Raw genomic sequence first — 110071 nt, 5'->3', positions numbered from 1 at the left:
GTCGCAGGGTTTTGGGGTGACCCCCTCCTACCCACTCCCTCGGAGCTGTAGCCCCCCCACCCCTCTGAGATATCCAAACCCAGCCTGAGCGGTTCGGTGCCAGATCAGGGAGCGGAACCAGCGCCGGTGGCCCGGGGACAGCAGAGCCGTGGAGGGGACGTGCCGGGCAGGGGGTCCTAAAACACCACCAAGAGAGTGACCCGCCCCCCCCCCCCCCCCCCGTCCTTTCCGAGGCGCCACGGAGCTCCGGCTCCTCAGAGGCAAACACTCCACTCCGGGCTTTGCCGCCCGGTGTGCCCCCCCCCCCCTCCCCCCCCCGCGGCCGGGGCCGTCCTTCCGTGGCCGCCGAACGGGGCTGTGCGGCCCGTCCAGCTCCGGGGCCGTCGGGCACAGACACCCCCGCGCCCCCCGGGTGTCGGGGCCGGTGCGGTCGGGGCCCCCCCAGGGACGCAGGGTGCCGGGGCACCACGGGCCGGCTGGGCCGTGTCCCCCCCGCCGGGCGGTGTGATGCGGGATCACTGTGTGCGGGTGCTCCCAGCTGCGGGGGGGGTCGGGCTGGTCCCCGCGGGTCCCACCGTTTGGGGGGCTTCGCGGAGCCCTCGAAGCTGCGGTGGGTGAGGGGGGGTCCCCGTGTGTGGAGTCACCGCCGCGGCAGGTTTTGAGGTGGGAGTCGGGGTTGGGGTGGGGAATGGGGGGGTCTCCCCCTTGTGACCCCCTGTCGTTGTGCAGGGGACTTGGGGGACCTGGGGTGCCAGCGGGGGGAACACAGCCCCTCGCGGAGTGTGCTGGGCACAGATCAGGGAGGATTACATTTCCCCAGAGGCATTTAAGTGGGGCAGAGCTGCTCCGGCCCCAGCCCCTCTTTGGAGAGGGCCCACTGGGGCCCCTTCGCGACGGTGTCCCCGCGCGGCCGCCCTTGGAGCCCCCTGAGGGCCGGGCCGTGGGGCCGGTCCCGGGGTGACACCGGCGGTGACAACGTGGCCGAGGCGTCCCATAAAGGCTGCGGGTGAAAGGAGAGGCGAGGCGAGGACGCTGCTCCTGCCCGGGGCTCTCCCGCCCGTTGTGTACACGGGGAAGGTCACAGGTTCAGGTCTGGTCTGTGAGACTTGGCTGTCCTCCATCTCCCAGCAGCCCTCTTCTTTTATTTTTCCTTTCCTTTTTCCCCCTTTCTGGGAAGGGCCTTGCCCTCAGGGGAGGTGTGAGACACACACGTTCGTGTGGCACGCACTGAAGAGCTCATAGGCCCTTTTTTTCCCCCCACTCCAGAAGAATTGAGGATGCTGGCATCGGGGCAGGCTTTCGGGCTCCGGCATGGCGGGGGCTCGCTGCCTTCCTTGCCTGGACATCCTCAGGAAACCAATTTCCACGTTTTGTGCAATGACTCCAGCATCGGATTATGCTGCACATTTCTAGCCCTTTGTTGGCAGTACGCGACCGCACATGCACGGCACTTGAAAAATCCACTCAGCGTATTTTATTGATTAGCTCTTGACCAGAAATAATTTATAATTTATTATTGCGAAGCCGACTCAGTCTCGAAATGAAAATCTTTGCCTTTTTGTGCCCTCGTTCAGCCGGCAAGGGTTTCTTCTCTCCCATGGGGTAGAGCTTGCTGAGGAAGGGCGATGTGCACAGCGCCGGGAGCGCGGCTGTCTCAGTGGTGCAAAAGGACAAGGATTTAATGTTTCACCTAAATTGGCCTTGTGTTCAGGACAGGGGCTGCGAGCCAGTTTGAGCCACCAGAGGAAATGAATTATCAGGCAAGTTGTAATGATCTGTAATTGAGTATGGCCGGTACACGGGGCTGCTTTTCTCTTCTTTCTCCAAGCCGGGTGCTTGGGCTCGGTTACCAGTGGAGGGTCTGTGTGTTGTGTGTGTGAGTCGCCATTAGGCTGCTCGTCAGCTGGAGGGGCTGCTGCGTACATGTGTGTGTGCGGAGGGGACTCAGTACGGGTGTTATCGCCCAGGTTGCCCTCTGTGTGCCCCCAAAACGATGTTATTTTTGTTGGGGGGGGGGGGGCTGCTGTGAATAAGGGGCGTTCATCCATCTGCAGCCCCGTGCCACGGACCATGTGCCAGCTGCAAATCATCTCCTCCCCTGCAGTTGCAAGGTTGCAAAGTCCTCTCGTGCTCGCTGCACCCGACTCACAGGACAACACAGGCACAGCATCTGCTTCTGCCACCTCCAGAACTGCTTCCCTCTAAATCATTAGGCCAGCTGAAAACATGCCTTTTTCAGGAGGAAAGGGCCCGCAAAGTGTACAGGTGGGTGAGGGGTTCTCCCACTGTCTTGGAGCCCCCTAACAGCTTGTGTGTCTTTATTATGGATGAACAAGAAGGAAGGACCAGAGTTGGCTTCGTCTGGTTTACTCTCTTTGAGAACTGGGCCATGTTTGAATTGAGAATCCAAATTTGCCTCCAGATTATATTTACAGTATCTTTTTAATTTGAATTGCATCAATTAAACGAAACCCAGAAGCTGCCTCATTTTTCTAGCACTTCCCCTGAGACAAAGTTGATGTCCATGAGCCGTGTCCATACCATGGCAGAGGCTGGAGACCTGTGGATCGTATTCCTGGGGCTCAGCCACGATGGAAAGGTGGTTGGGGACCAGAACTGAATGTCATGCCTGACACTGTGGTTTACTTGGTATCTCCTGTGTGTACGCTGGCTAAAAATGGGATCTTTCCCTGCTTGTTTGTGGAGGGAGCTGGGCTCTATGTGTTGCTCTTGACCTTGGGTGGGCCGGAAGCAGGGATGCGCCTCGCTGCCATCCTGCTGCACCCTGTGTGGCAGGGCTCCCATTCGGATTAGGGCCTGTGGGCGCTGATGCAATACCAGCCCCAGATGTAATGCAATAAGCCTCTTTGTCCCCTTTATCTGGAGTACTATGTAAATAAGATGGTATTTCTGGTCCCAGGTATGCTGCTCTGGGGATGTGTGGCGGTGGGTGAGTGCAGCTATGCCCTTTGAGTGCTGACACTGGTGCTTCTGGCTGTTTCCCCAGCCGGGGCCAAGGACCTGACGTCACGTGCTGGCTCCCCACGGAAAGGAGGTGAAGCTGCAGGTGACCTTGCCAGGGGCTGGTGACAGTTTAACTGTGCTCGGTCACTTGTACACAGGCAACACAGCAAGCAGGTCGGCCTTGGGTAGTCTGCAGGAGTTGGGGTAGTTTCCCACCAAGTTCAGAAGATCTGTGTTGATCTTTGCAGGCTTGCTGCAGGGTATGGACCCATGTTTCCCAGCCTCTGGCTGGCCGTGAGAGTCACAGGTCTGTTCCCAAACCTGCCCTGTATTTCTTGGCAGCTGATTGTGGTTGGTGGAGAGATGTTTTGAGAAGCACTAAAGTCCCCGAAGCACCTGGGCTGTCCACAGCTCTCCCATGATGTCTCTTCTGCTTCTGGGCACAGCTCAGGTGTGTTGAGCTCTGGGTATGGGCAGAGTGGACTTTGGCCACTTGTTGAGGATGGTCATCATTTGAATGCTTGTGCTGTGGTGGTAGAGGCCGGAGGGAGGATGATGCCATTGCATGGGAGTGCCTGGCTTCAGCTGCATTTTGGGGTGTCGGGGGTATGTTGAGGAGCTCATGTGGGTGTGAAGGGCTCTGTAAGATCAAGGGTGCGTAGGTGAGCCGGCTCAGAGCTCGTGGCTGCCCTGGGAGCTCATTGGTGGCCACATATAGCTACAGAGCTGGGGCTTTGGCCACCCCACAGCAGCTGGGCTGCTTGCGGCGGGTTGGCTCAGAAAGGGACGGGGTGCTGCTTGCTTTTAGGGAAGGGAAAAATGCCACTGGGATGTGGCTTCTTTTGCCACACAATTACATTGAAAATGCTTTCTCCTGCTGCTCCTGGAGGATCAGTGCCTTGTGGTGTGATGTGTTTCAGAGGAAGGAGTAAGGTTTTACTCCGACAATCCTACAGTAAAGAAATGAGGGAATGGCTGCCTGTCTGGGAAACTTGCTCTGTGGCTCTAGTTGCTTCTGTAATTTGTGTTTTTTGAATTATATAATTTCTCAAAGGAAGTACCTATTTTCCTGCTGGGTTTTGGTGAAAAATCAGGTTTTGAGATGAAACCAAGAGGTTGCTTTGCTTTTGCTGCAGCTGAGTGTCCTTCACATGCACAAAAATTACTGACGTAGCTGCTTGAGCGTCAGCTCAGATGTTGTGTGAGGGGGGTGTGTGGAGAGAGGGTATGAAAGGCTGCGAGTCCTTTTTTTGTGCATGAATAAGGATGATTTCAGGAGAATCTTGATATTTTGTATTTAAACGTTAAATGCTCAACTTCTACAAATCATTTCCGTGTTTATAGTGTGAAAAAAGAAAGGAAAAGGGAAGATAATGTTGTCCCTTTACGCTGCTCCTTTCCCGAGCACGTTGTGGATGCAGGAGGGTTTTGTGGCATTGCATTTTCCCTCTGTGCTGTTTGTGGCCTCCTCGGCCACTCTGCCGAGGGCTGGAAGGTTGGTACCTGTGTACAGCGCTGCCTCCCGTGTGGTGTCTCATCTCTTTGTGTGGCTGCACCGATTTTGTGATAGCAAAATGTCATCAGTAAATGTTTTTAATAAATTTGAGAGTGTTTTTGATGAATTTGCCAGGCCAAATTTGTTCTTCAGGTGCTTCTGCAGCAGGAGAAGGAGTGGCTCCGGCAGTCAGCTTTGTAGTTCTTAAAGGAGTGAAAATGAGGTGTGTAATGACTTAGCCAATGTTAACCATCCTGAGCTCAACTGAAGAGGTAGAGTTTTGGTAATCTCCAGGAGAATCCCTGCTCCTTCCCCAGAGACTTACTAGCTGATGCCATGGTGAAGTTCCTTATCCTGAAGATTTCCTGTGTATTTTTTATGGGTTTCATGTCTAATCTGTGCCTTTCCCTGTGTACCTATTGCCACAAGTAATTAAAAGTGAGCTACGACCACCAAAAGCAGCCCTGTAAACTTTGATGCATGGTTCTTGCAGGGTTTATTGTATTCCTTTCCATGCTGGCTAATTCACAAAATTCAGCAATTTGCAATGGGTCATTAGCGTGAATTAGCAACTTTCTGATGTATATCATAGCTCTGCAAATGTGCTTTATTAATCTGTGAAATACACCTATTTATTATCCCTCCCAGGAAATAAAAAAAGGGATTTCTTGGCATGGCACTCGCTCTGCTTGCATTTGTCCCTGTCTGTGTACGCCTCCTCTCCTCCTTTACTTCACAGCCTGGTTGGGTTTTCCCCCAAGTGTTCCCAGGCTGATGGTTTGACAGCAAGAGAGATTACAGCAGCATCTACAGTCTTTATTCTGCTGCAAATCAGGCCTTCGCTCATGTAGCCAAGGTGCCCTAATTGGTTATTGAATGAAGGGAATTAAAGGCATTAATAGGTGAAGTGGCGGATCCTTCATTTCTGGAGCCGTGGAGAGATGCTTGTCCTCTTCTGAAGCCTGGGAAGTGGCCAAGGCTGCCTGTGTGCTCTTCTAAAAGAAAACAAAGCCCAGCAGCTCTCCCTTCCTTGGGAGCAAGTGAGCATCTGTCCATCCCCTCTGTCTTGCACTGCTGTGTACCCCACTGCTGCTGAGGGAGGGCTGTGGCTGGGAGGATGCTGTTCAGCTGGGCATCGCTCTGCCTTTGGATGAAGAAGGCAGAACCGAGACATCATTGACTTCACCATGGAGCCTCCCTGCATCTGCTGATGCAGCCGATGCTTTTCCTTTCCTGTACTTCCATGGAGTGTGATCCTCATTGGAAGCACATGTGGCTGCAACTGGGAGAGCCCCAGTTTTGGACTGGGATTACTGCAGGACTGAGGGATGGAGCCTCTCCGCCTCTAAAGCCCTGTAAGGGAAGTGTACATACGCATGGCTGGGCCAGAGGTGCCTGCTCTGGATGCCTGCTCCCACCAATGCCAGGAGCTGAGGCTGCTGCCAAGAGTGTGGGTGCCTTTGTGCAGCCCCGCTGATGGTGCTGGGCACAGGGGGAAAGGGCGAGCTCCTTGTTTCCGGCACTTACTCCAGCAGTTATTTATGCCTGTTGGTTGTTGTTGGTCTTCGCCAGCTCTTCTTTCTTCCTGTCTCCGTGACTGATGCTTCAGGGATCTTTCCTGGTCACATCCATCTTGCTGCTTCCTCCCACTGCTGACTCTCTCAGGCTGCTGGCAATCTTCCAGCCTGCACGGGGCTTTATCTGGAATTTGTAAGCCTTTTTTGGTTATTTTTACGTATTCTGTACGCCCTTCTAGATTGTGTGTGAGGACAGGCCACCAATTCAGATATCTTGAGTCCCTCGTAAATCAGTTCACTTCTGCAAGTGTGTAACCAGACTGGTTTTTAAATCGCACGGCTGCTCCACTTCCCTGGTGGAAGCCAGCTCTGCTCGAGGGACCATCAACCCCCGGGTTTGTCCCTATGGGAAGCATCGTGATGCAGAGCTCAGTGCCAAACTGATTTCCTCAGCTGTCCCATTTGGAGTATTTAATGTTATTTTTGGCAGCAGGCAGCAGCAGCAGCAGCATGGCTGGCTGGGTTCAACAGGAATGGGCTCTGTGTTGGTAGGGGAGCACTGGGGCCATGTCTGGTGCTGCCGGCAGCGCCTGCCCTGAGCCGTAGTGCACCAGCTTGTCTGGCTTGGACTCGCCTGAAGTGCTTGAATCGTGGCTGGTTATCGCATACAGGGTTGCTTCTGCCTTTGCCACCATGCAGCCACCAGCGGCCTGTGTGTCAGCCTTCAGCAGCCAAACCCTGTGGTGGTGCCTCCTCGCTCCCGTGGCACCCACTGGGTGCTGTGTGGGGGTCACGGGGTGAGCGGAGATGCAGGTTTTGGGTGGAGATGAGGCTGTGTTACTGTTAAACCATCACATGCACGTCTGGGCGTGGCAATTACATGGTGGTGTGTTCCAGTGTGCAGGCACAATGGTGAGGGGTGAATCCCTGTTGGGATTCCCTAATTCAGGATAGATCTGAGAGCGAGGCTTGCAGGAAGGAAGCTGGCTCTGTTATTTTACCCACTGAATGCTTTTTCTCCCATGCATGTGGGGGTTTTCAGTTCCTCTTTCCCAGCACAGCTGAACATTCAGAGTGCTGGGTACCAGTTTGTGCTTACGGATGTAGATCTGAGTGCTGGGGTTGCTGAGAAAACTCTTGGCTGTTTTCAGCTGTCAGAGATTTTGAAGTCTCTGAGGTCATGCTTGCTGGAAGAATTCTACCCGGTTTTGCATGAGCCAGTGTTCACAGGCACAGCCAAGCCTGAGCCTTGCTGCTCTCTGCTCATCTCTGCAGCAGAGAGACCTGGGAAGGGGTCATGCCTCGCACAGGACAGTGCTGTGAGAGCTCTAATGAAGAGCTGGAGCAACACTCGTCAACCCTTGCTGTGCTTGGTACTCCTGCAAACCTGTCCCGTGCTTGGCAGGAGGTCTGTGCATGCAGGCGAGCTGCTGGACTTAGAGGGCAGCTACGAAGAGGGTGAAGGCTCTCTCTTCACAAGGAGCCCCAGGGGGAAGTCAGGGGGCAGGGGATACAAGTTGCGCTGAGAGCAGTTTCATCTCAATGTAAGAAAGAAATGTTTTGCGGTGAGAACAACCATTCACTGGAACAGCCTCCTCAGGGGCACGGCAGAGTGCTGGAGGTTCTCAAGATGTGACTGGGCAGGACAGTGGATGGTCTCACCAGGGCTCCCTTTCCCACGAAAGGCTGGACCAGGTGACCTTTCAGGGTCCCTTCCAACCTGGTCTGCTCTACGTTCTGTGACTTGAGTCGTGTTGACACGTATGTTCACGCTTGTGTGTAATGGTGGTGCTTGCTCAGCTTCCTACTGGAAAAGTAACTCCAGTAGGCAGATGTGCTGAGGTGACATTTGCCTTCTGTCCTTGGGAACAGAATGAAGTGTGGTGCCTTCCTGTAGGTCTGTAGGAGTTGATGGTCCTCCTGCTTGAGCTGAGGACCCTGCCCTTGAGTGATGTTTCTCTCGCCATTAGTTTTCTGGAAATCTGGAGCTCTGGACTTGTGTTTTGGCAGAGAAAACGGAGCCGTGCTTTATTCAGTACAGAGGTTGGAGCTTGAAAAAAATGCAAGGGTTGAGAGGCTTCAAAAATCAAATCATTGTAAATCTGAAGAGCTGTGGGGTCCTGAGGCATGAACAAATGAGAAACTGGGACTTTGGTGATGACACTTCCAAGAGTGTTGGGAGGATTAAAGAGGAACTTGTTCCAATTTTCCACATTTTGTGGTATAAAGGAAGGGCTGAAATGTTTCCCCCTTTTTGTGAGCCTTGTGTGTCAGTGATGGGTTTGGATGTTGAGGGAAGTAAGGGGTTCTGGCGAGGACAACTTTGCTGTCGAGCTGTGTTCAAGTACGTTGGGTTTTCAGGTGTAGAATGAGTTTCTCAATGCCTATTTGGTATCGAGGTGAAAGGAGTGTCAGTAAGAAGCAAGCACGGAGTGTTAGCTAATCTGTTGAAGCACGTTCCTCAGACACAGCTGGGCTGAGATCTGCTCTCATCTTGTATCTACAGTTTTGGTGAACTTTGTATGCCATGGCCTTGCTGGGTGTTGCTGTAAAGATTGCGTTTGAAGGTCATGAGCACATGGGGGTAGACGTGAGATTGAGTTTTGATCTGAGCTGCATCTTTTGACTGATGAGGAATGTGAGGTTGACGCGTGTGTATTTGGTAACAAGTGGTTGTAGTGACTGATAAATCTGGTAAATCCAGGTAGGGTGACTGACTGCCTGGCCACCCCTGCATGAAAAAGGATTTTGCCCACCTCTCCCATCTTCCTCCATAGAATCATAGAATGGTTTGGGTTGGAAAGCACCTTAAGATATCCAGTTCTAACCCCCTGTCATGGGCAGGGACCCCTTCCACTGGAGCAGCTTGCTCCAAGCCCCTGTGTCCAACCTGGCCTTGAACACTGCCAGGGATGGGGCAGCCACAGCTTCTCTGGGCACCCTGTGCCAGCGTCTCAGCACCCTCACAGGGAAGAGCTTCTGCCTAATGTCTAACCTGAACTTCCCCTCTTTAAGTTTGAGCCCACCACCCCTTGTCCTATCACTACAGTCCCTAATGAAGAGTCCCTCCCCAGCATCCTTATAGCCCCCTTCAGATACTGGAAACTGCTCTGAGGTCTCCACGCAGCTTCTCTTCTCCAGGCTGAACAGCCCCAATGTTCTCAGCCTGTCTTCATACGGGAGGTGCTCCAGTCCCTGATCATCCTCGTGGCCTCCTCTGGACTTGCTCCAACAGCTCCGTGTCCTTCTTATGTTGACACCACAACTGCACACAGTGCTGCAAGCAGGGTCTCATGAGAGCAGAGTTAGGGGGGCAGGATCACCTCCCTGGCCTGCTGCTCAGGCTGGATCATGCTGGTCCCTCTCCAGCCTCTTCCAGTGACCTCGTCTGTCCTGCTTTTGGAATGCCTGCACTGAAATATTTCAGGCTTTTCTCAAGAATGCCAACAAATGACTCACGGCTCGAGCGCTGCCCTGTGTCAGGTTCATCCCCAGTGTCAAGGCTCAGCCTATGGAAACTTGGGAGTCCCGGCACAAGTTTCTGGCGCCTGGCTGCGCTCCGCCGCGGTGCATGCTGGAAGCTGTAGTCTTGGCGGGGTGCACCTCCATATTAAAAAAAGCAGGGTGGCTCCATTTTATTCAAATTGGGCTCCGCCGTCTCCCGCTGGCAGCGTGCCGGCGCCGTCCTGCTCGGCCCCGGGAGCCACCGGAGCTCTCCCGGCATCTTGTGCGAGCGGGAGGCGGGAGCGCGGCTCCTCCATTCACATCTCGCTGGATTCCACATGGAACAGCTTGTTTGGAAGCCCTGTGCCTCTGCGTGTTTTGCAACAGCTCGGCCTCCCGCCGGGGGGAGGCGGTGGGGGGATCCTGCCCCCGTTGGGTGGCAGTTCTGGAGGGTGTCATGGTAAATCTCCTTTGTCTGCTAACGGCTTGACTGATGTATGGGGTAGAGCAAACCCTCCTCCCCTGTGCCATTTCTTGAGCTGAAAGCAGCAAGTGAGTGAGGAAGCTCCTTTGTGCAGATTTCTCCGTCTCCTCCCGTGCGTGCCAGCTGGCTCGCGTTCAACATCTCTCTTTTCTCTCCCCCATCTCTGGAGAGAGGGGGCGGGGAAAGAGAGGAACATCTTAAAAAGAAATCTGCAGAAAAGACATGGGAGTTACTTAACAAAAATCCAACCCAAACAAGCCCAGCTGGGGGATTATAAATGCGGCGGTAGGAGCCGAGCGGGGAGCGGGAGCAGCAGCGCGGCCCCCCCGCCCCGGGCTGCTTTAGTCGGAAAAGGAAACAAAAAGGGATGTCGTGGGGAGGCAGCAGGTTGGGGGACGGACCTCGCTGCTGCGGCCCCTCGTGCCACGGCTCCTGGGGAGCCCTTCGGGGTCTCGGCAAGTGGTGGGGGCCAGCAGCTCTTCCATGGGTCTTTGCCTCCCCGGGGAAGGGAGCGGAGGGGTCTGTTTGCTTCCACGGTTGCTCCAGAGCATCTTACTGAAACCCTCTGCTCCCTGCCTTGTGCCCCGCCAGAGGAAATGCTGCATCCTGGAGATTCCTCCCCCCCCCCCATCGTCTTCGCTGCTCCTTCTTGCGGGCATTCCTGAAAGTTAATCAGGGTGAAAATTGCAGTCGGTCATGTCTGGAAGCCACCAGAGGCTGATCCTGGAGCGCTGCAGGCTGGAGCACATGGGTATGAGACAGGCTCCCTGCGTGTGGGCTGCTTGCTGCCAGAAGAGCTTTCTTCTGCAGCTCGTTGCCCTTGGGCGTTCAGTCCTGCCCCAGTTTGGTTTCTTGGCCTGCAGTACCCGGCAGGAAAGGCTGGGGCGGTGCGGGCTCGGTGGGTTCAGTGCCCAGCATCCTGCACATGCTTTAGCACAAAGAGCCGCGGGCTCGTGCGGTTTCCTCGCTCCCTTTCGAAGGTGAGCTCTTCTGTTTGAATAGCTTTCTCTAGGTGTGTTTGCAGTTCCAAAGTGAACTTTCAGGTTTGTCTCTTAATATGCTTGGCTCCATCCCAGCCCCTAGATGCGGATTGTAGAGGTCTCGGCACCTAATGGAGCTGAATTATTCATGTCTGGTGCTGTGTGTGTGCAGCATTCCCAAGCAGAAAGCTGTCTCCTTGTAGGATCTGCGCTCCAGGACTGCTCTTAAAATGCTTTGTTGGCAGGTCTCCAGGCCAACAAGTGAGCACATGCTTTTCATGTAGCGCGGGGATCAATCCTGCCGTGGCAGGAGGTAAGGGGAAGGATGCGTTTAGAGCTGAATCAATCTCCTCAGTCTGTTCTCTGAGATGCTGTGACTTGTGGTGGTATTACCCCCCCTCCCCCCCCCCGGGAGGGGAGTGGGGAGGATCTGGATGGCACCCGGCGCTTTTCCAGCTTGGGCAAACCAGGTGGTGGAAAAGAGACCTCCTTCTCTGGGCCATGGGGCTGTGGTAGCCAGGGGTCCTCATCCACTCAAAATCACAGTGACATGGCAGGTCCCTGTGGGGGTCTTGCTTGGATGAGAGACCCAAAATACTCCTCTGGCTGCAGAGATTGAGCCTGCAAGAGTGGCTCTTTGGAGAAATGGGGAATCGGGATGGGAGTTTGAGGGAGGGTGGTTTGTGCTGTAGAGCCCTGTGCAGTGGATGATGTGATGATGTTCAGGGACACACACCCCCCCCCCCCCCCCCCCCAACCTGATTGTGTATCAGGTCCCACCTTCAGGCCCAGGCTGGAAAGGGCCTGTTCCTGCCCTGGTCCCTCCTCAGCAGCTGCACCTCGTGAGCTCCCTGCCCCACTCTGGCTCGATGTGCCTTTCCTCCACTTGCAAATCCAGCGTGTTCTCATCTGTCCTGTTTGCGGTTCCCTTCCTTCTGCATTAGCTGAGCCGGAGCTCCCTCGACGCCTCGTCTGTAGGGTGGATGTTTTTTCTCTTCTTGTTTTTGAGCCCTTTGATTGTTCCTGGCTCTCTAATCACCAGAGACCCAGCGGCCTTCTGGGCTCCTTCTTCCTTTTGTTGTGGTAGGAATTGGCAAACGCTGCTGCTCTTTGCATAGTTCCAGACCCGAGTCCCGCTCATCTGCTCTCCTTATTTCATGTATATATAAATATTACTTATGTATATGTGCATGTATATATGCACACGTACAGCAAGGTGAGCTCCCTGTGTGAGCTGGGAGCCATCCAAACTGGCGTCAAGGAGGTGCTGTGCCTGTTGCAACACAACCCTGTGGGTTGTCTGTCATCCTGCTGTGACTGTGAGGCCGGTTTGTCCCCCTGCTCTGAGCTGGCTGTGGCCCTTGGCATGCTCCAGCCCTGGGTGGACAGCTCTTGGAGATGGAGCCTGAGCCTCATCCCATGTGTTGGTCCAGTGCCATGTCCCCAAGCCCAGTCCAGCAGGGTTGTAGCTGGATGCTGTGTCACAGCTTTTGGCCAGGAAGGGGCTGTTAGCAGATAAAAATTTGGTTCATCCACCTTGTTCCCAGCTCTCCCCCCCCCCCCCCGACAAAGGAATCAGAGTGGATCCATGGCACAAAGGGAGCTGGCTGTGCACCAGCCACAGAGGTCTGCACCGTGTGGCAATGAGATGGTCACTGCTGGTTCCTGGCCCCATCTGTGGTTTGGAGGGAGGCTCTGGAGGGCAGGTTGGGTTGGATGCCCTGGCTTGGGGCTGGGGAGCAAGTGCTGGGGCAGGAGGAGGTGACGATAGAAACCTCCAGGGTGGCTTTGGGAAGCTGTTAGTGATACCGGTGCGCAAAGTGATCTCCTGATTCGGCACTTTCTCTGCCACTGAAATGAGAGGTCAGTGCTTTTCATTTCCAGCTTGATGCTAGCCCCTAGCTCCTGGGGTTAAAAATCTCCGTAATGACCTGTCAGAGAGCAGATTATTAGCTATACGGAGCCGAGGATGCTGTGGGGAGCAGATGGAAAAAGGTCTGGCTGTGGCAGCCTGTCTGATGAAAGAATCCCTGGCATTTCTACAGTGTTTGCATCTCTGGAAACGCACCGTGAAGCTGCTTTCCAGGCTCCTGCCTGCTGGGTTTGAAGAAATTTGTGCCTATGTGGAGTTTTTTTTTCTTGTTTTTCCTTCTCATTTCTTTTTAAGTCACCTGTTTTTTGAAGTGTTGCTCATAAATAGTACTGGGAGCAGGCAGGCCTGGAGCTTGTTGGGGAAAAGTGGAATGGTGCTGGTGGAGAGGAGCTGCATCCAAATGGGTGCTCAAGGAGTTCTTAAGCGATCTGGAAAGCAGGTGGCTGGGGCCAAGGACCTGGGGCCAAGGACCTGGCTGAGTGGCTGCTGGGGAGAAGCTGTTTCATGTGTTAATTGTGTCTCAGTGTAATTGCCAGGAGTGAATCCCAGTGAGGGCTCTGGTGTTTCCAGGTTGTGTGTGGGTGTCTGTTTTTTTTTTCCTCCCTTATTGCCTTGGGGAAGTCGGGAGTAGAACTTTTGGGCTCTTTGGGGTCTGCCATGGCGCAGGCAGGTAGGGCTGATCCCCCTCTTCCCAGTTAAGACCAGTACTTGTGCAGCTGTGTCTCTGTCTCCCATCATTCGAAGCCAGCAGGCTCATCGTGCTGAAGGTGACAGTAGTTTAATGTCCCAAAACCAGAGCAGTGTTGTGCTGCTTGGAGCCGTGGAATGGAAAGCCTGCACTTCCTGCTGCGGTTTGGCCTTCAGCGGATGCTCAATGTGTCCCAAGTGTCACAGGTGCTTGAAAACTTGGGATTTATTTCCCACTGAGGCACTTGACTTCCCTGGCAAGTGGCTCTGGTCTGGACAGGAGCCCTCCCCCTGAGTGGCATCAGCAGGAGAGGAATCAATCCTCCCTCCCAGGGGCAGCGCTCGATAATTCAGAGGGAAATGGCGAGCAGAGAAACGTGTGAGTAATGTCTTGTGGAGCCGAGAGCCGTGACCTGCCAGGGCTGGTATTGATCGAGGGACCAGTGCCAGATGGCTGCTGCTGCTGCAGGGATGGCTGAGGAGCAGCCCCAGCCCGGGGGGTGTGGGCAGCAGGAGGATGTTGCCTTGTGCTGTGTGATGGGGATTTGGGAGGCTGGGGGCTTTCCCCCTGCCCAGGACTGCTCCTGCCTGCACTTGTGGCTCTTCTGACCTTCAGATCTGTCTGTCTGGGCATTTCTTGTGTAACCCTGTTCTCTTTGTTCTCCTTTCCAGCAGCGATGCCGTCACCTGGGCAGACCCAGACCACTGGAAGCCCCCCAAGGACGTAGGTGACCCCCAGGGTGTGGAGGCAGGGAAGAACCTTGAACTGTGAGGGGCTGTTAACTCTAAGATGTCCTTGAGCAGCGGAGCTTCCGGAGGGAAAGGAATTGATGCGAACCCGGTTGAGACGTACGACAGCGGGGATGAGTGGGACATTGGCGTAGGGAATCTCATCATTGACCTGGACGCTGATTTGGAGAAGGATCAGCAGAAATTGGAAATGTCGGGCTCCAAAGAGGTGGGGCTCCCGGCACCCAACGCGGTGGCGACCCTGCCGGATAACATCAAGTTCGTGAGCCCGGTGCCGGGCCCGCAGGGCAAGGAAGGCAAATCCAAGTCGAAAAGGAGCAAGACTGGCAAGGACAGTGGCAAGCCAGCCCCAGGGACTTCCTTATTCACTCCCAGCGAGGGAGCTGGTGGCAAGAAGGAGGCTCAAGGGCGCGCTGGGGATGGTGCGAACTCGGGCAGCTTGGTGCCTGCCGTCACCCCAAAGGGCTCAGAGAAATCGGCCAAGGCATCTCGCAGCGTGGCCGGCTCCAAGAAGGAGAAGGAGGGCGGCTCGTCCAAAAGCAAGAAGGAAAGGAGTGAAGGTGCAGGGGCTGCATCGGAGAAGGAGCCCAGCGTGCTGCAGCCCCTGGCCCTGGCAGTGAGGGTGGGACAGTATGATGGGGGCCAGGGGACAGAGCCTGCTGCTGCCGAGCAGCTTGGGAGTATAGCTATTGACACGGGAGCTGCACTCAATCCCTTGGGAGTTAAGTCGGAGCTGGAGGATGGGGAAAGCGAGTGCCGACAGCTGAAAAAGGTGAAGTCGGAGAAGGTAAGAGGTGTTGGGGTGTGGGTGGAGACGACGCTGCTGCTTGACTCTGGTGGTCACTCCTGTGCTGGGACGTGCTGCTGCGGAACTTGCAGCAGGACCACACATGTCTTGTGCTGTTGGGGGCCAGCCCTGATGTATGGCTGGTGCCTCCCGGTTCTGGTGTGAAGATGGTTTGGCTGGTGGCCTGGATGTGCCGATGGGAGGGCACTGGTCAAGCTTTGCACCAGCAAACAGCCTGCAGCCACCGTGCGTCAGGGCACCAGCCTGCCCTACCCTCGGGGATTTGGTTTCTTCAGTGCTGTGTCTGTGCCAAGCAGGTCCGAGCCTGTTCAGCTCCTGTGGGAGGAACCTGAGTTAATATGAAGGTGACGTCCTAGTCACCTGCCTGCTGCAGCTCCTGATGGGACAGGGCTGTGTCTGTTGGCCACCATGCTCTGCTTCCTGGTGTCTTTAACTCCTGTGTGAAAGCTCCCCGCAGCTCCTGGGGGAGTTTATTTCTCTGTGGTTGCATCATTTGCAGAGAGGAGACCTTAACGTGTTAGTAAATGTGGGATTCCTGTGGGCGTGTAGACAAGCACTAGGTGAAGGGCTGACAGGAGTCACCGCCTCGTTTCTTGTTCTGCTGTTGGTTTCTAGGCTTTGTCCCACTTGTGACGTTGAGCCTCGGGAGGACAGGTTGCTGTGGGTGATGTTTGTACATGTCGCTCCTTGCTGACATGCAGCAGTGATGCTGAGCTGGTGAAGCTGCTCTTCCAGGTCACCAGGGGTGCAAAAAGCCTTTCCAGTGAACGGCCGTGTGTCCGTCTGAGCGGCGCTTGGCTCTGAGGGGTGCGCAGCCAGCTCTGAATGCCGCTGCTGGAGCGGAGGGAGCTAGTTTCTTAGTGACCTCAAGTGAGGTGGTTGCTGTGGGCAGATGGGGGAACACGTTGAGTGCTTGGAGTTTTCTTCATGCTTGGAGCAGAAGCTCCCCGCACCAGCTGCACTCGTGGTGTTGCTGGTCCATGCCTGTGAAGCCACTCGTTTGCTGTGCGTGGGGTGTGGGTTTGGGGTGTCTGAGCCCTGGTGCTGCCAGAACGTGCTGGGGTGTGGGGAGGGTGGCTGGGGGGTGTCAGGGATGTGGGTTTGCTGTGTCTGCAGCTGGGGGCTCCCTGGGAGAGTTTCTGCTTTGGCGTGGGGAACCCTGTGCTGTGCACCAGGAAGGGTCGTGTGGGGAATGCTCAGTGGGGTTGGGAGAGTTGCTGAGCCTATTTTTAACATCCACAAAAAGAGCATACGTGGAGAAAAGGCTGGTGGGGATGGTCAGCCATGGGAGAAGAGTTGCTAAGTAGGTCAGTGCTTCCTCTGCTTGAGGGGAAGGCTCCTGGAGCAGGTGACTGAAGCCTGTAAGATTAAGGAGTGGTGTGAAGGTGACGTGTTGTAGCCTTGTCCTTTCTGGCTGTGGAACCAGAGTGAATGAAACCAGGAAGAGGAGCAGGTGCTCTTTTGCATGGTGGGCTTGAATGCTGCTGCAGAAACTGGATGCTGGAAGTTCACCAATGCTCTGGGGCACCTGGGTGGATTTGTGGAGGAGGAGCGCATGGTCGGGTGTACAGGGCAGTGTCTTTTGGAAAAAGCCATAGGAGGGCTGGAGCTTGGGAAGTGGTTTGGGAAATATCTCAACATGTTTGGCTGTTACATTCCTTCATAGCCATCTGCTGCTGGCCACTGTGAAAACTGTGGGAGCTGGCTGGACCTTTTGTTGTGCCCTGCATGGCTTTGCATGTGCTTTTAGTATTAAAGATTTATTTCTTTCCCGTGATGCAGCTGCAGAAGCCCTTTGCTGATAGAATTGCCAAAGTGAGGTGGGGATTATGAAGAGAGGGACCAAACATCATGGACCTTGGCAGGCTGGAGGAATGGGCCCATGTGAACCTCATGAAGTTCAATAGAGCCAAGTGCAAGGTCCCACACCTGCGCTGGGACAATCCCCACTGTTGGTGCAGAGTTGAGGGTGAATAAATTAAGAGCAACCCTGTGGAGAAAGACCATGGGGTACTGGTGGGTGATAAACGACATGAGCTGTTGCTGCGCCCTTGCAGCCAAGAAAGCTGGTTGTATCCTGGGCTGCATGACCAGCAGGTGAAAGTTCTTCCCTGTGAGGGTGCTGAGGCGCTGGCACAGGGTGCCCAGAGAAGCTGTGGCTGCCCCATCCCTGGCAGGGTTCAAGGCCAGGTTGGACAGGCGCTTGGAGCAACCTGCTCTAGTGGAAGGTGTCCCTGCCCATGGCAGGGGTTGGAACTGGATGAGCTTTAAGGTCCCTTCAACCCATGCTGTTGTATCATCTTTGTACAGATACCCTGTAAGGATGGTTCTGCCTTGTCCAGGTTCTGGTACAACCACATAGATACAAACACAGCCGTGTTTTGAGAAGTGATTTAAGGTCTGGAATTGCAGGAAATGGTGTCACATTTGCACTCGGGAGGAGCCATCAGCTCTCTTTTGTCAGCTAGATGGATTCCTTCAGTTTGGGAAAGCTGAGGGTGAGAAGAAAGGTGTCTGCATGGTGAGAGGTGGGAAAGCAGTTTTGTTTCTTGAGGAAGAGCCTGAGGAAGGGCTAATGGCTGATGAGGTGGAGGTGGGCAGTGGTGTTGGGCTCTTCCTGTTTCCTGGAAGCTGCAGAGATGCCCGGTGTGGAATCTGAAGGACAAGTGAAGAGCGCAGGTACGTGCTGGTGGTGGGAGGGCAGCAGCAGTAGAGGGGGACGAAGGCCGCTGGTTCCTTGAGGCCTGGGGACAAGCCCTGCCTGGGAAGAGAGAAACTTGCTCAGGCCGAAACAGGAACAGCCACATTGTGACTCAGCCCAACCTTTGGTCTCCAGCAGCTTGTCCTCTGCTTAACCCTGTGCTGCTCCCACTTCCGTTTCAGGCAGGGAGGCTGGTCTCCATCTGGGGATGAAGAAAGAGAGAACGTCTCTTTCTTCACCGCCTTCAGCCTGGGGTAGATGACCTCCCCATACCTACGTGCATGCTGAGCAGTCAGCCTCCAGCCAGGAGGTTTTGTTGGATCTCCTTGGCTGGATTAAAGAGCACTTTAGCTGAGACTATTTTTCCTTGAGGATTAAAGAGCACTTTAGCAGTGAGTATTTTTCCTTGAACAAGGTGCCTCGGTGCCACAGTCAGCTCGCTCTTTGCCCCTCCTTCTGCTTTTGTGCTCTTTAAATATCTCACTGTAACATTTTGCAGCTCTCAGTCCTTCTGGGTATAGGAAACAGCTTTGCTTTGGGATTTTTGGCCACCCTTTCATGTCAGCAGCTGCTCGAGCTGGTGTGGTGTCCGTGGGCGAGATCACCCTTGCTCCTTGTGTCTGACACAGGACAAGGTGACACGTGTCTGACATCGTGACAGTGATAAAGCCTGTGGACACAGCGCATGGGATTGACGGGATGTGTTTTGCCAGTGTAACTGCACAGCTCCTCTGGTTGCTGCTTCCTGGGGTGAAGCCTTAGGAGCTGAATATCCCAAATACCCCTTTTCTAGGTGTTTATCTGGCCGTATCCAGCCTCCTGTTGCGGCTTGCCCTGGCTTGTTACGTACCCTCCTTGAGCCTGATGCTATCTCTTGTGTTGGGACACAAGCATTAACTTTGCCAGTGATGGGGCCTACCCTGATGAAGCCTGTTGGCAGTAACCCCTGTTGAGACCTTCCAGGCTCTGTGGGGTGTGCTGAGCACCTAGCGCATGTTTGCCTTGGGCTGTGCTTTTTGGTACCTGGGCAGCTCCTTGCACCAGCCAAGGCTGCTGGAGCCCCAGAAGACATTTAGGGCAGGAGTGGGAGCTTAGTACTTTTTGCAGCAGGGAGGGAAATGAGCCTGTGCTAATGCAGCATGCCTGGAGCGTGTGGACCAGCAACTGGGTCTGTACCTGCTGTGTCGAGCAGCAAGCTGTGGGGCCTTGGGCACCCTGGAGCTGAGGTTTGATTCACAGGGAATGCCTGCTCTGGGTGAGCCGCTGTGCTCAGCAAAATGGCCGTGTATGGGGGAGCAGTGCCGACCGGGCTGGGGAGCCTCTTTCCCCCCCTGCCCCACAGCTGCTCCCGTGGGGCTGAGCCGACCCTGGCTCCTCTCACCCTGTGCTGTGCCTGGCCCCCTGCCCTGCGCCCGCGCTGCAGCACCGGCCTGCCCAGGGCATGGTGAGCATTAGACAAAAGGGGCTCCCAGCTCTTGGCTGCCGCTCGGGCTTTGTTGTGATGGAGAGGTTGTTCAGCAGGAGGAGGCGGGATTTTTTCTTCTCTTTTTTTCCCCTCTCTCTTGCGAGGAGCGCCCAGATGCGACACTGCTGCAAACAAGGGAAGGGCAAACAGAGCCCGCTGAGGCTCGGCTCTCCTCAAAGCCTCCCTGTGTCACGTGCGCTGCGGCTTTGGGCAGCAAGGAGGCTGGGTTCGGTCCTGGCCCTCTGCGAAAGAGGGGGCAAAAGCCACCGGTGCATTTTGTGCCCTGAATTTTACCCTAGGCCACAGTGTGGGCATGCTCTGCATGTGCTCTGAGCAGAGATGCCTGCTCTGGGTGGCCCGATGGGAAGGGGACAGTGTAAGGTGGGGAACACTGCAGTGGATGGGCCCCAGAGCCAGTGTGAAAGTACACTGCTGGTGCTGTGGGAGGACACCATGGTGCTGGAGGTGGTGCTGGTAGCAGCTGCTAAGAAAGAAATAGTCCCCCAAAATACATCCTTGGACTCTTCCTGCTGCTGCTGTCTTGTCCAGTTGTTTGCAGTGTGGCCGTGGTGTTATCTGTGCTGACATTCTTCCCTTAAACCCATAGAGGCAAACTTGCATGGTGTCCGTGCTGTTCCTATAGCTGTGACCGTGCCAGCCTGACCAGGACATGGGATTACACCCCAGTGCTGGGTGTCTCCCACCCAATCACTCTTTACCTAGAATCAAAGCACATCTGCTGCTTCTTTTTCAGTCATTTTTGGTGAAAGGGATGAGACTTGGTGGTGGATGGAGCAGTGAGGGTTCAGGTGAAGAGGTGCTTGGATGACTGCCTTGAAGAGGTGCAATCTTGCTAGAAGGCAGTAGCTCTCTTAGATGCAAGCCCAGCAGGAGATGGCTGTAGACTCTCTTGGAGACATTTCTGTATGTTGGATATTGTATTTGCTTCCAGCTTTTCACCTTGGACAGAGTGATGCTCTGCTGTGCAGAGCCTGGAGACCACCAGTCTCCAACCTTGGGCTTGGTGCCAACCTGAACGTGGAGGTAGCTCATGGAATGTGGCTTTGGAGATGTGGCTGCTCATCCTGTGCTGCTGCTTTACATCACCCTGCTAGTGTGTGTAAAGGGCTCCAGCTCTGCTCTGGCACCTTCTGTCGCAGTATCTTGGCTGTCACCAGCTTCTTGCTGTCCCTCAGTGCTTGTCCTCTCCTTCACTAGCTGATGGTCGCACCAGTGCAAGCTGCTTTACATTGCCCAGAGCTGTCCATGCATCCTTTTAGGACTTGATCTCACCCTCTACCAGCAGCTCTTCGTGTCTTGCTCAGTACAAAATGGTTCAACTGTGGTTTGACCACTGAGCTCCCTGAGGAATGGTGCGGGAGCAGGGACATGCTGTGCTGAGGGCTCAAGCCTTCTGTATGCTGGGCACCTTCCGTGCTTGCAGAAAAACCCAACACAGCAGAACAGCTTTTCCCATTCCGCATGTCAAGACATTTGATGCAAGGCTTTGGCAAAACCCAGGCTGCTCTGAGTGTAGATGGCCAGTGAGGTGAGGATGAAGCGGGCTCCTCTGTATTCAGGGTGGTGGTTTGGGAAGTGGAGTTGTTTGATGGCTTCCAGTACCTAAAGGGGGCTGAAAAGAAAGCTGGAGAGGGACCTTTAATAAACAGCCTGCAGGGACAGGCCAAGGGGAATGGCTTTAACCTGCCCGAGGGGAGACTGAGATGAGCTCTTAGGCAGAAGCTCTTCCCTGTGAGGGTGCTGAGGCGCTGGCACAGGGTGCCCAGAGAAGCTGTGGCTGCCCCATCCCTGGCAGTGTTCAAGGCCAGGTTGGACACAGGGGCTTGGAGCAAGCTGCTCCAGTGGAAGGGGTCCCTGCCCGTGGCAGGGGTTGGAGCTGGATGGGCTTTAAGATCCCTTCAACCCAAACCGTTCTGTGACTCTGTGATTTGGTGCAAAGCTGTGATGGGGTGTCGTGGGCTGGTCCCAACCTCATGCTTCAAAGACGTCCTCGTGATTTTGACCCCGATGTGAGGTGCAGCGCCTGGTGGGTTTCCTTGTCTTGGGGTCAGAGTGTGGGCAGAAAAACTCCCAATGGAGGCATTTTGGTGAAAATAATTTTTGCTTTACAGCCACCCCAAAGCTCCCTCTGCATCCTTCAGAGCTCTGCTGTTTTCTGCAGGTTTTTTAAGGCATGTGGGAAGCCCAGTGCTTTGGGTAGGGACCTGCTCATACTGACAGCCCTGGGCAGAAGCCAGTTTCTTGCCATCCCAGTGCAGTTTCCCACCCCTCGCTCCACGGGGCTCAGCTCTCTGAAGAATGGCAGCCGGAGCAGCCTTGGCAGCCCAAGGAAGTGGTGGGGGTGCAGGCAGCTGCCGGCTCTTGCCTGCTCCTCTTGTTGTGGGTTCTTCTCTCCAGCCATGCTGGAATCAGCTGCCTCCAGAGCTGCTGACAGGGCTGTGTGGGGAGGCCATGGGAATTACACCACTCGTTTCCTTATCGTCCCTGGACCCTCCGCCCGGAGCCTTCTGCTCTAGGAACAAGGCAAGAAGGGGGCATGCAGCCAACATGTGTCAAGAGCTACAAAGGAGGAAATTGGCCTCGTTCACTTAAAACCATGGGGTTAGTCTTTGAGTTTTGGCTCCTGCTGAGAGGTTATTTATATGTGGGCTTTTTTTTATAACCGCTAGAGGTAGCAGGCCGAGAGCTTCAGCTGGTCCCACCTCGGAAGCTTTTATATAGGAAAAATTGCCTCTCTCGCTGTTTGCTCTCCTGGCTGGCAGTGCTGGGGAGGATTAGTTAAGGAGTGAGTTAGTTTTGATGCCTGTCGGCGTTGCTGTATCCTGTTGAATAGATCATTGTGCTGAAACACAGCCCGGTCTCTGCTGGAGCGGGAAGCAGGGCCTGCACCAAGGATAGAGTGATAGGAAGTGGAGAAAACATCTCCCATTCCTGAAGATGGAAGCAGAATGACAGCGCTAGCGAGGAGGCTGGCAGAGGGGGGATGCCTTCTTCTTGCACCAGTTCCTTGGTGCAGTCAAACTGCAGATCCACCCCCCCCCCAGTGCTCTGGTTAGAGATTGTGATGGGAAGGCTGGGGGTGATTGGTGCTGCTGACTCATGGACCTGGTTTCTCCTCCCATGGAGATGGTAACTGCTTGAGATGGGTCAGATTTTGAGGCTGACTGGCTCGGGTAGACTCTTGTGTTTGTTGCTTTGCTCCCAGGCTGGCGCTGCCTGCTTATTAGCCTAATGACCCCTGTTACCCAGCACCATTTATCTGCACAGTGAGATTTCTTTAAAGGAAGATGCATGTGTCTGGAGTGCTGTGTGACCCCGAGGCTTCAAAACTTGGCGCCTGCTCCCACGGCCCTGCCGGGAGCTGATGCAGGGGGAGTTCGCCAGGAATAACCTGCTAATGAGCAAAGCTGCTTCTGCACCAGCAGTGGGGAGGCCTCGGGAAGGGCTGCGAAGCAAAGCGTTGCCTGCTTTGCCCTTCCTCTGCTTTTGAGTTCTGGCTTATAGGGTATTCACTGCCGCCTTCTTGTTTTCTCCAGGCCTGGCAACTTCTGTGCCACTGCTTTCCTGATGTTTGCCATGCAAACACAGAGCTGCATTGCTCTGCCACTGCTTCTGAGGATGCTTTGGGCTGGAGCTGTGAAGTCCTTCCTCCTTGTGCATCCTTGTGTGCAGGCAACCTCAGAGATGAGTTGAGTGAAAGGGCACCTGAATATTCTGAGCTGATAGCAGGCAGCACCCTTGTGCAGGATAAAAGGTCACTGCAGTGGACTTTTTGGGGTGACTTTTTGTGATGTTCCTACCTCGTGGTGATCAACACCTGGAGCTTGAGGCGGGACTCATCGGGGGTCACCCCAAGATCGTAGATGTGGAGCCAGCAGCTGGAGTCAGAGAGCTGGGGAGGGCAGCCCAGGGCTGGAAAGAAATCGCCGGGCTCTGAAATGATTTAAAGGCACCAGCAGCCCGATGCTATGTTGTATTTGGTGACAACATCTGCTGGAGATATTCCTGTCCCTGTTACTCATTCCTGCCCACGGACTAGATCAGAGATGGAGCTGGTGTAAATAAACGTGGCCGGGGTTTTCTGGGGTGAGCTCAGGTCACAGCTGGCGCAGGGACAGGGCTGGGATCACAGCAGTGCCGGTGCTGCCAGGGCTGCACATGGGGGTTTTGCCGGGACCTTGCTGTGGTGTGAGGGGTCAGGGGCTCTGCCTGGCATCTTGTGGGACTTGCAGTGACCTTGGCCAGCAGCACTCAGCCCAGCAGGTTGCATGGTGCCTGTGCCATCCGTCTCTCCTTGTCCCATCCTCCCAGCCTTGCCCCTGGCTGGCTGAGCGGTGCCAGCTCCAACCCCGCCTGCTGCAGACAGGATAGATCCCTTTGCAGGAAGACGCTGACCACAGAGCTTTTATATGGTGTGGTAATGGCACGTGCTTGAATCTGCTGATGTTTCCCCTGTGCTTGACACTGAAATTGGTTCAAACCTCGGTGAGTTGTCTGGATTTATTTTAAGATGCTGTCTGGCCCATGCTCTCGTGGGGTCTCTTGGAGCATGCTGCAGTGAGTGATGTGGAGAGCTCACCTGCTTTGCAGGCTGAACTCTCGAATTCTGGTTGTGACATGGAGGTCGCCACATTTAAAGTCTCATCAAGGGGATTTGACACCATGTAACTCAAAAGAGCTTTCATCTGGTGCTAAGGGAGCAAGAGGACCTGTTGGGACTCTTGGCTATGGCTGCCCCTCCTGGATGGAGGCTCCCTGCTTCACTTTCCCCCCTGAATAAGGGGAAACCAATCCCTGCACGGATGGGATGCTCCCCTGTTAGGCATGAGCGTGGGCTTTGTCAGGGAGAGCACCTGAGATGCTCTGCATGGAGAAGGCACCATTACAGCTACAGGTCCTGTGGTTGTGGTGGTGTGTTTATTTTCCCAAGCCAGAAAGCAGCTCCATCCCTGGAACTCGCTCCCCTGTGAGAGATTCCCGTGCAATGTGGTGATATTCCTTCCCCAGGTGCTACGCAAATGAGCGCTCCGTCCCTGCCTGCGCTCACTGCAGTGCAGGTAACGCTGCCTCCTGCGCTGGGAACAGCCCCGCTCGTCTGGTTCGCAGGTGGCCGTGGCTGTTGGGGCATGAGCCGTGTGCCGGGTGGCTGCTGAAGAGGGCTGGGGCTTGCTGCTGGGGTCAAGCCTGTCGCTGCCGGGCTGGAGAGGGCAAAGCAGGACCCGCCAGGGGGTTCCCCAGCCCCCTTGTCCAAAAGGGGCTTGTTCCCTGGGAAGGGCATCCCAGAAATAATGGGTGCTGCTAGAGCTGGTGTTGGTGCCTGGGTGACGCATCACCAGCCAGTGCAGCAAAGGGGCTGTGTTGTCCTCATGGTTCCACGCCAAGCATGGTGCATGCCGAGAGCCGTGGTTGACGTGACTGTGCCAGCTCCAAGCGAGTATTTCCAGCTGGTGCTGCTCTGCCAGCTTAGGATCCCAACCCACCCTCCCTGGCAGGACACACAGCCCCAGGTCCCTGCTCCGTGTCCTCTTGACCCACCATGGTGGAGGCAAGCAAGGCCTTTTGCAAGCAGGAGGGAGCAAAGTCATGGGAGAAAAGGGAGGACACAAGTGCTGGTGCTGAGCCCCAGCAACCGAGTGTGGAAGGGAGGCTTGGAAGTGCAGGGGCCAGGCCGTGGGTGCTCTGGGGCCAGGAGAGATCACTTTGGGAGGCTGGAAAGGATCCTGTAAGGGGAGGATGGCCGGGCGCCAGTCAGCTCTTTGAGGTGGTAACTAAGTTATCAGGCAGAGCTGGCGTGTGCTGGGGAGGCCTCTCCTGCCTGGGCACTGGGAGACCAGCGCATCTGTAGGATGCCTTGTGAGGAGAGCGACATTTCAGGGTTTCAGGTGCTGTTTGCTGTTCTGTGGTTGAAGGGGAGGAGAGCAGCCATGTATATATATATATCACAGAGCTGAGCAGTTTGCTAACAGGAAGGTTTCCTTTTTTTTGCTTAGCATTAACATTTCAAGGTACAGGAACTCTTTAGTATTTTATGGTCTTCCACACTGGCTATTAATAATCTGCTTTGTGCACAGGGGAAAGGGAGCTGGAGGGGCTGAGCTTTGAATGTCCCTTTGAAGGAACCCTGCAGCCACAAGCAGAGTGTTTCTTAGCTGCCCTGACCTGAGGAAGAGTTAAAGCCCCTTGGTAGCAGGGGGAACGGGTGGTTCAGCTCTCAGGCTGTGTTCTGCAGGGGCTGGATTTTGCATGAGAAAAGCAGAGGCTGCACATGAAACCACCCTCCAGCATAAAGGTGATTGAACATGCCATGGCTTTGCTGGATTGCTGCCCGGGTTGTTTGTGGAGGAGCCACATCCAAGGAAAAGGCCCTGCTTTTGAGGGGCTCACAGCCTGTGTTCCTCTCTGTTCCATCCTGCAAATCATGAAAGCAGGAGCTGTTGGTGTTCCCTGTGATAGGTAACACAATGGTAGCTAATGGTAGCTTGGACCAGTTTGTGTCCTGCCCCCATGGCCTTTAAGTAGGTTCAGTGTTAACCCATTCCCCCAAGGGCGTGAGGAGGTGCGTGGCATTAAAAAGTGGAAATGTTGGGATTTCCAGGCTGTGTGCTCCTTGGCTCCTGGCAGGAGCTCCTCCCTCTGTGGGCCCTTCAAAGGCAGAAGACACACTGGAGAGGGCAGCGGGAGTTCCGGTTCTGGTTTTTCTTGTTGTGTGAACAGCAAGAGGCTCTTTTGGGGTTCCCGTTGTGCCACCTCCATACCCTGTGCTCTCAGTGTGCTTGAGCCCTGGGGTCGAACGCATCCGCTTTCCCACAGGGAAGGAGCTCTCGTCAGCTGCCCTTGACTAGGAGGACTGGTAAGATGCACCACATCTTCATGGTGTCCCCATGGTCTCCAGCCCTTGTCCTCAGGAACAAAAGCCACCAGACTTGCAGGTGACTGTTGTGTCTGGGCAGTAAACCAGCAGCTTCATCCTCCAGACCCCTGAAGCGGCCAGATTTTCTGGGCAAGCAGAGAATCCGATTTGGTGCAGAACCCAAGCTGGTGGCGCAAGGAGCCCATGATGAGAGGTTGGCTCCTCATTTGAAGCCACCATCATGAAGCAAAGCACATTAAGTTGGGGCAGGGGACCACTTTTGGTAGATGGGACCATGGTTTCTGGGCATGGAGACCTGTGTTATGGTGCTGTGCTTTGCTCCTTACCCACTGCTCCATTGTTGGGAGCTTTTGGGAGCCATCCTCCCTGGTTATCCTGCTTCAGACATGGCACTAAAGCAATGCCTGGTGAGAGGTGCCTCAGCAGCACATGCTAATGAGTGATTCCAGCCTCCCACTAGTGAGCAAGGCCATTAAACCCCAGTCTCCTCTGGGAGCTGATGGTTTGATAAGGGAAGAGAATTGCTTTCAATTTCCCATTGATCCTAATGAGCCATTGTGGGAGTCAATGGTGTGGCTGTCGGGGTGGATATCAGCTCTGGCACTCGGTGCCGCTCTGGGTCCGGTTTACTCCTCAATAAATCGAATAAAGAGAAAAGTACTTAGGAAGATTTTAATCAGAACTTGGCAGAAGAACTGAAGGAAACCCAAGAAATCTTCTGACAAGCGCGCTTCACGCTGAGATGGGCAATGAATGGAAAGCGCAGAGATGGGGCCGTGGCTTGGGAGGGTTGGGTTTCTTCTTGCCAGTTTAGTGGTATCGTATCAGCGTTCCTCCCTGCCCCAGGCAGGGTGAGAGGAGGGAGAAGATAGGCTGCCTTCAGCATGCTGAAGACTTGCTCTCAGCTGGAGGTGAGGCAGAGCAGTTGATGAAAGTTGTTCCGGACCTGCTGGCCATGGCCAGTGTGGCTGAGGAGAAGGTTGCTGAAGTTATAGTAGTGGTGGCCGTGCACACTGGGGCAGTGGTGTGAATTGAGTGGTTTTCTTCAAGAAGTTGACTTGACAGGCTGGAGGAGTGGGCTCATGTGAACCTTGTGAAAATCAACAGAGCCAAGTGTAACGTCCTGCCCCTGGGTCGGCACAGTCTCCGCTGTTGGTGCAGGCTGGGGGGGTGAATGGATTGAGAGCAGCCCTGTGGAGAAGCGGTGTGCTTTCTCACCTGGTTTTGTGGGTACTGGTGGGTGATTGAATGGGACATGAGCTGGCACTGCTCCCATCACCCCAGGCAGGAGCCAGTGGCTCCTGGCCAGCCTGGGCTGCATCAAAAGAACCGTGGCAGGTGGGTCAAGGGAGGGGATGCTCCTTCTTTGCTCTGCAGTCCTGCGTCCAGCTCTGGGGTCTCCAGCACAGCAAGGATGTGGAGCTGTTGGAGCAGGTCTGGTAGAGAGCTGTGAAAATGGTCTTAGGGCTGGAGCAGCTCTGCTCTGGAGACAGGCTGAGAGCTGGGCTGGGTCAGCCTGGAGGAGGCTCTGGGAATCCACAGATTGCATCCTTGCAATGTATGAAGACTGTTCATAAGGCAGATGGAGGGAGACCTTTTACCAGAGGCTGCAGTGACAGAACAAGGGGCAACAGTTTTAAAGAGGGGAGATTTAAATTGGCCATAAGGAAGAAATGTTTTCATGCTGATGGTGGTGAAACTGGAAGACGTTTCCTAGAGAAGTTGTGGATGCGCCATGACAGGAAGTGTTCAAGACTGGGTTGGATGGGGCTCGGAGCAATGTGGTCTAGTGAAAGACGTCTCTGCCCATGGCAGGGGGCTGGACTGGAATCTTTGAAGGTCCCATCCGACCCAAACTGTTCTGTGGTGCTAAGTTGCTGATGGTGAATGCTGTTGGGAGTGAGAAATGCTGCTGTGAGGTTCAAAGCCCTTGTGGGTGACGTCTGGGTTCAAACTGAGGCATATGTGAGGGGTGTCTCCTTGCTTGGACAGACCTGTTGCTGTGATGAGAGATTAATCTGAGCTCTCCATTCCCTCACTCAGAGCTGATGGTGAGTTTCCAGTAACAGCTTCTCAGCTCAAGTTTCTCCTTTTGGGGTTTGGCTCAGCTGTAAGTCCTTCTGTAAATGGTTATTTTGGAAAATGTGATTAAAACCCCATGGAGTGGTACGAGTAGCTTGACCATTTAGGGGAAGGAGAGCTGCAAGAGTGGTTCTTTCTGTGCTTGTCCTGCAGATGCATAACCCAAACCAGCTTTTACTGCCGGAGTCCTGGCGAGGTGAACGTGGAGTTTTGGTTTGTGAGTGTGGGCCTGGCGCTGCTGAGCAGAACCCCCCAAAGTTGTGTTTATTTGTAACGGGCTCCTCAAGACTGTGTTGTACCAGTGCTTTTTGGTTTATTGATACTCCAACATCTGGACTGTTTTCCTAAAGGTGCTTTCATTCAAGAAGAGGCTAAGGGAATGAGAACCGTTTGGATAAAGCTGCCAAAATAGTCTTTGCTTGAGACTATGTACCACTTTTGGGACTTCCCCTTGTACAGCAATTTGTGGGTGAGCACAGGGAGCATGCTCCAGTTGGTTGCTCCTGCTGGGGGTTAGAGGACTGTGAGGTGTTTGAGTTTGCCACGTGCTGTGTGAGGTGATCTCATGGCGGTCAGGGAAGTTGCAGGGAGTTGTGGTCGAGGTGACCGAGTCCGTGAGAGGAAGGATCTGTGTGCACGTGGTTGGATTGGTGGGAACAGGCTGGAACCTGCTGCACACATCCATCTTCCTCACCCCCTGCAATGAGTTGGTTTTGCTCCTTTAGCATCTGATCCTGTGACAAGCTGACGTAACAAGGCTGATAGCTGGCTCAGCTTTAGGTGTTGAGGGTGCAGTGGTGACAACATGATAGGGATGGTCTTTAATGTACTGTATGAAGAGCCATCTGCAAAGTAGGGTGGTGCAGCTCTGGAGCGTTTGGTTCTCAGCACCTGGAAAGTGCAGAGCTGAGTGCTGCAGTTTAACTCTGCCCCCTCGTCATGCTCCTTCTGGCAGTGTTTTTGCTGAAATCCCATGTCCGTATGCTGTGACTTTGTTTGACAACTTGTGCAGTGAGAGGGAGCTACGCCTCTTCCTTGACGAGATGTGTAGGTACATGCAGCATGTGTTCTCCAAAGTTGTGTGGCCCTGAAACAAAATAATGCTTTGGATGCCATCTGCTTTGTAGGGGGCAGAGTTAGGTCTGCTGCAGGAAGCTTAACATGCTCGCCTGGCTTGCAGGGGATCCAGTTCTTCTCTGTCCTGTACTGTGCCTCTCCCAAAGGACTTAGGTTGGTTTTATGGGGTCAATTCATGATTAACTGAATGCTGACAACTCTTAAGGTGCTATTAAGAAAAGTGTGCTTGTACAAGGACTTTCTTCTGAACCTCTTGGCTGGTGACTTTCATATCCTGTCAATATGGATAGTACCTATCCATAAGCGCATGCCTTAGGGTTCGTGTTTTGTAGGTGAGACATTCCTGGTGAGAACATCAGTGGCTGTCGTGTCCTGTTGAGTAATACGCAAAGACAGGCCTTGAGCATGCCCGTGCTTGAGCTCAGTTCAAACAACGAGCGGCTTTGGAGGGAGCAGGAGTGGGAGGTGGTTGCAAACAGAGTGTGGCACCACCAATGCTGGGCAGAGGATTAAAGTCATGGCTGATAGCCTTGACTCCATAAACAGATTTGATGCTAAGTTGGAGAAGATCATATTGGTGGGATGCATGTCCCTTTTCAGGGGCTTCTCTTGCCTCCAGGAACAAGAACTGTGGAAGCACCATCAGGATTGGTGGCACTGCCCACGGAGCTCCTCAAAGGCACCTGTGCTGAGCAGGAGCCACGCTGCCTGGGGTGATGGGGCAGGATGGGCAGCCTGGCTTGTGTTGTAACCCAGCGAGGCTGAAAGCAGCCTCCTCCATCTGAGCCAGGAATCTGTGGGGCTTCATGGGCCCGTCCTGGTGCTGGGCTGTGACACTGCTCCAGTGTCACGGTGATTGCTGTTGGCAGGCGGGTGCCCCAGTGCCAGGGGCAGCTCCTGAAGCTCATGCGTTCCAGGGACAAATGCTACTGGCTTTTACTGGACTGAGATGGACAGCTCAGCACAGGGCTACTTGTTAGGCTTGGAAAGATATTTGAGTGTCCAACTCTTCATCTGGGTGGTGAGGCCCTGGCAGAGGCTGCCTAAAAAAGTGGTAAATGCTCCCTCCCTGGCAATGTTCAAGGCCAGGTTGGACAGAGCCTTGGGCAACAGGGTCTAGTGTGAGGTGTCCTTGCCCGTGGCAGGGGCTTGGAACTGGATGATCTTAAGGTCCTTTCCAACGCAAACTATTCCATGATTCTGGATCTTGTTTCTTATGGAGAAGTGTGTATTTTGGACTGATATGTGATGTTTGGTGAAGGCTTTGGTCCTCTCTCAGCAGACCCTCTCTGCGTGGGGAGGAGTCTTTTACCTGTGTATGTTTTTCGGGAGCAGAATGTGGCTGGGGCCGTTTGCAGCCTGGTGGCATTTTGGTGGGCAGAAGCTGGCTGTTGGAGCAGAGCTGCCTGGGCTTCACTTTGCAGAAGAGCTGTTTTACGTGGGAGGCAGCTGCCTTGGGCTTGCAGCTTGATCTGAAGGGTCATCCTTGAATCACAAAGAATGTGGGATGCTGGCACGTGGATGTGAGTGCTGACTGCTTCAGTGCTGCTGCCATTCTCTCCTGTTGTCCTTGTGGGGGAAGCAAGGGAAGTGGAGGAGCCAGGTTTGGTTCTACCTTCAGTCTCAGCAGTATCTGACTTCCAAAGCCCTTTGGATGAGTGGTAGTTTGAGAGCCTCCCATGCCTGAGACAATGCTTAGCACACAGATTTGCTGTGGAGGTGTTGGATTGGGAGTCATTGGTGATGGAGGCAGGCCAGGTATGTAAAGCACTCTCTGGAGCAGGACAGCGTGCTGTGGGTGGCCCCGCTTGAGCAGGGGGTTGGACCAGATGACCTCAGAGGTCCCTGCCGACCTCAACCATTGTGTGACTCTTTCACATGCCCCGGTGGTTCTGTACTGGCAGGATCTCCAGCAAAGCCAACTCGCACGTGAAAGCGTCAGTGTTGGGATGTGGGCACATGCTGAAGCCCGCCTGCACCTCAGGATGTTGCTCCCTCCTAAGCCACGTGTGAAGAATCGCGACCAGTGCTCTGGGCAAGCAAAGCTTCATCTGATGGCATTTGGTGAACTGGGGCTGTGCTGACCCTAGCTAAACTGACCCAGAAGGAGAGTGTGTATTTTCTTGTGCCTTTGTCCTAGAGTCAGGTTGTCCTGAATTGTCTGGCTGAGATGTGAGGTTCTGCTGCACTCCCTGCTGCCCAGGGGAAGAGCACAGCCACACTCTTCCTACTCGATGGCTCCTACCTGGAGGGAGCAGGATGCATGGGAATGGGGGCAGTGCTGGGGTATTGTTCTGCTTTTGGATCTCCAGTGTTGCTTGTTGTCCTGAACCACTTTCAGCCTGGCCGGGTTTCGGGAGACGGCTCTCTGGATACCACAGATACTTGGTTATGATCTCTTGGAAGATGGGAGATCTCAGAGGAGAGATTCCCCACAAAAAGTCTGTGTTCAGTGTATGCTTGGCCATGGGAATCTTCCTGCCTATTTGTGTGGTCACCAGAGTTTCCCTGTACACAGGAGGTGTTCTGCCTTCTCCTGGCCACCTCTTCCCACACCGATGCCAGAGGGTTTTTGCAACCATGTGGGGAACTGGGTCAGGGAAATGATCCTATTAAAAGCTGTGCCGAGCAACATCAAAAGCAGGTTTTTAACAGGCGGTTTCCCAGCGCTGTGCAAATGCTGTGTTGGTAAAAGACTGCTTTGGGCCAGGGTAGGAATGGGCAGCCTTGGATGGAGTGCGATGGGATCGTTTCTTCTGGTGATGGTGTTGGTCCTTAAAGACTTGTGGAATATGGCCTTTTTTGATAGGCAGCCGCAGGGTCAGACCTGTCTCCTGCTGGGATTCTGGCAGGTGAGGCTTCGTTCTCCTCCTGGAGAGCCCAGTCTGGCTCCCTTGCAGATGGGTTGATGTTCCAAGGCTCATGGCGCCTCCTTGCCATGCTTTTGGGAGGCTCCTTCTCTCCCAGTGCAAAGGGCTGTGGGCACAAGGGGAATGCCGGAACTGCACCGCACCCATGCCCATCCTCACAGCCCCCAGCGAGGGGGGGCCTTCAGTAATCCTGACTAATCCTTTAATCTGTATCAACACTGATAGGTATTAAAGCAGCAGATAAGGTTCAGAGCATGGCTTGGAGCTCAGCGATATCCCAACCCTCTTCCAGCTAAAGCTGGGCTGATTGCTCTTCCTCTTAAGGGGACCGTGCCTGTTTGCTGAGCAGCTGGAGTGGGTTGAGAGGGTGGTTTAGCTGCTCCCAGCGGGAGCATGCCCTTGTTGCTGGCCCCAGCTTGCCAGACAAGTCCATCGATCTGTCTAAGTATGTTCCCTGTGCTTGCTGGAGCGACCCCCTCCACTTGTGTGTTCCTCTGCTGATCTGGAGCAGATCTGCTTCCTGCTTTTATCTGTTATGTCCACCTGGATATAAGCCTGATTTGGCTGTAAACACTTCGTGGAGTATTTAGGCAACAAACCCTGGATTGGCTGGTGCTGCCAATGTGTGGTTCCTTGCTGCCTGCTGCTCTGTAGCAGGATTTCCCTCCCACCCCACCTTCCAGCCAGGACTCCGACCACCATGTCCTTCTCCAGGCCTTCCACGCTCTGTTGTGCACCTTTACTTATGACTGAGGTCTGGAATGTTCTCACTTGTTACTGCACATGGGCACCTTTGGCTCCCCGAATGATCCATGTGGTGGAGGTAGCACTCCAGAGCTGGCTGTCCCGGATTTAGTGGGCAGCAAACCAAGGTTGTTAATGCTGGGAAGAGCAGTGCTGGTTGAATTCGCTGCACAAAGCAAACTGTCCCTGTTGTTTTTGCCATCGTAGACTCATCCTCCCCCTTTCCCTGTCCTCTTCCATCTTCTCCCCATGCTCATGGGATTGCTCAGAGTTTGCCACCCGTTCCCTCATCAGCAAAGCCCATGGTTAATCCTTCCCTTAAATCCTTTAAGCTGTCAGCAAACAACCCCCCTTGTAAACTTCTAGCACGCAAGCTTGGCTGGGACGGAGCCTGGCTTGCAAACCCAAGGGTTTGTGTTCCCAGGTCATCAGTTCCTGGTCCCGTCTTTGGCCAGCCCTGGAGGCTCCCCTACCACTGCTGTGGAGCAGTGGGTGGCTTGCTCATGCGTGGCCTGCAGTGAGGTATCCTAGGTGTAAAAATCTTCAGGTTTGTTCCCGTGTGGCGTGGTGTTGGAAGTAGCAGGTGAAGATTTGCTGCTCAAATTCAACATGACTGAAGTCTTGCCACTCTGAATCATGGAATCAACCAGGCTGGAAAAGCCCTTTAAGCTCATCCAGTCCAATCATTCCCCAGCACTGCCAAGGCCACCCCTAACCCACAGCACTGAGGCCTCGTCTCCACGATGTGTGAACACTTGCAGGGACGGTGACTGCAGCCCTGCCCTGGGCAGCCTGTTCCAATGCCTGAGCACCCTCTGGGAAGGAATTGTTCCTCAGCTCCATCTAAACCTGCCCTGGGGCAGCTTGAGGCTGTTTCCTCTTGTCCCATCCCTTGTTCCTTGGGAGCAGAGCCCAGCCCCTCCTGGCTCCCCCCTCCTGTCAGGCAGTTGTAGGCAGTGATCAAGTCCCCCCTGAGCCTTCTCTTCTCCATCTGAACCCCCCAGGTCCCTCAGCCGTTCCCCATCATCCAGGCCCTGCACCAGCTCCATTGCCTTTCTCTGGACCCTCTCCAGCACCTGAGAGTCCTCCTCTCCCATGGTGCAGCATGTGCTGGCCTCTTTTTTGGTCTTTTTGGGCTGGACATGCAGCTTGGTGGAGCCAAAATGGCCTAAAAAGACTAGAATAAAGCTTTTTCTGTAGGTGTGCTCACCTCTCTGCACCCAGCCTCTCAAATCTTTATGTTACCCTCGCTGATGATGATGGTGCCTTGGCAGTTTGGCTCTTCCAGGTTTATTCATTCCTTCAAAACACAGGGTTGTATTGTTTGGGATATATTTTCATCAGTGTTTAGCTTCTATGCTTCAGCTGTTACACATCTTCTTTTGGAGGACCTTTGTACATCTTCTCCTTGGAAAATTGGTGTCCTTGGGAATCTGCCACAACTGAATGGGACAGGACAATTGGTGAGCACTTCTCAAAGTCTCAACCTGCATGTCTTGAGTCTCCCTGTAATTTGGTTTCTCCCTCAAAACTCTGGATGAAATATGTTTCGGAAATGATGGGATTTCCATTGCACTTTCTCTCCAGGGTTATCAAGCAAGCATTGCAAACCTTTTCCCGCTCGTGATCCCAGGAGAAAGAAAGGCTCCAGGACTCCATGAGGAATATCAAATGGCATCTTGCTGCAGAGTGACTGCATCTGGGGATTACTTGGTAAAACAGAAGGAAGGAAAAAAGGTTAATACGGTCTTGGCAGCCGGCAGCTCCAGAGCTTGTGTCCTTCAAGCTGCTGTGGTTCAGCCTGGCTGCACTTGCCTGACTCGGGTGCAGGTGGTTCTCAGCTTATCCCTCTGGTCTGCAGAGGAAATGGGATTTGGAGGAAATACCTTATTAAATTCAAAATTACAAGAAATTAATTTGTTAAAATTAATTTAAAACCCCCAACCAACCAACATGACAGTGTGGTCGTTAGAGCAGGCTGATTGCAGAAGCCATGTGGCTTGTGAGAGCCGACCTGGGAGCACCCTCTCTTTGCACAGGCTGTTCTGTTGCTTGCTCCTCGCCTGCAGAAGGGAACACTCAGCTCTCTGGGGGATTCACGGAGCAGTCAGCTCTGCCTCCGAAGGCTGTAACACCACAAAAGCCCTGGGGCTGAATTTGGGATGTGTGGAGGTGGGAGAACACCCACGGCAGGCATCGGGCAGCAGCAGAGCTGCTCCCATGAGTGATGCTCCTGCCTGCCCGTTGCCATCCCTCTTTCCAGGAGCTCCTGGGAGGAGCAGCCTCCAGGCATTACATGCTTTCGCGCATCTGATGTGCTGGCTCACCTTCCACCCGCAAGCAGGGACTTGAACAAGAGCCGATTGCCTGCATCTGCATGGCTTTACTTATTTATTTGACAAACAAGCTGGGTGATCTGGGCCTGGCTGCTGGCACCATGGCTTGCAGCATATGACAGCTAATGGGCCTGGCTCCCTGCCTGCTGAGGAGGTGAGGCTCCTATCCATGTGTGACCTGGAAAAGCACGTCGGCTTTATAAATCACTGCCTGCTGATGCCGGTGCCTTGCGCCTCCCTCCTGCTTCTTGGCAACTTCAGTATCTACTGTGAAGCTACTGCTTGCTCCCCACACTGGGTGAGCGTGCTGCTTGTGATCACTGGGATGGGGGGGCAGAGCAGGTAGAGCTTCCCCTCCAGGCCCCTCTGCTTTTTTAACATGGTTTCTTGAGGGATGAGCACAGAAAGTAACTCAGATAAACTGGAGGCACAGGCTGGGCTGCACCCCCAGAGTGTGAGCAGCAGGTTGAGGGAGGGGATTCTTCACCTCTGCTGCACTTTGGAGAGACCAGACCTCTCTGGGAAGACCTTAGAGCAGCTTGCAGTGCCTAAAGGTGCTCTTCATAAGGACTTGTAGGGACAGGCCAAGGGGAATGGCTTTAACCTGCCCGAGGGGAGACTGAGATGAGCTCTTAGGCAGAAGCTCTTCCCTGTGAGGGTGCTGAGGCGCTGGCACAGGGTGCCCAGGGAAGCTGTGGCTGCCCCATCCCTGGCAGTGCTCAAGGCCAGGTTGGACACAGGGGCTTGGAGCAAGCTGCTCTAGTGGAAGGTGTCCCTGCCCGTGGCAGGGAATTGGAACTGGATGAGCTTTAAGGTCCTTTCCAACTCAAACCACTCTGTGGTTCTGTGATTCTTCCTATGGACACCAGGACTGCTGCCCAGCCCCAACCAACAGCCTAAATCTTTAAAGGCCAAGGATAGGTGAGTGAAGGATGGTTTTGCTGTAGCAAAGCTTGGGGTTTGAGTAGTTGCCTGGTGCTCAGCATTGGGGTGCATCAGGTTTTGAGCTTGTGGGGATGAAACTGCACAGAGTCTTCACTCGTCTGCAGTGATTGGTTGCAGACTGTCCCAGGAGCAACTGCATCCTGCAGATGGGGTCTGTGCCTCATCCTTTTTCTAGAAATAGTGAAATCAATGCAGTAGAATGCAGTGGTATCTCCTTTGGGGAAGCCAAGTTCCTACGGGTGTACTCAGAGAGAAGCCTCTGCTGCCATCTGAGCCTTTCCTGCCACCTCCCCACCCGAGCAGGCGCTTTCTGGCATGGAAAGGCTTGTGCCTCTCCTTCAAGTGTGAGAGAATTCAGAGCCCGGTTCGTTGGATGGGTTTGGAGCCATCAGCAGGTTTGCTAACAAGCAGGAGGAGGGATTGGGTCTGGCCAAGGGTTTTGCTTGGCTTGGTGCGTTACCAGTGCTGAGTTGTGGGGTGTCTCAGGCTGCCCTGTAAAGTGTAAGGAGCAGGAGTGAAGTGAGTCCACAGCTCTGCACTGGTTTGTTAATGGGCCAAAAGCCATTTTCTGTCACTGAAGTGCAGTAGGACCTGCCTGGTGGGGCACGGCCAGGCCCTGAGCTGTGTGAGCATTGGCAGTGCCCACGCTCACTGAACAGAGCAGGAACTTCCCGTAGTGCCGTATTCCTGCGGCAGGAGCTCTGCCCATGCCATCCGGGGGCAGCAGTGCCACGGGCAGTGCCCACCTGCCAGGCCTCATGAAGAGGAGGGTTAGTTACGTGAGAAGGATGCAAACTGATTGGTGGACAATTCCCATGGATGCTTTTCCTCATTTTTGGGTGGCATGGTTTAGTGTGAGGTGTCCCTGCCCATTGCAGGGGGGCTGGGACTTGATGATCTTAAGGTCCTTTCCAACCCTAACTATGCTTCTATGATTTGTCTGCCATCCTTTCATGGAATTCCACCTGGGAATCAAACCAGCAGCTCCTGCTTGGTTTCCCTTTCTTTGAGGAGTTTTGTTCCAGCTGCCGGTACTGCTGCATTCAGGTTTCTCCTTAAGTATTTGATTCTGATGGCTCAGGGTGCCCTGAAGCTGGTCATGGATCCTGGCACTTGTTTTGCTGCTTTCCTGGCATCCCAGCACATCTGCTTTCCAGGCTGTGTGTGGGGAGCTGTGATCTTGGGGATTGAGCCACAGAGGCACTGAAGGACAATGTCTGCTGGGGATGAGCCTTACTTACTCTCCTGCTGGCTGTGGTTGGTGGCACTGGGCTGTGCTTGAATGGGAGCTATGGTGCCTTTGCAGACCAGAGCCCCAGTACAGTGGTGGGAGGCTCCATCTCATCCCTACCTGCCCATAGTGGTTGCCTGACCTGGGGTTTTGCGATGGCTCGTGGCTCTTGGGAAGCCTATGGGAGAGGCATGAGGAAGGCTCAGAGACCTCCATTTGGAGCTGAAAGATGAGTTCAGGAAAAGGAATTTGGGCTTTTCCCAAAGCACAAAGGAATCCGCGTTAGTGGTGTGGATATAGTGCAAGAGATCTCCAGAAGCAGGATGCAGCAGGTGAGGTGACTGCAGCTGTGGATGTAAATAGTGCCCCTCTCCTTAGGGAAAAGAGTAAATTACTTCCCTTTGCTTGCTGCATCCCTTTCTCCCAGTGCCATGCTCTCCCTCCTCTTCTCTGCTGTTAATTGCTTAGTGGTTGCTGATGCAATTAGACCAAGATGTGTCTGCAGCCAGTGTGCTTGCTCTCTCCTGGGCCTGTGTGCGGGGAGGGGAGAGCTGCTGGCTTGAGGAGGGAGCTCGGGGCTGGGTTCTCCATGAGAGGGGAAGTGGCTGGGCAGGGCTGGGCAGGGTTGTTTGTCTCTGCTGGCCTGGGAAGGTGCTGTTTGGCTCTCACTGCTCCTGGGGATGTGAACAGAGCAGAACCTGGATGGATTCTTGCTGCTGATGTCTAAGGGCCGGAGCTGCCAGGCTGAGGTGGTGATGAGTGATGGGTAACACATCTTGCAGGGCTGGGGATCATTTGTGTGGCAGCTAAAACTGAATGACTGATAGGTAACGGTCCCTTGGCTTTCGAGGGAAGCAGAGTGGCAGCCATGGACCATGGGAGATGCTCAGCCAAAGGAACAGGGCCTGGGCTTAGAAGTCTCAGAGGCCAGCAGCTGCGGGGGCTGCTGGTATAGAGGCAAGAGAGGCCACGGAGACATTTGCGCTGCTGTGGGTGGGAAGGGATGAGCTGATATAATGGAGAAAGGCTTTTCTCTGCTACGAGTCTGCATCCCACATCTCTTCCCACTTACATAGCTCTGCCCAAGGTATGACTCCAGCTGGTGCCCTCCTCTCTGGCTCTCAAGCCTTGTATGTCTTCTGGTCTCTTTGATTGCTCCTTCTGGAAGTTGGCTCCGCTCCTCTAGCACTGCCCTTTGGTGTGTTGCTTTGGATTCTTGTATCTTGTTTGTGTCTCTCGTTCTTCAGATCCCCTTCTCCATCGTGTCTGTGGTGGTGTTTCCCCCATGTGAAGGGAGTAATTTCTTGGCTTTCTACCAAGTTTTATGTCTTTAATCCTGTTGAATCCTTCCTAGCCCCATGTCCTTTCCTAGTCCCCATGCAGCTTTGCTAAGGCTTTCATCCCTGCAGCCATCAACTGTCTTCTCTGAGGCAGTGCCCTTCAAATGTCAGCATTTTGTCTTTATTCTTCATGGCCAAGAAGCATCTCTGGGGTTTGACATACCCGCTCTGTCCTTCTCCTCTCCTGGCAGCCTCTGCTGCTGGGCACGTTTGATCCCTCGAGCAGGGGCCCTCATAAAATCAGCTCTGGGGCTGCATGGCTTCTCCACACTGCTCTTCTTTGCTTCCTGACTCCTTTTTTGCCCTGTGCCTCTGCTTTCTTGGTGGGAGTGGGTTGGGTTGCCCAGGGATAATGTCCTTGGATTGTGCTACTGGGTCATGTTGTGCTGGAGCTCCTTAGTTGTCCCTGCATGAGGTGTGTGATGATGTTCAGGGGACATGTCTTCTATTGGTGATGTTTGAAGGGTGCCAGGCACTTTCTGCCTCCACTTGATGAAAGCCACCATCGGGTGCAGATGTTCACCCAGAGTGGTGGAGTAGGAAGGGCTTTTGCTGCTCGCACTGCTCTGAGCACAGGGGTTGCCACAAGCAGCCATCCATCCATCCATCCATCCCTCTGTCCATCCATCCGCCTTTTGCCTTTGTGTTCACCTTCCTGCCTGCTCCCGGGGTGTCCTACGGGTGTGCACAGCCCTGCTGCTCCCTGGCAGTGTCCCAGCCTGGGACAGTCCAGCTGGCAGCACACAAGCAGCCCATCAGCAGGCCCTGGCAGCCTGGAGCTGTTACTTGGCACATTTGGGACCTTCTCCCTCAGTCCAAATAATGTCTCATGTGAATATTGTTAGTAAAAAGCTGTCATTCCTTTCCAGCAGGTAGAATGTAAGAGTAGATGAGTTCGTACAGACACACCACTCCCATGATTTCAAGAGAGTGATTAGTGTGATTAAAGGTCAGATGGGTTTATTACAGTCAGAAGTGCATTTCTGCTGCTTCAGGCTGAGATAGAGGTATCTATGGCTCCAGCCATTGTGGTAGTTCTGTAGCTTCCAGCGTAGGCTCTGGAAGGCTATCCTGTTGGTAATGGGGAATTCTCTCTCAGGGGGTGCTGTTGGGTCATGACACTGGTCCAGGACAGACAGGGATGTTCCTCGAGGGGCTCTGGTATTTTGTCTTGTCCCATGTGCCTTGATGTTGTATTTTGGTTGGTTTTTTTAACTCCCTGAGAACCTGGACTTGGAAAAAAAAAAAAAATCCCAATTAGGAATCCAAGACCAGAAGCGCTGTGGGACCAGCCTCCCCAGGAGCATGGAAGTGTGGGGTAGTGGGGCCCCTGCATAAGTACATCCTTTTTATGGAGCAACCAGAAGGATGACTTGAACAGCATGTGATGCCCACCTGGCCTCCAGGCCAGCTCTGAGCCCTCGGTGGGGTCCAGCTGTGAACCCTCAGCATCTCTTGAGCAAGATGACTTTTTAATTGTCCCTCCAAGCCAACTGGTTGGTGTGGAAAGCCTGAGGGAGCAGCGGAGGAGCTCCCTGATCCCTTCCCAGCTCTCATCAAGGCAGGAGGGGAGGATGGAGGAGGTGAAAACACAGGCACAGGTGATTAACCCCAGTACTTGCTCCCTCTTGACTTCTTTTGCCATGGAATTGCTCTGTGCAGGCACTGGGGTGCTTGGCAGCTGCAGTGGGCTTCCCTTGCTGAACCCATGGCTGCTTTCCCAGGCTAGCCGGGGTGCTCAGGGTGCAGCATCAGCGCTTCGTGTTGCTGCCAACGGCTCCTCTATGCCCCTCTTGATGGGCATAAAGCCCCTTCAGGCTCTGGATTACAGCTCCATTGTGTCTTGCCAGTCAGGACTTGCATTCTCCTCTGCAGGCTGCCTGTTTTGGATGGGAGCACTATGACCCCTTTCAGTCCAGGACAACGACTGATTTTTAATGATGGGTATCCAAGCCGGGGCCGCAGTGGCCAGCGAGGCCTGATACATGGCAAGGTGCCCTGAGCATGGTGTCCCAGGTGCTAAAATACCCTTATTTGTTGTTATTCTGCTCTTTCTCACGACATAGGATTACTCTGCTTTAGCTGGCTGTCAGTGTGAAGAACCAATGGCATTTCAAGAGGGCAGGGAATAGAAGCGGTGAAGATCTGGGCCTGGTGGGTCTGGCTCTAGCAGCATCTTTGCCTTGTTTCAGGGATGCCAGCTGAAAATCCAGCACGTCGGTTAAACATGACCCTGGTTGAACGTGACCTGTGTGCCTGCCACCCCGGCGGCTGGTTTCTGCACACGTGTGTGCAAAAGGTGCTGCTGGGGGAAGGAGGCACAGCGGCTGCTGGCATCGGATGGTGGCTTTTCAGTGGTGACTGTTTTGTGTCTCGTTTCAAAACAAGCGTTGTGCTTTGTTCGGTGGCAGAGGGAGCGGTTTCTCATTAGCTGGAATTCGGTGACCCGTGGGTATCTCTGTGTGCAGGCTGAGAAACTAAGGTTAGAGGCTAAAAACCTTCCTGGAGCTTAATTGGGCTAAAAGAAAGCTTCGGCCATGGCTGGTGTCAGCGTTCCCCTTTGCTGGGGGCTTACTTGGGTTTCGGATACAAGCTCTTGCCCTCTCTATGGTCTGGAGGAGCTGATGAAGCAGCATTTGAAGCTGGTTTTCTATGGAATGCTCTCAAGGAGGAGCATGGCTGCGGGCAGCATCATCCTGTCATATGAATTGCAAAGCCCTGCTCCCTTAGATGTGCTGGAAGCCCCCAGCCTGGCTGCAGCTCTGGGCTGTTGGGTAGCCTGCAGGTGATGAGTTATGGGCTGGCTTGGCTCTAGCTCATCTCCTCTCCCCCGGGCTGCTCAGCTTCCTGCCATCGATCGCTCCTCTGCAGCCAGCGGCTGTCAGCACAAAACCTGCTGGGTGAGACCTTGAGGCATCACATCCCTGCTGTGTCCAGCAGCGTGGGGTCTGCAAGGCGCCGCGCTTGACGCAAGGGTGTGTTGATGGCAAAGGCAGCACAGGAGAAACTGGACCCAGGAGGAGTGCCCGGGGCTTGACTCGTGCTGCATGGGGAGGTCAGTGGCAGTGAAGGTGCCTCACTTGACACCCTCGTGCTCGGGGTGTTAAAAATGGGCTGTGTTGAATGCTACAACTCTGAGCAAAGCTGCGTTATTGATCCGGTGGGTGCAGGCCAGACTCGTACTGCAGGAGGGTTCATTGGCAAGGCCCAGCGTGGGGTGGGATGTTCTCCCAGCATGGTGAAGCCCACGCTCCCAGGCAGAGCCTTGCTCAGCTCACCTTCCTCCTTGTGAATCCTATTGATTCAGGCCAGAGGCACCGAGAAACATTTGAAGCAAAGAAAGGAAAGCTGCTTTTCACCTCCAAGGCTGGGATTAAAATCCAGTGATGGTAAGTGATGGGAGCCCATGGGCTCACAGGCAAAGCTCATACCTCCTCCTCTTGCAGCTCACCAGCAGACATTTCATGTCAATGTGAGCACGTGCTGAGCTGCCTTGGGTTGGTGTGTGCGACTGTCATTGTTCTGCCTGGGGGTTGGAGAGACAGCAGCTTGATTTCAGGCACTACGAAACCTCAGGAATTGGCTTGGAGACTCTTCTGTTGCAATAGCTGTGTCCTGCAGGTGCTGATGCCTGCGTGTTCCTAGTGGGAGCTGATGGACACGAATGTCAGCCATTGCTTGAGGGACTGGCGAGAACACAACGTGCGTCAGCCAGAACAGGAGTATTGGCTTGTGCTGCTTCAAAAACATCATGTTTGAAACATGTTTGGTGGAATCCTGGGATCTGGGGAGTGAGGGGAGTTGCAGTTCTGGGACCCAGCACAAAAAGTGGAGATATTTGTCATGCCTCGTCTTAGCATGAGGAGGTTTCCATCCTGTGTGCAAGGAGACATGTGGCACTGGGAACATCTGGATGCCAGCCCCCAAAGGGCAGCGCCGTGCTCGTCCCTGCTCTCCAGCCACACTGCGTGGGACACTCGTGGTGACACCCTCCTCTTGCTCGCACACCCTCCTCTTGCTCGCTCACCCACCCAGATCATGTGATTTGGCTTATTTCTTGCTTGCTCCCCTCCTGTAATCTCCCTGTGAGGCACTGGACAGAGCTGGGTGTGTGTCTGGAAACCAGCAAGATCTCTCTTGGCAACTTGAGCAAAACCTACAAGAGGAGGAGATGAGAGCCAAGCGGGCAGCTTCCTAAACGTGCAGCCTGCAGGGGCTGGGATTGTGAAAATCATGCTAAAATAGGTCTTTAATATTACATAGAGAGAAGGAAGATGTCTCCTCTTGCCTGAGGGGTAAATAGATCTTAGACTTTGCTGCTTATCGCATCTGAAATACGTTTGTGTCACCCTGGAATAGAGCCTCTCCAGGAGCCCTGGATCCCCGGCTACAACATGTGTGTAAACCACTCCAGCTCGTGTAGTGTATGTGTGGTGTGCTGACAGGTCTCCAAACACAGTGCCTCAGGAAGGGGTGCTGCTTTTCCCCTAGATTGTAGCTGCCTGTGCCCTGTGGTCTGGACAGGGGAATGAGAGGTGATGCTTCTCAGCATGCCACCAAGGTGAGCGTCCCCTGGTGCCTCATAGTGATGCTCCCTCAGTGCTACATCTCCAGGACGTGTGTAGGTAGCTCAGGAGATGCACCCCACTTTGCAGGAACCTTGTGTCATCTCTTTCCCTCCCACCTCCTCCCCAAGCAAGTGTTACAGGTACAAGCACTGAGCACACAGCTTGGCTTCTCATGCCTTGGAGATGAATCCACAAGGACCAAATGTTGTTTGTAGCCTCAGGCTATTGGGTTTCTTGTGCAGAAGAGCTGCTTAGAAAAAGATCCAGCTCCAACTGCCATTTGTAGGTAGACTGATGCGATGAGAGAAGGATTTTTTCTTATCTGCAGGCTTCTGTGCTGAAGCTGTTCTCACATTACAAGCAATGCTCTTTACCGTGGTTGAAGTGTGGAAGAACATCAAGAGAAAATAACTCTGCCAGAATACGGCCATCCTGAGATTTACTGGTGCCTCGTCTGAACTTGGGCAAGTCCCAGACTGCTGGATGTTGGCTCTCAGGGAGAGGACGAGGATCGCTGCTGTGTCTTGGGAGCACCATGAATGTGGTGGTTGGTGATTTGGGGCCCAGCATGGGGGGGAACTGGGGTGTCAGCAGCACTTGGGTGCTGAGGGGGTGCCATGGGGAGTGATGTGGGTGCCTTGTGGTACTGACGGAAGGATGTGGGAAGGAGGCGGGCAGTGGAAGGGATGAAGGATTTTCCCGCTTGGAAAATATTGATGTGCTTAGGAACAATTTCAGTCCAGGAAGCTGTGGCCAACATCTTTCTTAAATGTTCCTATCCTTAATTCAGCTTATTCCTCCTGCTGTCACCCTCTGCAACACCCTGCATAATTCCTCTCTCTCCTTTTGATGTTTTCACCCCCCCGTGTTTGTAGATTACAACAATGTCCCCATGTAGCTGTCGCTGAACCAAGTTGTCCATATTTAGCTCTTTAATCTCCTCTTCCAAGACAGTCCCTTCAGCCTTGTTATTTTTGTTTCTCTTCTCTGAACTTCCTCCAATTTGCCTGTGTCCTTTCAAGTAATGAGATGTCCAGAGCTCAGTGCAGCTGCTGCTCTCCTGAGAAGAGCCATCAGGAAAAAAATAGGAAATTCCCTCTTCTCCCATACTGTGTCCCAGGTGACTCTGGGTTGGGAGAGGCAAGGAGGGTTTGGTGGGCAAAGTGTTGTTTGTTGCTCCTGGCTCTGCCTCAGGGTCTTCTTTGCAAGCTGGTCTCACTCCACTAGCACCTGGATTCCCGGTAGCTATGGGGAATAGGACAAGTGTAGCCAGTCCAGCTTGGTGACACTGCTTTGCACCTCAGTGCCATCTCAGTGTTGAGAGGAACCCCAGGTCACATTGCACAGACAAAGATGGAGAGGGTGGATTTAGCTTTGAAATAGATTTTTTATGATGAGGGTGCTGAGGTGCTGGCACAGGGTGCCCAGAGAAGCTGTGGCTGCCCCATCCCTGGCAGTGTTCAAAGCCAGGTTGGACACAGGGGCTTGGAGCAAGCTGCTCTAGTGGAAGGGGTCCCTGCCTGTGGCAGGGAGTTGGGACTGGATGAGCTTTAGGGTCCCCTGCAGTCCAAACCAGTCTGGGATGCTAAGATGTCATCATGGAGACAATCCCCTTCTGGATCATTGGAAGGGCCACCATGGAGTAATGCTCAACTGATTTATGCATGTCTGTAACTCTGTATCCCCACGGCTTTTCTTGCATAATGACTCCAAGTGTGACTGATGCTCTTGGATCCATTTGCAGCCCTCGGATGTTGGGATATGCAAACGATGCTGTAGTTCTGGCTGTTGTGGAAGGTACAGCTGTCCCCATGCCACATTTACAGCTTGGCTGATGTAAACAGCTGCAAGTCAAGCCCATCTTTCACCTAGAAGGTCCTTTCTAGGTCCTTCTGTGAAAACACAAGAGCCTTTTTTCACATCATCTCTTACGCTTTACCAGGTGTAAAAGTTGGTTTCTTAGCGGTGTAATAAAACTGCATCTGTGCCTGTTGGTTGTGTTGCCCATCATGTGTACTTTGTCTCAGCTGCAACAGATGAGTGGTTGCAGTGGCTTCTGGGCTGGGCTTTGTCCCTTCTCACCTGGGAGTGGGTGCTAACAGGGCAGTTGCTCTGGATACTGGGATGGATGAGGAGAAAGGTGGTCCCTGTGTGCCCAGCAGCAGAGCAACCCATCCTAGCTGAGGTAGTGTGAGCCCAGCTCATTTCTGCTGCAAGTCTTGAATCCATCTTCTCCCTTCTGCTAGAGTCCAGTTTTATACTGAGATTGTTAGTAAATCCTGAGCTGTCTCTTCTCTGGTTGACTTCTGTAATGCAGCTTTCCAACGATAAGAACTTTGTGCAGAACGCTGTGCCTGGGTGGACATGATTGATTAATGACATGGTTTAATTGTGAGCGCTCTGAGGCTGCACGTAGGTGTGTGTGCTCATGTGGCCATGCCCTGCTGCTATTGCTGCGGGCCCGGCAGCCCCAGTGTCTGGGTGGTGGAGGTTTAGACTTGCAAGAGAGAGGTGGAGAAAAATCAGGTGAAAAAATGAAGAAATAGTTGAACCAGGCAGGAGGAGCTGCGACCTTTAAGGTCATCAAGTCCAGCCTTTACCCCAAGTGCACCATTAAACCATGGCACTACATGTTACAGGAGCTGGGTATCCTCTAGGAAGAATCTGGACCTGGGTGTTTGCATGGGGACCTCTAACTGCAGTGAAACCTGCTGTCTAGGGCTCATACCTGGCATGGCGTGGTAATGCTTGCAGTAGGAACTTCAGTTCAAGCCTAATATCCTTCTCCCTAAAACCAGAGATTAACTGCTTGCTATATAGCCTCCTGGGAGTTACAGGATTACCCACACTAAGTGCAGGACAGACCTGTTGATTTGCCTAATGTTGGTGAGAAGCTCTGTCATATGTTCCTCATCCCTAGAGCTGCTTGGGTGGTCATTACCAGATGAACCTGTGGCCCTGGTGCTCAGGATCCCAATGTAGGGTGAGACAGACCCCATAGGTCTCATTGTCCACCGGGGAGTTGGCAGGGTTAAAGCGGCCTGCCACAAAGATGCTGCTTTTTCATGTGATTTCCCTCACGTCTCAGCAGATTGCTGGTTTAGGGCTGTCTCTGGCTTGGCTGTTTGCAACCTCTGTGTCCTGGTTTTATGTAGCCAGTGGTTATCAGCGGGCTTTTAACAGTGGCTGGAGCTGCATCACACACAGCAAGTGGTTCGTGAAAGGCCTCTTGGATTTATATCCTCCTTCTGGCAGATTGATGCTCTGAGGCGCTCATGAAACCTTTCATGTTCCTCCTTTGGCTGCTCTAATGTGCTGGTCAAGGAGTGCTGGTATTAACGGTGGCTGTTTGAGTGCTGCTCGGATTTAGGCAGGAATTTCATGTGGTCCAAAGCAGAAAATGCTTCTGCCTCGCTGTCGTTGCGGTGTTGGTCCTCTTGCTTCTGATCTGCGTGTGTGAAGGTCTTTTAGTGGGAGCAGTGGTTGCTTTGGAGTGGCCCGGAAATGGCAGCTGATGAATCCATCATGAGCTGGGGGGCTCAGGGACTTGAAGAGCTGTCTTCTGCAAGATTGGGTGCAGCGCTGGGACTGTGCTGGGGAGCCAGTTCCTGGGGAAGAGATCATGGCTTCCAGCCAAGAAAGCAAGAAGGTGACGTGAGTATCCATGAAGGGAGGGCTGCACTGGTGGTTGAGAAGGTCCTCAGGAAATGCATCTGCTGTGTCTCCTGTTTCTGCTTGGGTAGAGGTGTGTGGTTATCTTGTTGGGTTTGGAGGAAAGAAAAGAAATAAATGTAAGACTTTGCCCCATGGTGGTTATTCCGCTCAGCATCCTGGCTTGAGGGACATATGGCTGGTGTCAGCTGGATGCAGAAGCCATGCTTGGTGCGATGCTGGCCTTGTTGACAGTAGCATGGGCACAGTATCGGGGGCTGAATGTGAGACACTGGGTTCCCAGTGGGAAGTTGCTTGCTGTCATTGGAGCTTTCCTGCTCAGGCAGCACTGCTGGAGGTGAGGATGACTCTGGTGGCCAGAAGCAGACCCTGCATGGGACCAAAGAAGAAGGGGCCAAAGGCTGTTTTGGTCAACACGAAGGATGCTTGCAGCCATCTGTGGTCAGGCTCTATGCTTCCAACCATCTCTGCCCTCCCTTGAGTCAGACACATCTCTAGTGCATCTCTGCATTGGATCTTTCCCCTTTTCATCACCAGCCCAGCTGCTTCATGTTTTAATTCCATAAAGGAGGCGAGCATTGGTCTGGACCAGTGCACAGAGGTCCCAGCCTGGATTCCCTTTTTCCATGTTTCTCACTTGTGTCAACTGTCTCCTTTTGTCACTGCTCTTTGCTACCTTTCTCCTACTGGGGAGACCTTTCAGAGTATTTTTACCTTCTTGGAGAAGATCCGATAGTCTTGTAAGTGGTTGGAGCAGGTGACTTGGTGCCAACACGTCTGTCTTGGATACTATTCCTGGCTTTATTGAAGATGCAGTAATATGCAAGACTGTGCCTCTGTGGCGTCTGCCTCCTCTTGATCTTGAAACACTGCAAGCGCTGAGATAAGACTGGTTGTGTTCATGCAGGGATTTTATTCCCTTCTCTGCTGGGGAGAAGAAGTGGCTTGTTGGAGGTCATGCTGGGTGATACTTGCATTTATGCAGCAGTGTGGCCAGGGTTGGTACAACTGCTTGGATCACCTGGGTGTTTGGATCAGTTCCTCATCACTGGCATGGTGGGAGGTTGTAGCTTATACCCTGATACACTCATTAAGCATGACCAGGTCTGTTTTCAGCAGTGGGATGTGAGCTTCTTGCAGAAGTCCTTGTTCAGGTTTTGGTTCTTGTGGCCTGCTTACGTGTGGCCAGGGCAAACTTCCCCAGCAGGGTCCTCCCCACGTGTCTATGGTCTGTAGAAGTAACTGGCTGTTTATTTAAGCTGGCGTCTTTCCAGGGAAAGGAACCTTTGTTCTGAAACACATTTCTGGGTTTACATCTTGATGTCAGCAACCTCAGCCTCCGGTGAGGGAGAGGGGAGAGCAATGGGCAGCAGTGTCAGAATTGCTGCCCCAGACCATGCTCCTTGCTCCATGTTTTGCATCCTGCTTGTGCTGCCATCGTTGCCCTGCGCGTGGGGTTTTGTTGGAAGCTCTCATTGACTGTTTTCTTGCTGTGGTCCAGAAAAATCAAGGCAGCAATCAGTCAGGGTTCATGGTTACATACTGGAGCCTCCTCCACACTTGCTGGGGTTGTGTGCCTCCAGCATATTGGGATGTTGTTCCTGGGGAATGTGACTGGGAGCTCTGGGTGAGTCTGTTGGAGAGTACTGAGTAATGTTTACAGGTAGATTAGAGATTGAACCACTGAGGTGGTGGGCACTGGTGTGTCTTCAGCCTCTGCATATTGGGCTTTGGGGGTCAGGCTGGAGAAGATTCTGGTTCCTCTTTGAAATCCTCACTGAGGTCACTCGTGATGGGGGAGAGACACCTTGAGTGCTGCAGTTCTGAGGTTTGAAGATGCCCACCAAAGATGTTCATCACTGGATGGATCTGCTCGCCAATTATCTTTCTTCAAGGAGCTGGAAGTTCATGTTCCCAGGTCCTGCTCTGAAAAAGCAAAGCTGTTGGGGATGTGGTAATGGAGCAGGACAAGAGCTCCCAGGACATCAAAGCTCCCAAACGTTGGGCTGAGCCATGCAGTAGTGTGGGAGGTTTTGGCTGCAGCCTTGAGCAATGCAAGTCCTGGGTTCAGCTGTAACAGTTATTTTTCTCTTTCTTAGTACCCGGTGCAGTGTGATGGAACAGTTTTGATCCATGTTTTGACTCCTGGCACAGTGACTCCTGTGACCAGTACTGAGGCTCCCCCTTGCTTTTGTTGTCTGTCTCCATCTGCAGGACTTGAAGGACCCTTCTAAATAAGAAGAATGGGCCACTGTGCTGTGTAGCTTGTTGATGTGGACATACACTGGAAGCCAAGCACTATCTCAGATGCATCAGTGATCTCAATGCTGACCACTGCAAGGTCCTTGCTGACAAGCAGGGTGTAGTTCTGTGGGTGCCCTACACCATGGCATTGTTCACACTCTCTCTGTCCTTGCAGATGCACCACAGATATCTGTGCTGCTTGTTCTTCTCTGGGTTTTTGGCATCCCTGTTGGCTTTTATTGCTCAAAAATGCATTTTTCTTGCCTGGTTGACTTTGATTATTGGGAGCAAAGCAAATAAACGGGAGTGGGTGCTCTGGGTGGTTTGGGGGTTGGCATCAATATAAATATGGTGGTTTTATTTTTGCTGTGCCCTCTTCTCTTTCTCCTGTTAGCTAATTGCTGCTGTGGAGTCCCTTAATGGTGACTGATGCTAACGAAGCTGCTCTGGCACCGCTCTAAGATGGCAGGAGCTGCTTTGTGTGCATCTCTCCACGCTGGCACTGGCTGCTGTGCTTCCCTTCCCATGGGACCCTGTCCCACCTTGGAGTGTGGGTTATGTCGAGGGGTAGGTTTCAATCACCCACCCAGAGTGTAATCCCCCTGGACTGGCATCACCCGGCTGGTGGTGGATTTGCTTTTCCCCCATCGAGTAGCGCTTGTGCTGGCTGCCGCCGCTGCCTGGGCTTGGCTCCGTTCCACTTCTGTCTTCGGTAGTGGTGAAAGCACGTTCCTCGTGATGGGGAAGGCTCCACAAGGAACACAAAGGGCTTTCATTAGGGGAGGCAGCGGCAGGCGGATGCGGACGGCCAGCGCCAGTACGGGGAAGCTTCACCCCATGTAACTCTTGCAGAGGGGTTGCTGGAGGCAAACCAAGTTCTCTCCAGCAGCGAGCACGTAGCAGCCACGTTTGCACTCACCAGCATTTCATCTTAGAGACTACCTGGCAAGGGAAGAGAAAGACATTCTCCTTTTGCAGAGGGGATTTAGGGCCCAGCGGCGTTAAGTGCTTTGCTCAGGGGCTGGTGTGCGTTGGAGCTGAAAGCCAGGAGGGTGCAGGGCTTGCTTTGGGAGCTGGAGATCACAGCCCAGCCTTGCTAGCTGGAGGAGATGCGAGGGCTGCTGCTCGAGGGGATGAATGCTGCCCAGTGCCAGCACCTCCCTTGGCTGCTGGCCTGGCAGAGTGAGCTGGGTGCCTGCTCATGGTGAGGCCCAGGCTGCCTCAGCTCCCCGCAGCCCTCCTGCAGCCACCAGTGGGTCAATCTCCTGACCTTGCTCGATAAAGCAGGAGGATGAAAAGCCGTGGCACTGGGAGATAAGACACATGCAGGGAGGGATGAATTCAGGGATTGATGCATTTGTCTCTTCCTCCAGTGTGGCTTTCGGCTCTTTTCGGATGTGTCCCTGTGAGGCAGCTCTGTTCTGCCCTTACCTTGGAGAACCACCCTGGGCCCTTTTATATTGCTCTAGAGCTTCAGGCAAGGGAGCAGGAGCTGCCTGGTGTCCCCATGGCTGCTGAACGAGGCTCTGTTTGTTCCAGTGCAGAGTGAAATATGAAATCCTCTCACGCCGCCTCGCTTATTAGCGAGATCTCAGCGAGCTGCTTATTATGCACCATGGCATAATGCAGATTAGGAATGTGACCAGGCGATAATTAGCAGAGCTGGAACTGTAATTAAACACTCCTGTGCTGCGCTGGGCTTTCTGTCGCAAAGTGGGAGGAAGCTGAATGGCTTCAAACCCGCAGGTCCTCGGAGCTGCTGCTCCTGCAGTGACAGGGAGCTCCCCATCGCTGCCCGGGCTCTGTATGCTCCCACCAGCACCAGGCAGCCCTGCTGCTTCCTCTTCAGCTATTTCATTGCTGGAGCCTTGCTTTTGGTTTGCAGAAGGTGGCATTGATGAGCAATTTGTTTGCTTTAGCCCCTTCAAAAGAACGTCACTGGAGCTTATCATCTTGCTGAAGGATGGAGGCAGGTGAGCTGGAGAGGGAGCAGATGATTTTGGCAGCTTATCAGGAGCAGGATGCCAGTTCAGGATGGGAGTCTGACTGTTTGGTGGCTGTCAGCATCATTGGCCAAGGAGAGGCAGCAGCAAAGTTGGATGTGGTTGTGGACTGGTGTCTGTGTCCACCCTTGGTGACCAGCAAGCTTGGCCTCTCCAGGGTTATAATCATCTCTCCTCAGCAGGGACTTAGGAGGACATCTCTTGCTGTAGTGCCGGATGCTCTAGAGGGATCTTCCCCTGCTGATGATTTGGTTAGTTTCCTCAGTCTCCTTTTCTTCTGAGGTTCCTTGGTGTCTTAACAAGATCATAAACCATAGAGGAGGTCTGAGCAGAGGAAGAGCAGCTAGCCCCAGAACTGCTGCACATCCTCATGAGCCATGGCGAGGGGATGACTGCCTGCAGCTGGCTTGGCTGATGAACCCTGAAGGACAGGAAGGTCTCCACCCTACCTTTCCCTTGGCCAGCAGCAAAATCAGCCCATCAGCCATCCTTCTCCCAACACTGCTGCAATCTGCTAGCATGGCAGCGTGGCCAAGGACTTTGGCTTGTCAGCAGCAGGGTGACTTGGCCATGGTTTCACTTGGCAGTTTGGCTTGTTGGCTTTCCAAGCCCAGCTCTGGCCATGAGATGTGATTTCCATGCACAAGGAGGGCTCGATGACTGGCGCGTTGGCCTTCGCTGTCTGCCGGATCAGGCTCTGAATTGGACACTTAGCAGAGAAGAGGGATGTGATCTGAACATCTGCATCTTCAGGTGGTCCCAGGTTGGGGTTGGGAGGGGGACGATGTTGGTTTTGATGGATGCTGGAGGGAGGCTGCTCCTTGTTGGTCCTGTCCTGCCAGTTGTTTTTTTTTTCTAATGAGCTATCAGGTCCAAAATCACTGACTGCATTAACATCTGAGCCGTAGCCAGAGGCATCCTCGCTGGGGATGATTACTCTGGCAAAAGTCGTTGGGGAAGGAACTTGGCACAAACTCTTTGAAGCAGGAAAGCAGATATCTCCTGCGGAGAGCCTTTTGGGTGTGATCTGTGTGACTACAAAGTGCCTACTCTTTAGGGTTACGTGTGTATGGGCATGCCAGGATGGGAGAAACCTGCGAGATCCTTGTCCTGTGATGGGGTGTGGGACTTGAACTGCCTGCTGGCGCAGGCATTGGGAAGGTGGCAGCCTGGGCTTGAGGTTCTCCAGGAATGTGGGTGCCTGTTGATACTTGTTCTCCTTCCCACATTCCCAGCGGTGACCGGCATGTTTCTCCTTCCCCACAGATGGAGTCTCCGGTCTCCACGCCTGCAGTGCTGCCCTTGCACCTCCTTGTCCCCGTTGTCAACAATGACATCTCGTCGCCTTGCGAGCAGATCATGGTACGCACGCGCTCGGTGGGAGTGAACACCTGCGACGTGGCCCTGGCCACCGAGCCTGAGTGCCTGGGCCCCTGCGAGCCTGGGACCAGCGTCAACCTGGAGGGCATCGTCTGGCAAGAGACAGAAGATGGTAAGTGTCACCGGAGAGCTTTTTGCTCTCCTACGATATCATTATGGAGTTGTGGCAATCCCTCCCTTCCTGTGTCCCTGCTCTGTTGCTTGTTGGCACGGCCTGGGCTTTCCCCTCACTGTCTGGGTGGCCAGGACCGAGGAGCTGCGTGGGAGCAGCCCTTAATCTGTCCAGCAAAGGGAGTAATGGGCCAAAACTTGTGTCAGACCAATGCATTGCGATGCCCCCTTGCCCAGACTTTGGGCGAAAGAACTAAGCTGCCATTTCTTTGCATTCGTACGAGAGCTGACTTGTTCTGGAGGTGCCAGCAGAGGGGCAGTGCCAGCCTGCACGGGAGCTCATTGGAGTTGACTTTGGTTCTGCTTGGCAACCCACAGGTCTGTCACAAACCTGCTCAAACCCTGGGAGGCAGCAGCAATCTCCCGCTGGCTTAAAACACCCCAGCGGAGCTTTCAAATGGACTCGGCGGGAGATCAGGCTCTCGCCTCTCATGCCAAGCCAATCCAATCTTGTTTTCCGCTGGAGCTCGTCTCATCTGTGCACAGCTTGCTTTGCTTTCTCAGGGTCTTTGATGGGTTTTTGTTGCTGTTGGGGCTCTGCCAAGTAATGCAGGGATGAATAGGTGGCTCAGTGGACCACGGCGAGTGCTGGAACCTGGCCTTCCCTCCAGTCTTGTTGAGATGCTGGAGGTTTCTGCTTCTAGAGGCTTAGGGGAAGCTCCTCATATTTGTGTCTGACTTCAGCTCGGGCTGGAAGCAGAATGAGAGCCCAGAAGCACAAAGGTGAGAAAGACCAGTGGTGTGGAAGTTCATCTCAGTTGGGTATCCAAGAGCTCCTCTTGGGCATCTGCTCCTACTCTTCCATCACTGTGGTGTGCAGAGAATGAAGCTGTTGTTGGCCTTTAGTCACCGGCTGCTCCTCACTGGAACTGTCTTTGTTATCTCTGATGGGAGCTGAACTGAAACCTGCATTCCCAAGAGCTGCTACCATGGGGATTCCCTTCTTGTCACGTGCTCTGGGAAGCTGGGGATGGGCTCAGTTTGCCTTTCTTTTCTCCCCACTGGGAAATTGGTTTTGAAATGATGGTTGGTGGAGGGCCAAGTGCTGTGATGGCCCTTGATGTAGGGGTGGTGAGCACTGAAGTCATTCCCATTAGGAAAAGCATCATGACCTGAGCTATCTGGGAAGAGGGAAGTGGATGGATCATGCTGGAGCAGGTTGGGATGTGCTAGGTTGGAAATGGGGACCTCCACATTCCTTTGCCCTCTCTGCTTCACTGTCCATTCTGAATGGAAAAACTTGTCTGGAATGAGGCAGCCGGGAGCTGTTAAGTGTTGGGTTTTCTCTGCTGCTCCAAGGCAGAAGGATGCCACACATTGTAAAATTGGGCCCAAGGATCCTCATCTTTGGGCTCTGCTTGCTGGTGGGGACAAGGAAGCAGCAGCAGGAGTGTTCAGGAGCCTGGCTCTGGGCACCCCAGGGCTGGGGTGTCTCCGGGGGAGATAAGCTTAGAGGAAACCTGCAGGAGGTCTGCTGAGCTGCCAGCGCACAGGCAGGGCTTGTTCTGTGTCTGCAGAGCCTGATGGCTTTACAGGATGCAGTACCTTCAGCTAGGGAAACTGGGGCACATCTGGGCTGAGTACTAGGGCATCGGCACCCCCTGCTTCTGGGGCTGCATTCAAAGGTGTGTGAGGGCTCCATCCCTGGCAGTGTTCAAGGTCAGGTTAGACAGAGCCTTGGGTGACGTGGTCTAGTGTGAGGTGTCCCTGCCCATGGCAGGGGGTTGGAGCTGGATGACCTTACTTTTCCAACCCAAACTATTCTACGATTCTGCAAGAGGCTCGTGGTGGGCAGAGGAGCCCGCATGGCTGTGCAAGGAGGGATGAGCACAGCGTCCCTGCGGCAGAGAACACAGAAACATCCTCTGCACCCACTGCCAGTTCCTGGTTGAGAGGCAATTACATGGGAGCTGTTCTGGTTTCTCCTCTCTTTTCTGCTGCATCTCACCCCACAGTGAAGCTCTGTGGCCCATGTGCTTGTCCATCGGCATTACCCCTCGCTCCCACAGACGCCGTTCCGGAGCGTGCCCAGGAGGCTCCCTGCCCTTTCCCGCAGCCTGCCTATTCTTAGTCTGCTGTAATTCATGCAAAGGTCCTTCTCTGACGGCTGCTGCTTGGTTGCCACCTTTGGGAACAATGATTTTCATGGCCAGCCCTTCAGGAGACAAACCCTGGTGCTGCCTTTTGTCACTTCTGGTCCACTGTGAGCATTGGCTTTTGTTGTAGTGGCATTTCTTGTCCTTGAGTGAAAAGTCAGGGTGAAACCATCCTGTTTTCCTGCTTGTTATCTCTCTCCTGCCTTTCTGGTTTTAATGGTGGGGGTAAAGGGCGATGCCAAGTTGATGCTGGACCTGCCTGTCCAAGGCTGGAGCTTGTGAAATACACAGAGATGCAGCAAGCATCTCCCAAAGGATACAGGAGGAGATAGCTACACCAAGGGCTTGTCTGTGAAGCCAAATGAGGTGCCTTCAGTACGTGTGAGCCCAGCAGTGTGCCTGGAGACTATCCCAAAGATTTCCAGGGAGATCCATCTCTCACCGTGCTGCTTGTGATGCTGCAGCCTTGCTGGACTGCTCAGAAGAACCCGGAGCATCAGGAGCAGCTCTTGGCTTGCACCAAGCATCCTTTCCAGTGGTAGAAAGGAGCTTACTGGCTCAACTGCTTTCTCCTCAGGGGTGGCATCCCTGAATCCACTGGAGTATGCTGGCAAAAGGTTATTTGGTCTGAGGCAGTTGCTGTTCACCAGGTTGTGTGCCCCGAAGAAGCCCATGGTTTGTTGGAGGTGTCTTCCTGCCTTGAAGGCCTCTGGAAGGGGTTGGGGAGAGGAAGGCAATGTAGTTCTTTTCTGCCCTTGGGAGAAAGGCTGCCAAAGCTATGGCTTTAGGAGCCTTTAGGCAGGTTGGAGCAACCTCGGGAGGGCAAGCTGAAGCTGACCCATCTGAGATAGGAGCATGAAGCTCTGAGGAGCCCCATGATGTCCCTCCTGCCTTGAACACCAGCTTTGTCCTCTCCCCTCACTAGAAACATGCTGCAAGATTGTGATTGCCACCAAAGGCGTCCTGGTGCGCTCCCACCACCAAGTATCTCTGGGCTTTTGGTGTGTCTCCGCCACTGCTCCAGGCTGGTGTTGGGCTGAGGTGTGTTCTTGCTGGTGGTGACACCGGTCATACATGCTGTCTGGCATCTGTGCTGGTGACACTGTCCCTTTGCCAAGCCCATCTTGTGTAGGGATGTCTTATGGAAACACCTTTGGTGAGGAGCAGCTGTCTCAGCAGTTCCCCTCATTCTGTTGGGTGTGATTTCGTTCTGCAGGAACTATGGACTGGTCTAATGACATGCAAAAGGATTGCTCTTTGCTGCCCCATTAGCTGCCAGGTCTCCTCCATCCTCAATGGAGCTGGTCACCTGGCTCAGAGCACATCATCTCCTCACCTCTGCTTGTGGTGAATGGAGCAGGTCCCAGCACCACACTGGTGCTTTGTGCAACTGAAACAGGCTGTCATCTGATGCACAAAACCTTCCAGCAGCAAGGATCATGGTGCAGCACCACCAGGAAAACAGCAACAACTCTGTATCCCTTCCTCCAGCTCCGTGCTGGAGCTGGGGCAGTGGGTCAGCCATGGTGAGCTTTGTGTTTGGATTGCCCTTCTGTAAACATCTCTTGTGGGTCTGGTGGAGCATCCTTGAGGTCTGCAGGTGCCAGCATGGACATGTCTTTGCTTGGAGCAGGAGAGATGCAGTAGACTGGGAGAGGATAGGGAAGGATTGGAAGCTAAGAGCAAAGACTGGAAGGTTTTACCATAACTGTGAGGAAGCTTGACCCCAAATTTGATAGCCTTGCAGGTTGAACATGCTGCGTGGCCATTACCCACAGCCTTCAGTTGCGCCTCTGTTTGCTCTTTGCCCCTGGGGATGTTGTAAAAGCTGAACGTGCTAAGATTGCACTGCTTATGGGTAGGTTTAGGGGCTTCAAACTGTCTCCTGCAGCATGTTCCTGTCTTCTTAGCTGTGTGTGCTTGAACCCAGAAACAGGAGGTGAGTTTTTAAGGCTGATGCAGCAAGGGTGAGGAGTGGGAATATGGATTTCTCATTTGTTTTAATGGCCTTTCCCAAATTAATGAGGGGTTGTAAATCCCCTCCAGAGTGGCTGAACTGATGCAAAGCCTCCTAAAGCCGTGCCAGCACGGCTGTGACCACTCTCATCTTCACATCGTCCAGCACCTCGCACTGGTGGGAGCATGCTCCAGCATCGCTCAGTGTCTCTGGCGCCGTGGGGGTTGCTGGTGTTTCGGGCTCCTGCCTTACACCCTCCTCCTGGTTCAGCAGCGGGTAGGAGGCTGCGAGCCCCCGAGCACAGTGCTGCGGGTCTGTTGGTGTAGAGCAGCACAGCTTTATTATGTGTCATTCCCCAGCGCTCCCCCGGCGCCACCGCTTCGTGTCTAATAGCTACTGGCTTGACAGTGTGGGGAGCAGGAGGAGGGCTAATGCACCGCTTATCGCTCCTGAAGCATCTGTCAGCTTTGGACAGAGGCTGTTTTATCAATAGGTGAGCAATATTCTGCTCCAGACAGGACTATTGCTCGCTTCCATCTCTGTAGCTGCCCCAGGTAATACCAGCTGGGGCTCCTGCCTTAGCTGCTGAGCCATGGATTAAAGGACTTGTTTACAAGGAGGCTCTCGAGCTGCAAGCTGCTCTGTCGTGCTTTCCCGGGAGCTAAATAGAGTTTGATTCCTCTGCCTCCCTTCTCCAGGAGCGCGAGGATGGATGTCTGGGGGGCTCGTGGGGCTCGGTGCTGTGGCTATGCTCTGCCCCCCCGCTAAGCCTTGAGAGGCACAAGGGTTCCCAAAATCCTGGAGGTATCCTGGGGTGCGAATTGACTGAGCTGACCATGAGCAGCTTGTGCCCAGGCAGGCAGGAAGCACCCAGCCTCCTGGCCTGTATCAGCACCAGTGTGGCAGCAGGGCCAGGGCAGGGACCAGTGTGGCAGCAGGCCCTACAGTGGGCACTGGTGAGGCCACACCTCGAATCCTGTGTTCAGTTCTGGGCCCCTCACTACAGGAGAGACATTGAGGTGCTGGAGCGGGGCCAGAGAAGCGCGATGGAGCTGGTGCAGGGCCTGGAGCACAAGTGTGATGGGGAAGGGCTGAGGGACCTGGGGGGTTCAGTCTGGAGAAGAGAAGGCTCAGGGGGGACCTGATCGCTCCCTACAACTGCCTGACAGGATGAAGCCAGGAGGGCCTGGGCTCTGCTCCCAAAGAACAAGGGATGGGACAAGAGGAAACAGCCTCAAGCTGCACCAGGGCAGGTTTAGATGGAGCTGAGGAACAATTCCTGCCCCAGAGGGTGCTCAGGCATTGGAACAGGCTGCCCAGGGCAGGGCTGCAGTCACTGTCCCTGCAAGTGTTCACACAGCGTGGAGACAGGGCCTCAGTGCCATGGGTTAGTGGTGGCCTGGGCAGTGCTGGACAACTGTTGGACTTAATGATCTTTAAAGTGTTTTCCAGCCGGGTTGATTCTGTGATTCTATGGTGCTTCGGGCCACAAAGAGGGAGCTGCAGTCCCTAGTCCCACATGGGTGCTGGCTTGTGTGGGTTGCAGTGGGATGTGCCGTTCTCTTGCAGGATGATGGCAGGACCTCAGTCATAGCCACATCAACACTGTTACCAAAGGTGGACATGTGCTGTGGAGTTTGGGCACATGACTACTACCCTCTGCATGCGACCATCCAGCAATTCCTCATTCTCTAAACAATCCATCCATCGAATCCATATCTCTCCAATAACCTCTCCTTCGAGTGGGGAATGCCACCAGTCATCGTCCCATTGCCTTGCAGAGATCCTCTGCACCCCAGAACTAGTGGAAGGCTAGTGGAATGTCCTCTCTAACTGCAGAAGCAACATCTCCTTGTTCCCCACAAGGCTGCTGGATACGCTCCTCCAACTGCTCTAGCAGTCCCTGGGATGCTTGAGGACCTGGCCTTGCTGGAGGTGGCTCAGTAGGATTGTGCCTGGGGTGTTGAGCCATGGGGTGAAGTGGCCCTGCATGGGTCTGAGAACATCCCCGCTCAATGTTGGTGCTTGGCACTGTGGTTTCTCCTCAGGGTTTGGAGATGTTCTTGGCTAGGCTTTGGGGCTACATCTTTGCAAAGAGGGGAAACTTGACTGGGGGGATCTGGGACACATTTTCCCCTGATATCATAGCTCCTGGTGCCCATGACCCTGGTCTGCAAGCAGATGCTACCACATGCGTCTTAACGTGAGAGAACTGTGCCCCAGCAGGGACTATCCATTGGAAAGGCTTAGTCTGGTGTGATTTAGGGCTGTGTTGGGATGGAGGGCTTCATGCAGCATTGTCCATCCTCTGTCCCCACCAGCTGGGTGCACCTACCAAGCCTGAGCTCCCCCAATGCGGGGACCCTACGAGGACCAGGTGGTACTTTTTTGCCTCCCTCCTGTTCCTTTCATCTCATTTTCTGTTTTTACAGGATTATCTCATATGTTGCCTCCTAGACAGCAGCCTGGCACCGTCCACCCACTGTTAATTTTTCCTGCCAGAGTATAACTGCGGTGATGTGAATGCTCAGTGCACAGGATGCTGAGTGTTTGCACCCAGATTTGGGTGCTGTCAATTGCTTAGGAGCTTCAAGGGTGTCACCTTGCTGTGAAACCGGATAGGACCAGAGTTATCCAAGTGGGATTCCTCTGCAAGAGCATTGCCGCTGGCTCTTTGTGCATGAGCATCTCGAGGCTGGGGGATGCAAGGGCATTGCCTCCTGGCTGCCCGCCCTTGCCCTGCCCATGCTGCTCATCATCCTGCCGCAGGAGGGGGACACGCGGGTGGAAAAAGCTGCTTAGGATCTATCCCCGGGGTTTAAATTGTCCTGGGTTATTGTTGGAGGATTAGGAGGGGATTTGGTATGATTGGTTGCAGCGAGTTAAATATAGGCTGGTGTGTGCTGGAGGGTTGATGCTCCAGCAGGGGAGGGAGGGACGCTATGTGCTGGCTCACTTCACCCCTTCATCTTTCATCTGGCTCCTGTGATTGTGGTGGTGGGGAAAAAGAAAATGCCAGCACATCCTTTCTGATCTCACACACTGGCTGCAGGATGCACGAGAGGCTCCAGTGGCTTGTCGTGCAGTTAACTTCCAGCAGCACATGTGGGGTCGTCGGCGTCAAAGAAGGATTGAACCGGTGCTGGCTGTGCAGCAGGGAGAGCAGAGGGAACTGGACGTGGTCTGGATTAAGGCTGCTGGTACCTCAGCAGCTGCTTACTCCTTCTGCACCTCCTGGGAGCATCCTGCAACAGGTCCATGGAGGTGTCCTGGGGATGGTGGGTTTGGGTTGGGGCACAGGATGTAGCCAGCACCTTCCTTCCCTGGGTTTTAAAGAAAAAGGGGACAAGTTTCTGCCTGCCCAGAAAAGCCTCATTAGGAGGAATGGAGGTAGAAGACCATCTTCCTGTTGCACTCCTTGGGATGCCTAGGATCATCATCCCTTCTTTCTCATGAGTCTTTCCCTGTGTGGTACTGTGGGCTCCCAGCAGTTCGTTCTGCCGCAGGGAAAGTCATCTCCAGTGTCACTTCCTGGGCATGTCCTTGTTAAGGCAGGTCCCCAGCACCTTCTTCCAAATGCAGGACCCAGCCTCTCCTCACCAGCATGAGCTGGCTAGAGCCCATGTGCTGACACTGTCTTCCCGTGACCTGCTCCCACTGGAGCACCCAGCATTTACCAGAAGAAGAATGAGAAAACCTGCATTTCGTTTCTCTTTCTGAAGGAGCCCCACATGTTGGACCTCATCTCTGTATATTATCCGCTCAAAGCCTGCAGCTGCCTGCTGGCACAGCACAACAGGGAGCACGGGCTGAGATTTATAAAGGTACTCCAGGCACAGCTGCTCCAGGCTCCCTCCGCTCCGTCCATCTCCCAGGCTGCTCGGCTGTGCATCTTGGTGCGCTCATCAACCCTTGCAAACGAATTTCCTGTCTCCTGAGTGTTACGTTGCTCAGATAAATGTACTCAGCACAACGGACTCTGCTCCTGGTCAGATCAGTTCTGCAGCAGTCAGAGTGGTCCATGGCAGGAGGAAATATCCACAAAGCTGAGTGATGCTGCGGATCATGGATGATGCTGCAGATCATTCTCCACCTCCAAGAATCGATGCCAGGGGTCTGTGTCCTCAGTGCAGGTGTGAGCCAGGCTGCTTCTCTTAAATGGCCGTGAAAAAGCTGAAGCCACCTGGTTTTCAAAATGTGCAGTTCCTCTGCTGCATGATGGGAGGAGATGTGGCCTGATGGATGGTTCTCCAGGCAGAGATATAGGGCTGATGAGTATCCTCGGGGGGGATGTCAGGGGGTGTGGGGGGTGTGTGTACGTGCGGGACCAAAGCAAAGTGGGAGGGTTGTTGCCCCAGCTTTCTGTTTTCCTTCCAGTGGTAGTCACTGCATGGGGATGCTGGTATCAGCTTGCCATCTAGTGGCAGTAACAGCCTTTTCCGGGAGACCATGAGGTTCATGGCTGCACATGGCCGGTCAGAGCAATACTGGGGGGTCTGCTGCTCCGTGTTGGGGTGCGCAGCCTTGCTGGGGCGGTCTGCATTTCTCTCGGGGGGTACCCAGCCCTGACTCCCCAGAGATTGCCTTCCCTACCCTACTTGAGTGCATGTGGAGCAATGTGGATCTTCACACACACCCCCCCCTCTCCAAATCCTGCAGCCCTTTGGGGGTCAGTTGTTTTAGCATCCCCATGAAAACAGGGAAGAACACTGAGTGGCTCAAGAAAGAGAGGTTGGGCAGGCTTTGGGGAGAGCCGTGCTGAGAGAGGGCCTGCAGTGCCCATCTTGGTGCCCCTCCAGCCTAGAGCCTGGAGTCTCACCACGGAGCCCAAGACCCCTTGTTCACCTTCCTCGAGCCCTAGAGCTGAGTTCTTCCTCCTGCCTGTCTCAAACAGTAGATCCCGCTTTACCCTTGATGTCCAAGGAAGGGCAGGACACCATGGGGTCACGCCTGGCCCTGCCTGACCCTCTCCCCTCACCTTACAGGTATGCTGGTGGTCAACGTCACCTGGAGGAACAAGACATACGTGGGGACGCTGCTCGACTGCACGCAGCATGACTGGGCACCTCCACGGTAAGCAGTCCCCGTCACCCAGGTGCAGGGGACAGCCGCAGCCACCCGCATCCAGTCTGCTCTGCCCTGTGCTCGTGGGGCTGCCTTTGGGGGCTGCATCTCCTCCTTGCCCAGCCGGGCTGCTCCCGCGGCTGTTTGTTCCCTGTGGTCACAGGATGCCTTGTCCTGGAGTCTTGGAGGAGGTTGAGGGTTTGGCAATGGGCCCCTCTGGTTCTTTTTTCCTGGCCAGTGCAGGGGTGAGCCTGCTGGATTGATAGAGAGGGGAGGAAGGGGGTCACCACCACGCAGTGGGGACAGTATAACCCAGCACCGCTGTGTCTCCATTAAAACCTTCTTGTCCTCCTCCCATAGGTTCTGTGACTCCCCCACCAGTGACCTGGAGATGCGCAACGGCCGGGGCCGGGGCAAGCGCATGCGTCCCAACAGCAACACGCCTGTGAACGAGACGGCCGCGGCCTCGGACAGCAAAGGGACCAGCAACAGCAGCAAGACCCGGGCGGGAGCCAACAGCAAAGGGCGCCGGGGCAGCCAGAACTCCTCAGACCACCGCACGCCGCCCGGAGGCACGGCCGAGGACGTGAAGGCCAGTCCCTCCTCCGTCACCAAGCGGAAGAGCAAACCCCTCTCCGACATGGAGCTGAACTCCAGCTCGGAGGACTCCAAGGGCAGCAAACGCATCCGCACAAACTCAATGGGCTCGGCAGCCATGCCACCTGCTGCGGTCAAGGTGGAGCCGGCTGTGCTCGACCGAAACTGCCCTTCTCCCATCCTCATTGACTGTCCCCACCCCAACTGTAACAAGAAGTACAAGCACATCAATGGGCTGAAGTACCATCAGGCCCACGCACACACGGACGATGACAGCAAGCTGGAGGCAGATGTGGACAGCGAGTATGGCGAGGAGCAGTCCCTGCACGCAGACATGGGGAGCTGCAACGGTGCTACCATCTCGCAGAAGGGCTCGCTTTCACCAGCTCGCTCGGCCACCCCCAAGGTGCGCTTGATGGAGCCCCACAGTCCCTCCCCATCCAGCAAGTTCAGCGCCAAGATGGCCTGCAAGAAGAAGCTGGGTGGGGAAGGAGATACTGACCCAGGTGCTCTGTCCAATGATGGTTCTGAGGATGGTCCCTCGGTGGCTGATGAGACGAGTAACGACGACTTTGACTCTCTGGAGAAACGATGTGTTGATAAGGACAAGTCGAAGAAGGCATCTGGTGCTAAGGCAGAGAAGATCCCATCCAAAAGCTTGAAGTCTGCCAGACCCATTGCACCAGCCATCCCCCCCCAGCCCATTTACACTTTTCAGACAGCCACCCTGACTACAGCCAGCCCTGGTTCCTCCACAGGCCTTGCCACCACTGTGGTCCAGACCATGCCCAACAGCCCACAGCTTAAACCCATCCAGCCCAAGCCCACGGTCATGGGAGAGCCCTTTGCAGTCAACCCTGCCCTCACCCCTTCCAAGGAGAAGAAGAAGAAGGAGAAGAAGAAGAAGGAGCCCAAGGAGGTAGAAAACCCTTTGACTCCAGGCAAAGCCTGCAGAGTGGAGGAAGGCAAGAGCCCTTTCCGGGGGGAATCCAGTGACCTGGGAATGAAAGGCGAGGGGCTGCTGAATGGTTCCTCCGATCCCCACCAGAGCCGGCTTGCCAGCATCAAGGCCGAGGCTGATAAAATCTACAGCTTCACCGACAATGCCCCAAGCCCCTCCATTGGTGGTGCCAGCAGGCTGGAGAACACCAACCCAGCCCAACCCATGACCCCCCTGCACGTTGTCACCCAGAACGGAGCAGAGGCCAGCTCGGTGAAAACCAACAGCCCGGCCTACTCAGACATCTCGGATGCTGGGGAGGATGGGGAGGGCAAGCTGGAGAGCGTGAAGGCGAAGGATCCTGAGCAGCTGGTCAAGGAAGGCGCCAAAAAAGCTCTTTTCCCCCCACAACCACAGAGCAAAGAATCTCCCTATTACCAAGGCTTTGAAACCTACTATTCCCCTGGCTACCCCCAGGCAAGCCCAGGGCCCTTGAACCCCAGCAGCCAGGCCACAGCTGAGACACAGGCCTTGAAGCTAAAGAAGGACGAGGAGCAGGAGAACCTGGAGGTGAAGGTGAAGAGTGAAGGTTGTGAAGAGAAGAAGGCAGAGCTCAGCAGCTCCAGCCAGCAGCCCTCGGTCATCCAGCAGCGTCCCAACATGTACATGCAGTCCCTCTACTACAACCAGTATGCCTATGTGCCCCCCTATGGCTACAACGAGCAGGGCTACCACGCTCACCTGCTGAGCACCAACCCTGCCTACCGCCAGCAGTACGAGGAGCAGCAGAAGCAGCGGCAGAGCCTGGAGCAGCAGCAGCGAGGGCTGGAGAAGAAGGCAGAGCTGGGCCTGAAGGAGAGGGAGGCAGTGCTCAAAGAGGAGTGGAAACAAAAGCCGCCCATGCCCCCGACGCTGACCAAAGCCCCAAGCCTCACCGACCTCGTCAAGTCAGGTCTGAGCAAGGCCAAGGAGCCGGGAGGTCCTGACATGGCCAAATCCGTCATCATCCCCAAGCTGGAGGACTCATCCAAGCTGCCCAGCAGCCAGGTTGCCGAGGGGCTGAAGGTGAAGCTGAGTGAGAGCAGCCACCTCGGGAAGGAGGCTGCTGAGACAAAGTCTGGCTCCGAGTGTGGCCGGCAGGCAGAGGTGGACCCTGTGCTCTGGTACAGACAGGTAATGGTGCTGCCAGCCCGGCAGTGGGCTTCTTACTGGAAGAAGCCTCTCATTGTGGCTTCACTGCAGGGGGTTGCTGGGGCCATCACCTCAGAGAACATGTGTTGTCCTCTGCATGTGATGGGACTCCATGGAGCCAGCAAAAGGATGGGTCTGGGAGGCCATGACTGGGTCAAGGAGAGCTCGGGGAAGGGGAGCGAGGTTTGCTGTTCTCCCCCACATCCAGCCTGGGTTTGGGACCGGCAGGGCTGGGGGATTCAGCTGCCCTGATGCTTGACTGGTTCTTGCAGGAAGCTGAGCCGCGGATGTGGACCTATGTGTACCCAGCAAAGTACTCGGACATCAAGACGGAGGATGAGCGGTGGAAAGAGGAAAGGGACCGAAAGTTGAAGGAAGAAAGAAATCGAAGCAAAGAAGCAGCCTCCAAGGAGGATGGGAAGGAGAGCACCAGCTCCGACTGCAAGCTGACCCCCACCGAGGAGGCTCGCATGGTGGGGAAGGACCCCAGGCCCAGCGTCCATGTCCCTGTTTCTTCACCCCTCACGCAGCATCAGTCCTACATCCCCTACATGCACGGCTACTCCTATAGCCAGTCCTATGACCCCAACCACCCCAGCTACCGGGCCATGCCCACCGTCATGATGCAGAATTACCCAGGTAGGGAGCTGGGAACATCTCGGGGACGTCCCTTCCCAGGCTGTCCCTGTGCTGCCAGAGCAGGGGACAGCTGTGGGACATCCTCTGGCACATGGTGGCATATGTGCAGAGCCACATGCTCCCAGTGTGCCACCCAAAGACTTCTCGTGCCCTGACTGCTCTTTCCTCCCCCCAGGATCATACCTACCCTCCAGCTATTCCTTCTCCCCGTACGGGAGCAAGGCATCTGGTAGCGATGACAGCGACAAGTCCCGAGCCAGCCCCAGCGTGAGTTGTAAATCCAGCTCAGAGTCCAAGGCCCTGGACATCCTGCAGCAGCATGCCAGCCACTACAAGAGCAAATCACCCACGGTGAGGTTCAGGAAGGTGCTGGCTTTGCCCATCTCTGTTAATGAGCTTCGAGTGCTTTCTGGATAAGCAGCCTGAAGCAGCATTGCCTGCCGTGGGGTTTTGCCATCCCTGCTGCTGTAGGAGACCTGGGACTGTGGAATAATCCCACAGCACAACCCCTCTGGGATGGACAGTCCAGGGAAGCACCAGGGCTCTTCCAGGTCCTGCAGCACCCAGGTGACACTCGTCCTCAGCAGTGGAGCTGGTGGGGGGGTGCAGGAGCTGTATCCATCCCATGGCACTGCAGGGGCACGAGCTCCTCTTGGGCTTAGCTGGAAGGCAGAGCTTTGACATGGTGCGGAAAGAGCTGCCCTCAAACAGACCTTCATCCTCCCCACTGCTTTGGGGCTTGTCACCAGCCATCCTGTCATCTCCCAGCAGCATTGTGGGGAGCCTTTACTTGAAGGTGGGGGGAATATCACCCTATGGGGCAGCCTTGAGCACCGGCATGGGTCCAGTGCTCCCCTGCGCCCCGGGGTCACGGGCAGTGGCCCTCAACAAGCGTCTGCTTTCTCCTCTCCAGATAAGTGAGAAGACGTCTCAGGAGCGGGACCGTGGCGGCTGCGGGGTGGTGGGGGGCGGCGGGAGCTGCAGCAGTGTCGGGGCAGGCGGTGGCGGGGAGAGGAGCACGGACCGGCCACGCACGTCGCCATCGCAGCGCCTGCTCTCAACGCACCACCACCACCACCACCTCGGGTACTCGCTGCTGCCGGCGCAGTACAACCTGCCCTATGCAACAGGTGAGAGCCTCCCCCTGCACCGCGGCACCGCGCGGGGGGCCGGGGAGGAACTGGAGCCACCTTTGGGCAGCGTGAGCCCCTGTGCTGAGCTTTGCTTTGCCCCAGTCCAGCGCCCTTGGCGTGGCCGGGTGCCCGTCCTGCGCTGCTGGCTCCTGACTCAGGTTCTCCTCCGCAGGTCTCTCCTCCACAGCCATCGTTGCCAGCCAGCAAGGCTCCGCTCCCTCCCTGTACCCGCCTCCCCGGAGGTGAGAACGGTAAGGCTCTGCTCCTGCAGCACCGGCAGGATGGGGCTGGGTGCGCAGGGGCTGCCCTGGGCAGAGGGTTTGGGGTTTGCCCGTCCCCCCTGGGCTTGTGGGAGCTGACTTGAGCTTGGGTTGTGGCAGGACGTGATGCGCTGGGACGCCTGGGCTGTACGAGACATGTGACTGGCTCACATGGGGAAGCGCTGGAGACTCCTTTAGACATCAGTTGAATGGTGTTAATTGTTCTGCTTGACGTTCCTGCCGTGATCCGAGGCAGACTCTGTCTTCTCCCCTCCCACACCCCATTGGACACACACTGACTCCCCCTCTGCACCCTCCTCTTTGGTGAGCGGATGAGCTGGTACCTGCAGAAATATTTATTCTACTGGGCACTGGCGCTGGAGGGGACTCGCCTGCCTGGTGCATATGAAGAGGAAACGGAAGCACTGAGGTTTCTCGATGGATTTGGGACCCCACCGTGTCTCTGATGGGGCTGAGCACCACGGGACCAGGGCCTGGTGGGGTCACTGCCTGCTCCGTGCTCCTCACTGGGGCTGGCATGTGGGGCCAAGCCTGCCGGGAGGTCTCAGGAAAGGAAGAGCTGGCTCATGTGGAGCCAAGGTGGGTGTTGTGGGGCTAGGGCAGGTGTCAGCCTGGCCCGAGGCTGCCGTGGGGCACGGGGACGTGCTGCACGTGGGGCGCAGCCTCTCCCCGTCGCACTGTTGATCCTCGCACCCACAGCACCCGCTGCTCCGTGCCTGTGTGGGTCAGGGGATCTGGGGCTGTGCTCGGTCCCCATGAAGCAGCCCCTGCCCAGGGTGAGTGGGGCTCTGCAGGGCTGGCGGCTGCAGGGTTCCTCCCTGTGCCTTGCACGGCCCAGACCTGCTGGCAGCTCATGCCTGAGGCTTTTAACTTGATTTCCAAGCTGTGTCTGCACCCCCCAGCCTTTGCCCCCAACCCCAGGAAGTGCTCCCTAAGCCCCAGGGCAGTGCATCGAGGGGGGGCACAAGGCTGTGGCTCCTCTTCACACCCACCTTGTGTGTCTGAAGCGCTTCCCAGGCCACAGGCAGAGCCCAGCAAGGAGCAAGCACACTTAGGCTCTGCCAGAGGCACTTGGGCCCTGCCAGGCCTCCCCCAGCCTCGTGCAGGGGCTCCAGGCCCTGGAGGAAGCTGGTTCTGCTCCTGGCTGCTCCCCAGTGCCCAAGGACAGGGGCTTTCTGGTCCTCTGCTTCCAGCCCCAGAGCGGCTCTCCCCGGGCCGATGCTCTACCTCGGCCCCGCACAGCCGGGCTGCCGCAGCGCGCTCCCCGCTGCCCGGCCGGGGGACACGGGGGCCCATGGGTCTCGGTTGTGTGTGTGCGTGTGTCCGTGTCGCACCCGGCCCCTTGGGGCTGCTGTACCGGGATGCTCTGCCCGCCGGGCTCTGTACATACTGTAAAAAGCAATTGTTTGAAAGCTGTTGTTTTGGGTTTTGTTTTCTTTCCCCAGTTCTCCCCCATCCCATTACCCAGTTGGAAAGGAGGCACTCACTGGTCTCGGCCCTGGTTGGGGGCGCCCGACAGCGCAGTGGCCCCAGCCGGCTCTCCTTGTTCGACGCACTGTAGTTCCACACTTGTGTGTCTGTGCAAGGAGACAGGGCTGTGTGGCCCCGCCGGCTCCTGGGGACAGGGCAGTGGCTCGACCCCCCCGCGCCCGTTACAGATCCTGGTGCAGCCACCGGGCCGGGTTGGGGGTGCTGGGGGAGCCCCACACCCCATCTGCAGAGGAGCAGCCTGCCAGCCGCTCCCACCTCCAGCTCGGCTGCTCCAGCAGAGCCGGCAGCAACATGGGCATGGGTGCCTGAGCAGGACTGGGGGTGCTGGGTTTGCCACAGCCCCTGCTGGCAGTTGAAGGGGGCCGGGGGGGGGCTCCCCACCTTCCCAATTGGGTCCCAGTTACGTCTCCCTTTAGGTGTTAAATGAAGCAGCGGTTTATGCAGAATAGGTTTGAGGTTTGGCTTTCTCTGGGTTCTCCTGGTCAGTCCGTGCCTGGGGGTGCAGCCCAGCCCCTGCTGGGGGGGTCCCCTCTCCCCAGAACCCCCCGGGCCCCGCGGGCGGCCAGCCAGGGCGTCAAACTGTTGGTGTTTATAGCTCGTTGCCATTGGCGTTGCTGTGTTGGGTTTCATTTCAGTCTTCCTGATTCTGCCCTTCTGTAAAGTGTACATTATTACCAAGTTCCTTGTTTTTTTATATATATATATATAAATATATATATATACAAACTGTACTCTTCTTGCCTTTGTACATTTGGGCAAGGAGAGAGAATAAATCTTTTTAAGAGACAATCACAAACCTGTGAGGGTGGCTTTTTCTTCCTGCTTGCCCCAGTTCTGGTCCTTTGTCCCCACAGCTGCAGCCAGTGATTTTTGTTTGGGGTGGGGTTATGGGATGGTGTCCTTGTCTCTGGGGCAGCTGCAAGGGCTGAAACAGTTGCTGCTCCTGATGCTGAACTCATGGGTCTGCAGCCACCATGGCCGAGTGGGGCAGCAGGTTCTGCCCCCCAGCACCCAGCCTCTTCCTTGTACCCAGTGCTGTGCCACCAGCATCCATGGTCTCACACAGGGAAACTGCAACCGAGCTCTGTGTGACAGTTTGGGTCAGAACTGCCCCAAGCTTGAAGCTCTGGGCACCAGCAAGGGACAGCCACCCCCGGCCTCCCCACAGAGCTCCTTCTTGGCTTGGCTCCCCCAACCTCGAGGCAAGAGCCAGCACGCAGAGAAACCAGAAGTGCCTTTTGGAGCCTCAGCAGGGAGCTGCTGAAGATGCTGATGGGAGACCTCTTCATCTGCCCACACGTGCGTGAGCCAGGCCAGGACAATGACTGGCACGTGGCTCCATACCTGCACGGTATCAGTGAGTGCAGGAGCTCCTCCTCACTCCAAGCTGCCATGATGAGCACATTGCACTTGACCAGTACATTGTACCAGAGCAGCAGAGGGCAGGAGCAGGACCCGGACCCTGGAGCTCACAGGAACACCCAGGGAGGCCCAGGGAAAGGGAAGGGATGAGACTTGGCCCTTCAAAAGCCAGAACCAGGCACCACTGTTTCAGGTGGGGAACAGGGGCATGGTCTCATTTGTCCCCATACAGTCCCTGCAGCAAGGACAGCTGGGGCTGAGGTGTTCTCAGCAGTACAGCCTCTCATTTTACACCAGATTTAGGATTTAATGCCCCACTGAGGAGGGATTAGAGCCACAAGCCCTTTGCTTTCTTTGGAATGGAAGGAGGGGAAGAGAGACATAGACTTTAAGATGATTTATTCACACAAACTCACATCCCAGCCCCACCTCTCTCCCCCAGACAGAACGCACTGACCATGGCCTTTATGGAATGGCTCGGCTTCAGCTTTTGACACCCCCCCCCCCCACAAGGGCAAGAGCACAACACAGCACACGGGACAGTTTCACACACACACAAGCAGCCAGGCCAGGCAGAGCTCACCACGGGGCACAGTGCAGAAGCACACCCTTCCTGCATGGCCTGCCCAAGAAAGCCACCCCCATCCCACCTGTGGCACAAGAGCACAACCTCACTCTCCAGCTAAGGGGCAAGGTTGAAACACAAGCACATGCCGGCACCAGACCCCATCTCTCCATCCCTGGAGAGGCCCTGGACAGGGAGCACATCCCACTGCAGCCAGCAGAGCTGCTGTTCACACCAGTCCCCAAGCACAACACCCTTTGGTTTGGGTTCAGCCGCCAGCTCCATCTCAAGTCTTGAGACCATCTCTTTGGAAAGGTGAGGAGGGAAAATAGAGGTGATGGCAACGGGCCTGGTCCACACCCGGCCCTGGGCAGAGGGTAAAGGCTTGAGCTCTTTGGCCCATCACACTGCAGGCAGGGAAGAAATGTTGCCCCTGAGCAGAGGTGTTGCTCCAAACCCTCGCCTGACCCTGCGAGGCCACCGCAGCGCTGTGGGCCCACCAGCAGTTCTGTTCCTTTCAAATAAGCAGCCCCAGCTGTGTGAAGTTCATCGGAATGCCCCTTTATTGAACACTGTGATAGTGCAGTGGTAACATTGAACAGAGCTAAGACTGCTTAAAACAAAAGCTGGAAGAGCAAGAAGTTTAAAAGGGATGGAGGGGGCGGGGGGGGAGGCTGGGGAGAAAGAAAAGGTTAGACCAGTTAAAACAGCATTGGTCGCCCCAAAGCGGAGACCCACGGGGGGTTTAATGTAGTGTTAAAGGGTAGGCATGAGCACGTCTCCTCCACCTGCCTGACACCCAGAACATGCCTCCTGCTTAAGAGTCTGGAGTGAAAAGTCACAATGTGGTGTGTCAGATGAGCACACATCGGGTGACCGGGGAAGGACCAACACAGATTAGAGAAGTCAAGGAGTCGGTGCTGCACCTACCGCTGTGCTCCCCACACCCGGCCCGGGGAACCAGGCGCCGCAGGGCTAACACACCACACAGCTGCACGTAAGGAGTTCCTATGCCAGTTCATAAACATCTTCCATTTACTATTTGGTGATTACATGTGTGTATATATAGTTCTCTAGGCAACACATTTCAATGAGATAGTCAACTCTGAGGATACACAGGCCAATCTAACAATGAAAAATGCAGTTTCAGTCCAACAGAAGCTTTTTTTCCCTTTCATCAAGAAAGGAGATTGAACCCTCTCTCCCCTCAACAGCACTTCCAGGTCACACTGGAGTTCCCCGCTGCAGCTATTCTTCATCAGAGGAAGAGTTCTGATCCAGGGGGTACACCATGAACATCACGTCTGGCCGCGACGGGACAGAAGGGTGACCAGGCCTCACGATTTCAAAGCCCAAGAAGCTGAATGTTTTCAGGAGAGGAGCTACCAAAGAGAAGGAAATCTGTTACTACCAGGAATAATCCTCTTTACCTGTCACCCTAAAAGCCACAAATGTCAGCACCTTCTGAAAGGGCATCCAGAGCTTCCTGCAAAGAAAGAAGCTATTTTAACGTGACAGCCCCTCGAATAGGAGGCTGGGTCTCCTCCTGCATTCATCACACCTGTTCCTAAGCGGAAAGGGGATTTTAATTATGCAGCAGAGCAGGTTTGTCCATGTTTACCCTGCAATGGCTCCTCCATCCCCTCTGAGAACAGCAATGGTTTAGTTATCTACCTGCAGCAGCCACAGACCCACTTTCTTGCACATGGTGGTTGCAGCATGTCACAGCCCTTACTCTATACTTAGGTGGGTCCTGCACCCCTTGAGCCCTAAAAGTGGGTCAGACAGCAGCAAACTCGGGGTCTCGGTAGACATTTGCTCTGTGAGGACCCAGAGCTCAGTAGAACTCCGGACAGCCCAGCCCAGCTCGGTGCGGTCCCCCAGGAAAGCCACCATGGGTTATGCACAGAAACCGAGCGCAGGGTCAGTCCAGAAGACCCCACACCCCTGGTCGCAGTTACACAATGACGGGATGCGTCCTCACGTGTGCTAAAGCATCACTTCCCTGTGACCCGTGGAAGTTACCCCGGTGCAGCACTGAATCTCTGCGGCACCCTCTGATGGTCAGCTCCGAGACACTGAACTCCAGGGGAGCTCCCAGATACCTGCTTTCAAGAGAGCACCTCATTTCAACTGCACAGATGAGGGCCCAGGATCTGGAGCATGCCAGTCTAACAGGCCAGGTCCAAGAGCAACACAGAGCCTGTTTTTAAAACCAAACCCCATTATCAGACAGCTCCTGTGAGCAGGCACCGTGGAGGTCACCAATGCCACCCATGACACTGTGACATTACAGCAGGAGATTAATCTGAAAATCAGTCTTGGCATCACAACATGGCCTGATGTGTTCCTGGGCTCAGCACAGCTCAGCTCAGCTCCACGAACAGGCTTCAGAAGACAGTGCAGCTTGTGAAGCAGCAGAGGAAAATTAGAATGCAGGTTTGAATTACTCCTGCCATGGCAATTACTTGGTTATCAGCCTGCATCTGGTAAGATTTAAAGTGACACATCCATAGCTTGGTACCTCACCACAAATCCCCTCAAACTTCCATGCTCATCCAACTCAGCTAATCACTCAGCCAACACAGCTATCTTTAGCTCCTAATGCAGCCCCCTTAAGCCATAAGCATCTAGAGCCAGGGTCAGGATTACCTTTAAATCTAGGAAGGGAAAAAAGTGCTGGGAGATCTTTTAAAAGGAGATAAACCTCAGGGCAGCAAGCTCTAAGTGTTCATTAAATACCAGTCCAGTATTTAAGGGTAGCTATGAAGAAGATGGAGACTCCCTTTTCACAAGGAGTCCCATGGAAAAGATGAAGGGTGATGGGCACAAGTTCCTCCCAGGGAGATTCCAACTGGACACTAGAGGAAAATTCTTCCCAATGAGAACAACCAACTGTTGGAATAAACTCCCCAAGGAAGAGGTGACTCCAGCACTGGACACTTTTTAAGACAGGGCTGGACAGGGTGCTGGGACATCCAGTCTAGGTCATGCTTTGCCTAGAAAGGTTGGCCCAGATGATCCTTGAGGTCCCTTCCTTGAGGTCCCTCCCTGGGACCTCACCATGATTCTATGTTTTCCATAAACCACTTATGGGAAATAAATATTTTTTATCCCGTTTAACAACTTCTCCCATTTCTCCTTCCAATCACGAAAACCTGGTCCAAAAAGAGACCCTCACTCCTTACCAAAGGAGACAGATTAACCAATTTCTGGACAAGAAAATACTCCAAGTAATTCAGGAGCAGTTTTCAGCATGACAGTACTAGCAGTAATTTAATGACAGGACAGCAAAGCATATCTGCTGGAGAAACCAAAAATACTCCCTCCCCTTCAGTCTCAAGAAAGGGCTGATTTCCTCCACAAGAAACCATTTATGATTTGTAAGAACACCATGACAATTATGCATATGGCAATTCCTGCAATAGGCAGCATCCCACAGAGCCCTGCCCTGGGATTACCACAGCTTCAGCAGTGGATCTAGGGATCAAATCCGACAGTGGGGGGGATTCTCACCTCTATCTTCTCTGCTTTTTCTGAAGCAAATAAAGACATAGTTCACTTTCATTTTTTCTTCAGCAAACTCCAACAGTGCTGATAACCTGCCAAGGAGGAGGAAGACAAAAGAACATCAGCCATAGGAAGTCCTGTCCTGAGGAAGCCTCTGAGCATTATCAACTGTTTGGATGTTTTCAAGGCAGCAAGATCACTTGTTTACAGCCCCCTTCCAGCGAACAATGGGTGCTGAAACAATGGGCTTCCTGCTTTGCTGTCCACCCCTGCAGAACCCAGAGCTGTCCTCACACCAAGTCACCCAACCTGCTGTCCTTGGCCAGCGCCAGTGCGCACAAATGCCGGTCCCCACCACTCAGTGGTTTTGTACAGAAGCCTTCGTACGTGGGGAGCTGAACATCGCAGCAGATCTGAGCCAGGCTACAGCCCCTCCGCTGGCAACATGCACAGGGGGGTCTGTGAGGTTTATGCTTTATGGGAAGGGATAAAAAAAAACATCAAAAAATGAGCTCCTGCCAGGCAGAAGAGCAAAGAAAACCACCACTGAAGGAGCACGTGTGCAGACAAAGCGGTCTCTTGGGCACATCAGCTGCATGGCACACCTGGTTTTCCCTGAATCCACGCTTCCCTCTTTCCAGCTAAAGTACTTCTGCCACCTCCTGATGGAAGCAACACTGCTCGAACCCCTCTCCAAGCCCTAGCAATCAGCATGGCAGAACCATCGCTGTCACTGCTGGCCTCGAACCAGCTAGGATGCAGGCTGCTAGAGCAGTGACAAACAGGGCTTCAGTTGACATCTAGTTGAAGAGCAGTCAGCAAGCCTGGGGTGCAGCGAGGAAGCTTCAATTTGCGTTTGTTCATGTGGTAATGAACTGTTACAGCCTCTGCCAGGCTGTTTTACCTAGCTAAAAATGGTCTGGCAAAATTGAGCGCTAAGTCGTAATGACACAGGTGTCTAAATACCCTCTCAGAAGAACCCACTCGCAAAAGAATGGGCCCTTGGACAGCTCCAAGCGTTACAGGATGAAGAAATGACACAAACATTTATCTAGACTGAGTAAAATGCGACGAGTGTGAAACAGCAAAACCACCGTCACTTGCGGAAGGTGCCCAGCGAGCGGCGTCTTCTTAATTAGCTTGTGTCATTTACAGCTGAAGCCTATTTGGAGATTTAGGAGGACTTCAGAGCGCTCTGCAGAGGAATCCAGTAAAGCCACATCCACGCTACAGCGCTTCCCGCCAGTGGAGATCTCTGGCAAAGCACTTGGCAGGAAGGAGCTGCTCTGGAAGCTGCGTTTACACAAACTTCCCAGAGCAGAGCTGTCTGGACAAAACACTGCTGTGTTCTGCCAACAGAGAAAAATCAGAGGCTCTGGCAGAGCCCAGCGCCTGTGTGGCAGGACTCCAGGAAAGATCCACCTACTGAAGGGGAGCATCAGTAAAATGGAGTTTTGGGTTTGGTTTTTTTTCCCCTGAAAGAGAGGAAATAGCTGCCAAAATAAGCTGGCAACAAGCGTTCCAAGTGGCCAGCAGAAAAAAAATAAAATAAATCCCCCAAAATTCAGGAAAAAGCTTGTAGATTTTCCATGCCCAAGTACGCAAAGAATCACTCTGTTCATTTACTATTTCTCATTAGCATAGAGGCTCAAAAACCAGTAACCCATCTGAAATATCACTGGAGAGAAAAACAAATGTATGGAGGACTAACAGGAGGGCAGCTCTCTGAAGACAAGGGAGTAAGGACACACATACACAAACCTGGAACAGAGCTGCTGTACATAGAGCCCATTCTCCCTGCATGCACAGCATCATGCATGTAAGCACAGTCCTGCTGCCTGGGAGCCTCAGACGCAGCTCTGGGATCCTGAACTTACCCTTCTTTGCTCCCATCAGCTAATAATCCATCAGGGATTTCCACAAAGAGGCTCTGATTAGAGAGCACTGCGTCCCAGGAGGAGGTCTTCACCTCTGTGACCTTGTACTGGAAGTGGACAATATGAGGCTTCCCTTCGTGCACTGGGACATCTTGGTTAACAGTGATCTTCTCGTCCTGGGCAGGGGAGGAGGAGAGCTCATGAAACAGGCTTTAGAGTTAAAGAAAACTATCCATGAAATTGTAGACAAAAAAATGTGAGTGATCACACTTGAAGAGCAAACAGAGGGACTGTTCTCAATGGGAGCACCCTCCTGACAAGGGACGAGCCCATACAGACTGGTGTGTGTCCACAGTTTTATCACTAAAATTCATACCGTGAGACTCACCATAGCTCATGAGGGTATGCACAGTCTGATGTAAGCTTATGTCCAAGTCTCAGAGCTCTAAACAAGTGTTTAAGTGGGTAAGAGGTATTGCTCTGGACAACCTGTAATACCTTGCTTCCATTTTAACCTAATACAGAAATAAAGAACAAAAAAAAAAAAAGTAAAGCCCTACATATTAAACAGCCAGGGGAGTGTAACTAGAGAGAGCAAATGCAAAATAAATGGTGTTACAGCTTTACTAAGAAGAACACCGTACTTTTCCCTTTCCCTTTTGCTGGCTCAGATACTCACCACAGTAAGTACTGAGACCTCAGTGTGATTTTCTAGTCGTGTTTTCCTGTTCAAGGGAACGTAATTTTGCATATTTACATTACATTAGATTTCTGGCTAATGACAGTCCATCCTCACTGAGGTTGCATCCACATCTTTGAAGGGCGGTTCATGAACTACCCTTCAAAGAACACAACTTGAACCACAAGCTGGAAGAGCATCTGCTGCCGCAGTCTCACCAGTTTCATTGTCTCCCCAATCTCCCCAATGGCCTTTTTGTTTAAGGAATGACCACAAATTGCTTTCCCACATTTTACAACCAACTGGAATAGCAAATGGTTTGTCTCCTGGTATAAGGGAAGAAAATACACAGCACTGAGAGGATCCCAAAACAGAGAGAAGCTACAGAGACTTGAAGATTGTAAGAAGGTCTCTTCCAGAGACCACAAATGTACATGTCCCTCTCCAATACTGCTCTAAGGAGCATGCCAAGCATGCAGAGCACCTCAGATTCAGCCCAGCAGTTCCTAGAAAACAATTTTGTGGTTAAAACTCCATTCCTTCTCCTGACAATTTCTGCAGGCAGTTGCCTTACCCAGTAAACGACTTCCACATTTCACTGCCAAGAGCCCAAGTGAAACGATGAAGGAATTCATTAGGTTCCTGAGTTAACATTGTCAACTGCAGTGAAAGCTGAACCCTTCCCATCTGCTCGGTTACAGGCTCATGCCTCTCGAGTCACTTACACTTACAAAGTCACCTGCACAGCTTTGAAGGGCAGAAGTAAAGCAGATATCCGTTCCTGAGTAACAGGAGTACCTGGGAAGGCCACATGTCCCTCTCTCCTCAACAGCACCAACAGGTGGGACCGAGGTTGTTCAGCCCATCAGGGCATTAGGTCCAGTCTTCAGGCATTTGACTGTAACAGGGTTATTAATTCAGCAGCTCCTTGTGAGCTCTGATCTGCTGGTGACCAGCTGGACTGACCATGACACAAGTGACACTACTGCAGAGGCAGCACCTCACCAGATGAGTTTTAATACACTCATCTCTGACCAAACCACGCACAGAGTCAGTACAGCAGAGAAACCTCAGGCCAGTTTGGATCTGCAGTGAAGCAGCATTTAAAAGATGGGCAGAGTGTGAAAGGACTCCTCAGTGTCGCCACTTTCCAAGTGGATGTTGTCTCATGGGTGTTTTAATCTCTGACAGCGTGAGCATTGCTGAAAGACCAGCAAGTGGTTCAGCAAAACACCACCAAGAACTTTTCCAGGCTCCTCAAGCCCATGTCCCAGTGCTTTAATTCCTATTACCATGTGTATTAAAATAGATCCTTCTTAGCTTGACTATTGTGACAAAGAAGAAGCCATCAAGTGTGTTAAAGCTGCCATCAAAAGCATGTAGATGAGGAACTGCCTGGCTTCGGTAACCAGAGCAGAGGAAGCTGCCGTTTGTTTAAAGCCCACAAAGCTTAGCTGAAAAACAAGTTTACACTTCAACAGAATAAATATCCTGTAGGAAATAAGTTTATTCATCGAGTTTGAAAGAAGTTTTCATGGCTGCATCTACTGCCAGGTTTTACTAGTTTTAAGCCAAGCACACCGAGAAACCTACCGACAGCTCTCAAATGAAGTCAGACTGCAGCTGAGCCAGCAGCACCTGCAGATCTGAGCCCAGAGGGAGCTCTGCATTACAGACGTGTGTTTAAAACCCAAAACAAGGGGATTATACGCACATCCTTCAGCAGTGACTTCATAGGAGCCTTTTACAGTTGTTGTTACCAAGCAGAAAATGTCTCTGTTTCAGAAAAGATCCTTCTCTCCAGAAAAGCTCACAGATGCTTCTTTTCTTACACTTCGTGAAAACAAAAACAGGGTGAGGAAGTTGAGAAAAGCAGGCTGGGATTGACACATTGGAGGGGGAGGCACACGCATGCATTTGTGTGGAAAGACTGGCAGCAGCCTGCAATAGGAGGGGAAAAGCTTACCGAGCCTCCTGGCTCAGCCCTTCTGTCACCAGAAGTTATGCCCTGCACTTCAAACCTAGAGGGGTTTTTCCACTTAAGAGCCTCCTAATGCAACAGCCCATGAAAAGGCAGCACAACCACAGAGATTAACAGAACCAGTTCCCCTGGTTCAGTGGGAATTACGTTTACACATCCTGTCTGGGGCAGCTGATATTTTATTTCTAGGCACTGAAATGCCTAGAGATGCTGGAGAGAGAAGCTGTTCCTGCGAAGCAGCAGCCCAGAATTCTTTGGAAGCTGCTCAAAGCAAAATCTGTTTTACACAACAAATGTTCAGTTTTTAGTTCACCCCTGCAAAATCCCCCCACCACCTTATTGCGGGCAAAAAAAAAATCCCACCAGACTCTCCTCTATACCCAGCACCTAAACCACCGCCCTGCTGGCCCTCAGCTCCAGCTCAGTGAGGTAAAGCCACAAAGACCAGCTTCCACTTGCTTACAACTCATTGAGCACAATATTTTCCAACCCAGCTACGCTCCTCAGATGCTCCAAGAGGGATGGGGGGAGGCCCCTACGTGTTGGCAGTGCAAGAAGAAAGGATGTTATTGATCTGCCATAGCCAAGCGACTGGAAGACCAGCGTAAGCAGCCTCCTGCTGGCATGTGCTTCACCTGCAGCCTCCTGCCAAGCCTGCAAGCCTCTGCACGTCCTTTCACATAAGCCCGTCCCGGCTGTGCAGCATTCCCAGCTCAGGTAAAGCTTCCCTGACCAAGGGCTGAGTGTTACGTCTCTTACACAAAAATAACAACTATTGGGAGCCCTGGCTGCTGAACTTACAGCACCGTTGTACATGAGTGCTGTGCTGTGTGCTCTGAAGGAGGCAGGCTTGTTCAGAAAGGTCATTCCCTGAGCTACACCAGCTGATACCACTGGAAAAAGGACTTACGCTTTTTGGGTCCAGGTACCTTTCTATGTCATGCTGAAGCTTGCTGGCTGCAAAGTTCAGCCTGCTGTAACTACAGCACCCCTCAACTGAGCTGATGACTGAGGGGAGCAGGGAGAAGCCTGATAACCCCCGAGGTCTGACTTTAAATCATTGGGCAATACAGCCCACTCTGGTCTGGGATGAGCAAAGCTACAGAAGGGGATGATTTTCTGACAGATTCTGCTAGGTTTTGACAGCAATACACCCAGGAAGAATGACATCCATATTTCTGGGATGCAGCTACCTAGATGACATCCTCACAGGCAGCAAATCCTGCCCACAGGCCAGCACCAAAAGCTTCTGTGCAAATTCAAGGCCATGCTAAAATCAAACACTTCAAAGTCTCCAAACCGTGATTCTTTCCTCCACACTGTTTCTGCCTTTGGACCTTGCCTGCTGTGTGTGCCAGGCTTGGCAAAGCAGGCCTGCAAGAGTTGAGGCTGCAGGGTCACCTATTTCTCGTCCCCTTCCACCCAGAGGAAATTCATCATTTGTTCCGAGCCCTCTTGAAGCTATTTATGCATCATCTTTACCTGACAGGAAGCCCCTTGTGCTCTGCTGCTTCTTTGGATTTCATACCCCTCTAACATCTGTGACAATTCAACTCAATAGCGTTAAGCTGATATTATTAGGAGACCACAGAGATTGACATTTATTCACAAGGCAAGTAGAGGTGAGGCATGTGATAAAAATTCACCAAGGCTGCATGAAATAAAACTCCTCTGAAAGCAGATGTGAGGTCTGTGATGCTCATGAATTTCAAGAGGAGACTTTGGTAGCTGTGACCCAAAAGGGCCTTTATCTTTTTATCACATGAAGTCTATGTGCCTCCCACAGAGTAATTAAAAATCAAGTCTTAACACCTATGATGACACTCCTATCTGAACAGCTAAATTTGCAAGCTGAGCATAAGTTTAGGCTACCTCAGCTGATAGCACTTTACTCCCCAGCATGTGGAAAAGCAGCCCCTGGCCAGAAGGCAGCCAGATGTGCACCACCATAACACAACACAAATTTTCACGAGTGCCAATTATTCTACAGCAACCAAGAGCCCAGTCTCCTTATCCAAAGGGAAAGGTCCTGAGGCATGAAGATGGCCAAAACCCAAGCTACACAGATCCTAAGGAAGTCTGCACATACAAAGCCTTCCCAATCTTCCCTCGTCCTACGCCTGTGTTCTAGGCACATTTTGACCGTGTCCTGCGCCTGTGTTCTAGAAACGTTCCTATCGCCTCACCCTTCTGTGGAGTCAGGAGTTACTCTGTGCAGCTTTACCTTCCGGACCAGGGCACAGGAAGGAGCTTATCAACCATTCTCTCTCTGCATTTCACCTTTCTGCTTCCCACTTCCTCTTTTTGCAAGACATTCAAGAAGTTGTTTGATGTTTTGATTAACGTGGCTCCACACAGAATAGCTGAAACAAGCCTCTGGGAAAAGGACTAGGGAGTTATTTACTGCATGCCATTGAGAAAAGGTCTCTTGTTTCTTAGTAGGCAGGTGATATTTAAGCAGGAGAGCACTGCATGCAGCTCAGCGATCTGCCAACAGGGCTGCTGAAAAATGAACTGCTCTCCCACTTATCACCTAGGAGTTATTTGCATTTATTCCCATCAGTCTGCAAGAGGAACCAAACACAGTTGCCACACTGGTACAGGTCATTATTTGGATGTCAGATCTTTCTCACCTTATATATCAGAGCTGAAAGAGAAGGATCCCTGCTACCCCCTCGCCCACCGGGGATCTTCGACAGTGGGTGAGGGGCATCAGGAGCACCACAGAGGCCCTGGAACAATGTGCCTGCAGCACTGCAGCTGGGGACAGTTACTCAAAGGTAAAATACTACTGCAAAAAAAAAAAAGAGAGAGAACACCAGGTTACGTTAGCAGGGACAACGATTCAGGCGCTACAGCTCCTCACTACCCCAACCTACTTGTACCCCTGCCCCTCCACAGCACATCAGAGGCAGCTACTGTGGCTCTAGTGCCCGGACACCCATTTTAAAAACATCCCTGCCCCAGCCGCGTCAGAACCAGCGGCCGTTTGTCAGATGTGGAGGGGTTTGCAGCCAAGAACCCAGAGAGTGCTGAGCAACCTCATGCTAATAGAGACCCCTGGAAGGCTGCCAGCAGCAGATGGCTGGAAACGCATGACCAGATGAGCACACATTTTCTATAGACAAATATCTACAAATAGATCAACAGGACCCAGACGGAGGTTTAAGTTTCACATTTTCAAAACCAGGAGCAGTGAAAGGGCTGATTCTTCAGATATTTTCTGAAGGCTCTACAACATCCGAGTTGACATTTTCACATGCAAATGAAATATCATACCAGCACCCTTCACTACAACTCTAACCATTACGAGTTCACCCCACAGGTTTACTTTTACAAACAAGAAAACAAGTTTCCCCTGCAGTTTGTAACTTTCTTTGGATGTCCTAAACGTGATCTTTCGGCATCACTTTGAGCACAGGCTTTAATATCTGCTCTAGATTTTAGGAAGTTCATGAAAGCAAATTATTTTACTTCTGGAGCATTGCTTCCTTTATCAGTACCACAAAAGCTCTTCGCTGAGGCAAGGCACAGCACTGGTATTCCTCTAACAAAGCCTGCAAAAGCAACCCAGAGAAACCAGTTGTTCCCCAGCATTCCCATTATGAAATATGTCAACACAAAGCTATATAAACACCGCCAAAATAAAGGGGAGCGTGAGGGTCTTCAATAAGCACAGGGAGCAAGGAACAAGGCTATGATGGGCAGGCTCCGTAGATGTATTGACAACTTAGGACTGTCCTAAAACTTCTCATTTCAGCTGTTCCCAAGGCAATGTTTTTCCATTCTAATCCCTCTCCACAAGGGAGATGGGCTTAAGTATCCAAAGACAAGCACCAAGCTGCACTGTCAGAATAACCTGCACTGCCTACACAGTGCTGCTAGAACCCATACCAGACTGCAGACAGACTACTGAAACTTGGCATTTCTGAATGCCAAAAAATAACTCACAAACACAGTTACGACACAGGCAGCATTTGCTAAGATCTTGGCTTGCCACCTCACACCAAAATACTCTTCCTACAGGAAACACAAATATTCTTCCTCCATATATCTCCTCCTCCAGGTTCGCTAGACTGGGCTCTTCAGCAGCGCGCCCATGGACCACAGCAGGCACATGTTGGAGAAAAGGCTGTTTAAATAATCTAGGAAGAGATACAAAGCAGTTGCAGTGTAGATGTCTCAGGGCAAACCCCTTCGCACACATGCTCAGTGGCATTTTGTGTTAATACAGTCCCTCCACAGGCATGACCAGGGCTATCAATGGACCAGTGTGTATTCAGTAGTAGTGGATGTTGAGAGGCATGACAAAGCACTTTGCTGTGCCGTTCCCCACCCCCAGAAAGCTGTTGGCAGCTTTGTTATTCCCTTCCCTCCTCCCTCACCCCCCAGTCAACAATGTGCTATTGATAGCTCCCTCCGACTTGCGGCCAAGGCATCAAGAAGCTGGATAATGAAGTGTAGTTGTGGGAAAAAAAACAAAATAAGAAGAAAAAAAAAGAGAGAGAGGCTGTAGTTTCCATGCAAAGCAGTCCCAGACACTTCCCACTTTTGCTTCCTCTGGCACATGCAGAAGTCAAACACAAGACCCCTTCAGCCACAGAGCTCTGCCTGCAGCACTGGGGCTTCACCTCACCACCACTGTCCTGCCCCAAAAGTTGGCTCCAGCAGCCAGGCAGGGTCCCGAGAGCAGCACATGCAGGACGGCACCACCAGGCAACACTGGAGGCTGAGTGTGTGGCACACATGAAGAGAGGTTTTGCTTCTCCCAGAAACACCCTAGGAAGAAGTTCACGCAAGCATCCAGCAAAGTCCAATCCCCTCATGCATCCATGCGCGCGCAGCCCACCGCTACTCTGCTCCCCAGGGCATGTGACACTTAACAATCAGCACTGTGCTCCCCTTCAGCCCTTCTTCTGAGAAGCTGCTTTCCAGCAGCTTGGTTTAGATCAAAATTAGTTTTTTGGGTGCCATGGTTTAGTGTGAGGTGTCCCTGCCCATGGCAGGGGGGTTGAACTGGATGATCTTAAGGTCCTCTCCAACCCAAAGCATTCTATGATTCTATGAAAATGCATCTGGATCCCCAAGGGCCTTTCCCCAAAGGAACTCCCAAGCAAAAGCTTCTCAGTGACCGAGTCCAGCCTGAAACAGGAGCTGGAAGCACACACAGGTTTCCAGCCAGTGTGTATAATTTTAACTCGCTAAGCTTCCAGCAATCCCAACCCCGTGCCCTGTCCCTGGGAAGCGCAAAGGACAACTTGTCAACTTTTGAACCCCATCACGGCTCCTCCTCAGCAACCCAAGCCCCAGGCCAGCACTGCTGTCAGTCCACAACAGCCAGCAGCATGGGGCCCAAAACCTGAACATTTCCCTGGGTTTGGGGGGTTTTCTTTGCAGCGAACACTTGGATCAGACAGGACGATCCACACAGCTCACCTGACATTACAGAAGCAAAGCTGGTTTTGCTTGGGTTTTTTACCCTTTCTCAAAACAGGCTCTGAAGATGCTGCTGCACTTTGCCCGCAATAATATCTTATGCTACAAGCCACTGCAAATCACATATTAAGGAACCGGATTTGAGGAGCAACTTGCAAATAACTGCCTGATGAACACAGCACAGCTCAGGTATATACCCTACATGCAGCAGCCAAGAAACAACGCTGTTTACACACATCCTCCAAGTGCTTATCTACACGCTATAGCAGAGGGTCAGGAAATTACTTTTGGGACTCTAAACAAGGAGCAGACACACAAGACTATCTGGTCACCAGAAATACCCAGAAATGGGGAGTTCATGGTCGGTGATAGCCGATGTGCCAGGAAGAAGCACCTTTTCCTGGAAATGCCCCATCCCTGGCAGTGCTCGAGGCCAGGCTGGACACGGGCTTGGAGCAAGCTGCTCTAGTGGAAGGGGTCCCTGCCCGTGGCAGGGGTTGGAGCTGGATGAGCTTTAAGGTCCTTTCCACCCGGACTATCCTGTGATGCTGTGACTGCGGGAGGGAGGGCACGAGCCCTGCCCGGCGTTAACGGCTCATCAGCAGAAGGGAGCTCAGCGACTCCCTGCCGGGGCGGCCCCCTCGAGCAAGACCCAGCCCCGGGGGGCCCGAACACCGCGCGGGGCTCTGCCCCCCCGGAGCAGCGAAGGGCTCACCCGGGGAGGCGCGGAGAGCCCGCTCCCCTCCCGCCGCCTCAGCGCCCGCCCGCCCCGGGCCCGCCCGCTCCGAGGGGCGCAGAGGCCGCGGCAGGGAGGGGGACGCCCCGCACCTGTCCTGGGTGTTTATCATCCTCGGCTCCGCTGGGCTCCGTGGGTCGCTGGGTGCGTGCGGGTGCGTGCGGGTGCGTGCGGGTGCGTGCGGGTGCGTGCGGGTGCGTGCGGGTGCGTGCGGGTGCGTGCGGGTGCGTGCGGGTGCGTGCGGGTGCGTGCGGGTGCGTGCGGGTGCGTGCGGGCCCGCTCGGCTCGGTCTGCCACTGCCACCGCCACCGCCGCCGCCTCCCTCGCTCTCCGCCGCGCTCCGTCTGACCCCGCGGGCCCGCGCTCAGCCCCGCCCCCCTCGCGCTCCGCCCGGGCACGCCCCCTCCCCCCCCCGCGCCGGGCAGGCCGGGAAGGGACCGCCCCAAACAAAGGCGCGCGCGGCGCCACGCCCACCCGTCCCGCAGGCGCAGTGCGCTCCAAACCTGCTCCGCGGTGTGACGTCACCGCGCCTTGCGCGAGCAGGGACAGGCCAAGGGGAATGGCTTGAACCTGCCCGAGGGGAGACTGAGATGAGCTCTTAGGCAGAAGCTCTTCCCTGTGAGGGTGCTGAGGCGCTGGCACAGGGTGCCCAGAGAAGCTGTGGCTGCCCCATCCCTGGCAGTGTTCAAGGCCAGGTTGGACACAGGGGCTTGGAGCAAGCTGCTCTAGTGGAAGGGGTCCCTGCCCGTGGCAGGGGTTGGGAATGGATGAGCTTTAAGGTCCTTTCCAACCCAAACCTGGCTGTGATTCTATGCAAGGGCAGGAGCAGGCAGCCTGCAGCCTGGGCTGCAGGGGGGTATGGGAAGTGACAGCACTGTGATGGGAAGCTTAAGCATGTCTGTACTGGTTGTCACAGTGGAAGAGGCCCGGGCCTCTGACTGGAGGCTTCCTGGAAGTGTTTTGGCTATCGGAACTGGTGGGGGAAATAGGTCAGGGAGTAACAACAAGGAATGGATGCTGGGCCCTGGTGGTGGCACTGCACAACAAGCTGCTGGCTATGATCGTAGAATCATAGAATGGTTTGGGTTGGAAAGGACCTTAAGGTTATCCAGTCCAACCCCCTGCCATGGGCAGGGATGCTTTACCCTAGTCCACATCATCCAAGGGTCTGTCCAGCCTGGCCTTGAACCCTGCCAGGGATGGAGCATTCACCACTTCTTTGAATAGCCTGTTCCATATCCTGCTTAAAGTGTGGTGCTAGTGCTTAAAAGGTGGCCTGGAGAGCTGCAGGCTCCTCACCTGGTTGAGCAGGACCTAGAGCAGGGAAGAGAGGAGTGAATACGTGGATAACGATGTTGACCTGCCCGTGGCAGGGCTCTGCAGGGCTTGTGATTAGCAATGTACCTCAAAAGAAAAGGTGGCAGCAGCCCCCCAAGTGGGGGGCCTGTGGGGCTTGGTCCCACAGAGCTCGGTGGGTGCTGAGCTTCACATGGGATCAGATGCCTGCGATGCCCCGCAGGCTCTGGGATCCAACATGCAGCCCTTGGCCTGAGCTTCCTGGTTCCCAGCGCTGCAGCACCGGCCCTCGCTCGGCAGGAAGCGACCAGCTGTTTGCAGAAAGCTGGATGCTGGCCAGAGCCCGAGTTCAAACACAGCCTCTGAAATGGCCTTTTCCCCCTTCCTCTGCGTTTCAAGCCCTGTTTGCAGCCATCATTCTATTTATAAGACCCAGGAAAAGCGAGCTGAGACTTTCCCACAGTGCTGGCTTCGCAGACGATTGTTGTTCGGGAAGCTGGAACGTTCATGGTATTATTTTTGTATACCCACGGGAAGGCTTTATTTCTTTTTTTATTGCGTGTCACTCTGTGTCCCCATCTGTGCCGAGGAGAGTTTGCAACGCACAAAAGGGCTGCTGCTCACCGCTCTTGAAGGCTTTGCTGCTGGTTTGGGTGTCTCTGCCTGCATGCCCCTGCTGGGAAGGGTGGTGGGTGCTCTGGGACATGTCCTGGTGACCAAGGGCCTCAAAGCCAAGAGACTGTCACTGATACCCCCTGTCTCATTACCGAACCCCATCAAATCGCTTGCTTGCCCTGTGCCTCGGTGTCTCCTGTGTGGAGGAGGGAAATGGGATCACCATTACTGCCATAACCGTGGTCTTGGCAATGGCAAGTGCAGTTGCGCTGCGTTTTTGGGGCTGGGCATGACAACCAGGTCACAGTGTCACCAGCTGTTGGGGTGCTGCTGCCAGCGGAATCCAGCGGGTGCTTTTTTTTTGCCTTTCTTGGCCATGTGAGGCTGTTCCTGCACAAGGAGCTGCACTGGGATATTCTGGGCTGGCTGCGGCTCCTTGGCAAGGCCCTGCACCGTGTCCCGCTCAGCTGCACGGGAGGGGTTTCTGCAGGGCCAGGGAGGTGATCATCCCTGCACTGGGCACTGGTGAGGCCGCACCTCGAATCCTGTGCTTAGCGCTGGACCCTCACTACAGGAGAGACATTGAGGTGCTGGAGCGGGGCCAGAGAAGGGCAGCGGAGCTGGTGCAGGGCCTGGAGCACAAGTGTGATGGGGAAGGGCTGAGGGACCTGGGGGGTTCAGTCTGGAGAAGGCTCAGAAGAGTCAGTCTCTTCTCCCAGTTAACAAGTGACAGGGCAAGAGGAAATGGCATCAAGCTGCACCAGCTTGAGGCCTTGGCAGTGCTGGGGAGCTGCAGGCCCTTCACCGGCTCCGTTGCCCTCCTCTGGACCCACTCCAGCACCTCAGTGTCTCTCTTGTAGTGAGTTCTTGCTGTTTGTCAGGGTGGGTTTTGGGATTGATTATCCCAAATTCTAGACACGGAACAGATGACATCTGCAACCTTTTCTATTTTAGAGGCTTGCAAACATTCATTGGGTATCTCCTTAATTATTCTCATTGATTATTGTGATTAATTGTGGATTACATAGCTCTTGAACAATACTTTCCATCAGGACAGATACTGAGGTAAACAGTTTTCCACAGCTGGGAAATGGAGAACCAGAGTACATCTGCTCTCAGAGCGGGTGAGCACTGGTGGGCTGGGGCTGAGCAGGGATAGCCACAGCTTCTTGGAACTGCCTGACACGGGACGGAAGACACTAGGTGGAGACAGGCAAGGCCAAGACAACAGGAGGACAGCCACTCGGTCACAGCCTTCTTGCTCACAGGGTTGACAGCAGAGATACTGCCCAGATGTTCGGGGCCATGGAGGTAAGCAGGGTCCCCGCGGGATGGGCTGTCTCTCGAACATTTGCTCCGTGCTCTTCCTTGGCTGCAGTCCTGGCTGCGCTGTCTTTGCCTTTGTGTGAGAAAGGGCCAGAAGCGAGTTCACCTGCTCGGCCGGCCCCATGGCAATGCAGCCACAGGCACTCCCACTGACCTCGTGGTGATGCAGCCACTCAGATACAGAAACCAACACTGTTGCAGAGGAGGCTGTACCAGGGAAGTGGCAGCTGCAGCCCTTCCCCTGTGCCTGTTCCACTAGCGGGTACCACATGTCGGTCCTTTGGCTGTGCCCTCCCCGTCATGGTGAAGCACGGCCAGTGCCGGGGTGTGTGGTGGATGCCACGTCCAGCCAGAGCCTCGGACACAGTTCTTCGGTTCCTCCAGCAGCACTGCCTAGATGCTGCCTTGGAAGGGGGCTGCCTAATGGAAAACTCTTCCAAACAGAGGTTTCAGAATAAAGAGAGAAAAGGATTGGGAGCTGTAGGTATAATTGATACCCTGTGGTTATTTAAAAACATCTTCAGAAATGTGTCATTCAGAACTTTCCAGGGCATATCTGGGAATGGAATGATGTTTTTGTCAGCAGCCTTTTCATCCCCTGTTCCGTGAATTCTCTTTTTCCTTTTTTTTTTTTTTTTAACATGGGGATCTTGTTTTGCTAGGGGAAAAATTAAAATTAACACTGCCAGGGAATTTTGTTTTCATATCTTGATCCTCCTGTGCTGACATGCCTATATTGTGTTACAGCCATAGAAGTACCAGGAGCATTGCTGGGATTTTTTCACCTGTGTTTCTAGGTGAACTGTGGATAAATTCCATAAAGCCAGTCCATCTGTGCCGCCGTGAGGCTGGAATCGTGTCTTGAGGGTTTCTGCGAGTGTCCATCGCACAGGTGGATTTTAGTTGTTCAAACTGTCACGTTGGTTAGTGTCATTAACGCGAGTGTTCTGTCCACTTCACATCTGTAACAAAAAGAAGCATTTCCTTCCAAGCTGTGCTGATACAGTTTTCTGCTGTTCCTTTGTATTTCCAACGGGATGAGATGATTCCTAGTCAGAGCTGGGGGTCAAGTTTAAGGCACATTGCTGACATCAACGGCTTTCTTTTTTTTAATGAGCTTTCTCAGAATTTGTTATTTAGCCATTAAGTGGTGCCAGTGGAGAGTTCATGCATGAGCTGAGTCGGAAATCTGCTAGGTGTGAATTAGTGATGAGAGAAAAGCAGGTCAGAGAACAGCTTGCTTCAGAGCATGTTGAGCATCAAGCTTGGGCCATAACTGGCATGTCCAAGGCCTTGGGCCACAGTGTGTGCAGAAGAAAGAATGTAGAAATTGTGACAAGGTATGACTTCCCTCTGCTGCTCTCTGAAGATGTGTTGTCCCTGTTCGTACCAGTGGGATGTGCATCGGCACCAAGTGGAGGTGTTCATGTGCAGCACAGATTTGGGTGGGGTGAAGAGCTGGATGGTGTCAGGGGGTGAGAGCTAGTGATGGGACATGGTGGTCCACCATGAGATGAGTCTGTTGTGGGCTTTTGTGTCATTGCTGAGGCCTGTGCTCCGACAGGATGCTGTGGGCTAGAGCCAGCACCTTTGCAGACACTCTGATGTGATGATGGGATGGTCGTGGGCTGAGATACTACTGCAGAGTGAGTCCCTGTCAAACCTGCTATCCCTCCAAGCACAGAATGTTGGGATGGATTGCCCTGGAGAGGCAGGCAGGAGTTTTGCCAGCAAACACTGGAAAAGAGGCAGTTGGTCCCTCCTCATGTGATCTCCTGGCATAACAGAACCTGGGAATGGGGTATGATGGAAAAAGCATGTCAGGAAGCACAAAGCCTACAGCAAGGATGGGAACATGTAGGTGCGAGGTCCAGGCATGCGGCTCCTGGCCCAAGCTCCTGTCAGGCAGGAACTGGCAGCACGGCAGAGCTGTGAGAGCAGCGCTCCCCCAGCAGAGGTTAGCTTGAAAGGTCACCTTTTTCTGGCCCAAAGAAACATTCCTGTGCTTCCCTGCCTGTTTCCTCTGAAGGAAACCAGCCTTTAGCTTCTTCTCAGCACCATCCCTGTGTCCAGAGCTCTTTTCCTTACCTGTAGGAGTAGGTTGTGCTCCAGGATATGGCCAGAGTCTCCCAGTGCAGGTTCTGGTGGGTGGCAGAAGAACACAAAAAGGGGAAAAAATCAAGGACAAATCGGTAAAAAGGAGTATGCAGGAAAGCACACAGGCAGTAAGAAGGTATCTTGCTGCTGGCAGCTTGCATGTCTGAATCCAGCTAGATCTTTGCATTGATTTTTGTAAAAGCTCTTTCAATTAATTTTGCAATGAGCTCATCCTTTCTGGCACATCTCTGCTCCCTTGTTCATTTACTACAGGCATGGCTTAGTTTCACCTCTCTTGAATCATCTGCATGTAAGCCTCTTGCCCCTGGAGAAAGACAGGTACTTTAAAGGTGTCTTGGCTTGGCTCCTTGTAGATGCTGTGAGAAGATGGGATGAATGGAGCTGGAGGTGTTTCTAATGGATCTGCCTGAATTTAGCCAAAATTGGGCCTCTATCCTGCCTCTGTGCAGCATGACTTCCTTGGAAGCTATTCTTGCTGTGTGGTTTTGGTGGTTCAGGATAGGTCCCCATGACTGGAAATGAGGTTGTGGAAAAGGATTCATGGGGGTGTCGGCGTGAACAGGCTCGATGGTGGTGGGAGCTAGTGCTAGTCCAGCCAAAAGTCCTAAGGGCATCTTGGAGTTTCATTTGTTAAGACCACAAGGTGACTGCACATTGCAAGGACAACCTAAAAATTGAAGTCTTGCTTCTTCTCATAGCATTTCTCAGTATCTGAGCGAGGCTTCTTAGAAATCTCACATGACAAGAATTCAGAACTGTGTCTTGGGGGAGCTTGTTTTGTATCATTTTTCTTACCCTATGGCTGCACTGCAAACTAAGAAATCTTGGAAGGGACATCTGGAGTCCCTGCAGGCCTGAATTCCTTAAAGCACTGTCACCAAATTCCCTAAGCAGAGGCTGTGTGGTGGTGAGGTGACACAGGCAGCACATAGCCCACACTCTCCCATCACGTTAGCAGCACAGATTTAAGCAGACTGAGCTTAGGAGTGGATCCCATGGGTCTGACACCTGGGTTTTGGTCCCATCCTTCCATGGGGCCCATGTGCTGGCGTTTGGGGACAGGTCTCGGGGATGCTGTGCTGAAGGCCTTGGCATGCCCATTCCCACAGGGGAGTGCAGGATTCTGTCACGGCTGTGGAGCGCCTGTTCGCTGATACTCGAGCTGGCGGTGAAGCTGCTGCAAACAGAGCTGAGAATCTTGAGGACCTGTCCAGGCAAAACACCTTCTCCATTTGCTCTAATAATTTTGTTTCTCTCAATTCTACACCCCCAGAATAATGTGTCCAGGCCTGTTTTAAAGTACTGGATCACTCAGAGGCTTCAGCTGAGATCTGGTATCCATATTTCTTGAACCCGATCCCACCTCTGTCCCATTTTCTGGAAAAAAGTAATGTTGTTCCTTTCTTTCTGTATCATGTGTGCAAACGTGCACTAGGCTTGGAGATGTGCTCCCTGTGAAACCCCAAACCAAAGCTTTTAAATGTCATAGTTGTTTAGGATCCTTCAGCATGCAAACCTTGGAGAGGAAGGCCTGACAAGGGCAGGGGTAGCATATGACATCCAGTTTAGGACAGAGCTGGGAAAGCCTCTGGGTCATTTGCATCAGGAGCAGTTGGGTTGGGTGTGTGGATCATGTCAAACCCCTTAACCAACTTGTCAGTTCTGCCTCCATGGCTGGCCCCGCCACCACAATTCTTTCTTGTGGCTCCCTGCATGTGAGGCTTCTGCTCGGTGCATTTCTGTTCCTGTACCGTTGGAGTCATAACACTCATGTTTTCATGGCCCCGCAGGAATGTGCAGGCTCAGTGGAATTGCTGGGGGCTCCTGCTGAGGCTCGCTGGGTGTTTGCCCTCCAGATGGTTTGTGAATGGAGGCGAAGATCTGGTGGAAGGAATGTTTTCCACAGCAAAGCTGCCTGCCTTGCTCACGGCCTGAGAGCTGAAGCATAGCTTCTGGCTGCTCTCTCCAGCTGCAGCGTGGTAACCACAAACCAGGGTGCTGCTAACCCTCAAGGTGCTGATTTTCTGGAGATGAGCTCCTTTCTATCTTCCAAATACTGTTGAAACTGTTCTCTGGATAGTTTTATTATGAATGTGTATCTACATAGGTGCTTGTCTCCTGGAAGTTTGTGCTCCACGGTCCAATGGATGTTTTCCCAAATGATGCAGACCAGTTATTTATTCACAACATGGATAATTAAATTGCTTCATATGATAGAAACTTGCAATCCTTTCCTTTCTATTGGTTGTTTCAAACCCAGCAAATATGCCTTTCCCTAGTGTATTCTGGGGTTTTTAGGTGTGATTTAATTTATTCTCATAAAATGACATTCTTTATTTGAATCAATCCCAGAAGTCACGGTTTGGGCACACAGAGGGGGATAAACATCTTGGATTCTGGAGGAGTTGAAAGTTTAACTTAGTGGATGGAGGGCAGTTTGTGATAAGGATGAGAAAAATGCCATGAGCTCCTTTACAACCAAGACTTGCACTATTTTCATAAAGGACTTCAAAGCTTAAAATTCTGGCAACAAACTGGTAGAAAGAAAGTAAAACCTGAGTTTTTCATACAAAATTTCCCTTTAAGATAGATGATGAATACTTCAGTTTCTATAGAATCATGGGTTAGGATTGGAAAGGACCTGAAAGTCACCCAGCTCCAACCCCCTGCCACGGGCAGGGACACCTTCCACTAGAGCAGCTTGCTCCAAGCCCCTGTGTCCAACCTGGCCTTGAACACTGCCAGGGATGGGGCAGCCACAGCTTCTCTGGGCACCCTGTGCCAGCGCCTCAGCACCCTCACAGGGAAGAGCTTCTGCCTTAGATCTAACTTGAACTTCCCCTGTTTCAGTTTGAACCCATCACCCCTTGCCTTATCACTACAGTCCCTGATGAAGAGATCTTACCTTGCAAAGAAGCCTGCAAACCTTCCTGGGGGTCATTGCCACACATCCATAGCAAGCCATGTGGGGTGTGCATGTGCGGGGGAGCAGGGAACACAGCTTGGGAAGGTTTTGTGCACCCACACGGTGGGAGAGGAGGATCTCCAGTGTATTTCCTTTGTTCACAGAGCACCCCCAAGCATTCCGGGGTGCCTGAAGTGATGTTCCCTGCTCCCTGACTGTGCATGCCCTGTCTCTGTGAGCGCTGCCACTGGCAGGTTCACTGCAGTGAACCCCCGGGCTGTGCACTGTTTCCCAGCTTTGTTATAAGGAGTGAGAGTTTGCCAGCTCAGAACACGTCCGGATGGCAAACCTTTTCATTACCTTGCAGTTCTCCTTGTTCCAGGGAAGTGTTATTTGAACACAGCTTTGCACAAAGAATGGAAAGAGGAAAGAAACAAGGGGAGACAGGAAAAGGGCGTCCCTGGGCTCTGCCCAGCTCTGGGACAGAAACACCTTTGTGTTGCAGGTAACTCTGGCTGGATTCATCCTGCTGCATTGGCCCCCAAGAGGAGTCCCTGAGAAACAAATGCTTTTTTCATCAAGAACACACACAAAGCTAGAAATATTTAGAGAGACCCCTTTTTTTCCAGAGACCCAAACCAAGAGCATGCCTGGTCTGTCACACTGGTGTCCTTGTGTGCAGGGGCAGCCTGCCTTCCTTGGGGCTCCAGTTCCAGCCACCAAGTCAGCCCAAGCTCAGGAAAGGTCCCAGTGTTTTGCAAGAAACTTGGGAAAATGCCCATCAAATAGCTGAGTAAGGGGTTCATGAGCAGGCCTTTGAAACACTGATATAAAGCTTCATGAGCTACCTGCATTCCCAAATCCAGTTCCAAAAGCTGAGTGTACAGATGATGCTGGAGCTCACCTGTAGCTTTAGGTACTACAACCATTAGAAGCCTTACTGCAGAGTACATTAGCTGGTAGGAGAGCATGCTGTCCTGTGGAGGGGACTCATGAAGCCTCTCCAAGGGAAACTGGTGCTTGGATCCTTTGGATTTGAGTTTTTTTGGTAGCTCTGCTTTGCCTTGTGTGTGATGGGTAGTATGCAACATACCCAAGACAGATGCCACCAGCAGCTCTGGTGCTCAGCATGCAGAGGCTGAGCCTTGCTCCCTGCCTCCTCCAGCACATCCCTGAAGGAAAGGCTGGGAAACAGTGCCACTGACATCCGCCTCCCGCAGTGCCCCCTTCAGCCGGCTCTGCTGGAGACAGAGGAAGTGGGTTTGGGCTGGAGCCAGCCCTGGGCAATGTGCAAAACATCTTACAAGGGCCCTGCTTAGGCTCAGCCCTGCTGTAGACATCCACGAGGAATCGCCCAAGGACTGATTTTCTGAGACCTGCTCTCCCGGAGCATCCACAGGCCAGGTGCTGGCCGTGAGCGGATCCCACGCCGGCTGTCGTGGCCAGGGGAATGCTGCATGGGGGCTGTTCCCAGGCTGCGGCTGGGGCTGGGGCTGGGCCTCTCCTTCCAGCTGGATTGCAGGGCTTCCGCCTCCATGTCCCGCAGCCGTGCAGCGGCCGCAGGAAGTGCAGCAGGTCGTGGGAACCAGCCTAAAGCCGACAGCAGGAGCAGCGCCCCAGCACGCTGCATCCACTGCAACGGGCGAGGGAGCATGGAATGACATGGGATGCATGGGGCTGGCATTGTGCGCGGATGCATCCTGTGCATGAGTTCCCATGGTCACACCCCGTGTGTCCCTCTCTAAAGTGGGGTCCCCAGCGCGCCTCTTCACCCTGTTTCCTTCTCAGTGTCACTCCCACTAGCCGTACCCGTGTCTGGCTGCTGCATGAAGCATAGAGGCAGGTTGTGGACCAGCTGAAATGTCTCATGTGCCTTTTAATATTTTCCTCCTTTTTGTTAAGTGGGGAGCCTCTTCTGAACATTAAAACCTCTGAGTGCTTGGCAAATATCAAAGTGCCACTTTTGGCTCTGACAGCATTTGTTTTTTTTTCTAAGCATTTTTAAAACTATTTGCAAAGTTCTGCTTTCAGTTGATCAAAAAATGATGTGTTCTGGAGTTCCTCATAGAATAGTTAGGGTTAGATGACCTTAAGATCATCTAATTCCACCCCCCCCCACCATGGGCAGGGACACCTCACACTAAACTATCTCACCCAAGGCTTAGTCCAACCTGGCCTCATACCCCAAATCTCTTCCAGGACTTGCCGGGGCCATATCCTACTGAAAGAGCCCTGGGAACATGGGCACAGAAGAGCCCCATCCTTGTCCCCAGGCATAGCCTTGTTGGGCCCACTTCACCCCATGGCCCTGTGGGGTTGTTTTTAGCGGATATTCAGCTCAGCCAACATTTCCTGGCTGTTTTCTCAATGCGTTTCCAGCTCACACTTGTCCTGCTGTGGAGCTGGATGCGTGCTGGGAAGGTGGTTCATTCAGGACTGGAGTGTGGGATTGCTTAGAAGCTGAAGGGAACAGCAAAGGCAGAATACAGACCAGGAGTTTTTCTGTAGGAGTTTCTACTGGTGTCAGTGAAAAAACAGTGGTTGTGGCCAGAAGCCATGGGCAGGCACAGCCACAGGGCAGGGGTGTGCTCCTGCACCATCCAACTCTATCACGTCTAGGCCCTGGCCAGCTCCAACGGGAGCTGGGTGTCCTGCATATGGGATTGTGCCCAGCAGGCATGGGGTGGATTCCCAGGTTTGTTATCCTGCAGCACTCCCAGTCTGCCTTGTGTTGCCCTAGCTCGTGTTGGTCACTGAGGATGTCCAAATTGGGCTGTGCTGGAGCGAGATTGATGCTGAGGAGGCTAACCCCCTGCTGGAGGGGAATGGTGCTGGGTGGGGGGGTCCCCGGGACCAAACCCTCATCATCAGCCTAAAGCCACTCTGCTCCCTTTGTGCTCCAGCTTCAGGCAGCTCCCATCACTGTCGCTTGTCACCCCATACATTACCTGGTCTTTTGTGCCTCCCTTGGTCCTCTGTCCCCTACATTCCCACCAGCATTTTGCTCCATTTTATGGGCTTCACACCATATAGCATGATCTTCCCATGTTCTTATAGGTGGGACCAGGAGGGCTCCTGCTCCCAGGAAGGTGACACCAGGAGCAGTGGTCTGTCTCAGTGCTGCTGGCAGTGGAGAGAGGGATGCATTTAAATCCCATCTGCTAACACCTGACATTTTGGGTCTTGAATATGCTGTTAAATGTTTTAACAGCCAGCTCTTGCTGGAGAGGAACATGGAGCCATGTCACCTGCAGCACTCCGTAACTTACGCTCCTCTCCCGTGCCTCCCCGCAGTGGTTTTACGCTGGCTGAGCTGCAGCAGAGGTTTCCTTCCAGCGCGACGGTTGGGGTCACTCTTTCACAACAAGCGATTTCCTCCTGAGCACGAGTTGTGCTTTCCAAGAGGAGGAACTCAGAGCACTGCATCCTGTTAATGCTGTGCTGGTTGGGATTTCACACTCTCGGGACTACGTCCTCTGGATGAACACAGGGTCAGCAAGATCTTGGTTTTAAATAGCACAGCCACACAGGAATAAGCTTTTTATGTGGCCTCAGAAGCACAATAAATTAAGTGTTCAAGCTCCCTGGGCTTTTGTGGGTCTGGATCCAGCAATGGAGCTGGGATCTGCTCATCATCTGGCTGCTCGCATCTGTCATTGGTGGGGAGGGAGTGATGTGGATTAAGCCCACAGCATCACACCTGTGTCTGGCACATAGACTCATGCCGTGAGGTTTGTCATGGTCACTGCAGCCTCCTCCTTGGCACCTCAAAACCGCTGCAGTCCCAAGACAAGGGGAGTGTGGGGTGATGCCAGGACCCTGCAGGGCAAACTGTGGGGAGGGCTTATCCCATGTTTGGTTTCCCCTCCTGCCACACTTACAATCTCTCCAGAAAGGGCCTGTGGAAAATAGAATTGGAAAGCAGCAAAACCCAAGGTCGGGTCTGCCCTGGCTGGTGTTCACTGACTGCAGAGATGGGGATTTCCCCCCAGCTTGCCCTCCATCCCTTCCCTCACCTCTGCCCATCTCAGCTGCTTCTCCCACCCAGGCAGTCCCCAAATCACCTTCTTGGAGGGAGCAGGGTGCAGCCCCCCAAACCCATTGTCAGCCTCTTGTTACGTGCCCTGCAGCACCCAGCCCAGCCGGGCAGAGGAGCTGCTGCTGCTGCAGTGCATGGCTTCGGCTCATGGTGGCCACAGCAAGGTCCCCGCTGGGGCCAGGCTAAAGCCTGCAGGCTCTTCCCCAGTGCTGAGAGGCTGGGGGTGACCAGCCTGGAGCATCCTTGGGGTATGGCCATGCTGCCATGAGTGTGAATGTGGCCACTCCCGGAACCTGCAACCATGTGGGAGCAACCTGTCCTGGCAGAGGACATGGGGGGACAGTGGCAGGGGTGGGAGTGAAGCATCCCTAGTGATGGGAACGGGCCACACTGAGGAATAAAGCTTCAGGGGTGAATTTAGTGGCAGCGGAAGAGCGTGGCTGGCTCTGGCTGCTGTGTGATGAGGCAAGCATGCCAGGAGCATGGGTGGCTCCAGTTCTTCAGTGGCAAAGCCGTGAACACCCAACAGGGGCAAGAAGATAGGGTGGGAAGGGTAGCACTGACTCACACAGCCCCAGCCAGCCAGACCCCATCGGTGATGCTCCTTGGTGGCTCAGTTGTCACTCGAGGAAAAGGAGCTCAGAGCAGACGTGTTGAGGCTGATTTGGGAAGCAGAACACCCAAACACAGGATGCTTTGCAATTTCAGGATGGTGGCTTGATGGTGTTGGGCCAGGGCCTGGCAGTGCTGCTCCTTGGAGGATGTGCCCCAGCCTGGTACTGTGAGGGAGCAATGAGGAGAACATGTGCTGCATTAATGGCGGGGTGGGGGTCCCATCTGCTGAGCATGTTTCCCCCTCTTGCCTGAATCCTTACACAGGAGCAGCCCTGAATGATGCTCACGGAGCCTTTCAGGCTGCTCTTTATATATTTCCCTGCACTCCCTGTCGTGATGATCCTGGAAACTCCATCATCTCCTGGCCTTTCCTTCAGCATTTACACCACTGGCCCAGGTCAGGTGATGGCTCACCTGCTGCTGCAGTGCTTCTCCCATCTCTTTTCCTCACCATCCCATCCCTACATCTTCCTTCCTGCAAAGATGTTCACAAGGACACCTGGTCATCTCCTCAGGAGGAGGCTGGGTTTGGATGTCAAGCCATGCTGCCCTCTGCTTGCACCCAGCGTGTTGGATGGGCTATGGAAAACCAGCCTCTTCCAACAGAGCTGGGCATTGCTCTTTCCGTGCATCCTTCTGCATTGCTGCCCAGAGCTTTCGCGGGTGACTTTCTGATGGCCTCTCTGTGCCAAACGGGATCATTTTGTGCCTCTTGCCTGTGCGGGCAAGCACTTTCTGTGTTGCTCATGAACCTGGTCAGTCACAGAGCTGCAGCGCTGGACTAAAGATTGCTTAAAGCGGTGAACCCGAGCCTGAATTCACTCACACCTTTCTGCTCCAAGGTACTGCAGCCCCGCAGAGGAGGAAGCCTGCGCTGCCAGCTGCCCTGGGCAGAGTTGAAATGAAGAGGGCAGCGAAGGATCTGCAAGAGGTAAAGGAGCCCTGAGGCCAGCTCCTCTGTGCTCAGGGTTTTCCCAAAGCCTGGACATGGTTTGGGTTTGAATGCAGTCGGCCTCTGGGGCAATGCCGGCACTTTTGCTGCTGCATGTGCCAGCAACGCCGTGTTCCTTCCACCTCGCTGAACGGCCGCGGCCTGAGATGGAGCCTGTTTAATTCAGCAGGTCATAAATTCATAATGCTTATTTACCCAGCAGCGCCATGAATATTTGATAGCGGCCACCGTGCTTGCGGGGAAGAGGTGGCTGCTGTGGGGCTGGCACCAAGTGGGGCTGCCCCGGCTGGTGTGGCTGTGGGCAGATTCGTGCTCCTCCTCCAGCCTTGCAAACCTGGCCGTGGCGGGGTGAAGCCTCAGCGCGGGGATGAGTGGGGCCCGGTGGCAGCTGGAGGATGTCAGGGTGAGGGAGGGATGAAGCAGGGAGCCGGGCAGCGAGGGGGGAGCATGGCGATTGGTGATGGAGGGGAAAGTCAGAGTCCTTGGGGCGGGACACGACTCGGTTGTCCCCAGGATGGCCATGGGGGGCTGACCCGTGTGTGCTGCTCAATGCTGGCTCCGCTTGGCAGTGGTTCCATGATGAGTGCTGTGAACTCAGGAAGCCCCTTGGCCCCCGACCCCGGCTCACTAATTGGCTGTGGGAGGAGAGTTGCTGCTTGTGGAGGGGTGAGGAGGAAGGGAACCTTCCCCCTGTGAAAGCTGTGAGACCGTCAGGAGAAGGCATGGTGGGGGAGTCGAGCTGTGCAAAGACATTATTTTGCCATTCCCTCCAGAAGAGCCTCTTCCTGCTTATAGATCTCGAGCGTTTTGCCCATCGTAAGCAGAAGCTGTTGCAGTCGGTGGTCCCCCTGCAGCTCCTGCTGGGCCCCTGCTCTCTGCTGACAGTGCCCAGCATCGCCTTCCAGGCTCTTTTGGAGGGTGCTGCTCTCTCCTGCCTTCCCTTTGCATCAGATCCCTGCTCCCTTGGGTGCACAAGGGTGAAGGAAGGAGCCAGGCTCCCTCCAAAGGGAACTGCGGAGTCAGGGCTCAGCAGCCGGTGGAGCCTGATGGGGTATGATGGCTTCACCCAGGCGTGTGGCTGCAGGCTGCCATCACAGAGGGGCTGGGGCCGCAGCAGCTCGGGGATGCCCGGTGGGTCGGTGCCTTCCCGGCATGGCTCAGTGAGTGACAGGAGCCGTGGCACGCTGCGATAAGGTGGCTCTGAGCCACAGGAGCTGTGGTGGCACCCGCTCGCTGAGTGCTCCGCCGCCCTCCCCGCGGTGCTGAGACAAGCCAGGCCAGCCCTGGTGACAGGTCTCCCCTTTTACGGTAGCTTTTATCTGTCCCTGGGGAATGCGGCCCCAGTGCGGCTCTGTCCTAGTGGCACCGTCGGCACCGTGCTGCCTCCCTCCTGCTACCCCAAACCTCCCCATCAGCTGCCCACGTCCCTGCTCCGCCAGCTCCCGACCTGCCACTGCCACAGCTGGGGCATGTAGCAGGAGTTAAAGCCCCGTCCCAGCACACTGCAGGTCCTGCCCTGTGCTGGCTTTGCTGGGAGCAAAGAGGGCACTTGCCTATTGGTGGCTTGCAGCTCCATGACTGGGGCCAGCAGGGTGCCAGCACATCCTGCATGTTGCATCACATACGCCGCAGCCTTTACTCTGCCCCAGAGGCTCCCCCAGCTCGGACCTGAACTTTTCACCCAGGACGTGACTCCACGCACTCCCATGGCCGTTGCAACCCCAGCGCCGGTGGGGCTGCTATCAGGGCTGCGTTTTAGGGGATTTGGGAGTCTGGCAGACGTGGGCAGCTCTGTTTTAATTTACTGTGATTTACAGGGCCTCGTGCTGGAGCCCATACCTCACTGCCTCTCTGGTTGGCTTCCTCCTCTTACAGCCTAGAAGGGACCAGATCGCTGTGGGGTGTGCCAGAAGAGAGGGGGCTCCCATGATGGGCATGCACATCCTCTGTACTGAATACTGTCACCTTCCCCCTGCAGTGAGCCCAAAATGTGGGGTGACAGTGTAGGAACACAGTGACCATGCTGCTTGGAGGGGATGAGCTGGGAGGAGCTGGTAAGATGGGGTCTGTCTCAGTGTTTGTTGAACAGCTAACGGATGGGTGGACACGTGTGTGGGAACAAGCCCTCACTGCTGTCACATCACTGGGAGTGAAGTGGGAAGGCAGCAGACACCTCAAGGAGAGGTATCCTCCTTGCTCACTGCCTCAGCTGGCTCTTTGCAAGCTGTCCCAGAGCTTGGCTGTGCCAAGCATACCTGCTGGTGTGGCCTGATGCTCTCAGTTGATCCCAGTCACTCCCTGCCAGACCACCTGTGGCTGCTGTGGTTGCAGGGTGCCTGTTTGGTGCTCCACCACCAGTGTCTCCCAGCCCTTCTGTGGGTGCCTATCCCCTGAAATACTCATCAGAGTGCTCTGTGCGAGACACTGAACTGCTCTAAACCTCTCTGAATATTTCATCCCCCACCCCATGAATCGTGCTTCTGTTCTGCTGGAGCTGGCGATGTCTCTGGGCTCAGATGTCTCAGAGATAAGCTGCAAAAAAAGGCAGGTTGGTGTCCCACAAGCCTGCTTGCTCAGTGGCACTGTGACACCAGCCTGCCCCACACGCAGCCCCTTTTCCTCCTTTTCTCCTCGCTGTCTCTGTAACACCTCCCAAACACGGTATATCTTGCCCATGCCATTCCCACAAGCGACTGTTGGCATTCAAGGATCAGATGGACCCAATGGGGACACTGGGAACGGGTGGGAGCAGCTCTGCGGACATCAGGGCTCCCTAGGGTTCTTAGTGGAGAAGCAGGGTGCAGGGATGAACACACAGAAGTCACAGGGATCAGTGAGGTTGCAGGGATTAGGGATTAGCAGGTAATGCATGTGCTAATGATGCAGCACTTAGAGCAGGGGTGCAGGGATGAGCAGGAGGAACAGGGATTACTGGGCACAGGCATTAGCAGCGATGCAGGGATTAGCAGAGGGTGCCAGGTTTTGCACAACAGCTCTGCTGTTTCAGCGTTCGACCGCTGCTGCCGAGTGCTTTGAGGCACCCGAGTTACTCATTATTCTGATTAATTCATCAGCAATTTTGACCAAATAAGTCACGAAAGTGGAAAAATATCTGAAGAGCTTCTTGCCCCTTGCTGTCCTGCCTGAAGAGGGCTGGGGAGCTCCTGCTGTGGTTCCAAGGCTGGTTGCTGGCTCCTCTGCTGACTTTGCTGGTCTTGGGCATGGGGGATGGATGGAATTTGGGGTTTCCCACCCCAGAGATGCAGAGAAATACCCATTCCACTGCTTCATCCCACTCCTTGGGGGGTTCTTTCTCCACGTCCCTGCTCCAGGAGTTGAAACCTTCCCTCCAGCCTGGCGTTGCTCATGGAAAGTTTATATATAGCCTTTTGTTTTTGCCAGCATCCCCCTTGAGTTTAAATAGCTCTTCCTTGTCCCTGCTGTTGACCCCGGATGTATTTATAGAGAGCAATCAGATCTGTGCTCAGCACCAAGCAAACCAAGTTGGGGCTGTCCCCCCGTGGGAGGCTGTTCCAGCAGCCTCACGTTTAGCCTTGCCCCTAAGAAAGAGGCCTCGAGGAGTGGAGGGGGGATGCTCGGAGGGCTCATAGCTGGGGCTGTGCCAGTCTGCAGACGGCTTCCTTTTGGGTGGCTGCACCAATGCTGGCCATGGAGCGGCTTTTTGGAGCACCACCATCAGTGTTCAGAGCGAGCTTGGGAGGGCCAGTGCCGTTTGTCCCGCGACTGCCGTTTCATGTGTTTCATGTCATGGAGGTGAAGCGTGTCTCTGGTGCCACAGGCCACGCAAAGCCAGGGCTGGAGCGATGCTGCAGAGTGATTCAGCTCCCTGGGTTAAGCAGGAGCCACCTCTCCTGCATCCAGCTCCTGCGCTGGTGCCAGCTCCGCTCCCGCCCCGGAGGTCCGGGCTGCAGGCGGCCTCCCTCCAATCTCAGCTCTTGCCTATTTAAGGCAAATCTCCTCGCTGGACTTTTAAACAAAACCCGGGCTCCTCTCGCTCTGCTCCTTTTAAATAACTCGCCTGGCGTAAACAGAACGAGGCACAGGGCTATAAATCAGGCATTCCCAGGACGGGCCTGGCAGCGTGCACGCACGGGGGCTCGCCAGACCCCTGAGCCTCACAGGGAGCTTGTCTCGGTGCCTGGAGGGGATTGGGGTGCATAGGGAGCGATAAGAGGGCAAAGAGGGGCTCTTGTGGGGCGGGTGTTCCCAAGGAGACTAATGAGATTATGGGGTGGGAGGCACTGCCTGGGCTGTTTGGGGTAAGATCCTTCAGGTTGCAAAACAGTTTCTATCACAGCCCCTTGCTTGTCATTCCTCACTGAGGCTGCAGCTCTCCAGGCCGTATTCCCTGCCTGAAAAGGAAATTTTCCTTGGAAGCTTGCTCTGGCGATGGTCAGTGATGCAATGGGTACTTCGCAGGAATTTGTGATCGGGGGGAAATGCCTGGACTGCAGGTGTGAGCCCAGTGTGTCAGTCGTGGGGACATGGGCGCTTTACACCACAGCATCTCCCCTCCCATCCCATCAACTGAAGACACGGAAAACAGGCCAGCTCCTGAAAGCTGGCCTTTGTGGCTGTTGGTCTTTGGGGTTTATGAGCTGTGGTCGAAGCAGAATAGAAGTAATTATAGCTCGTCCCAGGGACCAGTGCTTCCCATGATAAAACTCTTTGTTTTCTGTGGTTTTACGTCTTTGTCAAACTTCAGTCATGAGCTGTAGTCTTTCCTGCTGGGTGTCCAACATACCAACATACACAAATTCATCTAAACAGTCCAGTTTAAACAAGTCTGGCATTTCTGGGACTGAGAATTGGGAAGATATATTGCTTTAGTTTACTGCCAACTCTTGAAACTCTAAAGGGTGAGACTTGGGGTGCCCTGGGGATGGGGACAGGTCACTAACTGTGCCTGTTGGCATACCGTGGGCTCTGACCAAACCAAGGAGCCCTCAAAAACCCTGCAGGTCATGCAGATTCCTTGGCTTTGCCTGGCTGAGCTGCTGTGAGCATCCCCTGTGTGGGGATGGCACCAGAAAGGGTGCTGCTGTGATGCACTGGCTTTCATACACCCAGCTCCAGGAGAGCAGGAGGCCTGTGCTGCTCTCTGCTTCCCTTCTCTGCCCAAAGCAGGATGTACGGAGCAGTGTCTTGCAAGGCAATGCTTCATTTAACTCTCATTCTCCCTTGACTTGCTAATCCCTCTCATTATCCACATGACCAAGGAGCAGCCCTCAAAGTGCCATCAGCGCAGCTTTTACAGAGCAGGTTGCACCCTTGGCCAGCAAGCATTATCACCAGGAGGAGGGCATGAGTTCTCCTTGACTAGGGGAGATGGGAGGCTGGACCCAGCAGGAGCTCACCTTCATGCCATGCTTGGTAGGCTGCGACCTTCCCCATGCTGAGCAGTACACTCAGGGTGTGACAATGGAGGTGCCCCAGGCTGCCCTCCTTTGGCTTTACAGGCACCTGGAGAACAGCAGGGAGGAGGAAGAAGGTTGCATGGAGACTTACTGCCTACCCTTGAAGGCACCCAGAGACACGTCACCCCAGGGTGGAGGTGCAGAGTGGGCGGCCCAAGGGGGTGTCCTCTGGAAGGACATGATCCATGAGCAGACAAAGGGCTTTTCCAGGCTAGCGGCTGCCAGAGATTGTGCCACATCCAGGCTGGAGTGACGCTGACCCTGCACTCGCTGGCTTGCTGCGCCAGGCTTTGGGAAGTGCAGTGCAGCACGGCCTGTCACCGGCAGCAGGGGAGCTGAGCCATGCTGCGTGCACTGGTATTGCTCACTTGGGGTTTTGGCCATCTGTTTTCCAAGTCGGAAGGTCATGTGTATGTTGGTCATGTTGCCAAGGATTCCTCCACAAGTCCTTTTGTTTTATTTGACAAGGTCTCCAGTGCGTAGAAGGGCTGGACATGAACAACGTGCGTGAAAATGGGACACCTTTTCTCCTGGGAGAGTTTGGGTAACACTTGCCATGATGACCACAGAATGTATCATGCAGCAGAGTTTGAAGCTGCACACCTCCTCCCTCAAGGTGGCCCTTTTTGATTGTCTAGATGCTTAATGGCAATGTTTGTTTGGGACCATTTCTGCCCTCCATGTGATCCATAATGACTGTTAATTTGGTATGAACATAATTTAGCAGAGGATAAAGAGATCCTGGTCTGGAGAGGCCATGTTGATGGTCAGAGGTGGGTCTGATGAGCGGGATGGCTCCTCCACTTCATAGCACTTGGCTGAGGGATCCTAGCTTGAGCAACCTGGGTTTCCTGATACCCAGAGATGCCCGGCCCAGGCCAACACACAAGGGCTCAGGACGCCAATGACACTGATCCTCTCTCAATGGCCTGGGTCAAGCCACGTTCTGTCCCTGCTGCTCCAGCCACCCACATGGGTACTGAAGCCAATGGTCTCACTGTGCACCCTGTCAGAACCTCAGCCAGCCAACTGCAGAGGGTGGGAGGGGCAGGATCTGGCCTGGTGCCACCTCGCCACAAGTGCCATGCCTTTTCCGTGCGCTGGGACAGACCTGGAGACCATTGGTGCCACCTTGTTGGTGCCAAGTGCCAGGCGCTGAGCAGAGCTGTGATAGTGGGGATGGGGGAGCCTTTCCCTGTGGAGCTGAGAGCCTGTCCCTCTTCCTGTGGGACAGCTCCAGTGATGCTCAAGTGACGAGTAAATGTTTGAAGGAGGCTACAAGGATGCTGGAGAGGGACTCTTCATCAGGGACTGTAGCGATAGGACAAGGGGTGATGGGTTCAAACTGAAACAGGGGAAGTTCAGGTTAGCTATAAGGCAGAAGCTCTTCCCTGTGAGGGTGCTGAGGCACTGGGACAGGGTGCCCAGAGAAGCTGTGGCTGCCCCATCCCTGGCAGTGTTCAAGGCCAGGTTGGACACAGGGGCTTGGAGCAAGCTGCTCTAGTGAAAGGTGTCCCTGCCCGTGGCAGGGGTTGGAGCTGGAGGAGCTTTAAGGTCCCTTCAACCCAAACCAGGCTGGGATTCTATGATTCTGTGACAGACCCATCTGCAGAAGTCCCTCTGCTATGGTCGGCATGGGACTACAGCAACCTGGGTAGCAACCAGCTCCTCTGTGGATGAGCTCATCACTCTGAGCTACAGGGGAGGGACATGGAGGGAAAGCCCTGGTGCTCAAATGGTGCTGCAAGGTCTGCCCCGTTGCACGGCTCCGGCACTGAGACAGCCCTTGTCCTACATTCGGCAAAGCCAGGTTTCTGCCTCCAGCTACCAATACCTCTTGGGCAGCAGTTCAGTGGAGGATGAGTGCTGGAGCCAGGCTTGCAAACACCCAGTGCATGGGCTTGGGTTGGCTCTGGGGCCTCTAACAAAAGCCTGTATAAGTGATTCCCATTGCTTTATTTCCCCATAATTAGCATGCCTGCAAAATGGAAATGACACATTAATTATAGAAGTGAAGAGATAACAGCACATTGTTTAAGCACTGCACAAGCAAGGAGAAGTTCTGCCTTTTGGGTTTTGGTTTTTTTTTCTCCATATTTCACCTTCAAGGCAAAAAAACCCAAAAAGTTTTGGGGCAGGCTAAAGGCCTGTCTCTATTTCCTAGGTGAACAAACAGCAAAAGCCCTCTGTGCAGCAGTGCTTTCCCCACCAGGAGATTCCTGGCATGCTGCATCTGCAACCCATCAGAGGGAAGCATTTGGGTTCATTGTTCTGCTTCAGGCTCCGAGCAGGCTCTTCTGTTTGGTGGCATCTTTTCATTTGAACTTGTCAAACACGCGCTCTCCTCGCCCCTTTTTGGTGTGAAGCCCGCTCGGTGGGTTCACATCGCAGGACGCAGGGAGCGTCCTCAGCGCTCGGCTCAGCGGTGCTGCCAGGAGCTGCTCTGAGATGCCCATAAAAGCCGCTCTCCAGCTATGTGAGGCGTCTGAGCAAACACTGCGCACACCTCCGAGCCCTTGTCTCTCTCAGTTAGCTTCAGCTTGTCCTCTTGAGGGAAGGCAGAGCTGAAGAAGACGAGTGATGACGTATGGAAAGGAATTAAAGTTTGAAAGCACTCACCGCCGTCCTCAAAGCAGCTATTCCAGGCATGTGATGTTGGATGAGCCGTTCCCCCACTCTTCATTTCTGCCCAGCACCCACCAGATCAGCCAAACTCCTGCACAGCCCCCAGGATGGGGCTATTTGCATCCTGTCATTTGGTACCCAGGTAACAGCAGTCCCCAGCACTGATTTTCCTGCCACTATTTTCATTGTCTCCCTGCTAGTTAAATCCCTCCTGGGGATGTCACAGGTTCAGAGCGGAAGGGGCTGGTCATGCCTCACTGATCAGTTTGGGGTACAGAGTAGATGCATCAGGGGTTGCTCTGGGCATTACATGGGGTGATCCACTGCTCTCCAACCTTCAAACGTTCTCCTATTGCTTTGGAGTTTTCATGTCTCTTATGACAACATTGCCTGTAACCGCACTTTGTGTGCACATGCTCCAAGGCTGCCCATTCCCTTCTCCCAGCAGGAGCGATGTGTCCTGCAGCTACCACAGTTAAATACAGCAAAAGGACTGAGACCAGCAGGAATCTGAATGGTTTGGTGGGAGCAGCTCTTCACCACCTGAACCTCTGTGGTGCTTAGGATCAATGTAGCCACATGGCATTTGGTTCAAAGCATGGGAGGGATTGGGAGCTGCTCTTCAGCCTGGCCTTGGCCAAGTGCCGTGCCTGCTGTCTGGGGACAGATGGGCCACAGAAGGTTGTGGGGCCAGGAGGAATGGCCATATAGGCTCTGCATCGGGCAGAGATGGAGACTGGGAAGTAGGGGAACCACAGAAGGACTCAGTGAGGGCTTGGCAAGGAGCTAGGCTGGGTTAGTTTGGCCAAAGGGAGGTTGAAAGGGGGTCTACTAGCAGCTTACAGCTCCTAGAGGGGTAGTTACAAAGATGGTGGTGCTACATTTTCCTTGACAGTTGCAGATGATATAATGTGGGACAACCATCAAATATGGTGGCTCAGGAGGGTTGAATGTTAGGGACGACTTCTCCCTGCAGGATGGTGCAGCCTTAGGATGGACACTTGGAGAGGTGGGGTTGCTCCATCCTTGGGGGTTTTCCAGGCAGGACCAACCTGATCCAGTGCTGGTGACAGTCCTGCAGACTGTTGGATGGGAGACTCCAGAGGTTTCTTCCCACCATTGCTGTGTGATGCTGTAACAAGTCTTCAGATGTTTAGATGGCACTCTATACCAAAAGCAGCATCTCCTCCCTAAAGCCTTCTCCGCCTGTGGCCAGAAAGGTCTCTGAGAACTCATTTAAGGTCCTGCAAAGAGTCTTTTCTGACACCAGCACCCAGCTTGCCCATGGCCATCACTTCCTGTGGCAGTGCCAGCCACTGTGTCAGGGTTAGGTGGTCTGTGCTGCTTGCTTGGAAATCAGGGTTTCTCCACATCCCATGGCTTAGTGGCCTCTTTCCAGCTGATGTTACAAATCCCAGTCTGGAGTAATTAATCAGAAACACGAAGGGCATGAGGCAGGAGCAATTGAGAAGTACACAGGGGGATCTCTGGAGCAGGATGGAGGAGAGCAGCTGGCATAGTCCAGAGACATGGGGCCTCCCAGGCAAAGATAGGAGGGGGAGTTGGAGCCAGTGGTGAGCAGAGAAAATTCTCCCTCCCCATACCTCAGGTATGTTGGAAGTGGCATGGGAGAGTCCGCTCTGCCCTGGGACAAGCGCCAAGGCTCAGTTACTGTCCCAGATAAACAGCAAGAAAGAGCAAAACAATCCAGCACCTCATGCAAAGCTGGCCCAGCCTGCAATGGGCTTGAGGGCAGCAGAGACCCACCATGCAACAACCACCATGATCCCCAAAATGGAATTCCTCACCTCTCTACAGGTGTGTGAATGAGTCCTGGGATCACAAAACAGATAGGCAGCAGATACAGGATGTAGGAGCCCAGCTGCAGAGGGACATCCCTCGTTACCTCCTGTAATAGCATCTGAGCAGCTGGAGCCTGATCCTGGCTCTCTGGCCTCCTGAGCTGGTAACCTGCTTGCTCAAGAGTGAGAAAGAGCCCTTGGATAACGTCAGGCTAAGAAACTGTGTGAAAACACATGTCTGTGTGCAGGTGATTGTTATTTCAAGTCCCACCTTGGTCTCTCAGCTGATTACAACCTGTTTCTATGTCAAGTACTTAAGTAACCCCTTAGCTAGGCATTGCTTGATGGTTGTGAGCACCTCATTGCTTTTACTCCTTTCTCTTGGCAAGGCACTGCAGTTTCCATCATTTACAGCACTATTAGAGCTGTTTGCATAGGGCATTGTGGCAAGGTGGCTGGGGACAGTTATAGCCCTGTGCATGCCGCTTGTCCCTGTGCGTGAAGTAGCATGGAGGAGATCTGGAAGCTGCTCTAGAGGTGAAGATGCTGTTTTCCAGCTGACCTGGCTGGGGCTCCTGGCTTGGAGGCCTCCCTTGCAAGCTGCTTTCTGAGCCCTACTGCATGCTGGTGGCAGTGCAGTTGGTTTTAGGTGGGCACTGCTGCTGAGTTACCCCATGCAAACTACGCAGGTCACAACACTGCAAGTGAAGTGCATGTTCAAATGACCACAGGAGATGATGGAGTCTTAGGCATAAGAATAACTTTTTGGTCTCTTTCAGGTGCTTTTCATCAATGTGGATTTGACCTTGTTGTCAGGTTTTTCACCCCAAATGGGAACCAGTGTGGGAAAGGCTGGTGGGTGCAGGCTGGATAGTCACAGCATCACCTCTGCTCTTCTAACTAGGGCATCTCAGAGCCTATGGTATGGCAAGGACAGGGTCTCTGATGCAGACCTTGTTTGGACTGCAGAGGTAGATGCCTGAGGGTCATGAGTGCTGGTGCAAAAATACATTGCTGTAAGACTTGGATAGGCATGGTCCAAACCAGAGTGTGACCCTGGTCCTGCACCACTTCAGCTGCTGCAGTCTCAGGTCGCACAGTTAAAGCTGAGCATCTCCACATGGAAGTGGAGAATCACCCAAAGAAGAAATCCTCAGCCAAAACCACTGCAGAGCCATCGCTGTTTGGTGGTGGGCTGGCTCACCTGAATGAGCTGGCAGCAACAAGCGCTTTATTTGTCCCACTTTTTGTCCATCCTTGCAAGCTCCTGGAGGCAGAAAATACCATCAGGGGCTCCATGCTGCTTCTCTGCAGTGCTCTGGGAGGGGAGAGGCTGCCTGGGTGTGATGTTTATGAGGATCTTAAAGGGACTTAGGAGCCACAAGATGCTGGGAGGTAAGGATGCTGCCACCAGATGCAGCTCTGAGGAGTAGTGATGCAAGGAGGATGCTTCTCTCTTGCCCAACAGTGGCACCATGATCTTGCCTACAGAATAAACCACAGGTTATGGGCCATCAGTCTGGCAGCGATGTGATGGGCCCACCATTCTTGCCCCAGTGTGATGGAGGCAGCAGCTCTCCCACTTGCAGCGGCTGTTTTTGCTGCTCTGGAAGACGCAGCAGTTTCCTCCTTGGGGGTCTGACAAAATCCCGCTGCTGCTTCTGGCTTCCACCCACTGTGTCTCCCTCCGCTTGCTGCAGGCTCCGCATCTCGTGACTTAAACTGTGTAGAAAGTAAAAGAAAACAATCCCAACCAGTGAGAAAGCTCTGCGAGGTTACGCTGGTTTTGGCTTAGGTCAGGAAGCAAATATTCCTGGTCTTCGTCAGGGCAGGCTCGCTTCAAGTCTTCTCAGCATACAGGCAGTGCTACTCCTGGGAGTTATTCCTACGCAGCCTTACACTGGGATGGGGTTATGGTGAAGCACAGCACCACTGAAGATAGCCCTTTCTTTGCTCAAGTTCTGTTGTGCCGAGCTCCATGGGTGGGTTGGGGGGGCTCTCCCTGTGGTTCAGCAGGGTTGGGTGTGAAAGGTCTCCCAAAAAAACATGCTGCAGGACATCACTGTACATCAGTAGATTAGT

The 110071-nt window shown here is 53.8% G+C and overlaps 2 protein-coding genes across 3 annotated transcripts; one reads left to right on the top strand and one right to left on the bottom strand.

Moving 5' to 3' along the window:
- The first annotated feature begins 14091 nt into the window (after positions 1-14091).
- ZNF609 (zinc finger protein 609) lies at positions 14092-68033 on the top strand. 2 transcript variants are annotated; one of them, XM_057422091.1, is made up of 9 exons: positions 14092-14981; positions 52439-52664; positions 61762-61849; positions 62201-64550; positions 64841-65207; positions 65383-65558; positions 66121-66337; positions 66513-66582; positions 66721-68033. In XM_057422091.1, the coding sequence occupies exons 1-9, from the start codon at positions 14235-14237 to the stop codon at positions 66725-66727; spliced, it is 4248 nt and encodes a 1415-aa protein (XP_057278074.1). In that variant the 5' UTR covers positions 14092-14234; the 3' UTR covers positions 66728-68033. The 2 variants fall into 2 exon arrangements, with proteins under 2 accessions (XP_057278074.1, XP_057278075.1); XM_057422092.1 differs by having other exon boundaries at positions 66513-66591.
- Positions 68034-71050: 3017 nt separating this feature from the next.
- OAZ2 (ornithine decarboxylase antizyme 2) lies at positions 71051-84370 on the bottom strand. The gene is given in 6 exon segments (XM_057422110.1): positions 71051-71421; positions 73556-73641; positions 75427-75602; positions 80720-80800; positions 80802-80877; positions 84351-84370. Coding segments are annotated over 6 exon segments (573 nt in total). The 3' UTR covers positions 71051-71287.
- Positions 84371-110071: the final 25701 nt, after the last annotated feature.

This window comes from Pezoporus wallicus, unplaced genomic scaffold, assembly GCF_028554395.1.
Source record: "Pezoporus wallicus isolate ANWC-B61680 ecotype Strahan unplaced genomic scaffold, APGP_CSIRO_Pwel_v1 contig_8476, whole genome shotgun sequence".
NCBI lineage: Eukaryota > Metazoa > Chordata > Aves > Psittaciformes > Psittacidae > Pezoporus > Pezoporus wallicus.
Note: the sequence above shows the minus strand (reverse complement) of the source record. Positions and strands in the feature narration are given on the sequence as shown.

Coding starts and splice junctions, on each gene's coding strand:
- ZNF609 (XM_057422091.1), top strand. CDS start 14,235: ATGTCCTTGAGCAGCGGAGCTTCCGGAGGGAAAGGAATTGATGCGAAC. Junction 61,850..62,200: donor CATGACTGGGCACCTCCACG/GTAAGCAGTCCC, acceptor CTCCTCCCATAG/GTTCTGTGACTCCCCCACCA. Junction 65,208..65,382: donor CATGATGCAGAATTACCCAG/GTAGGGAGCTGG, acceptor TCCTCCCCCCAG/GATCATACCTACCCTCCAGC.